Raw genomic sequence first — 121,838 nt, 5'->3', positions numbered from 1 at the left:
GCTGCAAGACTTGACTTACTTCAGATTTAAAAGCACAAACATTAAAGTTTAACAAACATCAAGTTTGGTCAAATACAGCAACCATTTGCATTGAAAGAACTTTGTAAAAAAAACACTTTTAACACAGCTTTGAAAGGAAAATGTTCAAAAGCCTTGTCATTTTAAAGGTCAACATTCACTGACCTGAAAAACTTACATCTTGACCTACAGTTTGCCCCAGAAGACGTGTAACTTGACCAACTAAAAGACTTAAAAACAGCTCTGCATGTATCTTACCACAGGTTTGTGTTGTGCCTGCATTAAAATACATAAAACTGAAACTATCTAAGTATGTATTTGGTTGTAATTCGTGACCAGATGTGAAGACATATACCCGAACACAGACAAACACAGAGCTCCATTACCTTCACCACTGGTCTTCATCAGATGTGTGTAATTGATTTCAGAAGTAGCAGCCAAGGTATCGCCTGAAGCATCTCCAGGTGGTTCATATTTACTCGTCACAAGTAGATCCCCTATGGCCTGGAGTAGATACACATATACACTGATGCACACATAAACTTACACATAAACCATATAGTTCCATAATGTAAGCCCAGAACTGTCTCTGACCCCCTAATGTAACGTCTGTTTGGTAGTGTTGGTTTTTGTACATTACATCATGTCCTGTCACAACACATCTGCAACCAACTACAACAACTTGGAACCATTTTAGCTACATTTACGACAGTGTGCGTGCAAATCAGTTTGATTAAAACAAGCAACTTCCCATTGAGAGGCCCAAACTGACACAGTTACATCCTGGACGGCACTGTTTCCAGGTGTGCACTGCACGGGAACATGTCCTTGTTGTTCAAGAGGTGTAAGTAGGTCACGTCTATATCATGACTTCACATCAGAAATGAGAAGAGATGGCTAGGATGAGATGCTCCATTGCATGTGCGGCATGATCCCCCCCGAGATAAGACTCATTTTTGTGCTCCATGTTCACAAACTGTGCCATTGAAATGCAGAAGTGCTTGCCAGGCTTGTCCACCTCACTTTGCTTGGATCAGATGGTAAACTGGAGTTGTTTGTAGGTCAGTCATTGTATGAAAACTCCCATTAATGTCTCATTCCTGCAGAAAACAAGTGGTAAAACACAAATATTAAATCTGACTAGGACTAAAACACAGTGAGGTTTAAAAAAAACTGGAGGCTGCAGCTTCAATATGTTGTACACATCATAAATTCTGTGCACAATGAATTGGGTATCAATTTATGTTTGACTTTTATCAACCGCTGTGGGACGATTAGGGAATTGTAGCAAAATCTATTTGAATTTTAACTGATATAAATAATCCCATGAGTTTCATTTTGACATCTTAACATCAACAAAGGAAATAGTTGAGTCAACAATGAAAAGCAATAAACCTATTATACCCTCACAGATATTTCAAAGCACTATTTCAACATTTTGGGAAACACGTTTATTCGCTTGCCAAGAGTTAGTTGAGATGATCAATATGACTCTCATATTTGTCTCTTAAATGTGAGGCTATTGCCAACAGCTGGTTAGCTTAGCTTAGCACAAAAGAAACTGCTAGCCTGCCTCTGTCAGGAAGATAAAAAAAAAAACATGTTAACTTGTGAGCTTTAGAGGTGCTGGTAGGCGGATTTTAGGGAAACAGTAGGCTAGCTGTTTCCCCCCTTTTTCCAGTCTTTATGCTAAGATAAGCTAACCAGCTGCTAACTGCAGCTTCATATTTACAGTAGGCCTACACACATTACAGTGAAGATTTATTTTAAAGATGAAAAATAATTTATCTTTCTTTTACCACACGTGTATCTTCTATAAACATACTGTAACCTCTGTCATTTGGTGAACACTTGTAACCAAAAACCGTTGATTCAGTGGAAAGTGTATACACTGAGTTATGACTGGGACCGCAGACCTTTCAGCAATGGACGCACTGGGTTGAATTAGTTATTGCTGGAAGGAGAAAGGAAAGAATCCCAAGAGCTGATGAAGTGCAGATGCTAACACAAAGAGAAAGAGGCAGACTGAGAAAGAAAGACGGACAGAGGAAAAGATGAGAGTGAAGAGGAAAATGAAAAGTTAATTTAATTCTATGGTAATGTTCATAGACAAGAGTTTATCCAACCATGAAGTTTCAGACCTCCGCAGTAGCTATTTCCTCCACAACAGGGGCTGCAATTCGACTTAAGAAACAGTTAACAGTATATAAAACTTGCACTAAACTTTAACCCGAGTTATTCCGTTGATGCGAAATAAATATCCTTATAGTGTTACATAACACACGTTCGTGATGTTCCCCACATTTAAGGAGTTATGTTGTGTTGAAATGCTGTAATTTATTATCGTGGCTTACAGTGCTCTGATTTCCCACACTTCCAGGAATGATTTTCAACAGCTCTCCAGAGAATGGGTGTGAACGTGTTCTTTTCAGTCAATGGTGGGCATATGGATGTATAAATATAGTGAGCTATCCAACTTGTTTGTGAACACCGGGGTGTGTCTGTGGTCATGGCCAACCTCCGTTAATCAAAACACACTTTAACATGTGGTTGCATTGCATTCTGGTCCTTTGAGGTCTACTGGCAGGGGATGAATTATATGTTGAATAAGAGTTATACCACTCAACTTTAACATAGCTAACTGTTTTTGTATCCTAGAATGATGTCATGCCTTCTTGTTGGCCACGTTTCTGTGAGAACAAATAAATATATAAACTGCTTTTTCACAGTTATTATGTTTGAGCATTTTGATTTTGAACAGATATGTAAATACACCTGGAATAGGTAATAGAGATCTGTAATATGAAACACCTGCTCATCTTACACATTTTTACATAATGCTCAGTTCTAGTCATTAAATATGACAGAAGATTGGAATAGAAATAATGTTCTGTTAATAACTTGTCAGGTCTTGGCAGGTAAAGCTACAGTTTAATGTGCTTACATCTGTCTTACTCTTTAAATGTGTCTTTTGTCAATTAGTCTTTTTTATGTGGTGTCATAATTCCACACCTAAACGGTGTGAAAGCAAATGTAGTGTAGAATATTTCTCTAAGATGTATGGCAGTGGTGTGCAAATAGCGGCCCACGAGTCATGTCTGGCTCTCCAGCAAAAAAATTTTACTGTGAAGAAAGCTGAACTTTTCAATTTTATTGTTCACATCAAAACTTTTTTATTCAGTCGATGCTATCACTAGATAGCAAATCTACTATCAATTAAATCTCTAGTCTAGTTAGTGCAACACAGAGCAAACATTTTCATATATGAATCCTTTTTTTGCCAAATAAGTATTGATATAAGTTGCTCTAATTTATAGTCTGTTAGATGCAGCCCTGAACAGCCCCGAAACAAACACTTAAATGTTGATAAATCAACTTTATTCTTACAAGAATTCAAAGACACATATAGGCCTGTGTTTCCACTGTGCCTCTAAGATGTTGAACAATGATGAAAGAACTGGAACATGGTTGAACCTAATTGCTGACCCCCGATGTATGGCTTTTGTTATAATATTCTCTCAGGATATTTGTTTCTAAACCCCCTCTGTATTGGAGGAAATATTTGCACAGTGTACTGCAGTGAACTAAGGCACCTCTCACTTCATAAATGGATTAAGTATAATGCACTTGGATTGTTGCTCTTAGCAGTCGTAGACACATTTAATGCACCACTGAGGTAATGTGTTCTTGGAAAACATCCAGTAATGCGGCCTGTGTGATGATTTTACTGTGTATAATACACACCATTAACGTCAACGTTACAGTCAGCATTCTCCTTCACATCAGAGAGGTCAAAGGTCATCAGGAGAGCATTCCAGGACAGACAATATGGCTCCCTGGAGGTATGGACAAGGCTGCAGCTTGCCTGGCCATCTGCTTTGACCTGCCCCCATTTCTCTAAAGCTAAAAGTGACTGCCCTGCTAACACACACACACACACACACACACACACACACACACACACACACACACACACACACACACACACACACACACACACACACACACACAGAATTACAGTAGTTGGCCCCTGCTCTTGGTGCTTCTTAGGGTCCCAAAGTGCCACATGAGCTAATAATTATAATAAAGTTGTTTCTATAGCACTTTTATTACATACTAAGTGACACACTGCTTCATAGATATCCAAAAAAAAAAAAGGCATCCAAATGTTATGACGTTACCCAAGTTATAAGCTGTAGCTAAATCAAATTTGAACAAGGAAAAATGACCTAAATTAGACTAGAAAAAGAAAAACACAGAAACAGTATAACACACATAAATCATGATGTTAAATGAGCTTTCAGTGGACTTTTAAAAGAAAAAAAACAGTCACATACTGTAACATGTATGATAAATTGTTCCAGAGTTTTGGCATTTGACCACGTGGTATGAAGAGTTTTGTTTGCCGATGTAAGATTAAACAAACATGCACAAGATAACAACTCTAACGTATCAACACTAGCATCACAAGTGCAGATTCCAACAATCGTTTCTTTTCTAAATAGTTTTAAAAATTAGTTTCTCATAAACAAACTTGAAATCATCATAAAAGACTTTAGATCAGGGGCATGTTGCACTTTTGTGCAGCACTTTTAAATGTAGTTTTCTAGGTTTTAAAGTGAACAAATAATCACTATCTTTCACTGTCTTCAGCCGCTAATGGAGGTTTTGGATGATTGTTAAAAAAACAAAACTTTGAGTTCTTCATTTACAGCTTTTCAAGTAGCATCCTCTATCTGTTTGGACGCATTAAACTGAAGTGTATGTACTGTATCTTTTGTCGAAACAAGGCTACAGCTGCAGCCTCACAGTCACATACGCCTCCTTAAACACCTGTCTTGGATTTTCTTGGATTGCATAAAAAACTAACAGTACCAGTCAAAAGTTTGGACACACTTTCTCATTCAAGGGAATGACTGGTAATGTATATACACACAGTCTCACAGTAAGGCTCTTTTTTTTTAGTTCACTTATAAATTTCAAGCTTTTTAATTTAATTAAACTTATGTTGTGTACTGAAAAAAATGCAAATGAAAAATTTTACAATTTGTCTTCAAATAAAACATTCAAGAATCATTCAAATGTCAGTTATGTGACATTTTCCAAATGTTTCAGATACATTTCATGCTTGGTTTAGACATAATATACTTCCAGCGCGTGTACTCAATCTCTTGTTCTATAAATATGCTGACTGAAGAATACTATTTCCAATATCACTAATACGTCTTCACAGTAGGTGTCTTTGTCTTTGGAGAAGAGTCAGACAGAGAAAGAGAGACTTGTCATCAGTGCAGGTGTAATTTCAGGTCAAATATTAGGTTTAAATACTTTGAAACACATTAAAATTCAAATCCTTCTCTTCAGTTCAGATTCGACTGGCAGCAGAGCTTTTTTTCGGGATCAGTATCTGAGTAAGTTCAGGGAATTCCTGGCATATTCTTTGGACAGTGTTGGGGCACGATCGCTTGACCCTCTGAACCAGATGTCTTCCTCTCTGCCCCCACCCCCTTTTACACCGCGGGAACTAGCGTGCCACCTGTCAGTCATTGGAGGTTGTCATAGCATCCAGGTGGTCGGGCCTTTGAAGTGGCAAACAGGTTTTTTTTCTAGCATTAGAGTGAAATATGGTGCAAGTGATGTAATGGATATTAATTATTTTCATTTTTATTACTATATATTAACTGGTGACTTTTAGTGTCCAGTCATCTGCGTATAATTCTGGGTCAGATTTAGAGTTATTTTTTAAAATGGTGCAAAATATGAACAGCTTTTGCCAAACAAACTTACCTGAATAATCCATGTTGTTGTTTGTATTTTGACGGATGTAGGTGATTTCACATATTGTTATAAAGTGTGGAGGCAATGTGTGAGTGTATTTGAGATTCTGCTGCTCTGTGCTGTACGCTCACTAGATGTCACTGTAGTTTTCTTGTAATCTGGTTCAGTGTCACACAGTCAATGTAACACTAAGAAAAGGTTTGTGTATCTCTGCCTGAAATTTGACAGTAATAAAAAAATATTTATATATATATAATTTTGGGCAGTTTTATGTGTGACACATCAGAAAATTAATTTAAGTTGTTTTTAAATTCAAATCGGTAAAACATGTTAGTTTTCTTGAGTAGTTTTGTTGTATAAATGAATAATGACCTTTTTGTGACACAATTTTTGTCACATTTTTAATTGGCTCTTGATTTATTGAAGGAATTTATTTTATTTTACAGTTGTCTTGTATTACACACACACCCACATGCATGCTACACAGGACTGTGAACAAAAACATCCTTTTCTGCATGCTTGTGTGTGTGTGTGTGTTTGGAAATAATGGATCTGTCTACCATCATTTAGCCAATCTGGGCATCAGATGTCCTTTTAAATCAGATTGCATTTGTCAGGCAAAGGGATTGATCCTGAAAATTAGATCCTTAAACTTTGTTTCATACACAAAATGTCTGTGTATAAATATATTTTCTTTTAATACTGACACAGCAGCAAACCTCACAGGGTGATTTATCATCATCTTACTCAGATGAACTACTGACTTGGTTTATTAGAGAACATATAGCTGACTACCACTGTTGTCACAGGAATATCTCTTAGCTGTAAGGGTCACGCGGTTCCTCTCCAGCCTCTTGTGTTTATGGAGCCTTTTCAAACTCCATCAGATAATATAAAATGTGTAATTGTATTCATGTATTCCTTGAGTGAAGTCATGGCTGGTTTTTGTATCCTCTGAGCAGTTGACATTTTAAAAAATACAAATGTTTTACCCATGAAAACAGTGACATGTTATTAAATTTAAACTGAGACATCTGGATAAAAACCAACCACTGGTACACAGCCAAAGCTCCATGTGTACTTCATGAAGCACTGTGTACTTCTGCCAGTACTGGGTTCCAATTTTATAATTTATCTACAGTTTTATTTTCATAATTTCCACAGAGGCTGAGTTGTAGAGGTCACAAAAATTTCAGTCAAGCCTTTTCATGGTGGTCTTATTTGGAGGTCCAATAAGGCAAAAATGGATCTTGTTATAGTGGTTTTGGCATCCAAATAACCAAAAAAAACAGATTAAAAGACACAAACCTTTGTTGTCAATTTAATTATTAGGGATTTCACAAACTAGTCTAGGACTACATTTCATTCATGTCTGCAAAATCAGTGTAACGTCCTCAGACAAAGATATGATAACATGTACACTCAGTGAGTCATTTTTAAGTCCTTCATTTGAAATGTATAAAAGAAAAAAACACCCTGGACACTCCTTTGACACAGCAGATTAGTGCATCTAAAAATAAAAATTATACATATCATCTAACCATCCTGTTCACATTATAGTTAACACATACAAGTGGTGTTATCACTCCAGTATCTCACAGTTAGGTAATCTTATTCAGTCAGGCGTCTGTGGTCGAAACATTGCTTCCTTCCATAAATACCTTCAGAAATGACAACTGAGTACCTATCATCAAGCAAAAATAGATCTAAAAATTGTTACATACATGGACATATTTTAAAAAGTGCAATGTCGCAGCTAGTTTTAGCCTTACTACTGAGGGCTGTGGCAAGAGCTCACCAGAAAAAAAAAACAAAAAAACATCCATTTGGTTGAGTTCATTTGTAGTCATTCAGGATATCTGGGGGAGTTTATGGATGAGTCATGGCTGATAACTCCACAACTGAAATGAAATATGTTTACTTTTAGTTTCAAGTCTTCAAGTAATAATTTATCTGTTGAATTATCTCTTACTTTTCCACCTTCCAACACCCACCTCACCTCTAGTCTCCATCAACAGTACAAAAGCTTCATGTTCAACTGCAATCTGCTCACTATTTTAGGATCTCTCTCTCTCTCCACTGCAGTGTCATGTAGTTTAAGATGAAATGGTAGACAATCATAATCTACAGTAAAACCTACTGTGTATTAAGGAATAAATAGACAGTCTGTTTGCATAGTCTGGAAGTGATCACTAAATCCCACGTTGGGAAGGTCTGTTAAGAAGCCTAGAGTCGGGTTGATGTTGCTCCTTCGTGTGATGCGGCTGGTGCGGGGTTGTTCTGTTCTGGGCTCTACGCTGGTCCCGGATCTGTGCAGGAGAGCGTCGTCAACAACTCCCAGTGTAAGAAGAGTAAACAGCAGCCAAACCAACGGGTCATCACGAGGAGCAGTGGTTACCTGGATGAGAAGAAAGCAGCCAGGTTAAGTGGAGTCTGCGGATTAAATCTGCAGTTTTTTTCCCCTTCATCTTTATATAAATCCTCAGAGACTGGTGAACTGAAACATCCCCACAAACACACTCACTCATACACCAACAACAACATATCTGAATCTCACATAACCCTCCTTTTTACTGCATTCGGCTTCAACTTCTGTAATTCTCTTTTAATTCTGTTTTGTTAACTTTGTCTCCTATTTCTAAATCTCAGTTTTCATAGACACTGAGCGTACTTTATAACTGGTATATATAGTTTGTTATTAAATCAAAAACATAAAAAGAATATGTGGTTTCATAAAAAATTAAGTTACCTCTCTCTCAAGGGCAGATTTGGGTTACTGAGGAATGAGAGCTGCTGCTCCAGACTGCAGACACGGAAGGCCAGGTAGCACGATGACAGGATGAGGAGAATAATACTGATGAGAGAGAATGAGACACGTAAAGTTATTAGACAGAAATTAGAAATCACTTCAGTTCTGGAGATACCAACATATTAAACACTACAATCAGCTGTTAGTGTAGCAGTGGAGAGCTGCAATAACTCTTGGTGAACACTGGGAGGCGACAGTTGACTTTCTGTTAAGATTCACAACATAACTCTGTTGGACAACACAGTTAAAATCTGTCTTAAAAGGACCATAACAGTGTTTTTGCAAGTTTTAATTCCATATGTACAAATCATTAGGGATGCAACTTATGATTATATTCATTATAGAGATTTTTCAGTTGATTAATCAATTAATGAATTAGTCTTTTGGTTTATCAAATGTCTGAAAATGGTGAACAATGGCCAAGATGCAACTTAAAATGTCTTATTTTGTCCCTACCAACATCCACAACCCGAAGATATTCAGTTTACTGTCATAGAGGACTAAAGAAACCAGAAAAAATATTCAATTTCTGGTTTCAAATTCTACTTTTCAAAAACAGTAATATAGTTTAAGTGCTGATTAACTTAAAAATCATGTGATATAAAATTTCATCTTATTTTATAATTTAAATGATATGTATTAATGGATGCAAGATGGATTTTATTACACATTATGTATATACAGTATTTACAGTAAATACTCTTTTCTTCTACACAGAGGTCAGAGGTCAGGGCCCGCATTACACCCATTAGGAACAGATACGGAGTCATTGCTTGCTCAAGGACACTTTAGCAGAGCACCTGTCCTCTGGGTGAACAACAGTCCTCCTGATCACTGGGTCACCCTGCTGTGCTGGGGGGGGCAGGTGGAGTCAGGAATGTGTGACCCTCACTAGACCAAATGATTTGATGTATAGTGTGGACGAATACAAACTAAAAAGTGTTTTAGCTACACTGATCCCCCTGTGTTCTCACTATCTGATTGAAGTGCCCGCTATTTATAAACCTCCCTGTTAATATTAACAGCGTGTGTGTAGCTGTGAGTCAGCTGTTAGAGGGGGTGAAGGTGGTGTTGTTGATGTCTGCGTGTCCCTCTGTATACTCACAGCAGGGTGAAGAACTTGAGCAGCTGGTACTCCATCTGTCCAAGCTCTGCCACTGGCTCTGATAGAAGGCCTCTGTCTGTCTGCAGAGCTCGCTCTGTAACACACACACACACACACACACACACAAACACATTAACATAAAACCATTACCAGCATTTGGATTGCCCGTACTACATGTTTCACTTTTAATAGCGCTGGCCCACCTGCTTGTGTAAATCTGAATGCATCTGGACTCAAACGTGCATGCAGCACTCTTACACAGTTAAAATTGTGACAATATTCAGCGTGGGGCTAAAAATGAATCAAATTATCAACTAAATCTGATCAATTACGCATTCCAAAATGTACTTGTTGTTTACATTTACACTTATGAAATGCCAGAGGGTGTAATTACATTATATAAACCACCACTGTAAACTGTCAGAGGTGGCAGCTGCTTCCTGAAATGCTGTCCTTGTCCTTGTAATAGAAAAGATTATTTACATTTTTCACCAAAAATCTATAGAAAAAACTATTCCAAGACAGTAAGAATTAGTAAAAAAACATTTTTTGCACATTTTATGTTAAATTGAGGAAAAAATAAACTTTTTTCAATCAATTATTCGATTAAAATATTGCAAAAATGAACTCTATATTGTCTGAATTGCACAGAACTAATCTTTATATCCTTACATTGCTTTGTTGCTTTTTACATATGTCCTGTGTGTGTGTTTGTGTGCATGTGTGACATACTGTAAGTCCACTGTAAATACATCTTTTTATTATATTACTTCCCATCTTTCCGCTCCACAGGTGAGCTGTGATGCTAATGTACACAAGAGCTGATCAAATGTTCAGCATGTAATAGAATGAATATAGGTTGATATTTTAAATGATCTAAAAAGCTGTCGGCATATATCCGACAGGTTAAACTGTCCTAAGACAACTTTGACAGCAGACATTGTTTGTGATAATCTCTATTTAATCTGCATCCACCCAAATCTTTTTAATACGAGCTCCTGCATGATTTAATCTCCATTTGGAGTTTAATGTGTTGTTGCATAAGAGAGATGTCGCCATCCAAAAGCAATTACTCTCTGTCGCTCGCTCTCTTTCACACACAGGCACATAAAATTAAAAAAACAACAAAACCCCATATGCACATATGCATCTAGACAAATTGTATCTCCATCCATGTCTCACAGTATAAACATGACTGAATGTCGACAACACATATATGGTGACAGGGACTTTCTGATCAGATCAGAGGAGCGCAGATTTCTCTTTCAAATTGGCAATTCTATAAAATCCTGCTGGATGCTGGTGTCTATGGAATTGAAAACTGACTTCATCAACCGATTTACCTCTAAAATGTTTCACAGTGATGTTTTCTTTTGACTGAATGAAGAATTTTAATTTTAGTTAATAGCTGTAGTTTTATCATGATGAAAATCAGTGAAAAAAGAGAAAAGAGTGACGATTTTGTGACATAAATGTACTGTACATATTTTTATATACTGTATATTCATAATATGTATATACTGTATATTAAATATACATACTATGTATATATAATGTACATATTAAATGATTTAATAGCTTGATTCCCACTAATATCACCCTTTCTCCTTATTAAATGTTAAAGTCTGTAAAGGTGCAGAATTATTGACCTACCTTTAGACAGTAGTAACCTGTGATGTGTATAAATCTAATGACAGACGCTCATAAGCCATGCAAACACCTTTCAGCAAATTATACATCCAGCTAATCACTTCCAATCAGAAACTGAAAACGCGTGGCCTTGGATAAAGCCTTGGACTTTGCATCTATACAGTGACACAGCATCCTTGAAGAGTTTTATCACCTTCCAGCGGTTGCTCTGATTTGAAGGGTGTGTCTGCGGCACTCAGGCTGCTGGTGGAGTTCCCCAGGAGGTCAGGAAGGGAGGAGGACACAGACACCACTGAGGGTTTCCTTCTCCACTTTAACACTGATGGGAATTCGTCGACCACTGGGAACTCGTCTGGAGCCGGGAACTCGTCCTGCAGTGCAGAGGAAAGAGGAGAATCTACTGAAAAAGGCATGACTGCAACAGATAGAGAATACGTATGAACATCTCAGAAAATTCACTGAGTTAGACATATAACTCAATGATCTTTTACATGGATTTCAAGGTCTTGCTTGGTAAAATTTGAAAAAAATCATTGAGCCAGCATAGTTTGGGTTAAAATATGAGGAGAGGATGTTTTTTACTCATGCCCTTTTTAAGTTGCAAAACCCTGAAGACCCTGAAATACCCCCCAATAAAGTGGTGTCTGTAAGCACAGGCCTTAGTGTGGACATGTAAGCATTGTAAGCAGCTCAACCAAACAGTAATTTTCCGTTTTTTAGATTGTTTCATTTGGATGAATTAGAGGCCTGAGGAGGTGAAAGTATCTTGTATTTAACAAATGTTTTTTTTTCTTATCTTGTGAGTCCACCGAGAGGTTTTGAACCACTAAACTACATCAACACCACATTTCATATATCTGTGAGATTTCCTTGGTGGTCCACAGAGATGCAGCACACTGATTATCTGGGTGATAAATTACTACATTCAAAGCCATTTATTGGTACCACTTTCCTAAAAGTCCCCCTTTATAAATGAGTTGGAACTAATGGCTTTATTAATGGTTATTAAATATTTTATTAATGCTTTATAGATAGTGTTTATCATTTCTATTTGGTAATAATGCAGTCATAAATGTTGGTAATCCATTAGTTCATGGGTTTCTCACTTTCTAATAAGCCATCAAGTCTGTAGTAAATAAGTTGTTAATAAATGGATTTTGGTACAGGCAAGTGGTCAAACAGTGAAGGGGATTTTTCACAACCTGGCATTCAAAGGTTGTTCTTTTTAATGTCTTTAAAGTATTAATAAACACCATCATTTTCAAGCTTTGAAGACCTTTCTATTAAGCCGTACGAAAGTTGCATTGTAAAGCAAGCCAAAAAATATTCTGGATAGCTGGAAAATTTCTGCATTTATGTGTTAATTATATTTACAAACTGTAAATATAAAGAAGCCATAAAACCATAAAATCATCCTAAGAATATGCTATCAACATGAACAAACACCCTTTTTTTCTCTGAATACTTGAGTATGATCAAGGGCAAGAACATGTTCACAGAGCTTAATTATTTCTTAATACAAAAGCTGTTCTATCGCAGAGCGGCCTATAGTGCACACACACAAGGTGACTTCACTTTGATTGCTCTTTGATAGCATCTTGCAGACTGAGGAGAATTCACTGCGGCATCAACGGAATGATATATTGATCCTGCCTGTGAAAAAAGGTAAATCAGCCTCCAGGTCAGGAGTAATTGTAAGTGAGAGTTGTTGGAGGCCTTTAAGGCCAACATGAAACACAAATAGGAAGCGTTAAAGTTGTTTTAAAGGGCCAGTGTGTAAGATTTAGTGGCATCTAGCAGTGACGTTGCAGATTGCAACCAACTGAATACCCCTCACCCTCCCACTCCCCTTCCAAGCGTGTAGGAGAAGCTACAGAAGCTGCAAAAATCACGAAAAACGTGAAAGACCCTCTCTAGAAGCAGTTTGTCCATTCTGGGCTACTGTAGAAACATGGCAGCCTCTGTGGAAGAGGACCTGCTCCCTCTGTAGATATAAAGGGCTCATTCTAAGGTAACAAAAACACAACAATTCTTATTTTCAGGCGATTACACACTAATTAAAACATACTTATGAATATTATATTCTATTTCTGCCAAGTCTGTTCTGCTAGATGCCACTAAATTCTACACACTGCACCTTTAATGGCTGCTGATTTTCAGATGAAAGAATTTTCTCCTGCTTTACTCTCTATGAACATGTGACATGTTATCACTGACCAGCAGTAAGGTCGGCTCCTCCATGAACTGCTTCAAACTCAGACTCTTCCCATTGACCTACAGAGGGAAATAAAATTATCTTTATAACTGACAAGTACACAAACAGTACAGATTATAGACTGAATAACTAGTGTGTATGTGTGTGTCCTCTGACCTGTAGGTGTGTGCAGATCCTGCGGAGGACGTCATATACACTGTCTCTTGATAGCAGAGACACAAATACATACTGAGGAAATAAAAAAGAAAAACAGCGATGTAAAAATCCAATGGATAGGTTTGATGCAGTAGTAGTAAAAAAACAATGAAGGCTCCTCAAAACTATACTGAATTTACCTGTTAAACAAAATGACTGTCTCAAAGTTTTATTCATACAGTAGTTAGAGAAGCTTTTACTGAAGAATATGGACAAGATATGCACTCAGAAGTTCACAAAATTAAGATATGATGATGTTAAACTTTGATGAGAGAAGAGGATTTTCTCAGAAAACTTCACAGAAATGTCTCTGAATCTTGATCACTTAATCTGAAATAGTGGTATATGAGTGGTATATGAATATTTATATGCAGTGTACATGAACATTGTTGGGAGAGAGTTACAAATTCGCTAGAAATAATCTGGCCAAATAACACTTGAGGGATTCAAAAGCTCTAATCTGGGGCACAAAGAGGATATTTCTAATCACATTTTTTGTTCCAGTTTGTTCTTTCAGGAAAAATGAGGAACGACAGGTCAGTGACAGATTATACAAATATCCCTCTGACCTGGATAAATATCACTGTTATCTAAATGTACTTTATTTATTTATATATGAGCATTTGAAACATCATGATATTGTGTGTGTACTTTGGTTGTTTTTTTTGTCCATTTCAATTCATAAACAGACTTGTTCTGTCTCACCTGACTGAGTCATGATGGTTGAAAAATAACAAAATGAGCCTGAACTTCATTGTTACAAACACGAGCTATGAACGTTTTACCTCATAAACAACAGAACCAACCTCATTTAATTTTTTAAAGACACTGCAGCATAGGTGTAGTGTACATGGGCATGTATGTGCACATGGTTATGTAATGCCTGTTATGTAATCATGCCAGGGACGGACTGGAACTAAAAAATGGCCCTGGACTTTTTTACCCAGACCAGCCCACCATAATCACCCTGTGGATACTCCGCCATGGGGAGGGTGGATTTAATCCAGTGGTTCCCAACCTATGGGTCTGGCCCCTCCTAAGGGTCACCAGATAAATCTGAGGGGTCGTGAGACAATTTATGGGAAATTTTAGAGGGAAAAATTACTATTTAGTGGAGCTGTTAACAACTCATAGACATCTGAAATGTGACCCGGACTACACACTGCTTTTTGTAAGATGTCAAAAGCCAAAAAGGTTGGAAGCCACTGATTTCATCTTTAATAAATGCTTATTATATTTTCCATTGTGTGAAATCTTTATCTGAAAAGTAATTAAAGCTGTGAAATAAATGTAGTGGAGTAGAAAGTACACATTTCCCTCTGAAATGTAGTAGAGTGGATGTATAAAGTAATGTAAAATTACAAAAAGTAAAGTACAAGTGCCTTAAAATTGTACTTAAGTAGAGTACTTGAGTAAATTAATCACTGTTAATTTTATGTTATTTTTTACAACACTGACTGGTACTCGCAAGTACAAAAAACCTATGATGTAAACAAGTGCTAATGTTAGCTTGCTGGCTATTAGTATTCATGGGTTGTTGGGGTCAGAGCAGAAGCTGAAAGGTACATTATGTCTTTGAAAACACCACTTGATGACAGGCTGAGTCTGTCAGAAAGTTAAGAAGACCTTCTAAACATTGCTGTAATGGCGGAAAAACCTTTCACTTGGCTGCGCTGCACCACCGGGCTGGTGCTCCACTCTGCTTCTATCTATAGCACAGTGTTGTTCTTTCCATCACACCTCTCCTTGGAAATACAGCCATGCTGTGCTAATCAGCATAAGTATTTTAATTCACAACGACTGTGATGGAAGTGTTTACCTTCTGGCCAGTGTCTGTGGTGATAGCCAAGCCATTAGGCACAAGGCCCGCTGTTTTGTGCTTCTTCACCAGTCTCACGGAAACAACAGGGATAGCCACCTACAGAGGACAGAGAAAGGCATAAAAATAGCATCATGAGAAGACACTCAGTTTTGAGGAAGCAAACTTAAAAGCCAGATGATGATTTATAGGTAGGGTAAAAACACTGCTGTGATATACATTTTATATATAATATACAAATGTATACAATATACGTTTTTTTGACTTTTCAAATGATATACATGAAGTCAAATGCTGTTAAGAATAAAAAAAGACTAAGGCATTCTCTGGAGCAAGGTGGCAGGGAAGACAGGCACTGGAATATAATCAGGAAAACCCTCTGGAGAAAATCACTAGTGGGCAAGAAACGTTTCTTATTTCAGTCAGTATGTGAGGAATGCAGTCTGAATAAGTAGCTTATTGTCACTCAGATGTCAGGAGAGGTTAGGTTTCAAGGAAATGAAGGAAAGGAACCATGTACAACATCAAAGAGAAAATCACATAACTGGTGAAGGTTAAAGGTTCAGTAAGTCTACCTGTTCTTGGTACGTGATTCCACAGTGCATGCATAGAGAGGGTAATTTCTCATAAGAGTATTAAGATTGTGAGACTGAAAGTCAACCCATTAACAATGACAGACTGTCAGGTTCATGGTTCCAATCAGCTTGAGAACCTGGAAGCTAGGAGTCAGTCAATTCAAGTTTGTCAGTCAGTTTGAGTTTATTAAGTTGTCTGTCAGTCACTACTACCTTGATGTCCTTGCCGAAGAGGTTGGCATAGAAACACAGCCAGTTTCTGGAAATGTAGAGCCGGCCTTGTAGAAGGATGTCTCTTAGAAGAGCACAGGAGTACACTGAGAACAGAAGAGATGAGAACACTCTTTTTTTACTCTTCCAACAACTATGAACTGAATACAGAAAGAGAGTTATTACAACAATATTGCCAAACCCTTCTGCTTCCTCACCAGTATAAGTAAAAATTTAAAATAAAGTTCACATCATAGGTTTTTATTTTAATAGGTTGCACATAGCAACAAAGTCGTGCAAACGGATGAGTTGATGCTCTCCAGGGTTAGTCGGTCATCCTGAAATCTGACAGTTTAAATGTTTCTGGGCTTAAACCAGATGGCTGAACTGAAGCACAGAGACACAAAGCTGAACACAGTGCAAAGACAGTCATTTCAAATGAATGAAAAGCAGAATAGAAATAAAAACTATACTGTACAATTTTTTACGAGGGTTTGTTATACTGTGTATGGCTTTTAATAAGCAAATACAGATATGATGCTTGCTGAAGATACCAACATATTGAAGATGCTGATAACTAGTAATATCTCATGCAGACATTAAAGACTATTTTAAAAAATAATGCAAAATCACACATGTTTTCTGTGCGTCCACCACAAATTTATGCTAGACTGGGTGGAAAAGCCCCTCAAACAGAGTTAACACCATTGTAGGACACTTTGACTCAGCAGGTTTGTAAGATAATGTGACACTTCATTCAACTGCTTTAATGTCAGGACAAATCTCTGTCATACCAAAAACCTTCACTAAAAATATTACTGAACAATTATATAATTCAATAAAAAGTGCAACTAAAATACATTTCAGTGCAAATTTAATAGACTGTCTTTTATGTAGCTTCCATTATATCAGCATCGGATCACATGAACAGCCAATACCTGATATTTAATAAAAGACCAATATCATCCTCATATGATTGTTAAATTTAGCAGCTGGCAGGAAAAGCTAAACATATTACAATTATAAAAGGCTGAGAGGGTTATAAAAATACTAATAATGACTAACACATTACAGACAAATAATAGTGAGGCATAAAATGTCAAAGGAATCTTAACAAGTTGATTAAAAGACGCAGAACTTCAACACACAGTCTTAAAGTTTTCCTCGTAGTAACAAGGACAGTACCTTTCATGAGGATCTCATCCTTGGGCACGCACTGGAAGAGTTTGTGGTACTGCGAGTTGTACTTGCTGACAGTCTGTGCAGAAGGACAGGGCAGAGTCATGAGCATCTCCTTGGCGGACCGGCCTGCCTGCACAGTACCAGCCCCGCCGGCACCACCGGCCACTCCACCACCACCGGCCACTCCGGCCACTCCGGCTCCGCTCGCCGCAGACACCACCCTCTCCCTCAAAGGACGCGAGCTCTGCACCAGGCTCAGCACGTTGGCACCGTACACACATACACACTCGCGCACATCCAAGGCCTGGAGCAAGCTGCTGCAAGACACACACTGTTCCCCTGTCGCCGGTCAGTACGGAAGACTGCGTCTGTGCAACTACCTCTAGTCTACACGGACACACAAACACACACCAGGCTAATGTGCACACCTACACCTACAAACACACACTACTACAGAATTACAGCAGCAACGCCTCAGTTTACAGCCACTGAGCTCTTTCTCAGAAACTCAAAGGTTCTCTTTCTCTGTCTCAAATACACTTGCAGTGACTCTACACTTTGCAGCACCCAGCTGACACCCTCCCTCTCCTTCTCACTCCTCTACACACATACACGCACCCTGCCCCTCATCACTCTGAGCTGAAAAGACACACACTCTCGCACACACGGATACTCTTCACTACTCTCACTTAAAGTCCTTCCTTTCTTCCTCCGCTGTTGCCTTTTCCTCACTTTATCTGTCACTTTCTCCTCCTGTCTGTGGCAGTCTGTGGCACCTTAAAGCCTTCACTTTTCAGAGAAAATCACACATTTTCCTCCCTAAACACACAAGAGGTCCCATTCATTCCCCTGCTCTCCTCCCTCACAGCTCAAACTCACTTCCAGCTGAGGATATCTCTGTGCTACCCGACTGTCTTTTCCTTTTTTTCTTTCCTGTACTGTATCTCATCTATCTTTCCTTTGACTCGTATCTGCTCAGTTTGCTGTTGTCTGCCGCTCCTGTTTTTGTCTTTCTATTAATAGCCCATGCTAGAGCAGCTCCTGTCCTCAGGAATACGGCGCTTACAGTAGGTTACAGTAATACAGAGGGCTTGATATGCTCTGGGGGGACAGCGGGTTCATAAATGTTTATGTATAATCATTTGCTGACTGACTTCATAGGTGAAATGGTTTGACATTGATCACTGGTTTATGGTGTGGTTGTAACATTTCTAATGGGGTGAATAATAATGTATATGGCTCATATAAAGGCTGAATTTTTAAAAATCCTGGAGGACATCGGGCAAGACTGCAGCAGGTGCATTGTTGCGATTCGGGCAACAACGTCAAAAGGCAAAAACAATCTGTCAAAGGCCCTGAAAACGTATTTTCTTGTTTGATCTCATCAAACCACATCCACATCGTCCTGGTGATGCCAGTTAGCTGTGTTTTGACTGTTACTCTTAGTTAAACTCTTAAAAATATTTGAAGTTGTTTTTTTTAAATTTGCGTGATGCTCTTCAATTCAGGAATTTTAAATGTTATAAAGAAATACTGAAAAATTTAACGTTTTCAGGGGCTTTACGTTTTTTTAATGGTGGGACAATATTGGAGTTTAACCACATTACTTAACTACTCATGATATGTAATTCTCTTTTCCGCTTCAATATAAAGTGAGAAGTCATGATAAATAAGAAAATGCTCAGTCAAAAAGGAGGGAAACCCATAAAAACAAAGGTAGATCATGCAGGAGTTCTATTTATATCATAATAAAATTAAATGTGATATTAATGAATGTTTATATAGATGTGCTTTTGTCAATAAACATATCATTATTTGTTCTAAATTCTGCTTTACAAGTTGAGACTCTGACATTACAGCAAATGAAAAACTAAAGACAGGCAGAACATTTGATGTTAAAAAAATCTCTGTCTGTGTATTTGTGGAAGCATTTTGTTCACTTTTCTGACCAGCCAGTATGACACAGATTTGTTAAAAATACCTGTGAGTACTGGATTATACTTCAGTTCTTATGTCAAATATGCAGTCTGTTGTTCAGTCAAAGAATCACAAAATAAACAGTCTCCTTACAGGTAAAGTGGTGTTTTAACAGGAAGCGCCACAGTTATTATGGATTAAACAGTTTGGTAAGAACTTGTTCAAATAACAAACACAGAAGGCAGACTCACCGAGCCCCGGTAACATTTTTTCACATCTTCATAAGACAGGTCTTCAATCAGCTGAAACCTAGAATAAAAGGAAAAGCACACTTGTAATCGAAATTACAGTTTTATATGTTGCATGTTTACTGCTCAATAATGATAACTCTACTTTATGTAAACTATGTCATGAATCTCCTGTATATCAAACATTTCAAGAGGTGGGAAGAAGTCCACTTAATGAATATAATCATAGTCAAAAAAACAAAATAGACTTCAATATACTCATCCAGGTGTATTTAACAGCCTTCATCTGGCCCGAAAAATGGCAACAAATTGCTTGGTAGCATGACAAATGGTGGTTAGCGTGTGTGTATGTTTGTATCTGTAATATGTGTACATTGCATGAAAATCCCAGCTGGATCAAAGCTTCCACATGACAGATTTAATCATCAGCGTGTGCATAACTGCAGGGAGATGTATGCCATCAGAAAAAAACATAATCAAAGATAAATATTGAGTTGTTTAAACACAAATAGTGGCTTTGCCAAGATATTATCCATGGTGTTCTTTTTATAGTCAGAAATCATGAACACACACACACACACACACACACACATCATAGCATCAAGCTTGCCTCAGGAGGAATACTCAGAGCAGTGCAGCAGATGTCACAGCATGATACTCATATCTACTGCTCATGCAGACAGAACCACCCAGCAGATAAAATATAGTATAATCAGCCCTTTAAGCAAAGTGTCATTGAAATGAACTGCTGTCCAAGTTAAGATGCTTCAAAGAAGAAGGCCTGGATGTGACAATAAAGTCTGAACAGCGAGATATTTTTGAGGGATTATTTTCTAACTGAGACTTCCCCTTTCTTCCTGTGTCTCTCTGTGAGTGCCAGGTGATTGACAGTGAGCAGAGCACAATGTAACTGTGATATGAAAACACTCCTGCTCAAGGAGATACTGATAAAACAGAAGCTCTGGCAACGCCAAACCGCAGCTTCATGTGTAACATGATTGATTATCTCACTTGGTGGAAGCCATTTTTCCATACAGTTCAAGAGAGAAAGCCATCAAATGAAGGGAGGGAAGTAAGCCTTGATGTCTTTAACCATGTGAAGGAGACAGGAAGATTGCTGCCAAACACATCGGTTTGCCCTCATCCCAATTTTCTCTTGTAATGTTAAAAGTGACAACACACTGTCTGTAAATATAAAGAGTAGTATGTAGGCTAAGCAGCCAAACAGGGTTATGTTAGAAATAAATAGCTGACTGATGCCTCCTTCCTTATCATAATAATAGGCAGTAGTGGAAGATGTATTCAGATCCTTAAGTAAAAGTAGCAATTCACATCCTGCACTGAAAATATAATTTAAGTAAAACTATGCAAGTATTATTAGCAAAATGTACATATTACTGGGGGTATAATACGTAAGCAGCATTTTACTGTTGTAGTTGGTCAAGGTGGAGCTAATATTAACTATTTATTTTTTTTATTTCATCCTTTGTTTTGTATATAACGTCTGAATTTGTAAAGTAACTAGCTGTCAAATAGATGTAGTGAAGTGAAAAGCACAATATTTTCCTTTCAGTTATGGAGTAGAAGTTTAAAGTGGCATGAAACGGAAATACTCAATTATTATTACATACATGTACCTCAAAATTGTTCTCAAGTACAGTGCTTGAGTTAGTTAGCTTTACACTACATAATTTACTTCCATGTCTACGTGGATCAACAGGTGGAAGATTCTGACTTTTTATCTGAGTCATGTAGCTTTAGCCTCAGTTTGATAGCATGATGCATATGTAGCCAACACGAGTAAGCTGGAAACATTAAAAATACTGATGGAGACAGTGTTTTTAAACAACTAACTCTAGGCTAACGAAGATAATGTTAGCTTAATTAGCTAAGCTAGCTAACAAAAACTGATAAACAATTGTCATTTCTGGCAGAAAACTTGACAGTTGATTGAAATGAGAAGTTGCTGTTTGTCTACTTCTGTCGGAAATCATGGATTAATTGTTTCAAAAATTATTAAAGGATAGCTTTACAATTTTTTAAGCCTGTCTTAAAACAACAGTCAGGTGTTGCTGTAATCATTCCTCCTGTTCATACTGGATGTTAAAAGAGTCGCTTCAAATGTGCTTTCAATGAAAATGATGGAGGCCAAAATCCACAGTGTGTCCACACAGTCGTTTTGTGAAAAAATGCATTTAAAAGTGTATCTGAAGCTTATATGAGGCTTCAGCAGTCTGTGTTAGTCATATCAAGTGGATATCTGACATATTTACATTATATGGCGAGAAAAACCTATTTTAATGTTCATTTGAGCACCTGACTATTGTTTTAAAGGTGTGGTGTGTGAGATTTAGTGGCATCCAGTGATGCGGTTGTCAATGGCAACCAAATGAATAACCCTCCCCTCACCCTCCCCTTCCGAGCAGGTGGGAGAACTTACGGTGGCCGCGAAACTCATGAAAAATGTGAAAGGCCCTCTCTAGAGCTGGTGTTTGGTTTGTCTGTTCTGAGCTACCGTAGAAACATGGCGGCTTCCATGAAAGAGGACCCACTCCCTATGTAGATATGACGGGCTCATTCTTAGGTAACGAAAACACAACAATTCTTATTTTCAGGTGATTATACACTAATTAAACATATTTATGAATATTATATTCCATTTCTGCCAAGTCCTTTCCGCTAGATGCCACTAAATTTTACACACTGCACCTTTAAGACAGACTTGAAAAATTGCTGCCGTTTATCATTGTAAACTGCATATGTGTCGTTGGAGAACAGAAACTTCGAAACTTAGCAATATATAAAGGGGGTGGGGCTCAGCAAAAGGTCAGCACAAACTTTAAAAAAAATGTAGCATACAGGCCTTTTAACTGTTGACTCAGTTATGTTAAAACTTGCAGTGTAAATTACAGGGGAAAATACTGGACCAAAAACTCTGCTATGATTCAGCAGGAGACTCTACAACATCATAATGAATGCAACAGCACCACATTTGTATTCTCCTTGAGCAGCGTCCTTTACTGTATAGCTACAGCCAGGTGATATTATGTTAAAATACTGTTTCACTGTTTCCTTTATAACAACAGGCCTGTCAGTGTCCCTGCTCTGATGACAGACTCTCCTCTGGGTAAGAGGATAGCGTGACCTCTGTCCCCGAACAACACTCCCTGACTCTGCTGCTTCTTTCCGTGCGGCTCCTCTTCTAGTGGAGGAACACAGTGGAGAAGAGAGCGGTAAACCCTGACCGCTGGGATGTCTGTCATGGTGACACCAAGATTAGGATGTCTGGGGAAATGCTGTATCTCAGTGTGCAGAAAAAGGGTCAATGTTCATTTAAATCTGACAGAGTAAAAACGAGCACAATGAGTAGTCTAATTAGTATTATAAGTTATAACAAATTCATCAAATAATGCTTGTTATACTATACAGCAGGGAGGCTCCAGCTCATTAGAGTGCTAACTGGGATACAACACATGTATAGAATTGATTTCAAAGTATTACTGCTTGTTTACAAGGCCCCTTAATATATTTCCTTCCTGCTCACTGGCTATAGACCAATCAGATCCCTCGGATCATCAAGTACATGTCTCTTGAATGTACCTAGAATTAAATGTAAATCAGGTGAAGGTGCATTTATGGATTATGCATTCATGGTGCTGTTCTGTATTTTATGTGTGTGTGTGTGTGTGTTGTATGGGTGGCTGAATGGTTATTTTATTTATATGGAGTATTTTATATACCTATGTGTTTTCTACCTCATTTGTTTAATGTGTTTAATGTTTTACTGTGTAGCACATTGAGCTTATCCGTGTATGAAATGTGCTATACAAATAAAATCGACTTACTATACAAGCCTGGATATTACTCTTATGATATGATACTCATAAAATTGAGGCCACTGTGGTCGTGTCCTTGTTATTTTTTTAGTAAATTTGAAGGTTTTCAGCAACCAAAGGGAGTTAACATTACATAAAATTAAAAGTGCACACATGGTCTGTATTTTATCAGCTTATTCCAGTATTTTTTTGACTCAACATGTTTACAATCAACTGCTTTAAGGTCAGCAAAATGATAAATAATTAAACTTTTAGCATTTTTTCCCCTGCATGTTATTTCTGTCGGTGTAGAGAAGGCCTTGAAACAGGAGGAAATAAAATATACAGAAAGTAAAATGTCTCTGGTCAAAGTTATCTGATGGGGGAGTGTGTGTTGAGGGAAATCATGACCTCAGTATAATACAGGCCTGTGCACATAATAATAAATTATGGCCTGGCCTCGCATCCACGTGTCTAGTTTTACAGCTGAGGAGGAAACTAATTAACAAACTACAAGTTAAAAGAGGCAGAGAACAAGACTTAAAACATGGAAAGACAAGGGTGAGAGCAGCAGTTGTTAGAAAGAGTGAGAGACGTGGAGAGGAAATCTCACCAAAAAAGGACAGAAAGATGCTAATAAAAGAATGATTAAAAAAAGACCAACGTAATGAGCACTATGAGGAGTGGAGAGAGAGGATTTTTAGATGTCTTCAGCTATTTTGCAAAGCAGGACAATAAATAGAAACATGTTTTTAACCTCCCTATGTGGATGTTAACACAAACTACACTACTAATACAACCATCTATCTATCTATCTATCTATCTATCTATCTATCTATCTATCTGTCATCGAGATGGATCTGTTGTCATGCAAGCTTATGATAGTTGTTATGATTTCATCGATAGTGGTTTTAGGACTTCTCATCCAATGTTGGCTAAAGGTTTTAGGGGGAGAGGTCCTGAAAGTGCTACAGATTAAATCATGACGACTACTTAGCTTGTATTTCAACAGAACCATCTCCATGACAACTGAGCAAACTCCAACCTCTGATTAAAACTGTGAGATATGGTCTGAAAAGACACTGTGTTAAGATTTTGTCGAACTACAAGGTCAAGAATGAACTTTGATACTTTCCACAATAGCAGAAAACTATAATCTTCACATGGTTGTTGTAGTGGACTGTAATATATTGTACAGGTGTTGATGTTGTTGTGTTCTGTACTATAGTACATACAGTACTGGAGGCCTCATTTGGTCTAGATGTAATCAAGCAGCAAATACCACAGTTTTAGGCTGAAGCCAATACAGAAGTACCTTAAACTGCAATGACATCGACGGCCTCTAGATGCTGGCTCTTCCATGACTTGACTCCCATTCAAAAAGTTTGTCACAATATTTTGTAAGTTTAATGTTACTTGATTACGATATACCTCGCACTCCTCATTTGGAAGGTCCCGGCTCCAAACGGAAAAGATGGTGCTGACCATAAGCAGCAAGTCTGGACCATTAAAGAGAGCTAAGGAGCTCTGGACTTCAAAGTGGCTCCAATGCAAACCAACGGGTGATGTCACACCTCACTACGTCCATCTTTATATAAAGTCTACGGTTGTCGTCTAACTGTACTGTACATGTTTTCAATCATTAGATCATTCATTTTTATATCTTTATGCTAACTCTTCTATCATTTTTCCTTTAGAGAAACAGAAAGTGAGTGAGACAACTCAGATGGGAAAAAGACCCAAAAGGGGTTAAAGTGTCAGAGAGCAGAGGGGGTGGACAGATGCTCTGGCTGCCTGCTGTGTGTGTGTGTGTGTGTGTGTGTGTGTGTGTGTGTGGGTGTGCAGAGCAGGATGAGGCTGTTGTTTACAGCAGAGCAGTACAGCTGTGACAGCGCTGCCGGCTTGCCTGAATCTGCTGGACGCCTACAGACACTTAAAGTGATACATCACTCCCTTTATATTACATATAATCTTTAAAACAATGAAGACAAAATCCACTCTTCACTTCTTGGAAAATATGTTTCGGCCAAACAGTTTCCTCTACACTGTAACATTTAAACAGGACAATTATGTTACTTTAAAAGCCATTCCAGAAAATATATTTTGTTTCTCCACTAGCAACATCATACAACATACTCTGCTCTTTCTGTGGGGAATATTTACTTACTAAATTAATTATTTTTTTGCAGCTTGTCCTAGATGTGCAAATTCACTGTTTTCTCATTAAAGCCACCCTCCTATAAAAGGCATGCTATTACCTTGTGACCATGTTATGAACAATAGTGCATGTGTTCTGCTCTTCCTGCCTGCTGGTTGCTGCCTATAAATAGGCCCCACAGTGGCTCTGCACTACCAGGTGGAGAGAAGAGAGTGATTATTAAAAACACAGGTGGCTCTGTGGGGACTAACCGGCTCTGTAGACCTGGCTCCAGCTCTCCATCTGTCTCTCTACTATACAAGATCCAGCTCTTAATCAATACTGCCAGTACATCTAGGTGAGGAGAAAATTGCCACAGGCAATTCCCCATCACGTTGTTGTGATGAGAGCTGTGAATGTAAAGGTAAAGCATTTTTTATACAGAGAGTATAACAAGGTCATAGAGGGATGGGCGGTTGTCAATGATACAACAGTGAAATCCAGTTTCACCGCAGTAATCCTTAAGGGTTTTTCTTTGGACACATGAATTAATTCACAAGGCCACAAGGATGCATTGAATTTTCCAGTTGAAGTGAAAACATGAAAATCACCAAAGCAGCTCTTGTAAGGTTTTGCACACAGCAACAGTAGCGAAATATGTTGCTTTTCCTCAGCGGTCTGTGGAGCACATCATGTGAATAGTGAAAGAGCAATTGTCTCTGACTTCAACCATCGTTTTTAGAAGCCGTGACTTGAAAATGAAACGAAACCAATCATCTGACACCCCTGTGAGCAAAGCAAAATGTTACTGCGTCTGCTCTGTGTGTGTGTGTGTGTGTGTGTGTGTGTGTGTGTGTGTGTGTGTACGCATGCGCCTTTGTGCATGTATCTCAGTGCCCTTGGCTGTGAGGCTGAACAGTGAAACTAATTACAAGCTCAAAGAATCCTAAATTGAATCCTAAATTAGAAAGCGAACACCTCCCATCGGTGGCTGGCATGGCAGTGGACTCCCAGTCAATAATTTAGCTGGAGGAGAAGAAATTGGGACTTAGAGCACTGAGGGAAGTGGAAAAACTACACGAGGCTTCAAAGTAGCAATGCAGACAGAGAGGAATGATGAAGGAAATGGAGGGAATTTTAAAATTGTCTCCTGAGTCTCAGGTCAAAGTTGGAAATTAGAATTTAAAATGAGACTTTTTAAAGGAATAGTTCCTTCAAGCGTGAAAATTAAGTCATTCTTTTATAACCCTGATGTCAGTTGATATTGATATTTTTTATCCACACTGAGTGAGCGCCTGTATTTTAATCTCAGACTTGTTTTAAAGTATTAAAGTTAACATAAAATGTATCTTTTGCAGCACAGTCCAAGTCTTCTGTAGTCAACTATTGGGAAATTGTGTACGCAGACATTCAGTAGTCACTTCCTTATGTTTGGTTCCTTATCAGCAATACTTGAGCAGTAAGTAGTAACCTGGGTACTTCCAGTGGGGAAATTATGACTAGCTATTGTTGGGAATTATGTAATATAAATTGTTTGGAGGAATTCACAAATTATTTTAAACATTTTTTTTTTGCGAATTAACACAAAACTGAAGTATAATGTTTGTTTTAGCTTCTTTTAGCTCATAGGCTTGGTTTTACAGCACATTCAATTTACGCTTGAGTCTCAGCCTCTCTCATAAACATCTATTGGTGGACGTTTCTTGTTAAATAACTCTGATAAACCAACTGTATGCTAACTGCCTAGAACCAAACTGCAGACAGACAAAGTTAGCGACTAGCTGGTGAACATAATGGAGAATCTAGTTGCTTAAGAGCCAGATGATGCATTATGTGTCGTGAAGATTTAAACAAATATCTACAGCCTGAAATATCGCGTGTGGCAACAGTGAAATGTTGAGGTAAGTGAGGCGGAGGAGCAGGAGGAGATAAAACACACACACAGCAGGTTCAAGACTGACATGTGCATAAAGCGTTCAGGTCCCTCCTATTCACTGAGTCTACTAACACACACCATGCTTCAGTGCTAAATCCTATCCCAGAACAGATTCCCCAGGATTACAGCGCTCCTGTCTCGAATCCTTCTTATATAATGCACACAGACACACACACACACACTCATCCTGTCTGCAAACACACACAGACATCACGCATATAAACACTTATTGAAAATTAGTATACATTATTACTGGTGTAACCACAGAAATGTACATTTTCCCATCGCATGTATCATCTCCTCACGGCTTTAAAGAAAAGAAAAACATCTCTGCATTCTCTTTATGTGTGCACGTGTGTGTGTGCGTGTGTGTGCATGTGTGTGTGTGTGCATTTGACCATTGTTTGACATCAAATACAGCTGAAAGAAAAGCACAAAATAAGTGCTGTGAAAATAAATCTCCTAGGGCTGTAACCCATGACTATGCACAGGATACAGATGGCGTGTGAAGGAAAAAAAGATCATGGACAGACAGCAAGTGTTGCAGAGAAGTGCTTGTATGTATGTGTGTGTGTGTGTGTATGTGTGTGTGTGTGTGTGAGATTTGCCTGAAGTGGCCGTGTGTGTCGTCGTCCTTGGAGGGTTCCAGGTCCTGTGTTGTGAGCAGGCCTGTTTCTTCACTCTGCTCCTGCTGCTCAGTCATGCTCCTGGCCCTGAATACACAAACACACAGCGCTGAGTTAACAGCAGGCACCTTTCGGCCGGACCGTCATGTACACTTGTAAAAAAAAAAATATGTTTGTTTTCGTCTCCAGGTTTGACTTCAAATAGAGCTCTACCTCAAAAAAATTTATGGGGCAAACAAGTGGACTCTGTCTTCAAAATCAACACAGTGGTGATGCAACTTGCACTGAAAGTCTGATTCTACCTGTTTACATTACATTAGAAATCTCCACTCAGCGAAATAAAGCCGTGTTCTTGTGCCTGTGTAAATGGGGTCAGTGTCTGCTCTCACCCAGATGTCTAGAAAGAAATGGAGCACCTCAGAGGTTATGCAGATGGCTGATCTGATGTGCTGCTGTGAGCTGTGACTCAATCACTCTGTAAAATACAAACTTTTCAGCACCGAAAGATATTTGGAATGAACTGTTGTGGATAACAAAAAAAAAAAAGCAGAAGAAACCGATGATTTGATCATAAATTCTGTAAAGTGAGATGATTTCTTCCTGTGGGTTTTAGGTGACTGACAATGAAACAAACACACACTGAAGGAAAAATAGAACTGAAACTCAGACAGAAGGAAATAACACCTTCGTGTTTACTGTGATGAATTGTCTAGCTCAGGTTATTTTCAGGCCACTGGAAGCTGTTTTGCATACAATTTGAAATGGATAGCAGCGTGTGGCTTGTTGTGGTGAAGCAGTTGAATAGAATGGATGATAGCTAAAAAGAAAAAAAACTACTATTATCCTTAAAACATGCTGGAAAACTTATTAGTTTAGTATTATGTCTCTACTCTTACCTGCACATCAAATCTCTCCCTTTCTTTCTCGTATACACACAAACACACACCTGCCCTGTGCCACGTTTTCCTCTGGGAGAGGGGAAGTCGTTACCACCTGCCTCAGTATAATTACAGGTGCTGATGGAAATAAGGCTGCTGCATGCAGTTTCCAGTGTATTATCTCTAATTGGCCAGAAGCTTCTCGTCAGCCACTGACATGTTCAAACAACAGAGGCTTCCTGGACCTAAAGGTTACATCTGACTGGTTATCTGTGATCACACAGGGGTGAATGGCGGGTGAAGGGCCTGCTGTAGAGATAAGGAAAGGGTTTGTGGGGTCTTTCAGTCTGTGGTTAAGGGTTCAGGAGGGGTATCTGATCCCAGATGTGGGCCTAATGGCCAAACAGAGCCTTGTGGTGATTTTACTGTTCATTGAAAACAATGTTCAAAGGGTTGCTTTCAGTTGTGCTCTGCTATTCTTTGAGAGGAAGTGGCTGGGTTGGAGTATTGTAATAAGATTCAACAAATCAGCAGCTGGTGACATTGAGAATATTAAGATATTCTTAAAACTGCACTTATTGTAAAATACCCTAAGAAGAAACTAATTTGCACTAAATTATTAAGATATAGCTCATCTTTTTTTTTACTCAGGTGTTGTGGGAAGTAAAGATTTTCAAGAACTATACCAGTAGCTTTGCATGTTTCAGACAATGCAAATCACGTACATCTCACATTACTGCTTCCCATTTTCAAAAGCGTACAATACTGCAGGTTTTTGTGTCTGACGTCCCCGGTTCCCTTTTATTTACTCAAGTATGAAGACCATAGACGTAAAACTTGCATGAGATAATGGACTTTATTTTTAGTTTACTTAAGAGGAAAAAAAAAAAAAAGAAAAAAGTTCTTTATGACCCTTCCCCTGACAGCTGGGAATCTTTTTTACATCACACTGTGTTCTTGTCTAAGGGCAAAGGGAACAGACTTTGCTTTTTGGTTAACTAGTCCACAAAATGTTTGTTTGCGGTCTAAAAAACCTTGTGAAACACACACATGGACAAAAGACACATACGACAAAACACTCATTTTGTAACTGTGAGAGGAAAAACTTTTTTTTTTTTAGCCATGAGAATATTTCAGACATCTAAACTGGGCCTTCTTTAGTCTGTGTGGGTTTCCTGGGACTGGAATTAAACAAATAAATGATGACAAACATTGACAGTCACCTTGGCTCAGGGATTTTCTGTCATCTCACTTTATTTACATGCCTGCTAGTACACTATTGTCTGCACCTTAAACTGTCATTTAAATTTGAAAAATTTGCATTAGCCAGGAGAGCACAAAACACCAGACTGACACATTTCTAAAAGGTAAATAAGCAGATAGAGAGCAAACTGACTGACCTACAGAGTCAACATACAAATTGTGTATATAAATGGTTGGACAGATTGTGTCGTTACAATAGAGAAGTTAGCATCTGAGGCTACATAAACAAATGGTAGCAGTCAGATTTTGCTTCTTTTTCACGTTCTTTACTTGAAATATAAACATCCGTACATGTTTGAGCCTGAATCAGATCTGAAATATGCGACGCAACTCAACAACCTTCCTATAATACGCACACTGTACAAAAGATATCACCTGAACTAAAGTAGAGCTTCAGATTTTTGACACAGCGCTCCGATTAAAGACAGGGTCTTTAATAGAGATTAAGATTAGCCTAATTAAGCAGGATCCACCTTAAGAACATTATAATGTCAGATGATATTATGCTCTCGTGTTGCATATTCTCATACAAACCTTCAATTAAAATAATTACCACAACGTTTTTGAAGGCTACTGGAAGTCTGGATAAAAAATAACTAGTTTGTATTTTGCCTGCAGGATTTATTTATTTGCTTCTTGCAACACTGCAGTTTTTCAAGGCAATACATACATAAATGTATGAGCCAGTGTGACACTACATGATGGCTCTGGTATTGCTTCTCAAAACAAACAAGTAAACTTGACGTCTTTACATCAGAACAGAAAGGTTCTGTTATACACTGTAGTATATACTGAACTACAACTGAACTGCATTCATGGCTCGTTAAACCTCCTTTCTGCCTTTCTGCTGAATCTCCTAAACTGAGCTAATTTTCTTTTTTTTTTTTTTTTCACATTCTTGTTAATTGAAAGGCCTCCACCCCTCCGACTCTCGGTTTCTCCCCCTCCATGTCCTTCTTTGTCTGAGGAGACAAACATTTTGTGCTGTCACAAGACATCCTCCAATCCAATAAACGGTAATCTTGTTAAGATCGCTAGTCACTGGGATTGCTGTTGGGAGAATCACTCCACTCTTTCTGCCTCCGGTCAGTCATTTCCCTGCAGCTTTGTGCCACTAAGTTGTTGTCTGACACATGTTTTCAAATTTCTCTTTCACAGTTTAACGCCACGTCCCAACTTTATATCTTTATATATGTGTTATAATTCTGATGCATCCACCTCTCATCCCTTTGGAGAAATCAAAAGCATAATCTGTACACAGGTAAATGAAAACTGTCACTTCATCGACACGTTTTCCCTCGTCAGCTCTCTCACTCTCTCAGCTATTTACAGAAAGTGTTTGAGGTGCAGCTCCTTATCACAAGTAATCGCTTCACACTCGGCACTGAGACAAAAAGACTAAACCAAAGATGAGTCAATGTTAACTCGGGCAGGGACAGCAGCGGCTAATTGCCTTCCCAAGAAAATACTGTAGCAAAATAAATAAAACCACAGCAAATAAATAGATTCATTAATGAAGAATTTAAGATTTCTGTGGGTGGGATTGTGAAATCTGAGGACTTCAAAGATAGTCCCCAGGCACACAGCTTTGTCAGTGAAAGCAATGAAGTCTGGCTTGTTTACACTGGGTGTTGTAGAAGAAAAGGTTGAATTTGTCGGAAAAACTGAGGATGGGTTTGTCTCGTTATTAGAGAAAATTCCAGGAGGAGCTTGTGTGTGGGTTAAAATTTTAACCGATAAAAAGTTTCAGACCTTACGTGAATCATTTTCAAAGCCGTGTTGCATCACCTGGCTGCATGTTATGATTCATCCTTTTCCCCCAGAGTGTCTGTTGCTCCTGGATTCTTTCTCTTTGTTGTTTTACATTAACTTTATTTGGTCTACTGGCATTTCACAGATGAGAGTCTATGAAACTATAACAGGAGCTCAGCCTTTGGACTCTTAGATACTCTATCTGCACTGCTTGAGACCTCCTGAAATAACCTCCCCATTGTGCAAGCACCTCAAAACAGCCTTTGATGACACAAGTGTTTTTTTTCCAGCCGACCGAGACTCCAAATGTTCTTACTGAAGGGTATATGTGAGCACAATAATCACTTTTTGTGTGAATGTAATCCAGTTCAGAGGAAAAGGAAATTAATGCTTGTGTGAAATCCAATTTCTTGTTAAGTGTGCCACAAAAGTCTTTTATTCTAGTCTAGTATTTTATTTTCTTAAATATGTAGTCAAGTAAAGTCAATTTTATTTATATAGCACAAAATCCCAACAGAAGTAATCTCAGGGCACTTTTCACATAGAGCAGGTTTAGACTGTACTCTTTAATCTACATCCCCCCATGAGCAAGAACTTGGCGACAGCAGCAAGAAAAAACTCCCATTTAATGGGAAGAAACCTCAAGCAGAACCGGGCTCTAGGTGGGTGGCCGTCAAACGTGGGTTGAGAGACAAAGAGGAAGACACAGAGATGCACAGCAACAATAATAATAATAATAGAAATATGACAAATAATAATAGTGGTAGCAGTGGATGTCAATCTGGATATGGGCTATAAGAGGCAGTATAGACCTTTAAAGTTTAAGTTAAGTAACTTACACCATTGTCTTGTGTCTTATAACTGTCAAAAAGCAATACTGGTCAGAAGTGGGTCAGTCCCATTTTCTAGTTTAAATATCTGTTTTAAACAAGTCTGCACATACATTTTATTCCTCAAATGTTAATACATTTAGAATTTGCCTTCTTCAATAACTGGTGCCTTTTACCATTTAAAAAGTACAAAAGGCGTCAAGTCAGCCAGATTAAGAGCGACACAAAGGCGCTTAGTATTCAAAATAAAAGTTGAAACCCATTAACTTTAAAGATATGAACAAAGTGCTTCATGCAGGACAATTCAAAAATTATTCAAGATGATTAATACCTGATCATATGTTACGTGTCGTCAGCAAATTTAGTTTACAAGAGACTCAGCCATGCACAGTTTAATTATTGATTAACTCTTATAAGGCAAAAATTTACATTTTCAACATTATGTCCATTACTGTCACCGTTAACACCGATGACAATAACATACAGATGTGCATCACTACCTACTGGTAACTAAACATCTGGCCTCATTTTGTGCCTGTGAAAACTAGACGTCGCTCTTATGTTGAAGTCGTCACCGGAAGTGTACGTCTTTCTGTCGCGCGCTTGACACCTGCCGTCGTCTCCTACCTGTAGCTCACAGCCGGCCACGACTTTCCCCGCCGTGTCGTGGCTTCGTAGCTCCGTAAAAGTCTTCAGACGTGCGCCGCATTTGTCCCGCAACACATTTTATCTTCTTTATCGACCAAAAACTGACAAAAAACCCCTCCTCCAAGTCGGTGCTAATCCATGAAGCTAAAGCTAGCAGGGAGTGTGTTGTGTTGACGCTTCAGCCTCCTCTGCAGTGTGTCGGACTGTGCAGAGGTGGGGTGAGTTTACCTATAGCCCAGTGTGGCCTGTTTACACCCTGCAGGGGATTAAACGTCGGCTACTTTCCTCCCACAGACGCCCAGAATAACGCAACGACCGCTGACTCATTAACGGTACATCTTCAGGACAAACAGATAAATGACTACAGAGCCCTCTGGAGTTTTAACAGAGTTCATGGAGACTTTTATAGTCGTCTTCCAATCATGACTTAATTATTTTACAGAAGTATTTGTTCATATCAGATTGATTTCTTCAACAGCAGCTCGACATTTCAAGTCAGGGACTCAGTAAATAATTTTAAATCTCTATAATGTGTGGAAAAAATGTTTAAAGACTGCCAGGAAATGTCTTTATTATTTATTAAAGTCTTAATGTTTATTTATTATTATTTTGGATGAGAGCAAATGGCTGCTCTAGATGGCATTATGATGGTGTTCATGACTGGTCAATTTATCCATCCATCTATCTAGCTAGCTATCTAGCTATATATATATATATATATATATATATATATATATATATATATATATATATATATATGTAATTGTGATTATTTTGACTGATATTGCAATTGCGATATGATTCGTGATGTTAGAGGGAATGATGATTTTTACATCATTATTCTCATTTTCATTGAAAAACATTAAAATGATCATAGTGTGATTTTTGCAGGGATCTCTACCAAAAAACAGATATTGTGCCTCCTGTGATTTGAAAATTGCAGTAGGTCATATTGCAATTTCAATAAAATTTTGAATAATTGTTGTTATTCCAAAAGTCTGAGACCACTGTCCCACAGCCTCTCTCTCTCTCTCTCTCTATATATATATATATATATAAATTGAAGTTGTTAATAAGCGGATGACAAAGTCATTTTAGGAAAGTTGTAAGGACTTCTGTATGATTATTGACATGATGTTGATTCGAAGTCGATTTAGAGCTACAACAATTAGTGGACTAATTGATTAGTTGATTGACATCACAGGGAGAAGAAAGAAATTGAACAAATTAATCTGCAATTATTTTTAATAATCGATCAATCATTCTTCAAGCAAAAATGCCAAATATTCTCTAGTTTCAGCTTCTTAAATGTGAGGATGTGCTGCTTTTCTTTATCATATATGACAGTAACTTGAATATCTTCAGGTTTTGGACTGTTGGTCAAAAATAACAAGCATATTGAATACATCACTTTGGGCTTTGAGAAATTGTAAATGGATTTTCTTCCACTATTTTTTAATAGAATCGAGAAAATAATCTGCAGATTAATCGATACATAAAATCATTGTTAATTGCTGCTAAATTAATTAATTATTACATTGATTGAAAATTAATTTGCAGGAAAAAACTTTTCAAACACAAAATCAAAACATTATAGAAGGATGTGTTTGTATCAGTGTACCAGGAGAAGATAGACTTTATATTCATAGATCAGGTTGGAGCTACATTTCTTTACAGATTCTTATTTTTTTCATCGTTAATGTTTTAGCCTATAACATGTCAAAAATAATGATATACATGTTACCAGAGCCCGATTTCATGTCTTCCTGAGAGTTCATGTATTGAGTTTTTAGGACAGAGTGACTGTTAAAGAAGCCTTTTACTCTCAGGGTCAGTCTCAGTATGTATGTGGTTCAGGAAAATCAATGTAATCCTTGTGAACCTCAAACTCAATTGTAAACACTGCGACAATCGTGGGTCATATAAGGTTCAATGCCAATCAGCAGCATTTGTCAGCCATGAATCACTGAGCTTTGTGTTTGTTAAAGCAACATGATGCATCTAACAGACTTCCAAATAAGGCTGAATCATCCGAGGCCGATGCAAGTTCAAGGAACTGCAAAATTATTTAAGATGTAAAAATAAATTTAAAAAAAAACAAACAACGTCAAACAGAACACCAAAGAAGAGGAGTGATGTCACAAATTGAAATATTCAGCATGAAAATGAGGCATATAAATGATGCTAAAGGCTGTATGACCCACCTTTTAAACAGTAATTTAATCATTTCATCTGTCAGTTTTCATGATGAGTCATATAGACGAGAAACAAAAACACACATAAACTCACAAAAAAAAAAGTAAAAACAAAACAACATACAGCAGATTTCACTTCAAATTAAATAACCATCCAGATCTCAACATTGTCCTACTTTCTGACATTAAAGTTTTCCATTTGTACACTCCACATTCGGCCCAGTTTAAACATCCTTTGCTGACACATCTACCTCTTATTCTCTCCTCTGCTGTGATTGGTTCATGTGGAACAAGAGCCCTCAATTAAGGATAAGTGACTTTTACCTCAAGTCACCTTGTCACCAGTATGACACATGACAAACAGGCCAAACACTGTGCGCCTCCAGTGTATTTCCTGTGTGGTGTTGACTGACCTGGCTCTGCTGGCTGCTATCCTCTGACTGCAGTTACCATGAGGGTGGCGATAGTGTGGGAGCTGGCAGTATCTGTCCTGGCCTGGGGCCTCGTCGGCGGGCAGGGCCTTAGGGCTGGCTGCGTAGATAGTGCATCCCATGAACACCTCCTGGAAGTCACCCCTCAGTGTCCTACAGCGAGCGGAGAAGAGCTGTCCTCAAGGTATCCTTCCTGTGCGCGGCCTGTCCTGTCCTGATGCCAGCCAGCTGCTCTCTGGAAAAGCCATTGGATCAGCACATTGCTATCTTAACCCCTCCTTCCCCCTGAATCTCTCCTCCAGCCAACCTCATTCTCTCTCTCTCCCTCTCTCTCTCTCTCTCTCTCTCCGCGGCCCTCCTCCCTCCCCCCTGAGCTGAGACCGGAGAGGATAATCAGATTTCACATTTACACTCAACAAAATCATCCCCAGTGTAATCACTCCCTGTCACTGATGTTGCATTATGCTAATGCACACAGCGTACTCTCAGTTCAGGAGCATTAGGGGCAGTTAAAAATAACCTAACGGCCGGATAGAAGTGAGTGCCTCTGCAGAAGCAGATAAAATTTTAACAAAGTGTCTGTTTAGTGATGTGCTGAAGGGTGAGCGGTTGACAGCCGGTCAAACATACAGCTGGGGCTGCAACTGAGGATTATTTTCACTATGGATTAATGTGTAAGTTATTGTTCGGTCTAAAAAAATGTCAGAAAAAAACTGATAAATATACAACAGATATCCAAGTTGGCATCCTGAAATTGCTCATTTTGTCTGATCAACATTAGGGGAAAAAACACCAGCAAATCCTCACATGTGAGAAGCTCTTAAAAGGCAATAGTTACCATTTTTGCTTGATAAAACTACTTATTCAGCTCTTCATGCTGCTTTACGCTGAAACCTTAACATATCGTACATTGTCTCAGGTATGCAAGTCTTTCCTTGACAGCAAATATATTGTATTAAATGGCATTTATGTTAGTAGGTAAGTCAGCTTTTAAACTCCCTGAAACAGGCCAAAAACTTAACATTTCATACAGTTATGATTGATTCTGGCCTCTTTAGAGACACTGCTCTCCTGTGGCCGAATGCTTCAGTGCAGTTTACATATTATAAGATTAATTTCTAACATTATCTATTGAACTGAGATAATACCTGCACACAAACAATAAAATACTTAACAATTGTGGAATACAATTAGATGCACAGTATATATCTTTTAACTAGATATATAGTAGGTTTGCCGACATTTTCTGCAACTAATTTCATTTGCATGGTCGGGTTTTAAAAACATTATCATTTAAACAGAAGGCGACTGGTTTTCGGTGTTAAATCATCAACAAAGCAGAAGCCAGTGAGCAGTTCCCAGGACAGATTGTCTCATAAAAAGATTTATTTTTTTCCAGCCCAAATTTACAAAGGCAAGTTACAGAGTATTGTATAAAAAAGAACCATGGTAATGTACACTTTACACAAACTCCTGAAGGGAGGGAGAAAGGTGGAGCGGGGGGGGAAGAGTTCTGAATTTCTCACACAGAAAGAAAATGAAGACTTTGTAAACATCCTTGCAAGCACCAGTAGCGGCGCTTTAGGGGGGGGTCTTTGTGTGACAGTAGGTGGGTCAGGAAAGGACAAACGAGCAAGTGTCTCTGTGTTTTCACAGAAGAATGTTCAAATAGGCACCAATTGAGACAACTGCTGGCCAATAAATATACTCTTCACCATGAAACAAATACAGTCCTGCAAAATACAAGAGCCAAGCACTTTCCAATATGTTGATAGCAAACATTACTTTTCTGGCTTTTCATACACTTTAGTATATATGATTTTCACTGGGCTTTGCTTACTACTGAGATAACATTACTACTCTCGGAGAGAACAAATGCACTTGTCACAACCATTGTCTGATAAAACTATATGTATGCAGTCTGCTGGTACTAAAACCCACTGACTTTAATGACAACATCACAGCTGCCTAGATTACCCTTACAGATTAAGTACAAGTCAAACACCACCACATTCAGCTTATTCATGTCAGTCATTCTTCTTTAAAATGCGCAACAGTCAAAGATATACCATCTTGCAAAATCCGTGGGACGAGAAACTGGCAACTTATTTACTTGGAATGTCCAAGAACCCCGAAATCAAGAGCTGCAGTTTTGTATTCATGAGTAGTGTCTCATCAAACTGGTGTAACATCCAACTTCAGAGGGCATTAGACATGGGATTAACTGGTGGTTTACTGACTTGATCACAAACAGTATTAAATGAGAAAAAAAAACAACAACAATGGGAACATTAAAAGTGATTGTAAAACCAAAAAATTAATAAAATTTAATTTAATGACAACACGGTCAATATCCCACTCTCATTACAATGCTTTAGAGGAACGTAAGACCCACATGGCATAAAAACTTTAACAATTCCCTATCCTGAGCCAATTAATCATTTCATAATCAACAACAGCACATCCAGCTCAGAGCAAAAAATGTGCCTTTTTGTCACACCCATAAACAGAAGCTCTCTCAAATCAATGCAAATAGCATATGGATAAAATTTCACTTACAACCCCTGAGGTATAAGAGAACTGAAAAATAATTTAAAGCCAAGAGGGACCTCTGTTGGAAACGGCCATTTACTGCGTGACCATGTTGACAGTTTTTGGGCCGATTTGAAAGTTAACCATACTTGTTTGAGTTTACAGAGTGGCACCATCAATGTGAGGCCCAAATGAAAGCTGAGAGCAATGTGCTTCTTTTCAGCTGATTGGGCAACTTTGAGCCTTCCTTACTTCAGTCATGTGTGCGTGATGAAGGTCCCATTTCCCCCAGTTTACCATTTTAGCTTTCGCTTCAGGCTTTTTCACTTAGCTCACCCTTCTTTCTTGCTGAGTTCATTCCCTGCATCTGAGTGGTTCGTGTTTGTTCTGTAACAACAACAGCTGAAAGGATTTTTGGGCCATTTCTTGCACTTACAGTATGTTTAATGTGCCAAGAGTTGATTTTACAGCACAGGCAGCGACTGAAAAAGAGAAAGACGTCCAAGGTATGAGACTCATTGGCTCAGTTTTGGACTGATCCAAACCTAGCCGCTTGTAAGAAAACCACAACCATCTGAGGTGAATGTGTGTTATGGTGAAGCCACATGAGCAAGCCACAATTTTGCAATCAGAATGAAGTTCCTCTGAATCACTGAGGGGGAAAAAAAAAATCTGATGTAGGCAGCGATCCAGAGGTCTGCAACCAGAGTAATTGCTCACTGCATGTTGGGATGAATGGAGATGTGAGCCAACATTGTGATGTGTTGAAAAACCTTGAGGTCAAGTGAATTAAATAAAAATTTGCTGCAAGTCCATCAAAGCTGGGGTGAAGATGAAGTACTGCAGCCATGATCTGAGCACAAAATGTTAAAAGTTGTTATGGCCGGATGCTATTTTACAGTGACATTTTCTTAAACAGTTGCGTGCTGGGATAAATATAAACATTTATGCACATAAACTTAGGCTAAAAGTCTATATTACAGCAGAAAACTACACGAGTGAACTTTCACATTACAGAAAACAATCAAACTTGATGAATTGAAGCACAATCTTATAGTAAAACACCGAACCGCCCCCCCCCCCCCTCCCCCCACATGTGGCCGAGAGCAGTGGTAACAACGCCCTGTGAATTCATTGCTTGCTAATGTGGCTTCACCGTTTTGTGTGAGTGTAAAGACAGAATTTCAGTGTGAGGTGAGACAGCACTAACACCAGCATTAGACATTCAAAGATGAACACAATGATATGGAGTAGAGTACTGAACTAAAGTAATATTGAAAAAAAAAAAGAAAACATGAATAGTGTTTATTCTCCATTGAGGTGTATGCGGTCCCTTCGCAAAACATGGCGACATCATCCCTGAAACAAGAACTGAGGGTTCAAAGAGGATGGGGAATTAACAATGATGATGGAAAATGAAAACTTCAGTCTCAGGCTCTCAAGTCTCTGAAGAAAGCAGCTGTTGCCATATTCCCTCTCCCCATGAAATATAGCCAAACATTTGTCAAGTTAAGGATATACTGTTGCTTCACGGCATACAATAAGCCAAAGACATAGAGTTGAAATCATTTCAGTATGATTCACTTTTTTTCATCAGTCTTTAATTTAGTTTAACTCCCCTTTCCCATCAGCCACCCAACTTCCCAAAATCCCCAGCCAATTTCTTTCTGCGTGTGACAAAAAACAATGCAGTCAAAGAAAAAAGAAAAAAAAAAAAGAACAACAACAAAAAAAGCTGTTCTGGCAGTCCAATAGTCTCTTTTTGCATTGTATTTGTTGACAGTGCAAAGACTAGATAATCAGCGGGTTGGTGTTTCCTCTGCATGATGGGGCAGAGTGATGGCTTTGAACCTGGTATATCAGTCCTGTTATAGTCCAAGGTTTGAGAATTTAGGGTCATTTACGAGGGGAGGGGGAAAAAAAAAAAAAAGACGACAATCTGCCTAGCCTCGGGGCAGAAGAACTAAAAATAAAGATAGAAACACCATTCAACTGATGTCTAAAAGGTAACACCCGGGAGATCCTTTTCTCATGTGAGCCAGTCACATGAATCTTTGCAGGGTTGAGGTGTGACGGTCAGGTTTCCCTGTGAAAGACAGAAACAAAACTTATTTATTACATGTTCATGTATTTATCTACATAAAATAAATAAATAAATAAAAGGGTAATGCCTTTCACACTTCTATAAACTTTGGCAATTTGCATGACCTGTGAGTAACATTTAGTTATAACATCATTCAGTTGTAATTTACAAACATTGCCACTAGATGTCAGTGCAGGCTGCACTGGTTTTGTGTCTTGGCGGGCTCATTCCACGTCTCTATTATCAACACTGTGATCCACTTGTCCTCAGAGGACCTACTTAGGATGGATGAGCTGAGGGGCTAAATGCTGCACTGCATATTGTGCTAGATTGCAGCAGAGTAATAAGAGATTTGTTTGGCCAGGAATTTTTTCACAGGTCGCTGCCTCTGAGTCTGCAACATAAATGGAAGGAGAGAGTGGAGCAGTGTGTTCTTTTCACTTCAAATCAAATAAACCCAGGACAAAGAAACACAATGTTATATTTTTACAGAACATTGTACATCTGTGTCAGTACTCATAACTATTTGCTTTGATATTTCTGTTTATGTACAGCACTGTGCCTACCACCTGCATTTGTCTGATTTGCAAACACTGCTGTCACTTTACCTATGTGTCCCTGTAGGCTTGTGTTTTGTTTTACTGTCAGTCTTTTTCCCGTCTCTCCAGCTAAGGGGGTCTTACCGTTCTCACCTCCGTGCTGGCGGGTAGAGGGAGGGGGTTGCTGCTTGTTGACTGGCAACAATAGCTGATGAGGAGAGACCTATGGCGAGTTGGAAAATGTATGGCTATCAGTTAAATTTCCTGTTTAGATTCTGAATTTAGATTACTGATTGGTCGTCAGCCATAATTTAACAGTCTGCATCTAATTACAGCAAGTTGAGCACTCTAGAATGTGGGCCTTTTTCATATTTAAGTAACCAGCATTTATCTACTCTGCATGACTAGTACTTCATTAACTATGCAACAACAGTATCACATTTAGCGTAGTCAATCTACTGTCAAACAGCAGAGATGGGATGACTGAGGACGGACTGACCTGTGGCATAGGAAAGGTCATATTGCCCTGAGAGCAGGGGGTATCCCAGGTGGTGGTGAGAGGGCATGATGCGCTGGGAGGGCGAGGAGCGCGGCCGGTCCACGTCTCTTTCTCTTTCCCTCTCACGCTCCCTTTCCCGATCTCTGTCTCCACCAGCTCCTCTGTCCTGCTCCCTCTCCCTATCATGGGGCGGCTTGTCACCTACTGTGGGAGATTTGCTTTTGTATTGGCTGGCGTGCTGATGCAGGATATCCAGGGCTTTGGAGTCCGTTGCCGTTTTGGTGACAGTGGGGCTAGCGCGAGATTTGTCACCGCCTTCCTCACCTCCGGCTATTTTACTGCCGTATGGAGAAAACGGGTAGCCTGCAGGTAGGTAAGAACCTATGAGTGATGAAGAGAAGTGGTGGTTCAAATTCAGGTTTATATGTGATAGAAGTCTGATGACTAATTATTCATTCATGCTCACATCAGTTGAATGTGTTGCCAACAAGTCCATTTTGATTCCTGTACAAAATTTCCTATTGCTCACCCATTGTGGCTTTTTCTAGGTACCAGCAGTTACAAAGTCCACTACAAGCATATTTTTTTTCCACATCGGATTATTTTGATGTTGAAAATGAAAACATGGACTGTAAATATTAAAATGTGGTTGGCAACACTGCAGGCCAAAAATCAAGGTTTTCCTTGCATAGAGGACATTTTGGCGCCCTGTCTTGTCCCCAACAAGATCTGCCAAATGATAATAATTTCCTGCAGCTTTATAATTTTTTAAAATTACTGCCATTTCTTGCACAACACAAAAATTGCTTCAAATTGCATTGTTCCTGCTGGGGTTGACATACAGTTTTGCTTTAAGCAATAAGAAATCTTTGGAGTCACTGCCTGTTTGTCAATTTTATATATTATATTATATTATATTATATTATATTATATTATATTATATTATATTATAACACCTCAAAACATAGTTCTGGTCAACAGTAAAATCTCTATTCAAAATCAGTGGTCATGGTAGCCTAGCCAGTATTAAATTGGAAGAAACCAGAGGAGCAATACTGATGACTTACACCAGGTTTAGTTTGAAGAAACTTGAAGAATGGTGGACAACAAACAAATTATTTTTCATATTCTGTTTTTCATTAGGAGTGTACTGAAAACATTTACATAAATTCCAAGTTAATGAAATGTCATACCTGGGTAGTTCTGCATCATGACTGAAGGCATGCCCCTGTATCCAGGGTGGTTGGGGTCATAGCCTTGTCCATAGGGATAACCATGCATGTAGGGCATGTAGCCTTGGTGCTGTGCTAGTGGTGATGAGAACTGCATGTGGGGATTAGAACGAGAGTCTTTGCTCATGGCCCGGTGGTCCTCAGCAGTGATTCTGGGATCAGTACTTTCTTTGCAGTCCTCCTTGGGCCCACTTTGACTGTCCTTGGGTCTGGGCCTATCATCCTTTAATTTCCGATCACGTTCCCGTTCTCTGTCCCTTTCGTCTTTCCATCGAGGTTGTTGTTGCTGGTGTTCGTCCTCCACTTGGGGCTTCTGGCTCTCTGGGTACTGCTATTGGTTGGGAAAGAAGTTCCAAGTCAGCACATAATTTTAATCTACATATTGAAATAACCTAAAACAATCTCATAACAGTGACACAAGCAGCACTGGTATTGTAAAATTGTGTTTACCTGTCTGTACCACATGGCCTGCTCCATTCCAGCCTGACCTCTGGACTCCAGTGCTTGCTTTGAGTCTTCCTTTCCATGGTGGCCCCCTTCTGTCAGCTTCATCTTTAGCCCCTCAGCTTGCTGGGACTTTGGGTCCTCCCCCTTAATCATGGATTTGGAGGAGGGCTCAGAGGGCGAGTCCCTGGATTTGCTTGGGGGCTGCGGTGTCTTACCAAGATCAGACTGACTTGGGGCTTTGGAGAGGCTGGGTGGCATTGGGCTCTTTTGTTTCCAATCCTCTTTCATGGAAGCTTCACGTTCCTTTATGGCTACGTCAGACTTTTTCTCAGCTGCACGATGCTGTTCCGCCATCTGTCGCTGTCGCTCCTCGTACTGTTGTCGATAGGCAGGGTTGGTATTCATCAAGTGGTTATGGTAGGCCTGATCAGGATGGTATGCGTATGGGGGGACATAGGCATACTGGTTGTAGTAAAGAGGTTGCATGTACATGTTGGATCGCTGTTGGATGACTGAGGGTTGCTGTTGCGGCTGCTGCTGGCCAGGAGCACTGCTGTCAGGTTTGCGGTCTTCATGCACCTCAACCTTGACTTTTTCCTCACCTTGGTCCTGGTCATCATCCCTTTTGATCTTAACCTGACTTTCAGCCACAGGCGTACCTGGATTAGGCCCACCAGGGCTGGGGTTGACGTAATTGGGGGAGTAATACGAGTCATAGCTGGGATAGTATGGGGATTCTTTGTTGGGTGCCTGGTTTGGAAAGAGTGCTTTTTTGACACTTTCCCTGATGGCTTGGTCCTCTGTCCTGGCTTTGACACCTTCTTGTTTCCCTTCACCATCCTCACCAGCATCTGAGATGTCTGAATATGCTGGGCTGTTGGTTTTGACTGAGGAGTTGTCAGCACCATTCTGGTTCACCATGTGAAGTGGTGTGAGAGGTTGTGGCATCCCACTGCCATCTATCCGACTGGCTACACCAATGGATGGGCTAGGGGCATTGTCAGAAAAGCTGTAAATCTTGTCAGCCTCAGCCTTGATGCTAGCCAAGCGACTTTGATGAGGGTCTGAGGAACCATTAAGGAGTCCTTCCCCCTTATTCACTTGATCACAAGGTTCAGAATATGGTAGCTTTCCTTCCTCCAGTTTTCCTCCCTTTCCCGGAGGCTTAGGGCTGTCAGCCTCCTTCCCACCATCTTTTTTCTTCTTGTCTTTCTTCTTTTTGTCTTTGGAGCTACTTGAGGCAGGATCTCCAATGGCAGGGGGTTTAGGCAGTGTACCTTTCATTTGGGGACTTTTAGGGATTCCTTGTATCATTGGGGTAAGCCCTGGGGAAGAATTTGGGTTTCCAGGAGGAAAAGAATACATCTGCTGGGATGCTGCAGAGCCAGGGCCAATGGGTCGTGGTGATTTCATATTTTTCTGAGCCATTTTATCAGCCTTTGTGCCCTTTTTGGACTTGTCTGATCCCCTCTTATCATCTATACCATCGTTACTGGCCTCATCAGTGAGGCATGGTCCATCTTCACATCCATCCATTGGTGTACCTCCTGTTTCTGGATCTGTCTCTGCAATTTTCTTTTTACTTTGCTTTGAACCAAACTTGCCAGGAGATGGGGAAGGACTTTGAGCATCAAAGTTCCTGCCTTTTGGAGTAACTGAACGTGCTGGAGACAAGCATCCTTTCTGAGAGATCGATGCCCCATTACAGTTCCCTGGTTCAGGGTGAAGAGTCGAGTCCTCTCCATATTCACTGTCTCCATCTAATTCCAACTTTATGTCATCATCATTGTGGGCACGGGCTTGGTGGTACTTGAGACCATTGATGTGCTTGTACTTCTTGTTGCAGTTGGGGTGTGGGCAGTCAATAAGAACAGGTGAGGGGCAGGTGCGATCAAGAGGAGGTGGAAGTGGCTCAGTCTTAATAGAAGGAATGGGAAGACCTGTTGGCCCCACCCCTCCACTGTTGGAGTTTGTCCGCATACGTTTGTTGCCTTTGGTGTCCTCTGAGCTGGAATTGGGCTCCATATCTGAGGCTGGTTTGGTCTTGCGTTTTCCAGCTGATGAGGGACTGGCTTTGATGTCCTCTGTGTTGCTGTTGGGTGGGGTGCGGCGTTCTGATGGCGTCTGGCTGCCCCTTCGGCCCTTGCTGTTAGAGGCAGCACGCGTCTTGTTGTTGGTGGTGCCCTTGTTGTCAGATGAGTTGCTGTTCTCATTGATAGGGGTGTTGCTATTCGGTCTCATTCGCTTACCTCGACCACGACCATTCCTCATCTCCAGATCACTTGTAGGGGATTCACAAAACCTGCAGTAGTGGCGAAAATTATGTAAAAGAATTAGTGATGTCACAGTACCAATGGCTGATTTCAAAACAAATAAGTGCTTTAGTTTAGATTCTGAAATGATACAATGGAAATTCAATTACCCATTCATTTTTAAATTAACATTTCTGTTAGAGCTGAATAACACAGCGCCTAAAATAACTATTTACCCCCTCTGTCTTTTTCATTTTTCTTATTCTACAACATTAAATCACGGTTACTATAATAGACAAACAAATTGATCTTAACAAGTACAAAGATAAAACAACAATAAGTATTTTACTCCCTTACTATCACACGCCTAAATCACCACTGTGCAGTTAATAGTTTTTAGAAGTTGCATAATTACTGTACTGGATGTGTGTAATCAAAATGACAAGTAATCTTATGTTAAATACGCTTGTACCTTGACGGTTCAGATGAGATTCACTCCTACTGTGCAAACTAAATTTACCCTCATTATCTGCTAGGTGAAAAACAAACTGAAACCAATGATCTAGCAGCCTACATACCTATGCTTTTGAAGACATTTTTTTAAACCTCTACTTATGGCATATGTACAAGACTTTATGATTACTGCACAAATAGCAGTGGTTACTTCTATGCTAGACCATATCCTTTCTAAAGTTAGTTTTTTACAAGGTTTTTTGTATATTTTCACTGGGAGTCACACATACACTGTTGTTAACTGCATTGGTGTGCCAAATAACATGCCATAATTACTCGTCTCACAATTTCAGAAAACATAAAATGAGTCATAACAGTAATGCCAATGATGACAGTACTAGGGGGTTTAAATCCCTTTGAGTCTCACATCCATAATTAACAAAGGCAATGATATGAAAATATAGACATCATTGTTCTGTTCCTGTACTCTCATAACATACTGATCAGATATTTTGTGCACTGTTAAGTAAGTAAGCACTCTAAACAAAGCAACATGACTTTCAAAATGAATGACATGTAAACATCTGAAAAGACATCAGTGAACATTCCAGCTGCTTTGTAATCAAAACATGTAGTCATTCAAATACTTAAAATTGCTGTTTGGCCTTATCTCTCCATAACAGTAATGTTATTATCTTTCTGCACGGCAGTGAAGGTTAGCAATCTGTGACAAAGAGAGACACCGGGCTGGTATGACTCACAGCTTCCTCTACAAGTCTCTCCAAACAATTTCAGCCACAGCAGGGGATGTGAATACATCCGTAGTCTGACAGTGGTAGAGGAATTTAGACTCATTACAAGCCCAAGTTTATATTCAGTCCTTTGAAAGCTTTCTGAATTATTCATGGCATGTCCCTAATGTAGTTGTGCTGCAAACTGTAAGACTATGTCGGTGCAAATACAGCCCAACGAACCTCACTTACTGTGCAAACCTCACTAACTGAGCATTATTGTGATATACTGTGATACATTAGTGTGATACAGCCTGTCCTTGTTTTCCATTAGCACTGCTTTAATCTTGATTTTTTTTCCCCCACTGCGCTTAACAGTGCATTCCAAACATAGATTTATATTTACTTTTAAAAACGGTGCAGGTGTTCTAAATCAAAGCAAGTGCTGGGAAATGTATTTTACACAACCTGTGTATTTTGCATAACAAAGGCAAATACCCAGAAATTACAAACACCTTAAGCTACCGCCCACATACCACTGATCTAAGAAATTGCAGCCTTTGTGATAGAGAATGTTATACAGTGTTGAGGAAAGCTATTAGTCCAATAATTGGATTCTGCAATCTAGCTTGTTAGAGCAGCTTTCCATTTCCACTACTGCCTCCTGGGACATCAGCCATTTGCCAATGAATCCTGCTTCCTCAGGCTTGAGATAAAGACTAACATGGACTTGGAAGGTCCAGCTGTACACAGGCACGTTGGTGTATAAGGCTATATATCCTTGAACGGGTGCTACTACAGCAGATTCATATCACACAGAAAATGGAAAGGTTAGAGACCAAGTGCAGCTTGTATAGAGTGAACGCATCAATGATTCAAGGCAATCATGAACCGATATTCTTTTCTACCTTGACATGTGTGACAATAAATTCTCTGTAGAGTGCAGTAAGCAAAATCTTTGCGAGCAGGCTTAGTTTTGATGACACCAGACAAATGATGTACCATCAGATTAAAATATACATTAGATAATACATATTTAAATCGTACTACGTCCCCTTGCTTTCTGTGAGAGAGATAAAAACTGAACAGGCTAATGTTGCTTACCGAGGTGGAGCCCAGTCATGCCGTGTACAGTCCAACAGGGTGCCCACATATGTCTTGTTTCTCCAAGTAACATTGACCACCAGCATGCCTGTCAGAAGAGCAAGAAAAGAGGCCATTCACACTTCTGGAAAAAACTACTACAGTAATGTAAGTAAGACAGAAAACACAGTTCATTCCCCAACCACAACATTCCCCAGTGTTTTACAGTGAGATTCATATTCAGCTGTCTGCACTATGTGAGCAAGAAGAGCTTTTTCCAAATGGCTGTTGCATCAATGCGTTGATCTTTGCTAAAGGGTGTCATATGCAAAACAGTCATACAAGTCAAATATTCTTTTTAATCTTCTTCACAAAGTAAAGCCGTAGGGGCAAACTGACTGATATCTTTTTAATGGACTTGGAACTCACTCAGCTGCAGTCAGTATTGTTCAACCTGTATGGCAGAAGGTCCCATTAAGAGGGATCACACTGAGGTTACCAGAGAATACTCACTAAACACTTTCCATTTAAATAAGCCATCTCACAGTACAGGACATTTCCCTGAAGGATAATCATTTGGAGGCAAATATTTTTTTGCAGTCCTCTATCTTGCTTTGCAGCCTCGAAATGTACCACCTTGGGGAAAATGTGGGTCTACTACTACGGTTTCTTAAAAACAAGCAACAAGCTCCTGAGTTCAACTGATTCAGTGTGAACAGTTCAGTTTGACAGACTGTAACTGAGTGTGCAAGAAAAGCTCCTTGACTTCACTGGTATTGCTGCAATCTGTCACACTTAGACGCTTCTGTGTTGCCATTTGGCTGGTGTGAATTTGGTAGCACTCGGCGTGAGCTGCACAATCCAACCTATGCAGAGTGTGATACCTGATCTCGCATTTAAAATCTAAACTTAGTTCTGTGAGATCACACAGCTCTCTATGTAGTATGTTTCCTCTTAAGACGCCAAATACTGTTCTTCTGGCAACAGCTCGCAAGTCATTGAAATGTCACAATCATGTGTAGAGATGTGTACTAAACTACTAAACCAACACCCTGCTCTTTAGACATTTAACTGCCATACATAAAATTCATGTTAATGCAAAAACAAAAACACAGAATGGCTGCTCTTGAAGGCCATTTTAAAATGATAGCATGGTAGGGGCAGAAGAATGATAATTTGCACATTCTACACAAAAATTCAAAAGTAAATCATTGAACAAACAGCTTCAGAGGATTAGGAGCAACCACCGTGCACAAAAACATTCTGAATTTATTGCCCCTACCATCCCCCCCCTCACTCTGCGATGGTGACCTCAGCTTGCCACTTCAGCACTGCAGAGAAACTGGAGGCTGCAGTGAGCTAACTTATCTAATGGCACAGGAATGCTGGCTGGCAGCTTCCATTCCTCCGAGCATTTTATTAGCTTAGGAAACCTCTCTCGCTCACCCCATTTTCCCTCTCTCCTTCACCCTCACCCTCATTTCCTCTTTTCAATGGTATAACCATCCCCGGCTTACAATCTTTTTCCCTCCCACACACAAGTCACAGTTCAGACCTCATTTTTCTCTTGCTGCCTCTGGCATAAAGCAGCAAGTGTATAAGGCATTTATATATGTTTACAGGAACCTGCTGACACTTGGCCACAAGTCTCTTCCTTCACTCTATGGCCTGAAAACATGAGTGCTTGGTCAAGGCTAGATCCAACTGCAAATGTCGTTTGTGTGTGTGTGTGTGTGTGTGTGTGTGTGCAGGCTAGTGGAGAGGTCCTCGAGTTCAGATTTCTGTCACATTAAAAGAACCCAGACCTTTTCTAAAACGCCTTCAACAGCCCGCCCCCTAGGCTCTCCAAACACTCCAACACAAAATGGCTCTGGCAGCTGGTCGTGGCAGGATGTAAATCAAGGGAGGGCAACTGAATGACTAGCCTTTCATGATGTGCAGGATATAGTCTTCCCTGCTTTCTCTAGCAAGGGGGGGGGGGGTTTAGAAATGATAGAATTAGAATTAGCGTTCGGTTTGTATGTCAGCTGTGAAAATGGGTGTGCATGAATGGGATTTTAGGGTTACACATACCAGCACTAATCAAAAAGGTCTTCAAGGAATAATTTGACATTTTGGGAAAATGCGCTTTTTTTGCTTCCTTGCTGGGAGCTTGATGAGAAGATTGATACCATCTAATTCATGCTAAGAAAGTGTATTACCCAAAATGTTAGACTATTTATTTAAGGATTCCAATTTTCATACTTATGAGTACAAGCAAGCTAATCTATTTTATTAAGTAAGTGTAGATTATTTTAAGTGTAGATTTATTGCAATCAATTGTAATGGATGTTGCATCTTATGGCAAGTTTTTGTAACATTATAAAGACTCATAATGGCAAAGCATGACAAGCTTTTTTGGGAAATATACTGGAAATGAAAGATGTCGAAGTTGTTATTTAAACCACCACAAAGAGCTTTTGAGTTTTCTTGTATACATAGCTGTTGGGGCACATCTAGATTTTCCGATTTGCTCTAATTCTTCCCACAGATTCACTCAAGCCCAGTCAAGCTGAATGAGGAGTATCTCACAAAACACCTTCAACCCACTGCAAAGATTTTCCAACATGACTCAGGTCTGAGCGTTGACTCAGCTATCAAGGACTTCTACAATCTTGTTCTGAAAAAATTCCATGACGTATTTATCTTGTCTGATAAGGATCACTCTCCTGTTGGAACATAAATCTTTGCCCCAATCTGACATCATGGGCGCTTTGTACTGGGTTCTCCTTAGAAACAGTCCTGTACTTCCCACAACTATAACTCTCTGGTGTCTGCCAGTGAAAAGCAGCCCGTAGCACAGGCTTGGAAACACTTTGCTTCATAAATATGATGGTGGGAGCAGAGTTGCTGTAATCAATTGAGCATCGATTCATAAACATCATTTCCACTCTTCATAGGTCATAGTTGATTGGCCATAAATACTTTTTGTGCCATCAGTGGCAAAAGGTAAGTAAACACCCCAGTCATCCAGCATCCTATAAAATGTAATTACTATATTATACCGTAAAACATGGATATGCTACAGAAAACCCTGTAATAGTCAAGATTATAAGGCTTAGTTTACACTTCATCATAGTATATTTGTTGCTTCATGCTCAGAATCTTTGACATGCCTTTTTGTAGACTCTATACTTGCTGTCATGTTATTTTTTGGCTGGACCACAACAGTGGAACCAGCGCCATAACCGCAACTGACTGTCTGACTGAGTAGCTGAGTGATGAATTTACACCATTGGTCGGCTGAATGCCGCCACTTCCCGTATCAGTTTCAAATGAAAAGCCTTCCAGTGTTTCATATTAGGGGTTTAACGGTACGTGTATTAGTCTCGAACCGCCACAGTACGGAGGCTGCAGTCCGGTGCCTTCAGTCGTATGAAGAATACGCTCCGTGACCATGACAATTATTGTCTAAATAGTTTAATAATCCACTTACTCCAAAAATGCGGAACAATAATTCTCGAGTGCGAGTTCCACCCAGAATGTTTTGGCAACGCACCACTAGCATGCTCATGGATGTATGCTAGCCGGCTTAGCCGAGGTAGCCTGATTACCTTGGTTAACCTGTAGTGTCGCTGCCGTCAGAGTGATAAACGACAGACCCATAACACTGACCGAGTGCAACACTACTATTAAAATATGCTCCGTTATCTCTGAAGTGAAACAATACCGTTTGTCCCCCGTCTCCCTCCCCTCTCTGTGACGGTCAGCTTTTCACTCCGCCTTTTAGTGAAGCTGTTCAGAATAACACATTTAATTCTGATGTAGTCAGACGGCACATCGTAAGAACCAGTTCTGAGAGAGAGGAATGTAGTTAAAAAGCATTAAAGTTAAAGTAGTGGTTTGGTTCCTCTGACTGATATATTATTATATATGACATCATTAGATTATTAATACTGAAGCATCACTGTGTGTGAACAGCATGTTACTGTTGTAGCTGCTGGAGGTAGAGATAGTTTCAACTACTTTATATACAGGTGGACCATAAATTAGCATGAAACAGCAGTCAGCAGGTGTCCTGACTCCCTGCAGGAAACAGAAAGGTTGTTTTCCTTTTTCCACTGCAGCACAACTAAACTGTTTCAGCACTAGTTATGGCCAATGAGCCATTGTTGGACATTTGTATTTTTTAAAATAAAAAGACCAAAATGTCTCTTTTTTTCTGCTGTACTGCTGAACCATGAATTTTGTATACTGTTACACCTCTATTTCATACACGGTCCATGTATACTAGATACACATACTAGGTTTTGACCTAGTCTTGCTTCCCTAGGAGTGGTTTCCTTCTCACTACCCACCAATGTTGTAACCAAGGAACTCCGTAATGCTGTCAGAGTGGTCCTTGGCTTCTGGTCACCCCAGATCTCTGCAATACTTTCTCTGAATGCTAATAACATCCTTCCCTTGGACCTTATGTGGGACATCACAAGGACATTCAAGAAAATCGTTCCGCATCTTAACTCAAATGGAAATGCTGCTAAAAAAAACAACAACAACAACAAGAAATGGTTACTGACTCAAAATATTGTAATATAGTAATTAATTTGCTTTAAAAAGAAAGAATAATCTATCCTGTTTAAGGCTTAACAGTGTGCAGATGCTGCATATCTTACAGAAACTGAGTTGACAGGCCCACTTATCATAAAATAGTGCTCATCTCTGGCTGGGTTACAATATTAGGTCTATTAAAATTCTCTTTTTTACAAGTGAAAAGGGTTTTCATTGCTGACTCTTAGGAACTTGAATCAGAGCTTGGATATTCAATTTCCAGGCCACATAGTTTTACTCCACAAAGTCTTATTTGATTATCTTCTGGAGATAATAATTCTTTCGAAGCACAGCCGAGAACAACAATCATTTCTGCCCTACTGCATACACAAGTAGACATATTTTTTTAATCAAAAACGTACCTTGTGTAGATGACATTTTCTCTTCATTAAACAATGATTGTGTTGATAGTGAGTTATTAAACATTGATTTGATATGTTGATTGCACACCCACGAGTCTACTTGGGGAAAAAAATGATAGGATGCTTTGACTAAGAGAGGCCAGGAAACCTTTTTACAGTTCTACTTTACTCAAGTTCTACTTTGCTGAAGTTAATGTAGAGTATGTTTGTTGTAGTTTATTCTTTGTTCTATGCACAATCTACTTTTGACATGTGTGGCATTTGACAAAATGTACAACACATTGTTTTGATTGGACTAAATAATGTCTTGACAGTAGGGGAATCTACAGGATTTCTTGGCAATATCTTCAAAAATATGCTCAAGGGTACAAAAAGAAAAGATTAAGTTTCAATGGTGAAATCCATTTGAATTAATCCGCACACTTTCATCCAAGGAGTAATTTTCAAGCTTTCAGGACAAAGATGTCAATGTCAGGTCTGTCTAGACACGAAAAGCCCTTGACAAAACAACCCAAACAAATTTCCCCGTGGCAGGAAGCAAATAACACGAGAAACTGAGATGACTTTCGATGCCTGAGCATTTGTTTGCACACAGGGAGTTACATGTAAGTGTTTGTGTGAGCCATGATCTCTCTTTACTCACTGGATTTGTTTCTTCACAAGAAACACATTGGAGTTCAAAGATCAAAAAATAAAACTTGATCTTTGAAACTGCAGTTCATTTGGGATTTGTTTTCTAGAGGAGGGCTGCTGCGGGGTGAAGGAAAGGGTCGGAGTGATTTGGCGCAAAACCCACTTTCCTGCACCCCCCCGCCCCCCCCTTTTTGACAGCCTTATTAGGGTCACTCAGGACAGCTGAGTGAAGCCCACATTAATGAGAGGAATTGGCCTGTAATTTTACCACTCATTTCCTTTCAATGCTGTCGAACAACAAATGGCACCCCTCCTTAGGCACCAAACTCCACCACGTACTTGTATAGGATTACTCAAACAATGGGTGACTGCCTCCCCCTCCAGCCCTAACCTCCCCCTCCTCCCTCTTTAACACATTTCATTAGGTTTGCAGTAGGGCCAAAATATCGGGTCCTCTGCTGCTGGTGAAGTCTGCGAGGGCCTCGGGTTCACTGGCTGACCTCTGCTCTGCTCCGACTCAACAGGAATTCAGTGGGGTTAATGGCATTTTCACTGACTGACCTTGTCAAAACAGCTTTGATATCTTTGAAAATGGGAGCTCGCTTCTGCGTAATGATCGGGTGTGACATTATACGACTATTCTCGCAGATGCCACATTAAAGGCTCCTACACGCCCCTAAATGTGCAGCAGACATTTCTGATTTAAACAAGGCGAAATTACTCGTGTGAACCATTACAAACACTTGCAATTATCCCCTTTTTCTACACAGTCACATACTAATGTAATTATTGACAAAGTTTGTAATCCTGCTCTTTTCTTATTCACATTTTCCCTGCAATAAAAGAGCTGCTCATCAATGTTGCATGTAGACAAAGTGAGAACAATGAGAAAAATAGTGTCAGTATTCATTACGGAGAGAAGATAAAAGATAGCCGGGTGCTGCCATGAGCAATAACTGTAACATTGATAAATGAAGCGTTTGAGCATTCAAGTGTCTGAGCATGTTTCCAACAGTCCATTTTAAGAGTGTTTCTGCACTCATGGTGCATAAAATGAAGCCGAGCTTGTCCGGTTACGTCAGTGTCAGAGTACAAAGTCCTAAAGAGACCCTATCTTAAAACCTGAGCAGACAGGAATTTAGGACAAATTTCATGAGTCACGTATGGCACTGGAGATGGTGGTTATGCAGTGGAATTTGGCTTTTTTTATTTAACTATTATGTTAATTTGTGAGTAATAGTGAAAGCTACATTGCAGAGCTGAAATGATTAGTTCATTTATTGGTTTGTTGACTGACATAAAATTACACAGCAACCTTTTTGATAATCTATTAACTGTTTGAGTCATTTTTTCAAGCAGAAAAGCCAAATATATGCCGATTCAAGCTCAAGATTTGTTGCTTTTCTTTGTCTTATCTGACTGACTATCTTTCAGACTTGGTAGTTGCACAAAATAAGTGAAGACGCTTTGGATTTTGGGAAATTGTAATGGGTGTTTTTAACTATTTTCTGACATTTTATAGATCAAACAATCGAATAATCTAGAAAATGCAGCCATGCTTCCAGAGCAAAGGAAATTGAAGTACAAAGAAAAAGAAAAACGGTATAACCTGCCATAAAAATTCCAGACCTAAGTCATACAGGAAAGGGTTTTAAATGACTAACAAAGGTACGGATGATGATTTTATAGCATTCGAGTGAGCCCTATCTGAAAATTTCAGGGTGCATTCCGGTTCATAAGAGGTAAAAGTGCGAAGTCACTCTCACTGGCAAGAATAACAGCCTGTGAGAAGGTCAATTCTCTCATACCACTGAGAGGCAAAGGAGGAGAGCATTAGTATGCTTTCCACATCGTCGCAGCATTATCAGCCGCATGCAGCAGTTTCTCCCTCCACAAAAAAACATCAGTACATGTTTACTCTTACAGTGGGAGTAGATCACCAAACAGCCGGCATGCATGTATCAGCCTAAAGACATCTCTATCAAACATATACATGCATTTCGTACAGTAAATAATTTGTAGTGAGTCTAGGAGCAGTTTCCTTAAATGCCATCTGGGTAAATCTACAATCTCTGTTAAAACAAACCCTCTGGTGTTTTTCCTTAAAGGAGATGGTGCTGAGATTAAGAGACAGGTCTGCCAAAGGCACATTACTCAAGCTCTCGTTGACGTGTATATAGCAAACATGATATCTTATGACAACCACTGGCAAAGCCTACAATTCCTCCAGGCATATGATTTACGTTTCAGGACCATTTAAGTGCTTGAAAAAATGCAGTTGTCGGCCAATAAGAATAGGAACCAAGTCTCTCTTAAGGGATTTGGGTTCACTAAGGCGCCATCTTGTAACACCAACCGAGGACTATATTTGTGACTAACAAGACAAGCCTCCTCCCTCAAAGAATGGCGAGTCATCTTTATCTTAACTTTTTTTTACAGTGTCATTTCCAAAACAGTGGTGAATTCTTTACATGTTCATTCTCTCCCTGGAAATTGGTCACTTCCACTCTTGCGTAGTGCACACTGATGAGGGTAAAGACTGGCTTGGTAAGGTGGAAAAATACAATTTTGCAAATGTAAAATCTACAAAAGAGCAGGCTAGAAAAAGAAAAAAGGCGAATCACTTTGGTTCTTTTCTTTTCAGTATGTCCTCTACTGTTAACAGAAGTCGGTCCTTTGTGATTGATTTTTCACTCCATCTTCTTGCTCATTGGCCTGGCAGAGAGCTACAGGCCTCCTGACAATGCTCACTCTTATTTCAAGGACAGTTTCTATAGCGGAGTTCACAGAGAGCAGCCACCGCTCGCCTTTGTAAAAACATTTCAATGAGGCCACTGACAGGTGGTCTTCAAAAGAGCAAGGAAGCATAGCTGGCAAGTGAGCTACAGAGCCAAGTGCTCCTTTCATACAATATTCCCCTTCTCAACTCCCTGACAGGGTTGGAGAAATACAGCAAAAAAAAAAAAAAAAAAAAAAAAAGACATCTCTCAAATGTTTATACAGGAATATCCGTTTCACACTGACCTCTCTTCTATTCAGATGCCAAACAGCTTTTAACTCCTGTGCTAAAGCCAATGCTCGCCATGCTACAATGATGTAATGTGTGTTTCATAAATAATCCATGAGACAAATATTTATCACAAACAGCCTGTATTATTTATCTATTAGGGAGCTTAAGAAGCTGTGGGACCTGCTTGGGGAATAGCCTGCTGTGTACTGCAGGGTCGGAGTGCTGCTCTGTGTGTGTGTGTGTGTGTGAGAGGCTTGGGGGTGGAGTGGAGGGTGGGTTGGGAGGGGGGGGGGCACTGGCATGGAGCTGCAGTGTTTGGCCAAAGGGGCCCCCTCTGTGTTCCCTCTACCCCGGAGCAGGAGCCAAGGCTTTCTGGGCTGCGTTTCAAGAGCAATAAACTTCTCCAGCATTTTAGAGATGACATTTGGAGGTATCAGCATGCTAAGCCTGGGAGGGGTTGGCCCATCGCTATGCCGACACGACCCTGGGAGCTGCCACTGCCTCGTCTGCGCTGAGGGGATTTGTGTCAGTGCCGGGCCTTAAAATACCACGGCTGTGCCCCCCCCCCCCTCCTTCCCTCTTCCTCCTGTCTACGCTTCACTCGCCCCCAGACTGACTGAATGACACAGACTCACTTTCCCCTCACCTCACATTATCCATTTCTTCTCCTACAACAGGCCTAGATACGTTAAAATGTCTGATTTTGTTTTTTTTTTTATGGGTTTTTTTTTTGGTTCATTCAGAAATCACACACACACACATCTAGACTGCAATTTAAATCTTGTTATTATCCAGTTTCAGCTGAAAGGGCTGCTACATCTGTGCTCAAATTACACATGATGAAAAATTTATTTGGCCTCATCAGCCAAGATTCGTGTCTGCTATGACCAAAGGTCCAGCTTCTGTGATCGCATGTTGTTAAGTGTCGCTTGCTTCCTCCTCATCTGTTTCTTTCTCTGGCACTCTGGTGAGGCGGGTGAGGCACAGACAATTACTGGGAGCCTGTTGTTCATTTACTCCCACATGGCTGAAAGGCCGAGGTGATGAAGCAGCTGTTGGTTGGCATGCTAAATGAAACGCACACACACACACACACACACACACACACACACACACACACACACACACACACACACACAGAGTGCATGCCTAAACAGCTCTGTATGAGACTTGTCATGCAGAGAAGTGGGGGACTGCTCAACTTCACTGCTAATCAGGATTCCTCTGCTATGTCTTTGGGGCCTCTGTTTGTTGCTCTTCCCTGGTACTCTGTCTGGATTTGCTTGATTTCCTCATTTGGTTCTCATTTGTTCAGTTGCCCCACAATGAGAGAAGTCTGCTTTCATAGGTCTCTTAGGGGAAAAGCAGCAGAATGGCAGTGTAGTTTGGTATAAGCAGCATCTGGGTCTCTTTCATTTTAAAACTAGCCAGTGGGTTGTTAAGGGGCTAGTACCATTAAAATGATAGAAGGAATACATGTCTTTGTGTTGTTAAACCCTCTGGGGTCTTATCAGTCGTCTACGATTGCAAAAGCACTTGTTACTTTTAATAATATCTCTGTAACGGATGTATGTAGCGACTTACTTTAAAAACCGTCCTGCAGTGCACCACTCAGCGGTTACAACGAGCTGTCACTTTTTCTTATAATCCATCCAGGGGCTTGATAATCCATCAAGAAACCAATGTGTTATTTTTTGACACTTCAGAGAAGCGATAATTTTATGTTTTATGTACTTATTTATCTAATATCGACTGTACAAACAACTCTTTACTGTTTTGGTGGATGAGATTGCTGGCAGCCATTATTGGGTGCTGAACTGTGCAAAGAGCTGAACCAATGACAGTTGCAAAATGACATATTGGAAATTTACAAACATGATTGGAGACATCTATGCTGAGAATTTAGAAATCTACTGAAACATGGAAGCTACCTACAGAGAGTAAATAATGTGTCATGATAGTTATCTTAAGTTTATTGAGCAACGTAAAGATGTCCCTACCTCCGTGTGACCACTGGAGCATGAGCACATTACGCATATAGTGAAATGTGTGTTTTTATTCCGTTTGGTATTTTATTCTGTTTGAAAACATTTTATTACTGAGCAGAAATTGAGAAACAGCAAGATCAGCTTGGTGGAAGTGATGTGAGTGGCAAAAATGTTGTTTTCCCATTTAAAAAAAAAACAAAAACCCATAAAAACACACCATGAAATGAATATGGACAGCTTTGATTAAAATGTAAATAGTTTTGTTTTTCTGTGTAATAGAGACTTTATGAATAGAAGTTTTATTTATTTATTGTTTCTTTTCCCATCTGAGGCCTTGGTCTATAAATATGAAGACAGTAAACATTTGCACATAGTTGTTTGTTGTAAAAAATTACCAAGAAACGAATATGGACAGTTGTGATAAAAATGTAAATAGTTTTGTTTTTCTGTGCAATTGAGACTTTTTTTGTTTGTTTGTTTTTTTACCCAAGACGCCAGGCTACAAATGCAAAGATAGTGATCATTTGCACATAGTTGACTTTTTATGGTAAATTGATAAAATGTTGAGAAATTCAAATTCTGTTTTACTTTTTCTTTTGACCTCTTGGACATTTTATCATGTCATGTGATATCACTGCAGAATACATAATCAAATAGCCCATGTTGTGTTGAAAAAATGGCATCAATTACTTGCTTGTAACTTACAGTACTGAATTTTTACTAATGTTTATATATTAAGAGAGTCGAGGCACCAGTAATAAATAGAAAAAGGCTCAGACCCCAGAGGGTTAATGTGCAAAATGTAACACAATGGAGGCTACTGAGAAATGCCCTCTTATACAGTCGAGGTTCAATTGTACATCTCAGAAGCACGGATACACTGATGGCTGTTTATGACGCCTAAAACTGGTAATTACACATCCAGGAAGGTTTCAGCAGCTGCATGTAATTCAGCTACAGCAATCTTTCTCTTTACACACTAAACTATAACTGATTGTGTCAGCAATGAACAAGCTGCCTTTTCTTCAAACAGCATTCATAAAAGGCAGAAAGCCATACTGGACTACACTGTGCAACACAACAGGGAAAAACATATAACAGACAACTAAGGGCCACTTCATAGTTGCTGTTATCAAATACATCTTTTCATTCTGTAGCACATGTTTCGACACCGGCGGTGTCTACCTGATACAGGTTTTTGTCGGAGATAAAAAAAAAAAACAGGCTTCAAAGAGAGCGAAGGTGGGTTGGATTTTGGAAACCCTACTGGTCTGAACAGTTCTGATGGCCATAACAACCTGTGGGCTACACCTGCAGAGTGCCTACCCCCCCACCCCCCTCTCAACACACACCCAACACACATTACCTTCCATCTCTACCATACCACTTTTAAAACCACTCAAAAGCTCCCACCAGCCTCCTCCCCACTGAGCCAGAGAGAGTAGAATCAGGCGAAAACACAGTTCCATCAGGCCAAACCACTACCTCTTTCAGCCAAAATAGCAGCGTCGAGAGAGTGAGTGCAGGCAAAGGACAGACTTGGACGGGAAAGGGAAGGGGGCAGGGCGAGGGGGAGGGTCAATCACTCTGTGGGAGGCAGAGAATGAGGGAGCACAAACATAGTACTGCTGTTGGCTCTGAGCCATGTTTGTGTCACTAACAGAAGTAGCCTTGTCTATCTTCCCTCCTGCCCCAACCCCCTGCCTTGCACTCCCTCTCTCCCAGTTTGCTTGGAAACAGAGTCAAGGGGTGACTGGCTGGATGCTTGGTAACAGAAAAGAGCTGCAATAGAGAGAAGAATCAGACACAGCCCAAGGCTGGAGCAAAAATCAAAAAGAGGGAGAGAGGGGTGGAGAAAAAGCCACTCAATAGAAGGGACTGTGCTTTGGGAATGTTGATGAGGCAGGGACCTATTCTGTTTGGTGCCTCCAAGTGAACCAACAAGCAGCACTGTGGATGTGTGGGCGATTTGTACTCAGCATGTCCACAGAGCAACTGAGTGCGAACTGCTTTGAAGATTAGGTGTTTGCATTATTCTACATGTACGACAGAAAAAGAGGGCAGTTATTCAGACCCAGCAGAACCTGATAGTGCTAGTGATACATCTTAAAATTAAATAAGCTGAATGTGGTTTCCATCAAAGGGAGGAAAACTGAAAGCGTCTAAGATTTCAGTCAGACTGCACTGCAGGAGAGGAGCCAACTCTATTCCCAACTGGCAGGCTTGCAAAAAAAAAAAAAAAAGTGCTTTGTGTTATGAGGCATGTTGTTGTTGAGAGCAGATATCTCTGTGCAACAAACTCCCGTCTGCGTACTCCCGAGCAAAAAAACAATTCAAGGCCACCTAAGAACTGCCTGCCAACTACTATGCTTGTTGGCAATATTATGCAGCATGTGTGGTGTTAAAGCACGCATTAGTAGCACCACCAGTTGAGGCAGTCAGGGCATATCCAATTACATTTTAACTAGGGGTGGAACGGTACGCGAGATTCACGGTTCGGTACGTTTTCGGTACAGCAGAAAAAAAGAAAGGTAGAAAATAACATCTTGGTCTTTTTATTTTAAGAAATACAAACATCCAACAATGGTTCATTGGCTGTAACTATTACTGAAACAGTTTAGTTGTGCTGCAGTGGAAAAAGGAAAACAACCTTTCTGTTTCTTGCGAGGACCTGCTGACAGCTGTTTTAGGCTGATTTATGGTCTAACTGTATATAAAGTAGTTGAAACTATCTCTACCTCCAGCAGCTACAACAGTAATATGCTGCTGACACACTGATGTTTCAGTATTAATAGTCTATATATAATAATATATCAGTCAGAGAGACCAAACCACTAACAACACTACAGGGTAACCGGGGTAACCAGGCTACCTTGGCTAATCCGGCTAGCATACATCCATGAGCATGTTACAGCTAAGTGGTGCGCTGCCATACACGTACCATTACACCCCTAATTATAACAGGCAGAATATGTATGGTAATGACAGCAAGATTACATTTTTTTTAAGTGACAGAGGCCTCACTGAAGCCTTAAAAAACAAAACTTCTTTGCAACCACACTTCCTGTATAAATCAATTTCATATCTTTGTAACTTATACTTGTAACATATACGCCCAAAATTCAGGATTCATTTGTTTCACAGGGAGGAGATTAACTTAAGTCTGTTAAACCTCTTCACTTACCGTCTTCAGTTTCCTGCCAAACAATGCCTTCGAGATTGACACTGGTACCGGGCTCGCAGGGCCCCAAGCACTCAGGTTCGGTAGCCAGGGCCACATCGGATGTGTTCACCGCCACCGAGCGCGTACGCACCATTATCTGCTCACACGGCGAGGCAATCTCACTGTTGCCTACTGTGGCCAGGAGGTGGAGGGGGGGAGGGGCTGGCGTGGAGACAGGAGATTCCATCTGAAAGAAAGAAGTGGGGGTTGAGAGAGAGAGAGAGAGAGAGAGAGAAACACATGAGACACTTCAGAACCACTGTGTAAACACATACAGAGCAGATGTTAAGATAAGCCACTCAGAGCGGAAGTGAACAAAAGTGCTGAGCGCATGGAAGACATTGTGGTATGTCCGCGGCCCTTAAGGGCAATCTTCATCAGTGAAAAGGGTGATGCCGATGTTGTAACATACTATTGTGTCTTTCCTCAACCTTAGAGGTGACTGGAACGAAGGGAATGCAGGGAGGGACGTGTGAACTGCTTTGACTGCCTGTGTGGAAGGACAGAATTAGTTATGCGGGGCAGGTCAAACAATCCCTCCCCCAGCTATCCTCCCTCGCACACACACACACAGTGAGATCCGTGACACCAAATCATCTCACGGACTGATCACTCATTAATTCCCTCAATTAAAGAGCTAGTTGTGGTAAGGGAGCGAGCTGTTGAGGGTCAGTAATTGATTCCACCTGTTCTGACACACTGTGACAGCGATGAAGAGGCAGTGGGCCTACGTGGAAAAACGAAAATGAAAAGGACAGGAAGGCAGGGAGACGATGAGAACAACTGACGGGAGGCTCGCGCGAGAGAGAGAGAACTGGAGGTAGAAAAGTGTGTAGGCGGAAAAAAAAAAAGAGAGAGAGACAGAGGAAGACTGATGGTGATTTAAGGGCCACAGTGACACCAGGCTTAGTGCTCTTTATTCAAGGCAGTCAACATTAAAGCGCTCCAAATCATTAGTACTGAACTGCAGGAGGAATGCCACGCTGCAGCCAACACCACACATTTATTAATTGGGCATAAACCACTCAGTGCTTGGGAATATGCTGCCAATGCTGGATCCAATTAGACTTAGAAGAAACTCAGATGAAATAACAATTGACACATTGGATTATAAGGCGGTACACCCTGTAAATAATTGCTCTAATCTACTTACTGTTCCAAACTGAGAGTGATGTGTAGAACTAAAACTATTTATCACTGCAGATGTCCAAGTTACTGCTCAATTTTTAGCCATGTTAGCAGCATAGCTCTACTGCCATGAAATTTGGTACCTCCGTTTGTACCTCCATAGTGCCAAAAGGATGAATCCTAATCACTTTGGTGCTCCCCTGACATTTCCTCTAGCATCTATTTGATGTACTGGCACAAAGTGTAGTACAGACATTCATGGTTCCCTGGTGAAATCCTAATTTCAATGTGGCCAATGCTTTGTTTTTGACCAAATATCTGCAAAACTAATTACATTCCCATCAGAATCTGCTGTACACATTGTTTGGTGCTAATTAGCTATTGTTAGCATGCTAACACGCTAAACTAAGACTGTGAACATGGTAAACATTATACTTACTAAACATCAGCATGTTAGCAGTGAGCACGTTGACATGCTAGTGTTAGTATTTAGCTAAGCTGTAAGCTTTACAGAGCCGCTGGCATGGCTGTAGGCTCTTCAATAATTATTTTTTAATAGGTATGAGACAGTTGAGCTGACATGAATTAAGAGGAGATGGGGGAGTTCGCTTGCAAAAGACCACCAGATGCTCTGTTACTGTTAAATTTAGATAGTATATATTATTTCTTTGTTGCGTCAATCCATTGCGTTTATTTGCTCACCCTTCTAGGCCTCCATCCAGTCTTTTTGGGGGTTCGTGATGGAAATCTTGCAAGACTAAGTCATACTTTACTAGTCTTCCATATGCTGCGCATAGTAAGTGTTGCAAAGGATTGCTAAACTCACCTACCAACTATAAACACAAATATTGGCAGGGAGATGGGTAAGAAAGATTAGAATTCAAAATACTACTTTTTTGTTCTGCTGTCTCTCCGTTTAGGATGCACTTTATAATATTTGATTCCATACTCTGAATATAATTTTCTCAAGATAAACAGTATGTTTTCAATGGGATTTTAAGTAATCCCATTATTTGACATTAATCAAAAATGTCATGATTGATTATGATTTATAAACCTAATCATTGGAAAAGCAATGCCGCCATGAATTATGCTATATGAGCCATTTCAGATAAATCACTGAATGAGAAATCTGAATCTGCGAAGGACTGAACGCTTAGAAAACCAAACATTAGTCCCTGATGAAATTTAATATTAGCTCAAGACTTGTCATCACAGAGGCTTCATATTTCATGGTTTACTGAAATGAGCGTGTACAGCCAATTTCTCCTGGTGCTCAGAGGAATGGTAAATTAATGTGTGCAAAGAGCGACAGAGAGTCAGGCCTAATGACATCCTAATCACTGTGTGTCAGTTTCTGATGCATGATGTGGCCAAGCTGCAGGCCGGCTGAGTGAATGAGACAGGACAGGTAATCACCCGAGCTGTCACCACACACTGTTCCTGGGCAACGAAGCCTCCTTCAGAGTGACAGCACATGGTGAAAGGTGCAAATAGGGTCATGGAGAGCCCCCTCTAAATTGACTCAACTCCTCAAACTGTTTGTGTGGACATTTTGGGAATTGACATTTTGGGTATATTAGTCACCAAGGTTAGGCAACATAACAGTGGCCTGAATAGAGCCTCCTGTCCTTAATTAAATTGCTTAGTTGACTAGTGGGTTCATATTAGATTCATATTATCCTTTTTTTTTTGGCTAGCTGGTAGTGGCTGGCATTTATCAATTAAGTAGTGGTGCTGACAGTCGACTCTGTTGAGAACATTTTAGCCAACTACCTTCAGGTTTGTTTTTCAGACCGACCACAAAACACCAAATTTGAACAAGAATATCATTGACGAACACTGTTTGGGCTGGCACTCATGGGGCGTGTGCTTGAGGTAAGCCCCGAACAAACCGCTGCCCAGCCAGCCTTCAATTTCTTTCCTTTAGTCATTTTCTTTCTCACACACACACACACACACACACGCACACAAGTTAGAGAGTGACTGTAGCCTAAACACATTTCAAGAGCCGATTTATAGTCGTTCTCATGAGAAAGTGCATTTGTAACAATCAGATGATGAGTTTTAAGCCCCAATTTAAAAACAACACGAGACCAATGACATTTGGATGAATTCAGGAAAAGAACAGGTCGAGTGTCAAGGCAGAATAAAGTTCAAGGAATCCCTTTTCAGCCTAATTTGTCAGTGATTCTTCTTTTAAAAACACTAAATAAAGGTGATTCTCAGCAAAGCTTTTTCACAGATCCTTAGGTTAATAATTTCCTTGCCTTGGGTGAACTTTTGACTTTATGTTTTCCCACTTAAATCCTGTATCCGAGCAAGCTAAAAAGACAGCTGAATTATTTAGTCTTGATTGTCACAAATAAAAGTGACGAGCCAGCTGAGTGTCTCTGCACGACGAAAGAACCGCTCACTGTAATGGTACAAAATAATTAGAACAGAATCACAACAGAAACGGGACCAGTTTACAATGTTCATGAACAATGGCGCTCTATTTCCAATTTCTGTCAATGATGAGTGAACAAAAGGACTTTCACTCCGAGGCTGCAGAATGTAAACCCACACAGTAAAATGCCTGACGTCTTGTCCGAGGTTTTTCGAAAAAACCACAACTACACAACTTGTCAGATTACACAAGGCTCTACCCGATGCTCAGCCGCTGCCAAATTCCATGATTTCTTCCCTCCTTGCAAGACTTTACAGACGGATTTTTAAATCTCTCCCCCTTCAAACCACAATGCTCGAGTGTCACGCAAACCTTTTCTTAACTGAAACCCCATGGCAGCTCCTTGAGAAACCCACACTGACGAGAATATTGTTTAACTCGCTCACAAAAATCCTATGAATCTTGGACTGGTGTTGAGCATACCTCATAGTGCTGACAGAGGGGGAACTCTTCCTGGATTTCTAGTGATCACACAATAACTTGCCTGTGGCAGACGGATGCACTTTTTACTGGACATATTAACTTCAGCTTTAACTTGTTTATTAGTGTTGGGATTAAGAAACTGAGCGCTGAGCTTGGGCGAGGATTACGAAAGGATTAGATTGCAGTGTCATAGTGAGACACCTGTTTTGGCTGTACTGGTGTGGGCAGCGTGGGGCCGTAATACCGTTGACCAAATTATGTTTAGAATCTTTCATTGTACACCAGACTTATTTTAATGTGCAATAGACTCATTAAAATGTTTGAACAGACATCTGTCAAACGTTCTAAAACAGAGAAATGTGTAAAAATAAAGAAATCACCATTAATGTCACAAACAATAACCTCAATTATACGTTTTGCTATTTAATTTGGTCCGGTTTGGGAGTTCATTTGCTCTATTGCCTTTGACATCCGAAGACAAGCTTGCAAATCATGCTTCACAAATACAGAGCAGTAAAAAAAAATAATGAACAAAAGAAAATCTCAGAGGGCCATGAGACTAAACCAGTGAGAGTAAACCATTAGAGTGCCCAAACAAGTTAAAATATATTATACACTTGATTTAAAAAAAAAAAAATCACCTTTTTCAACTTTTAAAAGCTGTAATTTCTTGACAATACAAGGCTACATGTAACAGATATAATGTCCTAAAATCCTTATGGGTCTTTATGTTGACCTGCTAGAATCTACGATCCCTTTAGTACAAAAACCTTATGTCTGACGTTGAGTAACGAATACTCTTGTTATGGTTTGTCCACTCATACAAGACGGTTGTCACAGGTCACAGAGATTCATGTCTGCAACAGTAGTTTCATACACATCACTGCTAAACCATAGCGTTTTACCCCACCGGTGCTTTTTTCTGCTTTTGTTGGTATCAGCAATAAAATAAGCATCATAAGCAGTTTCTCTTTCTCACATATTTACTCAATAGTTTGTGTGCTCACTAGGGCTGCCGCGGTTACCGCATTAGCACGCTAACGCAATCACATCACGCCCACCGCAGAGTGAAGCTGATCACCCGCTTCGCCGCTGAGTGAGCGGCTCATATGATGGGACATGAGTTATTTGCTCAGGCTTGACAGAAAGAATGACCTGCCTCTCCGAATGCCGACCGAGGCACAGTCGGCCTCTTAATGACAACACTGGAATAAAGAGACATTTAGACTATACAAGCTATGAAGAACAGACTACTACGAGAATAGATGCATTTGAAAAGTTTACCGTATTGAATATAAGACAGGTTTTTTTTCCTGGAAATACATCTGAAAAAGTGGGGTTGTCTAGACAATTACGTGGTCACAACATCAGATATTCTTTTTGAATGGATAAAATACTGGTGCAGAACAGACTCCTACACGGAGTGTTGCATTATGGGTTGTATGGTTTGTATGGTTTGTAGTCTTAATGTTGCTAGGCTAGCAAGTGTCTTTAAGTCTTTAAGTCAAGTCAGATAGCACACACTGGGTCATTCAAACTGACTGCAAATGTAGGTTTATCTTGTGTTTTTGTTCTGAAACAGTGGTGGGAAAACTAAACATTACAATAAATCTTTTTACTCTGAAACTTAAAACAGGACTTTATGAATAAAGTCTCTTTTTACTGAAGAGCATGCATGATACAAAAGAGTAACTAGTATTAAATGTGAAATATTTAGTTTAAAATGTAGAGTACTGAATGTCAAGAGAAAAATTATGTTAGGTAATTAACTATGTGGGAGGCTGATAAATATTAAACAAACAGGACTGTAAAATGTAAATAATGCACAACAATAACAAGCACGCCATATGTAGCATTAAGCTAACACAAGTCAGCTACCTTGAGGGCACTGGAGCATGTTGTTAACTCAACCTGCTTGTTAGCACTTCTCTCTTGTGCTAATAAGTGATAATGAAAGTGAATCATTTTCCATGACACTTTTTGTTGCGCATTGAAACAAATTACTATGTTATTGTGAATCCTGTCAAACAGAAAGGAAAAAAAAATCTAAATAAAAAAAAAAAAAGTCCAGTAATTGAATCATGAATGAAAATCTAATCAAATGGCGACTCTAGAGGTTCCCCGCCCTTGTCTGAAAGGGCTATAATTGATCTAAATTGGCCCTAGTTTATTGTTTGACCATTGAACAGTATAGGCTTTCCAGCTCAATAAAGCACGGGAAATCCAACACCGTTTTTAACATCAAAGAAAGAAAAACATCTGTCTTGAAAAGAGAAAATGTCATTCTTCCTGACAGAAAGGGGCCATTATTAAGTAAAAAAAGGAGTCCATGCTAAAGTGCTATTAGTTGAGTTCAGTGTTCCTGCTCCAATTATGTAATTCTTTTTGGCTCCAGGGGCGAGCCCTGTGAACATCTTTGGTGAGTTACTGAGGTCGAAGGCCACAGGAGATTACACTTCTTGCTGGCTCTGCTTGGTGCCTCTTTCAGCACCACTGACACCCAGTTAAGAAAAAGTGATCCAAGCCCCTTTTATATTTGACTGTCATAACTAACGACGACTTGTAATCTGTGCTGCGTTGTTGAATTCACATAATGAATTTAAGAACAGCAGCCTTTTAAATTCTAACTTGTCCAGACAATTGCAACGCAGAGTGTGATTATCAGCATACCATCACATCATCGGAAAGCTTCTTAAAAAACGAGCTCTATTATCGAAGGCATTAAAGTAACATGGTTATTAGAATTAAGCCACAATTGAAAACAAATGCATGAGCCTCGTCTAATTTCATTACTAAAATGTGTATGGATTCCCTTTCAAGTTGTGAAAACCTACCCCCGTTGTTTTCAAACACGGCACAATAGCCTAATTCCTTTACTAAAACCACACTGTCGTTCTCTTTGAAGCACGGCGTAATCACAGAAACTCAATGAGAAAATGCAAACAGGAACACCTGACATCTATTGTAGACCACCAGCTGGCAAAAGGTACTCGGTTTCTAGGCAACTCTTCTCAGTTTTAGCTGCTAATTGTGTTTTCAGGAAAGCATAACCACACATCAATAATACAGAAAGGAAACTAAGCTGTGATGAAGGCGGTCACCCATGACCCACAATCTCTTTGGAGCCATAATGAGTAAGCCAGGATCTCACTCTAAAAAGCTATTGTCTGACAAAAGAAGCCGTTTGCCATATGACTCCTTCACATCATAGGCCTTTTTCCTTGCATATAAATAGCACCTTTTTTATATAACAGACTCTGGGAGCTTGAATAAAGTTAGAACTGATGTAAAACTTTTTTTTTTTTTTTTTTAAACATAAAAGCCTATAAAACTCAACTTTTTACCTAAAATGTAATTTCTAAATGCCTCCAGAACATACAGCTTTGAGTCATCCCGGCACTGAGGCCCTCATTTTGACACTTCACATTACAGCTGATGCAACACACACGAGAAGTTCAGAAATAGAGCAGTGAAAGATGTGACATAAACATGAAAAATGTCTGTAAATGTAACAGCGATGAGTAAACTTTCATCTCACAGCCCTCAGCAGCAGGTGTGAATTACAGCTCAACTGTTACAAAGCCGAGTAATGCTTTCACAATTGCTATAAATTCCAGTAGTAGTCAAATTTAATACATTTTTAGTATGACACACTGTATCTGTATACCGCAATGCAAATCAGAGCTACTGCTTCGCCGAGGCCTTTGATTATACTGAAGCAAAAAAAAAAAAAGGTACACAAAGTTTTGTCAAAGAGAAATCTCTTCAGAGAGCATGAGAGGCTTTACCTGTGGAGACATCTGCACTCGCTGATGAAAGAACAACATACATTAGTCAAGAGACGGCTCCTACAGCTACCAGCATCATGATGGGAAGTAAAAGTGATATAAAAAGACAGAAGGCACAAGGGACCGCAGGGTAGAGGACTGAGCCAAGATAAGTGGAGCTTACCAATTTGCTCACTTGTGAAGCAGTGGCCTAATTTGCCCAGTAAAACAAAGCCACACAGAGGAGGGAAAAAAAAAAAAAAAAACCTTCTCCTTTTTTAATACTACTACTGTCAAACTGCAGAAGAAAACTGGATCAATACAAGAAATGTGGGATTTGTTTGCAACCTCTCTGAATGCTTGCCAGGATCACAGCAATTAACTTTAAGTAAAATGTAAAACGCTAAGTTGTAAACAAAAACTGAATTTGCTTTTACTGCTTTTTGTGTGTATTATACAACATATTGAGTATGAATGAGCAACTTAACACGTATTTTAGATTAAACGTGCTCCATTCACACATTTATTAAATGCCTTCAAAGCCAAATAGGCAAATAACTGCAATTGCAACAAACACTATAGACTATAAGAGAATAAACTGATGTAATATTGACTGTACATGCAATTTACTAACTCAAAGAGGTGTATTTAGTTACTATACTAAATATTACACTCTTAGATCACCTATTGGTCATGAAACAACCAACTGAACCACTTCAAATGTCTAATAAGCAGATGTAAAGCTAAATATAAGTTAAGTCCTCCTCTGTATATTGTGTAAACTTACCTTATCTTTTCTGCTCATTATTATAATATCTAATAAAGCTCTAAACCCAAGATAGGATAACAGGCAGATGGGAAGAGGGAATGAGTCTCTAGGGATGCAACTAACAATAATTTTCATTGTCAATTAATCTGTTGATTATTTTCCCAATTAGTTGAAATGGAGAAAAATGGAGTAAAATGTTGGTCACCGTTTCCCTAAATACAAGATGACGTCCTCGAATGTCTTCTTGTGTCCCGACAAACAGTCCACAACCGCGAGATATTCAGTTTACTATCATAGATGTCTACATTAATGGAAAATATTCCAATTTGAGAAGCTTGAATCCGAGAATTTAGATATTTTTTCTTTTAAACGACTTGAAACGATTAATCTATTATCGAAACGGTTGGTGATTAATTTTCTGTCAGTTGACTAATCGTCGCAGCTCTAATTATCTCTACACTAGATGGCTTTCGTCAAAACAAATGAGAACGGGAAAGATAACCTACATTTCTGACATAATTTTTTTTAACCGCATCATAGATCTGGCTGGCGAGCTGGCTGCCCGGCTGCTTGACTGGCTTACGCTAAGCAGGTGGTTTGATACACTTTTCTCTTGTCTTGGTTCAAGCTTGACCTTGTCAACCTAATTCCTTCCTTTCCTCTCCCTGCATCAGCCGGCTGTGCTTTGAGCCTACGCCTGGTATTGTTTGTTAAATGACAGGGTGGGGGGTTGGGTTAGAAGTGCATTGGGTTGGGCTGTTTGGGTATCATGTAGACTAAAAAGCTCTCCACCATAGAAGCAGACAACCTGAACATCCATTTATATTTAACTGCAGATAAAACACGTTGAAACTGCCTGCTTGTTCTGTATCTGTACTCCATTAACAGGAACAAAACTATTTTCTTTGCATGGTTGGTTCATAAGATTGTCTGTGGTTTCGCTGTTTGTGGTTAGTGGCTGGATGTTCTTAATAACATACGATAATACGACTAAAGTAGTATTGTAGAGCAACGCTGAATAACAGCAAGATTTTTCCTATTATAACTGTAAATGTAATGTAATGTGTCAGCTGTAGCAGATTTGAACTTAATCCTATCTAGATGCTGATTCTACTGGAGTTCTCTTGGCGATTCTCTCCCCCTTTTCCCTTTCTCCCATTCCTCATCCTCCCACTCTGACCATAGGTCAGTCGACAACAACAGTATCTATTACAACAATAAGCCACATTCTTGTCAAGGTCACCCACTTGCGTCCGACAGGGAGAGAGGCTGTGCTGGGAGCAGAAATCCAGATAAGCTAAGCTGAGCCTACCAGGATTTCTCTCTCTCGCCAGCCCTCTCCATAGTCATAAATCTTATCTCACAGCAAAGGGAAACTTGACAACAAACTGAGAGGCTGTCATCAACATCCCAGCCACCTAGATTCCCACCCAAATACCAATGATTCCCTCTTTGACTCCTTACAAGTGTGAGGCTTCAAACCAAATATGTGCTTGTGAGATGAGGCTGAAAAGAAATTCGAGCAAACTAGAGTAGTGTATTGAATGTGTATAACCCACCATCGTGTTGACAGCCATGACCAAAACTCCAGTTGCAGGTACCTACCTTCCTGAATTGAAAAGCCCAAAGCAGCTTGTACTGAGCAAAAAAATACACGATCCTACTACACTATCCAGAAACCTTATCAGCTAAGTAACAAAAGACATCTTACTGGTCCCACATATTATACAAGGATACAAGTTGTTATTCAGGCTGTGAGATTTCCCTAGAGCCCCTAACCTCAAACTATTTATAGATGTTCTCTGTTAGTCTGTTTCCCTCGTGTTGACGCTCTTCTATGGGTGGTGCCTTCTCCAAACATTAGACAGACAGTCCTAAGATCCTAAATCCTAAAATAAAAAAAAAAACGATACCAAATTACTTTCTATTGTTTTGTGTTACTTGAACTGACACGGCACGCAATAACACAGGAAACATAGATGATCATTCTTAGTGCAACATACCAGTAGCATTGTTATTTCCAATGTGGATGCCACATTGTGGGAACTTGTGTGACATCGAAATTACAGCATCGGATGATATATTAACTTGAAGTTGACAACATGGTGGACCGTAAATGTTTTGATGGACACTAATATTTACTTTCAGAAACCCTTGTTTTTTCCTCTCAAAATCCATTCTAGGGTTGCCAACTGAGAAAAAAAAAAAAAAGGAATAGAGATTTCAAGTGTTCGGATAGAAAAGCAAACGATAAAGGTTTAGTCGGTAAGGCTGTAGCTGTAGGAGTAGAAATATGTGTAGGAGTGCGCTGTGCTCTGTTCTGCAGATAGTATAGTGCTTGAACTGCACTCACCATGCTGTCCCTCATGCTGCTACTTTAACTAGGACTTGCTACTCTGATTGACCTCTACTGCTGGCTGTCTCACAGAGCTCCTATTGAACCATGTCTATCTTAATGGACGGTGATGTGCACTATTACTGAGTGCCAGTAGTTCCTGGACTACAGCCTCAAAGCCCTGTAGACTTTTACACCTTAATACACCTTGGGGCAATGAACGCTGTTGCTAGCGTCATATGACATTTCAACACCCTTACTGGTGAAGGGGAAAAAATTGTTGAAATGGCAGGTCACAGGAAGAGCGCAGCACGGTAAGTTACACCACTGTTTATTTTCTGATCCACGCAGCGATTCTATGACTTGTTTTGATAATTATAGTCTTGAAGTGACTTGAGTATAATCCAGGGAGTTATGTGAGAAGGAGTGAAAAGCATGCCACAACAGGCTGACCTGGGAATAGATCTACTTTAGCAAGTATCAAATCAATCTAAGAGCTGTTGGAAACGGTTTCAAACTACTCAGTGGATGCACTTTGGCATAACAACAAAGGCAGATTGAACCCTCAAATGTCCCTAAGACACTTGCTTAATCAAAAGGACATGTGGCGACGTGTCAGCACAATACAGTGAGCCATCCGCACGGCTGCTGCAGCCGCTGGTGGTGAATCTCTAAACAAATTATATCTCTGTGCCCTTCACATCATTAAAAGCACTAATAAGTCAGACTGCGGTGATGTCGAGGGAGCGGGAGTAAAGTGAAACCCACTATAACGCACCAAATCTCCCCTCTCTCTGCCAGCCGCTTAGCAGAGGTCTGCTGCTCTCAGCCATCAGAGTTTGATGACCTTGTTAGTTTGAGTGCCTAATCTGCTAATGCCCTGATAAAAATAAACAGTCAGTGCAGTCATTGTAGTCCCCCCCCCCCCCCCTCCTCCTCCTCCCTCCTCCCCGTCAGCAGCTGCTATCCATAAACACAGATGATACCTCCATGTTTATTTATCCTGGGGACTTACTGTCAAACTGACAGTCTTAAGAGGGAGGGGGGTCAGCATCCTGTACTGTTAGTTAAAGATAAATTCCTTGCCTTAATGATGTGACTGATCACTTTTCAAATATCTAGATATTTAATTATTATTTCTGATGATGTAATTAAGTAACAAAATAAGGAAATGTAATTAAGAAATAACATTTTAGACTGTCTTGAATAGAAGGTAAAGAGGTATTTTTAATGCTACATTTTATTACCTTTTTTCCATTTTAAGGTTTTTTTTTTATTCCCAACACTTCGCCTCTTTGGAGCTTAATAATTCATACCAAATACTAGAGTTGGGATGAGATTGGAATAAATAAACTTACAGTATACGTTAGAAATTCTTCAAAAAACCTCAGCTGACACATCACTTATGGTTGTTGCTACTCTTGATCTCCGCGGGGAACAGTCGAGCCCTGAAGCTAACAACAGCACATCTAACAGAATGTATATATGAATATGGTCGAGTAAAATCCAATAAAATACAGTGAGATAACACATTTGACATTCACCTTGACTACATCTCCATAAATATCCAAATCAAGATGAAAGAGAGCTGTGGTTTGACTGAAGGTCATGTAGCCTGTGGATTCTTGCACCATATTTTTTAAGGTATATTAAATGTCCCATTTTCAAGCAATAACCAAATTGCCTGGACCTCTAGAGTAATATAATAGTGATATATTCGGCTATAATATCAACAATAAGAAAATACTGTAATAATTGTGACATATGACTTGAGTGAATGCATTTAACAGCAAAATGTCTCCCTTCAAGGGATACATAAACCTAATGGATATGATTAAATATAATTTAGTTTTCCAGATGGACAGAGAGGCCCGCACTTACGAAACATAATTTAATGTGCGAGCTCAGCTCATCGCCAAGGACTAAACAACTCCCCAGCCTCCACTACAAAGAGGAGCTCATTTCCATATTAACTTCACCTTTATTGATCCGCTCACACATCCTCTCCCCCCTTTGCTACAACACAAACACCCTACAATCCTTGTGGGATATTTGGAAATAGTTTGGTGCAGGGGAGGAACTGCGCTCAGGACTGTTTAACTATCAGAGAAAACAACAGTGCATACTCGGGTAATTGTTCATTCTTCGGGTGGAGGGTGGAAAGTCAACTCAGCACAACAACAACTACATGCACCACTAATTCAGGAAGCTTGCCCTGCATATCAAGTTAGAGGGAAATAATATCCATTCTTAACATGCCAGACCATCCACCCTTCAGCCCATCTGTGCACCAGCGAAGTACTTGGAGACAAAAACAGTATCCCGGCAGAATGCAAGCCTGTCTAGTTGATTTATTTACATTCCACAATGATTTCACTGTTACAACAAGATCTAAAGGTGCAGATATAATCCAAAAATGGTCCGCGTCCACGCATGCAGTTTTCCTACAGTCTATATCTAGCTAATGAGAAGAAGAAAAAGAAGAAGAATAATGTATCTAGCTAATAATCTAATTATGTAATCTGCCAAAATACAACCAGTAGCCATTTATAAACAGGTATAATCAGTACTTTTTATAATAATGTATGAAATAACAACGTGTAATATGAGAGGCTTTGCTCGTGGTGATGAACCCACAGAGAATTATCAGCGACTCTGCAGCTTCCCTCAGCTTTACGGAGCTTCTCAGCGCTCTCATAGTAACATTTTCGGACGCAGCAGGCAGCTGTTTTCAGAGAAAAAGCTCTAAAACCCACTGTACACTACCTGCTCAGCACCAACCAGCAAACAGACACAGTTAGTAGACTAGCCGGTGAACATAAAGGAGCATTTAGTAGCTAAAGAGCCAGCTATTTCCCTCAAGGAGTTGATAGAGGTTAAAACCAGCTAAAGGAGGGTGAATATTGGACTTACATTCACCAGGTGGACAGAAACACGACTCCAAATGATGATAATGTTGCTCCGTAACTGCTGGATGTGTTTGTGTTTGCTAATAAATTCGCTATATCAACTTAAGTGATTACACGACAGTGTTGTGTTCCCAACTTGTTTCCGCTGCATCCAAGTGGCCAAAAAAAAAAAAAATCAGTTAATGCAGGTTTTAGAGAAATGACTCTTGTCAGGTTTGTATTGAACACTGTAAAAACATTGTTGATGCAGACTGATCACTTTGGTAATAGCAACATGGTGTTGCAGTAGCTCATTGGTTAAGTGGGTGCAACACCATCTGGAAGGCCAGTTTGATTGATACATCCACATATTTTGAAGGTTGAAACAATAATTTTACTTTATCCTCCATCTCAATGATTGTGAGGTAAACGGTAGAATTATGCCGTTCACGTTCCAGAGTAGGAATGTGCACGTGTACATATTTAACGGGTCAAAACGAGCACATTGACGAATGACGTTGCATTGTGTTGGGGCAAAAGCTGAGCTAGGTTCAACTCTGAGCCCTCTACATTGGCACCCGCACTGCAATGACACACTGGTCCCATTGAAATGAACGAGGGGGCTGTGGTTTCGGTCTTCACGTGGACAAACACTCATAGCTAAAAGCACCACCGTTTTCAGTGTGGAGCTTGCATGTTTCCTCTGTCTTTGCATGTGTTTCTTGCAGGTGGTTCTGGTTTCCTCTTAGTCCAAAGACATTAATTTTGGGTGGATTGGGGAAAATAAAATGCCTTTCGGTATGAATGTGAGCGTTAAACAGGGAATAATAATAGTTGCTAAAGTGTTGGCCAATGGGGATTCTGACAAATAATATCCACCTGGGTTCTTAAATGTTTTTCTTTGCGAGATTATGTTATCTTAATTATTTCCAGCAGCACTATGCACTTTTACCCACATCATAGGAACTGAAATAAATAACAACCAACTGACAGGAGTGCTGACCAAACGGGTCTGGAACAGGGATGGGAGAAAAACACAGCGAGATAGGATGAACACTGTTTTGACAGGTGACTCTTTCTCAGCTTACAATAGATAATGCAATGCTTCTGTATTCAAGGACACTGATGCAGTCTCCATTGAGCATCAGCATTCATAAGAGGACGGCTGCTGTGGCAGAGGTGACTTTGATGCATGTGGTACTCTTGTTTAAGGAAAGGAAACAGCATGAGAAAATCAAACCTTCATACACTGGAGACTATAAAAACCATTGGCACACAACCAATTTTTGAGGAGAGGTGTAAGCGGAGAACAACCTACATTTATCACTTATGGCATTTAAGGCTTTTAATGCAGTAAATCATGCAAATGTAAGCAATTTATGGGACAAAAAGATCAAACGTCTGGATTGAGAGTCTGCAATATTAGCGAGACTTGATTTGTGGCACAAAGAGGAGGAATAAAAGGGTAAAGCTGCAGAAAATGTATCAGGTACAATGTGTCAATTCTGATATTTTTTAACATTTAGTCCATTAATAGCTTAGAAAACTTCAAACAGACTGCACTTAGCTAAGCCGTGTCTATTATGATTCTTATTCTGCGTTAAATATTTCCCCAAGTTAATGTTAATGTTTGGCTGACTCATCTGCAGTCTAGCGCTGCTTTATATGGTCGTTCTGCTGACAATAACTTAATCATAACTCTATATTGTTATTTTAATACTTTCGGCCCATCATGGGCCAAGTCTGGCCTTGGTCAAAGAGCCTCTGCCAGCAGCATAAATTTAAAATGTTATGTAAACAGTGACAGACTCCTTGATGCCAAAGTCAAACAGTTCCATGTCATCGAGTTTGAAAGGATTTGGCAGTATAGCAAAACTTCAGTTATGGGAGGGGGAAATCGTACAATCCGACAGTGTTTATGCACTTAATGCATATATGGTTTATTTATCTATTTATTTCTCTTTAAAAAAAAAAAACATTAGATCGGGTTGAGGATTTCAGGGATTCAGTGGTGATGGGGCATTAAGTTATTGGACTGAGGCCGAGGTCAGTGAGCCACAAGATGTTTCACCTCATTCTTAAAACACTCGCCCCCCCCTCCAACATGTTCAACATGAGGACCTTCAGTGTAATACTCTCATGAGACTCATGCTTTGCTGAATAAGTAAATCTAAGGCAAATATGGCTGAACAAAAGGAATAAGCCTTGAATAAAGCACTCTGCCTACATTTTTTTCCCCTCACTTTAATGAAATACTGGTAATGTCTGGCTTTTATACCCTAATGACATCCTAATTTATGGTAATTTAAAATTATTTTCAAATTGACTGGAATGTAGTTTCTCTTCATAATTGTCAACTTTAATGATACTCTTAGAGCAAGTCAATTAAAAGTCACTTTCTGGATTATAACAATGATGAAGTATCTTTGTTTGAAAAAAATACAATTTGTTTAATTTGAATAACAGAACATCTAGTATTTAGTGTAGTCTTGTAGATCTATAAAATTAAATATAGTCGTATGCTCTGGTGCTGCTGTCTGGATGTCATGGATCAACAAATTTACAAATAACTTAACCATTATATCAGTGGTTTTTACATTGTGGTTTTTACAGCACACCAGCACCGCTATATGCAAACCGGTTACGACTGCTCTAAATACAAGCCCATATATTGTGCAAATATCCATCGTCTCATGAATGTTTGACATTGGTCCCAAAGGACGGACGTGTTCTCCCTTTAATTTCTATCAGTGGTATAATCCCCTTTTGAAACCCCTTTTAGGGTGAATTAGAAAGGCCCTGCATTCAAAGAGATGAGTGGAGAGAAGGGGGCGGGAATAATCACAAGGGCCTAGCTGTCTGTGTGGATTAGAATGGGAAAGAAAATCCTTTCATCTCAGATCTGTACTTCCATGCTTGGAAGCATGCATGCACACTTGCATGCACAGACATAACGCAGCAAACCTCAAATGCATACTTCTCACAAAAGACAGCTAAAGACCTCTATGTTGTTAAATTCTTTTTTAATATACAAAAAGGCAGTTATTTGTGCTTAAACTGATATTCAATTACGTTTTCGAATGGGCACGATAGTCACTGGATTAAAGAAAAGCTCGTATAAAAGCTTTGCTCTCGAGGTTGACCTCAAATTTGGCTCTTGGGCAAGACGGAGCGCAGTGCAGGGCACGCACATGATCTAACTTGCTTCTCCAATTTCTCATGCTGAAATGTGGACTGATGCTCTATTTTTGGCAGACAGTCTTTTTGACATCCAGCAAAATGTAACAAGCGGGATAAGCCCTGAAAACCTCCTCAACCAGAAAACAGCAGAACTAACACTGCCCCCCCAAACAACACCATCTGACAGATAAGAAAATGGATTAGCCATTATGTCTGTTTGTTCAGTTGTCTACCTCTGTGAGGGTTTAACTGAGTGTGAAATGACAAGAAGCCTAGTTGTGTGCTACAGGAGGTGCCACTAAAACTGACTGCAATGACACGAATATCTTACATACACAAGAGGATAGCATATGTTTTATTTTTCATTAAAGCATTTTTTTAACGAAGTTGACTCCTAAAAAACATAAAAACAGTAAAACTCTTGTGTCACCAGTGCATTATTGTGTCTGTGATAAAATATTGTTTTTTTTTAGCGACAAAAAGATGATAAATCATCTCAAAGAAATCTCAATGGATTTCAAGCTGTAGGATCGATTCAAAGTGAGGAAACACGATCATAGCGTGGGATGTCACGTTCATTAATGAATGGCTATCCAGTCAAGATCCTCCAGGTTTCACAGAGAAAAATAAATCATCATCCTCTCCTTTATTCAGAATACACTGGGGGGCACTTTCACTTCAGTCTGTCCTGTCCAGTATCTAATAAGAGACACTCCAGTGAAATTGCATCACAAGTACCTAAAACTGAAACAGTTGAACACACCACACACACAGATGTGTATGCTTGTTTTCCCTAAAGGCTACACAACCAGTCAAGTGGTATTTTTAGGCCAATTACAGATAATCACACGGTGGGAGCTGGTTCGCAGCATCATGTCAAGAATCTGACTAGTTTGTTATGTGCAGCATGTCTTTTGGTCAGCAAAAAAACAAAAATTACTTTGTGGACCAAGTATAATGACCCATGTAGGCTGTGGCAGCAGCAGACTTTTACATTAAACCAGTGACCTAGCATAGGTTCTGACAAAAAAAAACTACATTTCCCAGTCAAACTGTTTCTGTACATCTGTGCGCACAGGGAGAACATTTCATACGGTATCCTTTTACAAGATGTCCTTTGTTTAAGTTCAGATGTCCTCTCATTCTTTATTTCTCAACCAAGACAAAAGGATTTGTCCATTTGTTACCTAGTTCACATTATTGCACAGATGGTTATTTTATTTAAAGCTATGCCCCAAAAAGAACACGAGAGTGTGGGCAAATAAGTAAGCAAAACTATCTTTATTTTTGCCATTATTTCATTGTTCTTACTGAATTTTAGTAAGCAAATAACTTGATAGTGGGGATGTACTGGTGACAGTACATTTTTTGAAATTTCATTGACCAGAAAAACTCAAGTGACAAGATGCCGTGACAAAAATATCAAGTTCAAAAGCTCAAAGTGGCACCTTCTCACAGCAGGGTGGCAATAAGACTCTGCAAACATGTATTCAGAAAATTCTTTGGGAACCTTAATTTTCCATCAAGTCCCATATGAAAACAACATATAGCTGTAAACTGAAAACAAGCCATGGTGCAATAAGGTGAAATTTCTCAACAGAAACATTAGTGATTTACCAAACCTGTTCTATTTAACATCTCACTGGCTGCAAACAATCCCCTCAGAAACGTATTAGGGGGGGAGGGCAAGAAACATAATCCTCTCTATAATCACGCTTGCTCAAACACTGCCTTGCTGTTAACTTCCTCTTTGTTAAGACTAAAAAACCTTTCACAAGCTGTTAAGCTGTTGGACAACAGTTTTTTTTTAGTGTGAAGTGTTTAATGGTTAAAGCTATTTTGATATTATTTTAAACATGTGCACCAAAAATTTAAAGGACTGACCTACCATGAGCACAGAATTAAGGGAGGAAAATCTTTTCACATGGCCAAAACAATAGAGACAGTTCAGCGACAAAGCCTTGAGAAACAAGAGAGAAATCCCCAAACATAGCCTGCAAACTCTTTTATAACCGTAGCAAGTCAGTACAAACTTCGAGCCACCTCTTCCCTGACTGGTAGAAAAATTCCAGTTGAGGGGGGGCGGGGAGGGGAGGGGGGGGGGAAGCCACGTCTGCTCCTCCCCACTGTGTGGGTTTTGTTCTGCTAATCAGACCACATGCCTCAAGGATTCAGGAATCCAAGAGCTCTCAGCCAGCTCCTCTCATTCCACATACAGCCGCAGCAGCCTGTGACAAACTATTCAGTGTGTTGGGGGGTTAAAGACTCTATCCATTCATAACACTGTTCAACCCTCCCTCCCTCCCTCTTCTCCTAATCTCAGGCAGTTCTTTACCCCCCCCCCCACCACCACCCCCCCCAACCCCCACCCACTCCCCCTCTTACCCCTCATATGCCCTCTCTCTCCCCTCTCACCACAGCAGAGCCCTTTTTATCTGTCTGCATACTGCACACTGGGTCTGAATAGACTCATGGTTTATTATTAGACCATGGTCCGACCGTACACCCACCATGGTTTTAAATAGCAGAAGTAGGCCTACACAGCGTTAGAGCAATGAAAGTCTTGATATTTGCTCTCTCTGCCTCTTTTCCCACTTTTATTCTTTTCATCTTACTTTGGTTTGTTTCCTCTCTGTTCTCCCCTCCCCGGCTCTCTTGCTACTCACGCATTGAGAGGCGAAATGAGGCACGCTGGAAATCTGCAGGCTGACAATGGAAGACAGCTGCTCTTGCTGCATAAGTCTTTCATGAGCTGAATTAGTTGTACAAGCCTTTTGCTCCCTTCCCCCCACATAGCAAGCTGATCCAGACACAGCAACACACCTCGTGGAAAGCTTAGGAGAGAGAGAGAGAGAAAGACAGGGAGGCAAAGACAAAGCATGACAGGGGCTTTGTTTGACAGATCTGTGATTGCTTTTTTGCAAAAGTGGCCCAACATGTTTTGTGTCCCTGAAGAAAACCTTCACATCAATTCTTAATGAAGTTTTAAAGGTTGTGTTTCACCGACAGTGTTGCGTTACGTCGGTTTTGTTTAAAACCGAAGGTAAAATTGAAGTTTATGAAATGATCCTGATCTTAAAATAAACGCTTTCCGAGAGCGTCGAGGGGGCTGAAAACCATATGTTTTCACAGACTGCAGATGTGATCTCTTATGATATTCCAAAGCTCTCGTATTTTTTTATCAACTGGAAAGAAACTTGTTAAAAAAGGAGATCTTGAATCTCTAATTTGTGTAACAAATAACTACAGTATATAACAAAACAAAGGCCTCCAATCTCTGTTACACTTCTCAAGCTAAACTGCAAACAGAAGCATCAGAAAATGACTTTTAAGAGATCAGAATCTATAAGAAAACAACACACACTGATACAATGGCGCTGATAAAAAAAAAAACTGATCCGACGTCTTCTGTTGAAAAACACAAAGCGGTTTAGTTTTCACATTATTATTATTATGAAAACCTAATGAAAGCAAAACACTTGAAAGCTGGAGTCACAGTCTGCCATTACTCTTTGAATAATGAAACTATTGTGATAAACGAGCAACAATATGGTATTCACACTCCCAGCATGGAGTCCCGAGGTTTATAGGCACCTTTTAGATTAGCTTTGGGAAAACTGTGAGGTGTGGAAAAAAAAAACAGCATCCTGTTGTGGAGATATTTGTTTTAAGATTGACATTAGCAAAGATGATCTGATAGGGAGCTACGACATGCTGAAAAAGTCAACATGACAATACGACATCAGTTTTGGAAAGTAAAAAGGAAACTGCCCGTTAATGAGCCTTTGGGGGAGGGAAACTGAAACACATCAAAAGATTTGATGAAAAATTGCCAATAAAGCTCTCAATGGGGAATTTGATCCTTTCACTACATCAACCACAACTCTTAAGTTTTCATTATTAAAGATTGCACTTGTGGTAAAAGCAAGCTTATACTCAATATCAAAAGTGATAATAAATCCCAAAAGCCTCCAGGAAGCGAAGAGAGGACACAAATCAAGCTAAACATTTACTAAGGTCAAGGTGACTACAGGCAGTGTGTTTATGGCTGGAAAGACCTGCTTCCACTATTAAATAATTCCACACAAAAGCCTGTGGTGCCTCTCGACAAGGATTTCCTGTGCAACAAGACCATAAACTTTGTGGAGTGTAACATTTTCCTTTTTAATTTGATATCTGAATCCCTGGTCTGCTTTGAGGGGCTGATGAATCTGGTACAATGGCTGCCTATGCTATAAGGATGCTTGAATATGAGTTTTGTGCATTTTTGTTTGATTTTGACTTCAACTTTTTGAAATTTTGGTGCACAAATGGTGGACTATATGCAATGCAGTCATGATTATAAACTACTAAAATCACTACAAGGACGTTTGCAAAATATAAAACTTCTAATACTTTGTTTTGACTCATATATTGTGGTTTGATCTCGCAAGATCCTATACTGTAGAAAAATACTGCAGGTAATCTGTAAACCAGGTGTAAAAAAGGATATTTGGCAATAACAACTGTGGCATTTTCTTCTCTGTCACTAAACGTGCCTCGGATTAAAAGTTGGACACTAAAAACATTGAAACTCTTTAAATCTGCCAACATTTTGGGTTTGTACCGAGAGATAGCCCACAAATCTTTGAAGCTGTGTGTAAGTAAAGATGGGAATATTTAAAAATATCCTCCTGCAAGGTTGTGTTCATCTGATCACATCTACATATTTACCAATTAGTATATTTAGGAAAACTGTAACATATAAAAGTGCTAGTTATGAATGTGATAGGTCTGAAGGTTAAAATATTGCATAACAAACAACCTTAGAGAAAATGTTTTCCCCTCTGCTGTATGCAATCACTTGATCGTTGTATAATTGCGGGTAAATGTGACATTTGAAAATCTGCATTTGCTGTAGTTTATTTTTTGCCCATCATGTGATTACACTGATTCTACAAGCTGTTTTGATTTGCACTGGCATGTCAGTGAGGGATAGGACACTGTAAACCTTGAAAATGTGTGGCATGCTTGGTATGCATCTGAAAAAGCCCCGGGACATGGATGTTAACATGTTAACATGTAATATAAATATATGTGGCCCAACCAATGTTAATATTAGGGTGTTTTCACACCTTTAGTTTGTTTGCTCTGGTCTGAATCAGTTACGAGTTGGTGAACCGGGTGCGTTTTCCTCTTGGATCAGTTTCTTTTCACACGGAGAAGAATCCAAGCGAGCCGAAATGCAGCACTAGCATGTGAGAACGTTCACTTCACTCATTGGTCAGATGTGTCTGGGGCAGGAGCAAGAACATTAACACAGGAAGAAGGTCCTGAAGGAGGTCCATTGGTCAAATACAATGTACCATGTTGCACTAGTCCAGGTTTGACTTTGATTGCTAGTTGCTAGCAACTGTTAAATTCACTAATCCGCATCCCACTATGCAAAGCTCACCTGGCTACGGAAGCTTGAAGAGTATGACTAGTAGTCGGATCGGATCGAGGTCGGTCATGTTCCCACCACAAATGAACTGCTCCAGTGTTCATGACCGAGACCACCTCCTCTAAAGGGTCTCGGTGCGGTTGTTTTAGTCTGCACCCGAGTTCGATTACTGTGTTCACACCTGCCAAAACGAATCACAACGAAGGAAAAAAAACCAACCAGAGTTCCATTTAACCAGATTAAAAAGCGCAGGTGTGAAAACACCCTTACTATAATCACATTTTTATATCCACTCTAACAGCTGCTCACTCATTAAAAAGCAATAAATAGTCAACATTTTCTTTTTTTTTTTTTTAAAAACTTTTTGTAGTCGGATGTTTTTGTTTTGCCTACAAGCTCAAAGCATTTCACATTATTGTGAAGACAGAGGCTAATGGCAGATGTGGAAAACAATTAGTGTCAAATGTTTTCTTCCTGTAGTAGTGAGGGACTCCCTGAGGGTGAACGCTTCAAACAGGCGAAGGCAACACACTGGAATCACAAAAGCTATGAATAAGAGAGATAAGTCAATATCATAATTTACCAACTTTCTGCAAAATCGCACATAGATGATAAGATTATGTCGAGTTATTGTTTGATAAAATTCTGTTACTCAAATCAATTATTCCAAGCAGGCTGTAATAATAAACTATCAAACTGAGTTCATTCAAGTGAATTTGATTCTTTTGTGTTTAATTTGAATACACTTGTGATATTGTGACATACAGTATATTGATAAACTGCAGAAAAAAATCCTTAGATTTAGGTTTTGCATATTTGGAACAAGCATACAAGCAGTTCAGCACATGTTTAATAAGTGGAAGGGTTTTAGAGAAATGAGATGTTTTAGTCCTGCTGTGTTTAATCGTTTTGTTAATACAACAACTCTGTCTATTACTACTAAATTAGCTTTACTAGAAGATGGACAGGTAAGCTAACAGCCTCACTTAGCAGTGAGCTTCTTGATGTGATTTGCTCTCCTTCTTAAAATTAAGTCAGTCCTCTTTTCTATTCCCGAGCCTCTAAAAGCCCTGGCACTACTTAAAAGGAACTCGCTGTAACACAATAACAGTCAGTCGGTTCGCAGGCAAAAGAGAAAGAACTCAAGCTAGAGATCCCTCCACTCCCCGAGCTGGACATCAGCAGCAATGCAGAGCGGCGGCTGTGCTCTTTCATTAAAGTGCAGCCTTTCCTTTCTCTCTCCTCCTTTTTCAAAGTAACATTGCCAATGTAATTTTCCATGAGAGCCGCTCCATTTATCAAGGCCAGTGCCACATCGAGGCAGCTGATGAATGCCTTGCTCCTCTAGATTTGTATAATGAGAGGTGGGAGAGTGAGACACACTCAGAGGTGGTTAGCACTTGTACGAAGGAAGTAGAGATGATTTATTCAGCATCCGAGAGCCAATTCTTTGGGGAGCTTTAACTTAGGACACAGACAATGTAGCCACGCTATTACACCTCGACCATGGAGAACAAGATTGCAAGTGAGACACATACTGATTAATGTCAGGATTACGCTGGACTCAGGACAGCTAAGTATTTTAAATTAACGGTCATGTTGTAATGAGTCTGACAGATTTCCAAATGTACTTCCCAGCAGGAACTGTTTTCTTAAATTATGTGTTTTTATGATATCATTTAAGTATTCACAACATGAAAACAATCTATAGCAATAAAAAAAATAAGAACCGGTATAGATAGTTGTAAAAAAAGATCTATACTACCTGATGTGATGTGGTTATCGTTTCTGGCTCATCCTTGGCCAAAAAAATTACTTACTGAATTTACACTTTTGGGTTTGGAGTTTACTAGATTTTAAAAGAAAGTAAGTATATATTTTACGATGCACAAGGTCTAAATATACAGAGAATTTTTACAGGGCTTACAGAGAACCACACGCCCCAAAAAGATGTTTTTCTCCCATCATCGCCAGTGACATCACATACGGGGCTGAGACTCCTTCATCCTGCCACAGCACATTGTACAGTGAAAAGGAGGAGTGAGTTCGGACAGTAGTCATTTTTCACAAGTCTTTTCTCATTCAATTCAGTATCAATGTCACAGTTTGTCCAGTTTACTGCTAAATCTGTGACAGGAAACATTATCGTGCACATTCCAGGCAGGAGGGGGATCATGTTTTTTTTTTTTGAGTGGTGTGATGTTAGGAGCTCAGGATGAGATGTTGCAGACATGACTGTAGAAAACTGATGCGGTGCAATCCACAAGGCTTAAAAACCTTAGTTCACGGTACCAGTGGGAATATCTGTTACAGAGCGAGCGGTTGCAGCACCGAGGGCATGTGAAAAACAGTATGTATGTACATTTAAAAAAAAAAGTAGGTAGTGTTAGCCAATGCTTGTTACTCATACCAAGCAAGTGGGGTCTCCCATGCCCCCGGGAACAAAACTTAAGCTTTTGTGTAGTGGCCACAGTTGGAATTGCATGTCATGTGACTTGTAATTCCATATGCTGTAATACAGCTGTAAATTAATGAATACATTTAACATAATATATAAAATTACTCTTTATTTAATCACAATAGCCCTATCAGCATATTATTTTGGTTTCATTTCTTGTGTGCAGGGGGAGTCAGACGGTTCAGCCGGAGAAGGACTCTACTGCACATGCTCCATGGGCCCAAACATGAAGAAAGCCTGAGGAGCATTTTTTGGTGAGTGATTTTCATTGGAATTAATGGGCTTCATCTTTGAACATATCCAGTTCTCTTAATACATCCTTAAGGTTCTTCTAATATCTCAACTCAGTTTCTTGCCTGTCTCATTTTTACTCATCCTTGCCCTTTTTACCAGTTTTTTTTTTTTTTTGACAATTATCAGTCTTGAAATTATAAGGCTGTGGTCTTTCAAATGTGTACGAGTATGTATTATTAACCTCACACTGGGTTGGATCTGTCTTTAGCGTTTGGTGTACTTGACCTTGCTAAGCCCTTCTTCATTATGTGTTGGCAAACTGATGTACAAAAATGACTGTGTAACTGTATATATTTAGCTTTTTTTGTTTGTTGTTTTGATAAAATGCACCCATTTTTAAAAACACATTCATTCACTGGAGTTACCAATCTAAAATAGGTAAAATTGATGTGTGCAGTATTGTAATCGCATCCCTTTTTTCATAATGTCTTCAAGGCTACATTTCACCAGCGAGCTGTTTGAAAGCTGTGACCCTTCTCCTTTATTCAGTGTTGTCAACGGATTCATGCGCTTCTCCCTCGGAAGCCTTTTCAGTCTAAATACATTATGATTACAAAGACTTTCCTGAAATTTCCTTTTGTAGCAGTTCAGTCCAAGGAGACTCTACCGTTTGTGTTCATGACTGGGTGTCCTGGATTTAAGGAATCAAACAGGCTTCTTCCTCGCAGCCCATCCCCCATGCCACTTTCAGAGCAGCAGGAAAAACGACGAAGGCGTGCTTTGCACCAGCTCCCTCCCCCACACACACTGCTCCACCAGGCATTGCTGGGGCTTGTGGGATTAAGAATGGAACACGATGACAGACAAAAACAGTCCTCAGCACCTCCCTGCACTGCTGTCTTTTATACTGCGAGAGCATGAAAAGGCTGCTATGAGGCATACAATAGACACAGTGATAGATCAACTCCATGAGTGAACAAGATAAGTGGGGGTGAAAAGCTACACGGATCTTTATATTGTTCTTGTACGACAATGTCAGCGTTGAAATTATGTGAAGAAAAAAAAAAAAAAAGTGGAACATGATGTGACATTTATTTATCTTTTGCAGGCGTGATGAGATGCATATGGCTGACATTATCTATTAGACTCTTGTTTGACATTAGTACTTAATTTTTCCTGGCTCAGTACATGAAGCTTCCTTGGTTAACTGAATTTTTTATGTTGGCGAGTATACATTCCTAACGTGGCATAAGATATTTTTAAAACACAAAAAGACACATATGGATTCTCTGAGTATGAATCGAGCCTCTACAGTCATGAAGAGGAAAAAAAAAAAACAGCACCACTGTGTGGGCCATTTCCTGTAGCTGGTCTCAGCATCATATTCGTCAAGGGTACCCTTATTCACCATGTGGTAATAAAAGAGAAAACAGCAGTAGGTCTTTTTATGCATCACATGTCAGACAGTGTCAGACAGCCTCAGAAAATGGAGTGCATCTCACAGCCTGCTGTAAGCTACAGGCCGTCACAAAGTACAATTTCAAGTACCCTACAGGGCTGCGTCCTATTGTGTCCTATTGTATTCATTCATACCGTGATAATTAATTTGATGAAAGCCAGTATTGTTTCAAAAGATACTTGTCACAGACAAATGCAACTCCACAGTCGCTAACTGTTGCTGGCTTCCAGAAATGGATGTAAGTATTACTATTGCATTTCAACAACTGGGCTCGTTCAAAACAATCATTTAAATTAGAGATGTCATATTCCCAGACTAGGCAAGCTAGCATAACAGAGTACAACTTTAGAAACAGAAAATTGTGAGTACATTTGTTATTAGAGAGCAATAATTTACTTTTTTGATATACGTGTCTAATGTGTATTTAAAGCTGAAAATTACTTTAGAAAACATTTTAAGTATCGATTGTCAAGAGTAACCTTACAAAAGTAAACTGTAATGTTTTATTTTTTTAGCACAAAAGAATAAAAATATGTTGCTACATAAACCTGCCAATTATCAGTTGCACATATCCCTACAAAACCTGGAATCAATAAGACTAATCACTGAAATAATAACATGTGACAACACCAAACAGATCCATGCAGCATCAAAAGAAAGAAGAACTTACCTTTTCGTTTTTCACCTTCTTTAACGTCTTGCATTCATTATTACCATTTTCTACCTCCTCTGGTTCAGTTTTTGTGGTCAATGCTGGTACTATCCCAACAGGTTCAAGTGCAATATTCCCCATTTGATTGGCTTCTGCCAAGTCTGTTGATTGTGTGTTCTCAAAGGACGTATTACGACTATTCCCCAAAGCAACTTGGGCTTGAGACACAACATCCTTCTCCACAGCAGCTATTGCCACGGCTGGGGCTCCATCTGTTTTGTCCTTCTTATTTTTCCCACTAGCCCCTTCTTTATCTTTTTTACCACTCAGAACACCTCTGGAGGCTTTGCCTCCTTTTTCCATGTTCTTCCCAGAAGTGGAATTGTTGCCAGCAGCTCCTGCACTCACTGCTGTGCCTGTTGGCTCCCCTTGAGTCCGTCCTGCAGTTTCTTTTTTGCCCCCATCTCCAGTTGAAGCTTTGCTACTATTGTCTTTAGAGTTCTTACTGCGCTTGTATTTGGATTTGCTTTCCTTGCCTTGAGAGCCAGACACTGGACTAACAAACCTGATGTTGTCAGGCAATGCTGCCACTGCACTGGGTGGTGCCGCCATGCCGTCCTTGGTGCCAGACATCTCAAGTTTGTCCTTCTCTAAGTCAGCGTCAAGGTCAATAATCAGATTTCCAACACCGATATCCCATTCATCCCCGCTATCATAAGTGTCCACCGCATTAGAGTCCACACCTTTCCCGCCTGCAGTGCCACCACTTAGGGACATTTTAGTGCCAACGGCCCAGGATTGCCTCAGTGAGGTCCGACACCCTCTCAGACGGTTGGGACTCAGGGGCAAGGGTTAGAGAATCCTCACGGTCTACACGTTCCTGTCCCATTTAACCACATTTTGCCCTAGAAAGAGAGGAGACAAGAGTTATAATAATCCGATAATTCAGACATAAAAATAATAGTACTAAGGCTCTGCCATCACAGAACAGAACATTTCATTGGGTACAAAACAAAACCAAAAAAAAAAAAAAAAAACACACACAAAAAAACATTTGATCATGAGCCAGTAATTCTCTGATGATCACTGCGCAAACCACTATGGTAATACCCACTGGTGTGACAGCACTGCTCTGAAACCCTCTCTTCATAATCACTTCCCACAGTCGTCATGGCAACCATGGGAAATGTAGCCTAAATCCTGCTTTGACAGCCAAGGTGGCCCCACTGTTCTGAATGACTGGCTCTCTTTTCACAAGGCACTGCTGATAGTGTCACTGCTGATAAATAAGGAGTAGCTGGCCTCACACACCCCCACATGGTTTATGGAGCCGTGCCTTTTCAACTCAAGAGCACAATGGTAATCTAGCATTAACAGAGGAGCTTAAAACATGAATGAAGCAGTGTATGTGTCAGGAGAACACCGGTTCGTTGTATTTGCTTTCACAATGTAGCCTAAAGGTCACCGTGTTTCATATCTTTCGGAAAATAAATACAACATTCCAGTGCAGATCCCAATTACGGCTAATTTTTGACATACTGCAGATCAACATGGATACAGAAAAATATTGTGCTAGTCAGCTGGTCCCTTGAAAAAAAAAAAAAAAAAAAAAAATCAATTTTCTCAATTGAGATCAAACATGTTTTGCAGGATAGCAAGGGTTTAGAAGACTTGCTTATGTTTTATCTAAATATTTGCAAATCTTTCAAGTGTAAACAAAAATGTTTTGACTGAGTGATTGCGGAGAGGAAAAGGAAAAATGTGACAGCATCAACTTGTGTGTCGTTTGTGTGTTAAGTGTGAGTGAGTGGCTGCCAAAAAAATGTCTTTACACCTTTAAAATGATTTTCAGCTCCACTCTATATCGAAACTATGCAGAGATTTTTTTTAAATGTAAAGTACACTGGGTTTTCCTGTGAATGAAAATGTGGTTTGCATTGTCAGATGTATTACTATCACCACTGCTTTTAAATAATTGCCTTCAGCAACCCACCAATTAGCTTTTTTTTTTTTTTTTTTTCAATCAATAACAAGCCTTTGGAATGGTAAACATCTCCTGCGAGGAAAAATGTTGGTTAAAATTTGTTGATGAATGACGGAGAAGAAGAAAACAACTGTTCGAGCCATAGTTTATTGTGCACCGTAGGCTACGAATGACACAATCCGAATGACTCCCATATTTCTGCAACTGTTTCATTTCATAGTATTCTACATGAAATACTTGAATTACTAGATTAAGTTCTTAGTAGTCCTATCTGTTCATTACACTTTCTGGATGTTTTAATTCAAAACTGGTGGCCCTTTTAGACCAGTGGCTCAATTTAAGTGTAAATAAACTGGTGTTGATGGTGTTAAACATAGCGCTAAAATAAACATATACCGAAAGAGTGAATTTTCTGATTATCCTGTTGCTTGCGGTCCCCCCCCCCACCCGTGAGCTCACTGCATGTAAATAAATAATTAACACTCTCATCTGTAGTTCTCCTCTCCCTTTGTGATAAAGATTTTTGAAAGGGTAAAGAAGCCTGAGCACAGAAGACTCTGGAGTAGCTGCAAAGGTAAAATGAGATCAATATTGCCTCAAACAGGCATGAATTCTGATGATTCTCTTTGTGCTGCAGACACCCGACCGACATAATATAGCCAAACAGTCCCCAGCGGAGCCCTGGAAAGATCTATGAATGTATGGTCTTACTACAGATTAGAAGCCATGGTGTGTTTGTTTTATTTTGCAGCACAAGCAATAAATACATTTTCTGGTGGATATCTGAAATATTTTTCTTGCTAGAATTTCAGATTTTTGCTGATAAATCGATATTCAGGCTGTGGTTAGTTGACCTCATAGATTGCTCTTTCAACAATGCATTATCTTTAAAAGACCTCTAGATAATAAATTGTCCTATTGAAAATGCATCCACAAGCTACTGAACAAATTATTTCAACAAAAAAAATATATTTCTACTACTATCTTGTGCCACTTATTTCTTACAGTAAAGATAATTAATTGGAAATTTGCAAAATACACGAGCAGCATGAAAACATTTCATAATCGTTATGATATCGAGCTCCTCTAAATAGCATTTAAAACAACAAATTCCAAAATTATTACACTCTAATTCACTCCATATCCTTAGACTATTAGCCTGTGTAACTATGGCTCATCCTATCACGTCAAACCCTGAAGCTTCTCCAATAACTATGACAGCATCCGAAGAGATTGTATGAGGATATGAGCACATTTTCTGCTTCATTACTGTTGACATTACAATTGAATCTTAGTGGAAAGGAAAAAGCTCAGAGAAATATTCTACATATTCTCCATTTGTCAAGTTATGACAGTGCACACCAGAGGTTTGCATTAACAAGTGCGGTTTTATTTTCCTTAAAAAAAAAAAAAGTAAAATAAGACATCTTCAACTGTTCCAGAAGAGACACTGATCTTCTAGTTTTTTTGAGGCTGGATTGTTCCTACACTGACTGACTGACAGAAAAGCAGTCATTTTGCACTTCATCTACCATTACTCTCATTAGAACAACAGCACAAAATGGCAGCTGAGTCACATAATGAAGAGCTCATGTAGATACAGTTAAGGGGACGGTTCATATCAATCCCAGCAGTGACAGAGGTGATACTGTTGAACAATCGTTTCATCGCCGAGCTTTCTTATTCCTCACAGATGGCTCCCGAAAAAGGAACAACAGTCAGTGGCAGGTTTTTTGGAGGGTGGAGAGAGATACAGCTGTCCCTGTTTGACTGGGTAAACAGTTGTGAGGTCTAATTTGTCCAACACCTCCACAAAAGAGAGGTTGTAACTCTATCGGCAGTTGACCTACTGTACTGCCCTTAGCTGGAACTGCAGCGCAAGCCCTTTTGAAAAAGCCCCACTGAGGAAATGTCCCAGTGAGTGCCCCGTTGAGAGAAAGGCATGCAGGCTGTGCAACTCCCAGAGTGCCTGTCCTTTTTTCACAGATCCAGTTTCATTCAGCTATCTATCACAGAGGCCACATAAGGGTGAGTCTGCCTTGAGAGTGCAGAAGACGACAACGGAAAGAAAATTCTGGTCCATTAGCTGTGGGACACAACTCAATCAGACATGGCTTTATGTAGTTTTCAGCACTGTGAGGAACACCATCTGTGCATAAAACAATTAAGAGTATGGGATCTGTCTATAAACAAGGTTCTGACTAGGCTTGCTGAGGTAGTCAATGTTACCGGTGAAACACGCCCATACCGTCGTTTTGCTTTTTTTTAAATAGAAATAAAACCCTTTTAGTTCATTTTCGCATATCAGCGCCCACGTTCATTAAATCAAAAAACTCTAATTTGTTAAGTATTACGCGTGTTATCAATACACTACAGACGTAACAATTATAAACTGAAAGTGTCTGCTCCATGACCGCCTGCAGCAGCAGCAGAGTCGTAGCAAAAAGTAGGTCTGTCCTCCCTCCTGCTCTCTGCTGTAAACAAACGTAACGCTAGCTGTTAGCGAGCAGCTGCTGTCATGTCTACCCGCGTCTTGGTGCTCGTTTTCGGCAGAAACTCTCCCGCTCTCTGCCTGCTCAGCCTGCTCTTGGTGCGTCTCTCTCCGGATGGAGGGTTACTCTGGTTCTGGTTCTAAGCGGCAGTCGTCCTCCGGCTCGTCCCTGCGTCTGTGTGCGCCGCAGACCGGCTGTAAATGGAGGATGACCCGCCAGCAGTAGCCTGAAGCCTGCTGTCACTAACTCTAAACTCTTAAGTAAGGGGAAGATCTAAAAATCTAACGTTAAAGATCAAAGGTAGCACTCTACGGATGAGCGTCATCGACGGTCGTCTCATCTTGTAAAATGTCCGATGTAACTAGTAACACGGTTGTTGTCACTAGTTTATTAACCAGAAAATTTGCTCACAGTGGCGTCTCTAGTTCTGACACTGATTCTGTTCAAGCAGAAACCAGAACGCAGGACTTATCTAGCCATTTTTGCTTCCTGTGTATATGTGAGAGACATAATCAGAGGTGTTGATCCAGAGGGGGTGCAAAGGAAAGGTAGAAAAAAAAAAAAAAAAGGCACAAGAGGAAATACTTCAAGTGACTCCTACTGTGAGTTCCTTTTACCTTTTAAAAATGCCAAAATACCACTGTGCACTGTCTAGCACCAGAAATGCAGGAACATACTTCTTTTTTTTTTTTTCTACAGCAAAAATAACAGCATGGGATGAATAACATGTTTCAAGTCCTGTATGTCACAGAATGCAGAAACAGGTAATTATAGTTTGAATTACAGCGATTAAAAATGATTTCTCAGCTCAAGCATGAATGACATATGTCCCCAAATTACAGCAGCCATGTGTCGACAAACACTAACATTTCACAGTATGATTATCTTGGCCAGAATTATCTCGGTGTGAGATATTATCTCAATAATTACTTAAGTAAGACGAAAATATTCAAAAAGCATTAAAACGTTGCTACTTCAGTGACCGATAAATCACTTTTTTTTAATCCCATTTTAAAACACATTTTAGGAAATGGCACTGACTTTTCCACATTCCACCATGATAAATTTGTATTTGTTGTGCTTGCTATTACTGTGATAATAAAAAAAATCCACTATAATAAAATTGATTTTTAATTGAGTATGCAGTTACAATAATAAATATCCCACTATCATTGTAAAACATGCTATAACAATACATAAAATTATTCTGCAAAAATGCATTAATGATCTGGTTTACTCACAGGGGAGATTTTAACACATCTAAAATCCTAACTATGAACATCTCCTGCATAGTTCTGGCCCTGTGTATCAAAACACACGCTGACTGTTCGAACAGTCAGGAATATCGAGGAGCAGCGGGGTTGGGCCAACACCCAACACAAAAAACAAAACAATACACCAGATAGGAAGTGTAAAAAGGTGGTTTTGTTTATTTTCTATTTAATTTTTTGTCTATAAAATGTATGTATGAGAATGTTTGTGTTTGTTTACACACTAAAGGACTGATTTTTATTACAATTAAATTAAAGTAGTTAGTTACCGTCCTACTCAGAACAGAATGAACCAGTACTCAGCATTTCCAAATCAAGCTGGACCTTTTTAAATGATACTTTTTTTGTTTTAATCTGTACAAAGTATCCCATCAGACTCCATCTTCACTTCTTATTAAAGCTAAAATACTCCCTGGTAGTAAAATATGAGAATATGAAAACACATGCATAGTAATATATTTTTAATTACCTGTTTAGCCCCATGATCAGTTGGTTGACAGTATGTGTATTATTAAGATCAGAACAGTAGATCAGTAGTAAAACAGTAAAAGACTAGTGGTTACAAAGTCCATCTGTATTCTGTATCCCTCGGACACAATGCTGCCTTTGAGTTTTAGGTGTTGGCAGATTAAACAGCAACTGTGGCACAAACACAGGCTGGATAAAAAAAACTAACTTGTATTAAATGTGCACAAGTCTGGCAAAGAGCATCCTTTTCTCTGCAGGTCATTTAAAGGCAAGTCCCCATCTAGAGAACCCCACAGTGACCTCCATGTAATTGGATTGTAAGCTTGAGCTGATTACCAAAATAGAAATGCACCCAGCCAATCCAGGTGATGGGAATCAGGAGTCTGGGTCGGCCAGTATCCTTATCAGTAAATATGTCAATGACAGGAACTGAAGATTCCCAGCAAAGTGTGACCTCAATGGAGCTCAAGTCAATGCCGTACCTACCCGTGTATTACAAAAGATGATGTCGGTGATCCCCCAGGTTTTATGAAAACATATATATTTTCATCTTCAGATAAAAAATAACGGATTATATTCAACCTAAATTAGAAACTAAAACGAGGTCACATTTGGTTGATATGATCTGAACATACACCGTAGGTTTAATTCATAATATAGCCATCATTGCCAAAAGGTCTTTTATCCCAGATTGCAGCAGCTTTGTGCATCTTTGGAGTGGCAGCTGTATGACTCAAACTGACAGTAACCAAAGAAGTGTGAAATATGCAGATTGCTCTCTGGCTGATTAGGCGCCAATGTCCGGGCTCTGGTGTGATGCAGCAAAAAAACAAAGCGCTTGCACACCACACTGGTCTCAAACTGTATCATTCACAGAAAGGCGGATAGAGCAGAAAGCACGTTATGTGTTAAAGTAAGTTGTATCTGCACTGGCATTTTTTTTTTTTTAGGTCATCAGATTTGATCACAGTCCATAAATTTTACCTGTTAAGCAGGCAAACAATAATTTGTGCACTGCTGCGCAATTTTAATCAGATCACTATTTTATGCCTGATAAGTCATAACAACACCTGCATTATGTGATCATCTATACTATATTTAAAATGAGTGATCATAGAAAACTGAATTACTGACATTTCTGCCTCAGGGCTCCTGACCAGACATATTATATTATTTACAAAAACTTTGTTTAAAACCCCAAGACCAGCATTTTCAGATTTGTGCACACTAGGGAGCATGTTTGAAAAGTCTAATTTTTGGTGTGAAAAGAACCAGCTCATTGTGGACTAAAGAGCAAAACAGAGAGAAAGTGATGCATTTTCAAATTTAACTAGCTTAGTGTGGATATGGTCCAAATCCCTGCTGACGATAAGTCCTACCCCGTCATCCTGTTTTGTTCTTTTAACACGTCAAGCGACAGAACAAAACTGCAATCTCGAAGCAATTACGTGGCACGTTCTCCAGGCACCACTATTAAAGTACCTAATAACTCATAAAACGATCTTCACTGTAGGTATATTCTCCACTCATTAATGGTGCAGTTATGTAAAACATTTACAACAACACCGACGTGTTTTCATATAACCAGCTCATCTACTGCTTTGGAGTGTGCATGCACTGGGAGTCCATAAAGTTCCAGCAATGTTTTACTAAGTGCATTCAGGGTGACTAACATTGGGTTTGTGTAAAAATTACTTTATAATGACCAAAGACCTTTGCTGCTAGGTGTCTGAGTGCTTAATGTAAAGTGAATTATTGGAAATTAACAAACAATTTCCTAACATGAATTTAAGCTACATGAAGTGCATTTAGCTTCATGTGATAGTGAAAGTGCTTGACACAGTAAATGACCTTATTCTCATTCATGTAAACTATACAGTACAGACACACAAGAGCCTTTGACAAAGTACTGTTTCTCTGTGAATACTGTCAGAAATAACTTCATTTTCAGCACAGTCTCAACATAATACCTAAACATTTCTCGGAAAAACAATTGAGACAAAAGGCCAAAAACATCATAATCTTGTCAATGTCTTTCCTAAATAGCAGTGACCAGTCTAAACTAGAAATTCAACCCACCAGTGAATACAAGTAATCAAATTGTGGCTTGTCTGTGGACAAAAAGCTGATGCAGAGGATGAAAAGAACACTCACACACTGGCCAGAGTGTAAGGAATCTTAAAACCCTTACAAGGTGCCAGATTGATTTTTCCTGTGCTCAGAGAGGACCATGTAGAAACAGAGTGGGGGGTTTCTGGCACAACTTTACCTACTTCCAAGGTGCATAGAGAAGGGAAAAGAAGTCTTAAGAGGTCAAAATTCCAACACTTGTAGTTTACAGAACAACTTTATTGTTAGACCAACACATTACAGCTAGTGGCCTTCATCGGGGTCATCATGAAACACATTACAAACCACATTTAAATAAGGAAGGAAACAGAAAAAATTCAAAAAAGGAAAAATAATATAAAAAAAGACAACCAATCATATACATCCACACACATATTAGCCAATGGGGCACCAACAAATATGGGTTGGGTATATGGTCATGTGGCTTCAGGCCAGTCGTTGACCCAGACTGGCAAGGAAACAAGGGTGGTTTCCAATAAGGGACAAGGGTGACACCATATTTGGTCCATAAACTGAAGAAGTGCAACTAAGGCGTGGTACTTGAGTTTGTACAGAAAGAGGCCTTAACCCAAAATGTGCCTATTTGATGTGGCATACTTTTAAAATACTTAAGTTAAAAAAAAAACTTGTTATAAAGTGCTATAGATAGAAAGAGTGGGAAGAACAACCAGATACATCATAAAAACCCACTTACAAACCACATAAATGAAAGATATTTAAGAACCACCGTAAAAACTCATTAATAGAAGTCTTAATTCATGTCTCCTGGAAATAAACTTTTGAAATAGAAAATAAAAAAAATGCTTTTCTCTTTTTCCTGAGAAAATCGACATTACCATCTCTTTGGCTGGACTTCTACGTGTATGCATATAAACTTCTTCTATGCGTATAATAATAGAGATGAAATGTGATGTTGCTTTTTATTGAAATGTCTTGCAACAGGACTGGTTACATCATTCCTCTTAATGGAGCTCCTGGAGGCCTGTGATTCACACTTAACTATAGCCTTGAAGAAATGAATTTTCTCTATATAAATGTAACAAAAAAAAAAAAAAAAAGATGTCTTCTCTTCCTTTCTTTACACCAAAGCTACAAATCGGAGGACGCTTCCTTCATGCTGAAAGCTTTCATCCCATCCTTCTTAAGAAAAGTCTACGTGTAGGTCAACTCACTAGACTGCAAAGAATAGCCTATGTGATGTGCCAGAACAATATGTTAACAGTAAAGAAGATTTGTTAACTAAATTTATGTTTATCTACAAGCTAAAAAATATTGCAAATCTACGCATGACAACGATTGGCCTGAAGCCACATGACCATATACCCAACCCATATTTGTAGGTGTCCCATTGGCTAATATGTGTGTGGATGTATATGATTGGTTGTCTTTTATATTTTTTTTTACCTTCTTTTTTTCTGCTTCACGTCTACCCCATTTAAACGTTGTTTGTAATGTGTTTCATGATGACCCTGTTGAAGGCCATAAGCCAAAACACGTTCTAACAATAAAGTTGTTCTATATGCTACTGGTGTTGCTGGAATTTTGACCTCAAAGAGGACCCTGGCAGAGACATGAGCAACTCCATTAACATGCTCAGACATCCCACGCTGCCATGATTTCTGAATTACAAAAGCCAGTCACTAAAATTCTCAACACACTTCTCATTACGTCCGCTCTTTTCATTCTATAATTGAGACACTCTGTCTCAAAGCAAGTCGATATAGTAACACCAGCAGCAGCGTCTACTGTGGCACACTTGTTTGTATTGTATCTGGTCAATTGCAAAGTAGGCTCACTGAGCACATACTTAATCTCTTGGTACAGAGACTTTAGGCGGAAGCCTATTATGACTTTTAATTAATATATCATTATAATATCCATCTATATGGCAGAGTGTGTTTAACACTCTTAAGGCAAATTTACCACGCTTGGAGACGCTTTCCATACACTGCTACTGAGAAATGTTCATCTAGTTTGTCGTCTGTCAATGCCATCTAACCTCATAAATTCAGTGAATAATATTTTCATCTGGTTTTTTCACTGAATACCACCATCTAGGTGAAACATCTTCACAAACACAACACTATATAGTTTGAACGCTCAGAAAGGAATTAATTTCAGTTTCAAGGTACTTAAAGTCTGGTACCATTTACACAGTCACAGTGTTGAGAATTGCAGCAAATGTGTTGTTAAAAGGTATTAAACAGTAGTTATGCACCAACCCATCTTTTTCTTTTTAAATAAAGATTCAGATACCTAAACTCTGGGTATCTGTTGATACAGAGTATAAATCAGATACTCTCTTTTTCCCAAATTTTTCCACAACCTCACCATGTGGAATTATTTTTGTCAGAGGTAACATGAGGATTGCTATGGCGTAAAAAAAAAAGTCTAAAATTAGACCTACACAAGGAAATCTAGTATTATAGTATCTTTCTACAACTAAAATCTATATAACATAGATATTTAAGTTTTTGCTACAGGTTATGAGGGGGGGACCCAAAAATTATGGGAATTGTAAAAAACAAAAAACTGACATTATAAATCTTTCAGAAGTACCTTTCCTATCCCCTTCAAAGTACTCTCCTTGAAATGCGATACACTTGTCCCAGTGCTTCTCCCATTCCTGGAAACATTTCCTGTAGTAATCTTTTAACACCATGTCCAGGGCTTCCTGGATTTCATCCAAAGTAGTGAATCTTGTCCCTTTCAGTCCCAATGTTAGCGTCACAAAGCTAAAGACATATGTTACCTAGCGGCAGATCTAATAACTACACCCTACTGCCGTGCAATCGATGACTTCCTGGAATTTTTGGGTCCGCCTTCGTCTCTTTAATTGACCAACATGAAATTTAAGATGTACAAGTAGTTAGCTGTAGCAAATAACACCCAGAACACCCCTTAATGCTATGTTGTGGTTTCTGTGATGTGAGCATTGTTTGCAATGTTCAGGATGGCGTTATTATTCCTAGATGCATTAACACTGATTAATAAATGCAGCTGTAAAGGCCCTGAAACTTGCCAGTGGAAAACATTAGCCTAAACTGTGAATAAAAAAATGAAAATATAGCACCAGGACTTGTTTATCAGCTATAAGAGACAAGCACAAGGGGGTGACATGCTGATCTTAATATAATTTGACAGATTTCCTTGTTTCAGACTAAGATTCCTTGAGTTGTCATGGTCGAATAAGGGAATCTGAGATTTATAATCAGCAGTCAGCTGCTGCTAGGGACATTAAACTGTTAATGAAGCTCCTAAGGTATAAGATGATGTCATCTGCATAACAATGCAAAGACAGATTTGTATAGACAATGAGAACAGGAGGGCCCAAGTAATGACTTCTGCAGTAATATTCGATATCATGGTTGAAATCTCTATTGACAGAGAATGCTTTGCTCGATCTGAAGAGTTTAAGATGATCCAGCACCGAGCATGAAATTCTTGTACACAGCTCAAGTCTGGTTATCAAGATGAAACTAATTCGGTTACAGGCAGTGAATCAAGCCAAATAACCAATTTATAGGAGACAGAGAGACCTATTGTTCCATTAAACAGAGCTGCTTAATGATCTGAAACAAAAAACTCTTTAACAAGAAAAGACCAGAAGAAAATACAAAATCACAAGACGAGCAAGACAAAGAGACAAGTCAAATTAATAGAACAGGCTGCAGATATTAACGCTAAAATTATTAGCAATTTGGACAATTTAAGGTTTTCAGGATTTCAAAGTCAACAGTAGTGCTAAAACATAAAGAAAGGGAACCTCACCATTAACCATGAAACTGAATTATTCAAGGTGGGAAAAGTACCAGTGGAGATAGGGGAGTAATGAAATGCTTTGTGATTAAAACTTTCCACAGCTAGATATTCAGCGTTAACCTTAGATAACCTCTGCTGTCATAAAATCATGTTTTTTTCACATTAGGTATTGTCATGAACATGTTTCAGAACGACTGGTCTTGACAATCAGCGTTCCTTTCCTATCATAATAGACTCCATACTCCAAGACCAGAGGTTCACACATTAAAACCAACAAGCAAGACCTGCACATCTGACACTTGTGACAAAGAAAAGACACTCCAAAGATCTGACAGCAACATGGCATGAGGGTTCAAAAGTCTAAGTAGATTCATCCGTAACAACAGCAGTAGTAAACAAACATGGAGTTGCAGTAAATTCCTGAGTGATTCCTGCTGTTTATAATCTGCTGTGATTGTAATGTAAATATTGTGAATAAAGGTTACTGTTACTGTGATCTGTTTCACTTATCATAAACTGCCCTTCAGACAAATTCTAGAGATTAGTGACTTCCAGATCCAAGTTTAAAGACCAGGGCCAATCCATTTTATTTATTTACTTTTTGGGATGGAGCGACTACCACTGTCAGCTAACTCTGGTCCATATGACTATAAATAATATTTCCTGTTAAGCACCCACACAAACATACACACACTCAGGCCTTTGAATGTAATTTCCACTTGTATCCTATCATCTTAAGAGGGTATGTTGATGTTTAATAGGGATGGGTACCAAAACCCAGTATTAAATGGGCCCTAATTCTTATTTTCAGGTGATTATACACTAATTAAAACATACTTATGTATATTATATTCCATTTCTGCCAAGTCCGTTCCACTAAATACCAATAAATTCCACACACTGCACCTTTAATGTTGCTTCTTTTATCTGTACTTTTTTACATTTTGGTGTAATTTCTGGTCTCATTTCTGTCCTCTCCTCTGCTCTCTACGTCGGTGTTTGAGAGCAGGAAGGTCGCAGCGGAGACAGTGAACCAGATGAAGTGAATGATAAAGTTTTACTCGAGCTGATGACATCTACGTTTATTACTGTAAGTGCAACAAAACCTTTCTGAGTAAAAAGCCAATAGTTTATAAAAACACCAGTTCAGCAAGCATTAACCTTTTAGAAATACGATATTTTCACTGCTTTGCCGTCTCCCATCCACCTCCAGTGTATTTTACACAACCACAATGTGCTAGTTAAGCTAATAGCGAATTGTTATGAACAAACTAAAACGAATGCTGTCTAATACCTATCCCTAGTGTTTAAAGGGTATTTCCTCTTCAGTTTCAAACTTAGGTCACTGACCTGTTCAAAATAAACAACCCAGTCTTGAGTCAGCTTACAATGTTAAAGACCTTTGATTTGATCAGACTCAGGAATCAGTGGGGGATGGAAGGGGGTTGGGCTGGTTGGTAAACTCTGCAGGCTCAAGCTCTTCCTCATTAGCGGATAATCAGCGTGACCGTCACGCCTGGCTGCCTCCAGTTAGTCAGACTGAAGTCAGGCTTCAAAATCAAGATTATTAACTAATGTGAAGACACCACTAAGCTCAACTAATGATGCATATTTCCTCTTCTACTTTTCTGATTCAGCAAAAAGTCACTTAGAAATCACAGCTAACAATCTCTCAATCAAAGGCTTTTACAGAGTAATTTGTACTTATAGCTTCCAAACTCAAGAGGGAAGCTCATAAAGATGAAGGAAGTGTCAGGCACTGCTGCACAAGTAATAGGACACACAGCACATCTGAAAAATACAGTGAACGCTTTCTCTAAAACTAAACATGGCAAAGATTCTATATAAACAGAGATGGACCAAAGTGGTTGAGCTTTACGATCGAATGTCAAACCACAATTTCTTCCCGAAACCCTAAAACCAGATTTACATAAACCAAGGAGAACAAACAACAGAGCAGCTTAAACATGTGAGACACATTGCCACAACATGCGAGTGGAGTAAAAACAATCGATGGTTGCAGCCTTAAGTCCATTTGAAAAATTTTCTTCATGATTCAATATTCTAGTGTTAACAGGAAAGGAGTTAAATAAACGTGTTGGATAAAGTAAGCTCTTCTACTTAAATACTGACTGACAAATGAGGGAGCACGGAAGAGTAGGGAAAGGACACAGCCTGAGGCTAAAGAACAGACAGTCCCTCGTCAGACTGCTGGATGTGTGTGTGTCTTTATGGGGCTGTGTGAGACAGAATAAGATAGAGAAACTATTTTTTATTGCAGTCTTTTGTCTATTATTTATTACATGCATTCCTGCACGGGCAGCCTGCCAAGAGGGATTCCAACAAATTCTTAGTGAAAACTGAAATATCCATCTGCACACAGCGCATTCAATCAAGCTAATGGTATCTACAGTACACACAACTTCTTAATCTTCACTCTTCACCTTTCAAACAGTTCAACTAGCTTATCACATATTGCACCCACTACTGAGCTACTTCATTGCAGATGACTGACCTGCAGAAACCTGTAATACAGCAACAAAAAGCGCTGCACACAGCACTCGTCTCACTGCTCCTGTGGAGAGTCTAACAACAAGAACACACCAGGTCGCTGCTAAGCGTCTAATATACTGCTCCACTGTTTGTGCCATAGACAGTTGATGTGTTGCCATGTGAATGTCTAACTAGAGAGAGGGCATGGACAACCATTAACCTCAAATAACTGCCTGCCTCTCGCACAGCAGCTGCTTAACAGAGGCAGAGTCAACAGGCGAGGCTTCAAATGGCATTGTCACTCTTGCATGGTAAGTTTCCAGAATCAATGCAGCAGTGATCTGTTCCTGAGAGAACAAAGTGTCACATTTAAAGATTGATGGGTCTCAGGACCGAGCAGCAATTTGGACCCAATTCTTGATTGATCAGCATACTGCAGGTTTTTGACAGTGCCTCTATCAGTTACTGACTAATTCATTCTACTTTAGATTATTTTTATGCTCATGTCAAATACATACTCCTCGTGCAACTGGAGGTCCTAAAAATGCAAAAGTAGGCAGTAACATCTGACAGTGAGTGCTGACACTCGCACACTCAATCACTGCCTGCAGTTCATATGCTGGAAAATGTGCATGTACCGTAAAGGGAGGGAAGGAGTAGCATGCTACATTTCACTAATGGTAAAATATCACCACTCAGTTACACCCACTATCACGACAGAACTACTTTAATATTTTTCCCCACTCCAATACTGCATAATTACTTGTTGGTACCGGGTATTTGCATAACCTTTTCACCAATGTTCACTCCTACTTTTCAACTCACGCTAAGCCTCATCCATAAATTTGACACAGCACAAACTGAGCTCAGTATTCTGTTTCACATGGTCTTTAACTCCTGGAGCTACGATCCGGTTGTAAACAACCATAGTTTCCATGTTGCAAAAAAGCAATACAGGGGTCTTGGGAGCGCAAGATGAGTTTTCCTTGCAGCGTTTCCCATGCATAGGCTCTACTTGGGCGGCCTGCGCAGGTAGATTAAGACCTTCCCAGGTAGATAAAATCTGTCTGAGTTGCGTGCTGCAGTAAGCTAGCATCTACCGATAGCCCACATGTGAGGTGTTCAGGGGACATCTGTAAATAGTAGCTAGAGAAAATAACCTGGGTCATCCCTTCTAAACTGCATGAGTCTCTGCATGCACATCCGTCACACACCGTACCACCCACCAACACGAGCAAATTCTCAACCTGTGGGAAAACACTGCCTTATGTTCTATTTTGGAAAGCAATCATGCTGAAATGTAAAAGCACTTCTTAATTTTAGTTTGCCTCACTCGGATGTCTGACAACATTCCGATTTTCTGCCACCATAAGCACTGGGTCATCCGTTAAAGGAAAGGACAAGGTTACATGTGCATCCACCTCCAAAAATATGAGACAGCCAGGCCAGCATTACATAAAGAACATCTTAACATGTGCTCGAATGCTCTGTCACCCTGAAAACTGAAAGAAAAAAAAGGTTTGTTTTCCTTTTCCTTAGATTGTTTCTGAAGGCAAATCTTTTCCTTCAGATCTCCATGCTCGTCTAAATGTCTGCTTTTCTTTTCTCTAACATCAATCTGTCAATTTTCTTACATAGTGCCTGTCTCATTAAAAAGCAAGTCAAACAGGTAGACTGTCAGATATTATATTCTCTCCTTTAAGTATCTGGTATATTTTTTACAGATAACACAGTGAAAGTAAAGCCTCTAAAGCTATTTAATTTGAGACAACCATTATACCTGGACAATGCTCACATTGCTCTTTTTCCAGGAGTGTCACACTACATACAGGGGCGGACTTTACCATCTGGTAAGGTAGGTGACTGCCTGGGGCCCCCAACTAATAGGGGTCCCAAACAACTACAGACTTCTTATGATGTTTAGATATGAAACATATAAAATCATGTTTCTATTCTAACTCATTATATCATATTATGTACAAAAGGGCCTGTAGGCACTTCTTTTTATAGGGATGAACCGATTAAATTTTTCTTGGCTGATTCTGATTGCCAATTTTTTTTTTTTTTAAAAGCCTGACCTGCCGATACCAGCTGATACTGATTTTCTTTAGTTTGATATAATTAACAGTCTACAAAATTACCTCTGCTTCAATGAGCAGGTCATGTCAGAGAAGCAGAGGAAGAACCTGGTAAATGACTATAGTTATAGAAACCATCGACCTCCTTAATACCATATGTTGAATAGTGACCAAGTACATTTACTCAAGTATTATGCTTGCAGTTATGAGGTACATGTTCTTTCATTTTTCCATTTTATGAAACTGTATACTTCTACTGGGAGGGATTTGGTTCCTTCTTTTTCAGAGGGAAACACTTGACTTGTCATTACACATCTTGTTACTGACATCTTGTTACTGTTTATAAAATACGATGCGTTATTATAGATTTAACTATCCAGCAGTATATAAAGCAGCTACAATGTGTTCCACCTTGAACAGACGTTAAGTAAATAAAAGTCAAGTAAAATCTTGAATGCAGGACTTTGCAGGATTTTAACAGAGTATTCTTAGTGTGGTATTAATAGTTTAAAGTTTTGAGCACTTCGTCTACCACCACCAATACAAACATTCTCAATTAGAGAAAGGGTGAAAATAAGGTTTGCCTTGGGCCTCCAAATCACTAAATCTGCTCCTGGCTACATATTTGCATTTAATCCGATAAAATCAGTTTGGAGGATCCCAATATTTCACTTTACTACTAATAACACTAAAGCTGAATTTATGCTTCTCTGTCGAGTTGTTTCAGTGCTTCTGCTGTAGATGCCTTCAGCGTGGGAACTGATTTATAGTTATGGGATTTAACCCACTGATTGTCGTAGCACCACTACCTCACTAGATGGATGTGTTGTACATTATCAGGCTATGTTGTGCATTTATTATACACCCAAAGTAATTGGGTTTACTTTCATTTATTCCCTTTATTTCAGACAGTGCTGATTGTGGTGAGAAGAAGGCTTTCAGTGAAAGTGGCTTTGCAAGATCACAATATACACATTTGCTTGGCATTACTGAAAAGAAAGATTATCAAGATTTTTTTGCACCATATCCTCTTTCCTATCAATAGATACAACCAGCAATAGAAAAATGTAAACAATTTTTTCATTGAACATATTTCCAGTGCAACTCCTTACATGAAACTAGAAGTGCAGTCAGTAGAGAGCCACGACAAAGGCCAAAATGTGGCCTGCAACAGACTAGACCTTGATTTTAGCCTAGCCAATTGCCGGGAAATGCCTTTTGTTATGTCGTAACACATATCGTAAAATGGAAAGAACCACTCCAGAGACTTAAGGCTAAGCTTTACGATAGGCTCATAATGAATCGCATTACAAAAAAGGTTTTTCCAAAATTGGGAATCACTGCAACCATGAGAGGTCTTTGAGGATACAGTCATAAATGTGCACAAAAAATATTAGGAGTAGTATGTGAGATTAACTGCGGATATAAACATACGCAACACACAATACACATGATCCCCAAATACATAATCCCCTCCAGGCTTACACCTGATGTAGATAATTAAGACCAGATATTGTTATTAACTTATTAAGGCAGCACAGCTAAAGAAATCATAACATTCAAATCAATAAAAAAGGTTATGTGCATTAAATTGAAAAAAGAAGTGAAAACGCAGTAAGAAAAAGCACTGGCACTGAACCAGGTGACTCCACCAATTAGTCCTCCTACCTGTGCTGATAAAAATCAGCTGGGTTAGTGCACGTAGCTATTAGTACTTCCACTCTTTTAAAAGGGGTTAGTCATCTGTGAATGCATCATTTGTTACCAAGCTGTCATGCAAGAACCATTTCATGATGGATAGAGGCAAAGAGTTCACCCAAGACCTTGACAACAAGATTGTTGAGCAACATAGGAATGGCACAGGTTACCGACTGATTTCTCAACTCCTAAATGTTCCCATAAGCGCCACCGGGGCCGTTATCCTCAAGTGGAAGAAGCCTCACTCCACCATCAACCGGGCACGCACATGAGCTCCTAGTAAGATTGCTGACCAGGCAGTAAGAAAATTAGTCAGAAGAGTAACCCAAGATCCAAGGACCACTCAAAAAGAGCTCCAGGAAGATGCAGGTACAATTGTCGCAAAGAAAATAGTCAATGCATTCTACCACCACGGTCTCCATGCACGATCACCCCGGAAGTCTCAATTACTGAATAAAAGACATGTTGAAGCTTGTTAGAAGTTTGCTACACAACATTTGGAGAAGCCTGTAGATTACTGGAAGAATGTGGTGTGATCAAATGAAACAAAAATTGAACTCTTTGGCAATAACACTACGCGCCATGTTTGGAAGAGAAACTGCTCTGCATATGACCCTGAAATTCCCACAGTATGTACTGTACAGCTCGGAGATGGAGGCATTATGGTAAAGGGCTATTTCTCTTCTCATTGTACCGGCAGAATCCAAATTGTTAAAGGGAAGATGAATGGAGCTGTGTATCGGGATATTCTTGAGAATAATCTGTTGCCATTCACTAGGACAATGAGGTTGAGACGCTGGTTGACCTTCCAACAGGAAAACAATCCAAAACATACTGCAAAGGAGACTCTCAACCGGTTCCAGAGAAAGAAAATAAAGGTGTTAGAATGGCCCCGTCAATCACCCGACTTGAACCCAATAGGAACATTTGTGAAAGGGACTGAAGATAAAGATTCACCGGTGGGGCCCTCCCAAGAATCTTCAACATCTGAAGACTGTCTGCTTAGAAGAATGGGCCAAAATCCCCCCTGGACACAGTGAGAGACGAGTTTCTTTGTACAGGAAGCGTCTTGAATCTGTCATTGCAAACAAAGGCTTCTCCACCAAGTATTAAATACATTTCAGTTGGCATGTGCAATACTTTTTTTTCAGTTTCATTCCAATATAATACAAACAGCTTTTCTTATTGATTGGAATGTTATGATTTCTTTAGCTGTGCTGCCTTATTGAGTTAATACCAATGTCTGGTCTTAATTGCATGTGAATAGCTGCACTGGAAATATGTCTACTGAAAAAACAAATTGACCTGTTGAATACTTATTTCCCCCCACTGTATAGCCTCCGTTGCCCAGCACGCAGATGCCACAACATCTCAACACAGAGGCATAAATCTGCCTTAAGCTGTTGAGTGAAACGTTACTCACCCCATATTTTCCAAACCAGTCAGGACAGTCCAATCCACTTATGTTAAAGCCACAAGATTGCTTCTCTGACTGTTTAGACAAATGTCCGCAACGCAAATGTTTTATCATGTGCAGTAAGCATCATGGCAGTAGCAATGAAGCCAGAAGAAAACAATGTGTACTACCTGCAGCTGCTGTACAAAGCTGTCTGGTGTCATTACTGATTTTTTTCTGTACGGGTGAGAGGAAAGAGTATGATTATAGCAAATGTTGATTTATTTGCTTGTTTATGATAATTATCTTCTCAAACCATACTCTCTAGTTTTCTATCAGTTCTCTATTCTTTGGATTGGCCCACTTTGTTCTTTTATTGTGTGATTTTTATTGTCAAGGACAGCTGATTTTGATTAGTTATGAAAATTTCTGTTTATCAGGGTATGACATACTATTTCAGTCCAAATAAGGGAATCTGGCTCCCTCACCTTGTCAGACTAATGGGAAAATAAACAGGGGCAGATAATAATTAGTTCCTGCAGACTAGTCAGATCTGTGGTTTTTCACTCGCGTCTTATTTGATTTGGAGAACCAACAACTGAGCTGGAGTTACTTCAGAGAATGTATTTAACAGTTAAAAGTTAAAGTTTTTTCCAGATAAACCTGATTTGCTGCATAAATATTTCAAAATGGAAAGCCCATGCCGTGCCTTTTGTAGTGCTCTCTGCCCTTGTTTCTTTAGTTGCTACTTCCTCTTAATCAGCCCTAATACTGAAAGATTTTCTTGTTAGTGGGAGCGGGGTTTAAACTTCTCTTTTGTTTGGGTTTAACTGTCTTTGTGACAGTTCCAGTCACTGCCTTTTGGGTTTGTTGATGTGGTTCATTATTTGACTTTTTTTTTTATTTGACATGCAATTAACTTACTTTGCCATTTCCAACAAAACACAACAGCAACTCTCTAATTTGCCAAGGTGTAAGATTATATGCCAAGGGCAGGGAAATCAGCCTGTTTTTCTCTTAGACAGAAAAAATGGTTACCAACAATGGAAACCAGACTACACAAAATAGTTGACCGTGGTCCAAATGTGGTTGCTGGGGGCAACTGGTCAAGCATGACTGCCGAACCCTGAGGGCCCTAACACAACTGCCTGTAAACACATACCAATCCTGACTACTTTGCTCAAGATTGTCAGCTATTTTGATAATCAAATAGTCGTTTTAGTACTTTTTTGAGCAAAAATGCCATAAATTTGCAGCTTTTCAGCTTCTTTAATGTGAGGATTTTATCCTTTTCTTTGTAATACATGATATTAAATTGATTATCTTTGAGTTTGGACTCTTAGTCGGACAAAACAAGACGGCTGTGGGCAATTATTACAGGATCGCCACATTTGAACATCACCATTGTAACCATTTTCTGACATTTTATTGACAAAACGATTAATCTGGTTAATTGGGGAACTAATTGGCAGATTAACTGATATTGAAAATAATTGTTAGTTGCAGCCCTTCTGACTAATTTTGAATTGGTTGTTTGGTTGAACAATTTTTTCACACAATTAAATGCAAAGCAGAAGAAAAAAAAAGGATAGAGATAGCACCCCAATATCTTGCCCTGGTATCTTGAACAATATATTCACCATTTGCCAGCTGAAAACACATATTGCCTAATAAACTAGCCCCATGATTTTTTTTATGTCCTGGAGAATCAAACGACTAAAGCCTGTAATCCTGCTTAATTCTTTATCCATGCACAGTAGAAACTGTTCATGATCACTGTGAGCTTGAAACGACAACACTTCAGCGGTCTATAAACTGACGCCGCTTTGATGTGAACATGTTTTAAACTAAAGAGGATGTGAAAATTCTATACATCTGCTTCTATGTGTGCTCAGGCAGTGAGATAAAACAGGATAGTAGAAACCAAACATTATCACAGTTTTGGATGGATAAAGAATTACCACCATTTCAAGAAGTGTTGGCATTTGTATTGAAGTTACACTTGATCATCTGTTCTCACTTTAGACCGCAACAATTTTGTCATTTGTGGATGTGCTTTCATTTACTCGTCAATACCACAAGTGAGGAATATGTCATCCCAGAGAGACAACGGTTTCTCTTTGATTCTACAGATGGCGGTGGATACTGCAGTATGATTAGGGCGATGGGGACAGCGCCTCAGAAACACCCACTCACTCACTGCCACCAAGCTCAAGTATTGATGCGCTCTGAGGAATCCCCACATATCACATCATGACAGACCTTTTTTTCCTCTGTATTCAGCTCGACTCAAAAACGTATCTTTAGAAAAGACCATGACATTCCTATGACTAAACTCTAGCTTACAGCAGCTGGGAGGACACTAGACTTGACTGTTATTGGTGGGCTATATCAACTGTACAGCAGCTCAAAGAAAATCATATATATTTTTTACACTGGTATATTTATTGGTCATTTTTAGATGAAAAATTGTCGTGTGTAACTTAAGGTGAAAAGATCACCAGTGTCAGGAACGAGTGAAGCGAGAGTGATTAACGAGGTCATGTTGCTTATGAGTGGATGAGTGAAGACAGTACTGAAAGCAATAGTGTTAAACATACTGATGCAATTTGAAAATGCTTCTTTATTACAACCTATTAAAAATCAGGTAAAATTGATTCATAATTTCTATGGCTTTTCTTTCTAAGAACACACAGGAGGATATTTCAAAACCAAAGGCAAATGAGACAGCATTTCTGCAGCACCCAAGACTGTGCTGCGCCACAAAAGCTGACAATATCTTTATAGCTTGTGTGGGAGTTGACTGTAACCTGGGCTCACATCCCAGGAAAAGATGGATCACCAGTCTCTGGCAAAGCAGCAACTGTGCAACAAGCATTCAAACTGTGCTCCTTTCTGCTGTAATTGGCAATTCCCTAGTGAGAAATCCAATCAATGCGATAAAAACTACAGCAGAGTTGCATATTCTTCCACCCATGATGAGACTGTACAGTTCAAATGACACCAATAGTCTAGTCCACGGTCAAAAATATACTGGAGTCCAGGGAAGCTCATTTTTTTAAAAAAAGGTTCACGTTTGGTTTTAGCAAAACAAATAACACAACAAATGACGGAAATACATGGATATGGTGCTATTACTTACTACTAATACCACTACCCTCATACAAGTAGTAATGTTCTCATATAATACATTTCATATTTATATAAAATTTGTTTTGGTGACCAACCCAGAGAGATTTGCCTCCATTAAGTTTGTCCCAAACACATTCATAGGATGGATGGATGGATGGATGGATGGATGGATGGGTGGATCAGTATCGACTACAGAAAGATGTCCTTTTTTGCCAGAAAAACACTTTACTGTGCTCTGACCTGCTTGAACAAGCAAATAAACAGCAACCGGCAGTTTCCTTTAATGATATTTACTGTGAGGGTGAATGTCTTTGAATGATTGCTGTTAGCTGCAAACCGCATTTGAACCTCTGTTTTTTTTTTTTTTGTTCTTGCTGAGGATGCAGAGGCGATCCAAATCCTGTCCAAACCTTCCACCCACAACCGTTTCAGATGATACTTCTCTCTCCACAGATATTATACAAAACACTATAGGACACTATACAACACTTAACTCATTACAGGACAGCTTTGGTGCAGGCTTCTATATAAATTCTATAATATTCTTAGTCCACTATTATAATATGTATCTAAGCTACTTAACTAATTTCAGTGCGAGCTTACTCTAAGCAAAGTGTGCATGTTCAGCTGCAGGAAGCAGAAAAATAAAACCACTGCATCAGACTACATGTTGGCATATACTCGATGAAAGGGCTCATATTAGGAAGAGGCAAAACGACAGATCATATATGTAATGCTGTTTTTCAGCAGACTCAAGTGTTGGATGTCAGAGATTTCCACCAGCACATGAACAAGCCCAACCCCCACCACTTAGGTTGGACCACTTCAAATAAATCTCAACCTTGGGGAAACACCGTGTGATGTTTTAAACCGCAAAGACGCTCCCTTTCATCTCAACCTGCCAGATGATACTAACTACATTATGGAGGATTAATATGGACTATACACTTCTTATTTCAAATGTGTCCTTTTTATTTTCCAAAGTAAATAGTAATAAAGAATTACTTGCATATATTAATATACATTCACCTAAATTAAATTCTTTCATGTGATTGTAAGGCACCTGAGAGCCTTCAAATTACCAGCTACCTTTAAGGATATACGCTAAATCCTTACTTAGTTTGTCATCAGCTGGTGTGCGGCCATGAGATGACGGGAGCCTTACAAAGCCAACATAATCCCCTTGTCCTGGACTAATCTGATGCCCTGGACCTCTAAACAAACACTGTTGAATACTCTCCTTCCACACTGTTTCTTTAATATCCAGCATGGTGTAAAACTGATTTTAAAAAAGGTGAATGGCTGTTCAAAATATAGTGTAACACACAATGAAATAGAGCTTTTTTTTTTTCTTTTACAGGCCCCTGAGACTTCAAACTTATTAAATAATCTACCATGATTTACAGGAACATGCACGCAGATTTGTACAAAAGCCACAGTGTCATCACATAATTTGTCACTTTACCATCAGTCGTTTACATGCTCACCCAGTTGAAAAGGTCACGTCTCAGCAGCTCAGCTATCACACAAAATCAAAGTGGTGAATAAGCAAATGAGCATTTCCTCAAGTGGCAATGCTCTCATGTTCACCTTAGGCCTTCATCCACACGTTGGGCAAATTTACACATCTCTGACAACCATAAAGTGTCACTTTATTGTGTGACACTTACTGTCTTAAATTTCACTTCCATTTTGCAATTGATGGCTCTGTCAGACTGTATAAAATGTGTCTGACATGCTACTACAAGGCTTCTAACACCCATATAATGATAAGAACAAATTACCACTAAAAAGGTAATCAGATGGAGAGGAACTCTTTGAAAAGGTAGTCAGCTGGAAAAGAAGCAGTACCTGCTCTCTGGCTCACAGTAGAAAAGCTGAATTTTCTTTGCTATAAAAGAACAAATACCATGTTTGCTCTGAAGAAGTATTACTATTATTAACAGGAACACCAGTGCTCCGACTTTTATGTTGCCAGCTACTGCTACATAATTTCAATTTTGTGACAAATCCTTGGCAACATCAAATCCTCTGGGTTTGACACTGTTATATTACAATCTTTTATACCGATTTCAGAATGACAAACATGTAAGGAATAAGTAATCCCTAAATAAAACACCCTTAAATCTCTCAAATCAACACAAAAAAAAGGTTGCCAATTAATCAATACTGACCTGACGTGAAAGGTGTGAATCATTTACAGGTACAGCTGACAAATTACAGTAGCGCTAGTAAAGTTAATCTTCTCTTGGCTCCCCGGACTACAACAGCTTTTGCTGGCTGGCTGAGTAAAATGCACTGGAGTTGATATGCACAACAGTTTATTGGTGAGAGACCCTGAATATCCCAACTAATAATTTTGTGTTCCTGTGGGCTGTGTGTAATCCTTTTGTCTACTGTGATGACATTACTTCCTATATGACATTTGAAATCATGTCCAACTACCCAGTCTGGCTACAATGGCTGCTACAAGCATACCAAAACTACATGTCAAGCAAACCAAGTGCTCTTGCCTACTGACCTCTGGGAGTGTTAAGTACTACAAAACCACAGGTCTGCAGCTTGCTAACCGAACGGTCAAGAAGGCATGTTTCCAAATACCGGATAAGTGCTGTGTTTATTTCATGACGGTTAAAATGGATTAACAGCAGTGTGAGGTATCGTTACAATTGTGAGTTGGAGGATTTCACTGTATGTTTGAATGTAATATCTTGCAACTGCATTTATGTTAAGGTTTTTCTTTATCAGTGTCACCAGTTCAGAGTCATTGCCACACCCGCACAATGGAGCTGCCAAACTGCCAGGCGACCAAACTGACAATTAAAATTAACTGTGCCATTAGCCAGGAATGTTTAAGGCTTTTTAATGGAACAAGTAAAATGTTTCACTACCAAATACTCAAAGTTCCCTTTCTCACTTGGTGATCCTTGCATTTATCTGAACAAATGGCATTGGTAATAGATGATTGAGCATTAAAGCAAACAAACAAACCACCCATTCCAGCTGAATCGCTCTCACTGAGAACAAATCTAATGGTAACTCTCAACTTCATTTATGGACAAACTGAACCAAGCCTCGGGTGGACAGTACACTCTAAAACACAATTGAATTTGGTGTGTTCACAGACACTGTTGTTGACCTGCCCTTAAATATGGCACTGTGAGATAATGCCAAACACTCACTGAGACTAGATGTCCGTTCATTTAGTCACGCCAGATGGAGGACCTTAGGACTTGCACTGTAAGCAATAAGCAGTTGTACTAGGAAAAAACAGAAATGCACTGCTTAAATGACATATGTGTATTTGATAAACTGTTGGCAGTGGTGCATTGGTGACGGTGGACGAGGCGAGTTAATCTTGCTAGAATGCATGCATAACAGCAATCACAGCCAAATCTGGTGCTTTTTTTGGTCACTTTTGCCTTTGCAAAATGCTAAATTCAACTTTGGATTACACTGCTGGGTTTATAGGCAACCTGTGGTGGCTGGATAGCTAGTAACAGTAATAATAAAATGTCTCCATCAGGTTTTGTAGTACAATAAAAAACAAAAATCATACCATTCTGCAGGTTGGACCTATTTTATCAAATGCAGAATTGCAATCTAAGATCTTGACTAATTTGATGTTAAACTGTAACCTGCTCTGTTGGACTAAAGACTACTTGACCAGTGTTTAATGTGGTACTGTAATACTCTATGGGGCATCAAAAAAAACACAGTGTGGAGCACAGGGTAGCCCATATAGCCCTTAGTGGTGTTGTAAAAATTTTTAATTGAATGACTCAATCCACTAAGATGGGACAGCCCCAACAACATAAGCCAAGAAAAAGAACCTGACTAATATGGAAAAGACTATCCCAAAATCTTTCAGAAACCCCCCAACAAGAAGATTTATTAGTCTCCAGTGCACCATTTCATAAGATATCCCAGGGAGGTTCATCCAAAAAAAAAAAAAACAACTTTTTTTGTTGTTGACTTGTTACAGAACTGTAACACTGTGTGATGAAAGTGAAACAAGGGTTCAAACAGTCAGTATCACACTTTCTCATTTTTTGGTGAAACCTCAAGTGTGACACATTGATGGAAAACATTTCATTTTCTGTTTTCTTTGACATCCTTAAAAATACCCTCACGGGCCCCCTGGGGTCCCCGGTACCCAGTTTGGGAAACACTGTGGTCACTACACTGGTGGAATCTGCTACTTTAACTCTTTCCAACTAATTATCCCTTTTATCATTTAGCTGACAAACATTTTACTTTCCAAAAAAAAAAAAAAAAAAGTATTGGTGCAGAAAGACAAGTTGTTTTCTTTCATTAGCTTCAGTCTCCTCGAGGTGACTGTTAATACCAGTGTGCTCAAGTTAAATGGTATTAGTTAGCTATTGGGGCGCTTTAACGTTACTCAGGGTGAGAACATGGCAACAGTTTTACATGTTTACACGTTAGTTGAACTTCAAGAAGCTAAAACAGCTAACTTAGCTGAGTGTAATGAGCTAATCTGACTAGCACGCTAGCTGGCAGAGTGAAACAATGAGCTCAGAGTGCAGTCAGGCTTGGCTAGCTTGCTGCATGCTGTGTTGGCTATATGCTAGCCAGCTTGCCTTGCACGCAAGGCTAACGTTAAATGGCTAACGAGTCGTAGCACTATCAACAATAAGGGGAAAAAGAAGAAAAAAATTATTCTAACTTACCGACTTAGCTAGCCACTCCTATTCCAAACCCTGGTCTGTCCATGGTGGCGAGCACTCCGTAAAAAGAACAAATCAGAGTGATGAATTACAATAAAACCTCTAAAATAAAAATGTGAAGCACCAGAAACCAGTGCACTCCCCAAGACATCCAACACAAGAGAGGAGGGGAGGCCAGCGATTCACTGGACTTCTGCCATCACACTTCGAGATACCGTCCACATCGAAAACAACCGGAGTCCGGAGGGCATTTTTTTTTTTTTATCGTTGCGGTCTCAAAGCCCTACACAAGTCCAGTCCTCTCCCGCGACCTTCGGACAATTAATCCCACCGCGAACGAGCTTCCCATCCAGGTTAATTCCTCCGTATTCACCGTTTCTCTGGATGAGCGCCGTGGTGGCTCTTCGTGTGGGAACTGATACAATGTAGCCGAGCAGCAGCAGCGGGAGCGGGCAGGAAATCCAGGACAAGCCGCTCCACTCGGATTGAACTGTCGCTCTCCACGGCGCCCGGGCTAAAGATGTGGAACTGGATCGCCAACACTGAATGGACTGTGATTTAATTTATCTGATCTGAAAAGAGGAGTAGCCTATACATTCACCGACCACTTTATTAGGGACACCTGTGCAATCTAATGCTGATATTTCTACTTTATTTCTACTTTATGCTAATGATATTTCTACTTTATGTTTATTATTGTGGTCATAGTGGGTGGTGGTGGTGTACAGGAGTGCATTATATTGAAAAGTGTTCCTTATTTGTTTTGCCCCCCTCATGTATGTTAATGGGGTGGACAAAATATTAGGAACACCGTTCAATATAATACACCACTACGACCTCAATAACAGAGCCTGACCGAATTTTTGGGGCCGATGCCGATACCAATATTAGGGAGTAAAAAAATTCCCATATCGATATATCGAAATATATAAATATATAAACACACATTTTGTGCAGTGATGTGGTTATCAAACACTTGTGACAAAGACATGTAATAGAGGCATGATATTTTACACTTTAACAATAAACTTTATTGTATAAAATGACATCAGTGCACTGAAACAGTAAACGTCACTAGGAATTTAATAATTATAAATAACTATACATAAAAAAACGACAAAAAACACATGTATATATTAAACTTTAATGAAGAAAAGAACCAATCTACATAAAATGCTGCCTATATAACTTTAAAAAATAAAAAATATATATATCAGCACATATCGGACAACGTATACGCCAATACCAATATACCTGTGATAGGTCAGTATCTGCCAATAATATCGGCTGACCAATATATCGGTCGGGCTTTATAAAATAATAATAAACACAAAGTAGAATTATCACCTTTCTGACAATGTCAACAAAAACTGAAAATGTATAAGTTTTGTAAATGTAGAATTTATGGCACAGCTGTTGTATTGGATTGCATTAGACTGCTTAATTACGTACATCTCCTCCTTCTCCCTCATTATAAATCCAGAATAACTAAATATGTAAATGTTGTTCATTCAAAAAGTTTTCCTGCTGGACACAAGATGTCTCCACCTATTTCATTGTAAAGTCCAATTCTCAGTGTATGAGCACTGGAGGCTTCAAGTTTCCACATCACACTTAAGTCAGTTGCATACTGGACCACAATTGGCTTCAAAAGTGCGTTGTGATGTCACAAATCATCCTTGTAAGTAAATGCCTTAAACTCAGATTTTAGGTGAGCTCACATAAACTTTCCTCCTTCAGCAGATGAAGTTAAAACAGCCTTCTAGTGTCGAACTCTGCACATACATCATTCTGCTCAATGAAGCTCAAACATCGAACTGAAGTAACAAGAGGAAAAATATATTTTTGACTGGAGGGGGACTTTAAGTCAGTAGAATATCAGGAAATACCCAGAACAATTGCATACATGAAAACAGAGAAAACTGGCTTGGACCAGTGAATGCTCCTAAATTACTAAAACGGTCAATCGATAATCAGATAATCTCTTGATTATTTTCTTGATTAATCAAGTAGTTGCTTGAACTATAAAATGTCAGAGAATGGTGAAAAGTTTATTTTCATAGAGGACATTTAAGAAGCTGGAATGAAGGTTGTTTTTTTTTTCATTCTTACAAAATGACCCAAAACAATTAATTGATCATCAAGATAGTTGGCGATTAATTTTCTGTCTGTTTTTTCTGTTTCATAAGGCACCATTTAGGGTTTATAAACTGTAACTAATGGCTTTGTTGATGTTAACAAATCATTACTAATACTTTTTATATAGTTATAATCCATTAATAAGGAAAACTTCTGGGTTACTGTGTGAAAAACATCTTTGGTTGGTGTTCATCCTTTAAATTTGGTAAAAAAAAATACAGCAATAAATGCTCATTGATTTCTGACTTTCTAATAATCCATCAAGTATGAAGTTGCACATTTCAAGAGGATGCTAACAAATGACTTGTGGTCCAGACTGTCTGCAGCCTTTTTCCAAAAGGAAAGTGGTTGAATGGTCCATTGGAGCTGTCTTCCTGATTAACTAAAGAGCTTATCTAAAAAGATAGTGTCATGCTGGAGGAGGATAAACACCAGCCAAAGGATAAAGATTTATTTTTTTACAACCTGACAAAATTGTTCAAATTAATGGATCATAACTGATCAATAAAGCTTCAGTAAACATTAATAAAGCCAAATTCTAAATCAGTTATAAAAAGGGACCTTCAAAAGACATAATCTGTAAGCATTTAGTTGAATTTCTGTATAGCGAATGGAGGAAATACTCTTTTCAAGGTAGTAATTGATATCATCTGTAAACAATTGTTGGACCACTTTCTTAAGACTGTATCAAGTACATTGTTGAATGTCAATACTTCCATCTGTTAATACTCCGATTACACAAAAGAAAACAATACAATGCTGTGGTCAAAACTTGATCTTCGTGCTTGCAACTACCTACGCCATGTTCTAATTCCAGTGAACTGAATCTATTAACAAGCAACCGAGGGGGAATTTCTCAGAAAACAGTGAGCTGGGAGAAAAAAAAGAAAAGAAAAAATGATTCAAACAATAAGACCCTTTCAGATATGTCAGGATTCAAATTCTCACAGCACCACGGATAACCTTTCATGTTTACCAGCTTCAAACACCATGAAGGCTTTAAGTCGTTGTCTCTCTCAGCGCTGGTTTCCCAGGCAACAAGAATATGATAATGTTGCCTTTGACATGACAGAAGGAATCATCTCGCTAACAAACAGAGACAACAGGCACAGGGAGGGCTGAGGGAGAGGCAGGGGAGGGGGCTGAATTAATGGACTCATTTTCACACAGAGGAAAAAGCAGCAGCAGCAGCTACTCACCATCCTCCATCTTCCTCTGTTGCCTCCAATGCATTCCTGCTGGCAGGCACACTCGTGCCTTCCCAAGGGAACAGCCAGCCTCCATTGGAGAGCTAAATAACAGTCAATGGCCAGTGGGGACCGGAGGGGACGGATTTCTGATGATGACTGCCCTTCAAGGCTGAGGCTCCGAACCACTCTTGCTGAGCGTCACACCAACTAAAAAACTGAAATGAACAAGCTGTGTGGACGGCATGTGTTTTCCATCAGTGAAAAAGGGCTAATCAGCCAGCCATGTGGAATCTCAGAGGGGCTGGCTTGATTCATGTGTGATCATCTTTCCATTACTCTGTGAAAGAAACTGTAAAGCCTTGAGACTGATCTAAAAGAGACTAGTTCTTTAGCACATATTTAAATAAAAGATCTGTATCAACTGACAACCTTGTAGCACATTAATTAATTGCATAGATGCAGTGGAACAATGTAATAGTTAACACAATTATTAATACAATACAACATAATGTTACACTATTGTAGCATAATTTATACATTTCAATGATTCAACAAATTGTTTTTTTTTTTTTACCATGACCTAATTCATCTTCCATTTTCCAGATTGATCTGGGTCATTTTTGGTTTTGAGTGACGTGTCTCAACAACTGTTTGATTGATCGGCATGAAATTTGGTACAGATGTTCATATGTGCCTCAGGATGTAATAACCTTGGTGATCCTCTGATTTTTCATCAAGCGCCACCATCATCATCTTTCAGTTTGTCCAGTACTTTGGTTTATGACCAAATATCTGCAAAACTGTAGTATTCAGATAGACAGTATGAGTTCTATATTTGGGGTTTTTTTTTGGGCTGTGGTTTGACTGCCCCGTAATAGCCGTGCAAACACTAGCAAAGGTTGGAGTCATACATACAACAGCGTGCGTTAAATTTAGGAGAAATAATTATTGGTTCTGAGATCAGTTGCAAACCAATAATTAATCACCAATGAACAGTGACGCCAATAATATAACAATGGATACGTTTTGCTGATGGGATTATAGAGCAAAATCATAAAATTGAGCTGTACTCTCAGGCTAAATATGTGCCTTGAGTACCGCACGAAAAGGCAAAATCAAATGAAGCAGGCAAATTTGGGATTATTCACAGATTGTTAAATGTTAATGTGTCTATTCGCCATATAATCCACGCCACTCTTCCAACATGAATGAGATCAACTGCTGAAGTAAAGACATTTCTTTGCTCCATGTTCTAAATTTGCTTGAAACGGCTTTTTTTGGGACAAGCTTACATTTTGACCCAATTAGTCAAACAGAAACCACAGTCATGAGGTCTTTGTATGAGATATCTTTGAATGTAATGGATCTAGAAAGAACGCTCCAGTGTCAGTATGGTGATTGTAAGGTATTTCTCCAGGCAATTTGCTTTGTTTCCTCACCAAACTGCAACAGTTTCGTAAATATCTATCTGTCATGTGATTACATTTTAACAGTCGAGAGAATAAGACCACATTTCTAAAGCCTATGGCAAAAGTGTGTTTGCATTAATTGTCAATCATACTGCAATATGCTAATAGTTAATCCAGAGTAATCATGTTATGTATCTGTTACAGTGCCTGCTCCTCAGAAAACAGTAGCCTGCAAGGAAATATTTTACATATTCAAGAGACTAAAGCTCGACAAATCACTATGTTCAGAGATTTACCCCTCCTGACAGAAGAGACCTTGAAGACAAACTATCTTCTGAACTGTCTTTTGTGTGGTGTTATTTGTGTTAAAAAGCTCTAAGAAGCTGTGAAGACATCCTAGTAGGGGGGCTTTCTGTGGACAGACATTATACCCTGATGTGAGCATCTTCAGTTTAGAG

General features: G+C 39.4%; 2 protein-coding genes across 3 annotated transcripts; both read right to left on the bottom strand.

The window, feature by feature from the left end:
* Nucleotides 1-7,104: 7,104 nt before the first annotated feature.
* gramd2aa (GRAM domain containing 2Aa) lies at nt 7,105-34,130 on the bottom strand. The gene is made up of 12 exons (XM_042421694.1): nt 33,586-34,130; nt 28,218-28,322; nt 19,725-19,782; nt 17,560-17,632; nt 16,378-16,481; nt 15,590-15,688; nt 13,732-13,803; nt 13,578-13,634; nt 11,554-11,731; nt 9,711-9,804; nt 8,546-8,650; nt 7,105-8,194 (listed from the first exon to the last, which is right to left on the bottom strand). The coding sequence occupies exons 2-12, from the start codon at nt 28,310-28,312 to the stop codon at nt 8,191-8,193; spliced, it is 939 nt and encodes a 312-aa protein (XP_042277628.1). The 5' UTR covers nt 28,313-28,322; nt 33,586-34,130; the 3' UTR covers nt 7,105-8,190.
* Nucleotides 34,131-37,598: 3,468 nt separating this feature from the next.
* Nucleotides 37,599-117,121, bottom strand: LOC121895035 (zinc finger protein 609-like). 2 transcript variants are annotated; one of them, XM_042407835.1, is made up of 9 exons: nt 116,646-117,121; nt 89,069-89,955; nt 61,848-62,073; nt 48,105-48,192; nt 43,568-45,866; nt 43,079-43,448; nt 41,886-42,266; nt 41,531-41,609; nt 37,599-40,850 (listed from the first exon to the last, which is right to left on the bottom strand). In XM_042407835.1, the coding sequence occupies exons 2-8, from the start codon at nt 89,825-89,827 to the stop codon at nt 41,536-41,538; spliced, it is 4,197 nt and encodes a 1,398-aa protein (XP_042263769.1). In that variant the 5' UTR covers nt 89,828-89,955; nt 116,646-117,121; the 3' UTR covers nt 37,599-40,850; nt 41,531-41,535. The 2 variants fall into 2 exon arrangements, with proteins under 2 accessions (XP_042263769.1, XP_042263778.1); XM_042407844.1 differs by lacking the exon at nt 41,531-41,609.
* Nucleotides 117,122-121,838: the final 4,717 nt, after the last annotated feature.

Source organism: Thunnus maccoyii, chromosome 1 (assembly GCF_910596095.1).
Source record: "Thunnus maccoyii chromosome 1, fThuMac1.1, whole genome shotgun sequence".
NCBI classification, from domain to species: domain Eukaryota; kingdom Metazoa; phylum Chordata; class Actinopteri; order Scombriformes; family Scombridae; genus Thunnus; species Thunnus maccoyii.
This window is presented reverse-complemented; position numbering and strand designations above follow the sequence as displayed.

Coding starts and splice junctions, on each gene's coding strand:
- gramd2aa (XM_042421694.1), bottom strand. CDS start 28,312: ATGACTGAGCAGCAGGAGCAGAGTGAAGAAACAGGCCTGCTCACAACA. Junction 13,804..15,589: donor CCACAGACACTGGCCAGAAG/GTAAACACTTCC, acceptor TTATTTCCTCAG/TATGTATTTGTGTCTCTGCT. Junction 11,732..13,577: donor AGGAGCCGACCTTACTGCTG/GTCAGTGATAAC, acceptor TCTGCACTGCAG/GACGAGTTCCCGGCTCCAGA.
- LOC121895035 (XM_042407835.1), bottom strand. CDS start 89,827: ATGTCCCTAAGTGGTGGCACTGCAGGCGGGAAAGGTGTGGACTCTAAT. Junction 42,267..43,078: donor CATGATGCAGAACTACCCAG/GTATGACATTTC, acceptor CATCACTCATAG/GTTCTTACCTACCTGCAGGC. Junction 41,610..41,885: donor TGACCTTTCCTATGCCACAG/GTCAGTCCGTCC, acceptor AACTCGCCATAG/GTCTCTCCTCATCAGCTATT.